This window comes from Echiichthys vipera, assembly GCF_963691815.1.
Source record: "Echiichthys vipera genome assembly, chromosome: 17".
In the NCBI taxonomy this organism is placed as follows: domain Eukaryota; kingdom Metazoa; phylum Chordata; class Actinopteri; order Perciformes; family Trachinidae; genus Echiichthys; species Echiichthys vipera.
Genome location: NC_139842.1, coordinates 14,118,049 through 14,262,227, shown reverse-complemented (window position 1 = coordinate 14,262,227; position 144,179 = coordinate 14,118,049). Strand labels below are relative to the sequence as shown.

At 40.5% G+C, this 144,179-nt stretch overlaps 4 protein-coding genes across 4 annotated transcripts; 3 read left to right on the top strand and 1 right to left on the bottom strand.

Moving 5' to 3' along the window:
* Positions 1–35,900: 35,900 nt before the first annotated feature.
* ttyh2l (tweety homolog 2, like) lies at positions 35,901–63,029 on the top strand. The gene is made up of 14 exons (XM_083931975.1): positions 35,901–36,199; positions 39,525–39,697; positions 43,847–43,958; positions 48,398–48,618; positions 51,712–51,807; positions 53,891–53,963; positions 56,736–56,805; positions 56,906–56,961; positions 58,105–58,197; positions 58,292–58,384; positions 59,409–59,551; positions 59,692–59,877; positions 59,958–60,036; positions 62,219–63,029. The coding sequence occupies exons 1-14, from the start codon at positions 36,071–36,073 to the stop codon at positions 62,297–62,299; spliced, it is 1,605 nt and encodes a 534-aa protein (XP_083788101.1). The 5' UTR covers positions 35,901–36,070; the 3' UTR covers positions 62,300–63,029.
* A 1,977-nt stretch (positions 63,030–65,006) lies between these two features.
* Positions 65,007–71,276, top strand: LOC310959531 (charged multivesicular body protein 6-like). The gene is made up of 8 exons (XM_083930906.1): positions 65,007–65,140; positions 65,745–65,854; positions 66,612–66,699; positions 68,717–68,803; positions 69,177–69,242; positions 69,994–70,074; positions 70,762–70,837; positions 70,954–71,276. Exons 1-8 carry the CDS (start codon positions 65,075–65,077, stop codon positions 71,001–71,003), a joined length of 624 nt encoding a protein of 207 aa, XP_083787032.1. The 5' UTR covers positions 65,007–65,074; the 3' UTR covers positions 71,004–71,276.
* A 1,423-nt stretch (positions 71,277–72,699) lies between these two features.
* Positions 72,700–129,365, top strand: baiap2a (BAR/IMD domain containing adaptor protein 2a). Its single transcript, XM_083931000.1, has 15 exons — positions 72,700–72,897; positions 89,400–89,475; positions 93,685–93,771; positions 105,903–105,964; positions 107,582–107,653; positions 110,679–110,816; positions 118,131–118,283; positions 120,247–120,489; positions 120,979–121,210; positions 121,655–121,856; positions 121,965–122,033; positions 122,134–122,287; positions 122,600–122,640; positions 127,394–127,436; positions 127,948–129,365. The coding sequence occupies exons 1-14, from the start codon at positions 72,826–72,828 to the stop codon at positions 127,419–127,421; spliced, it is 1,629 nt and encodes a 542-aa protein (XP_083787126.1). The 5' UTR covers positions 72,700–72,825; the 3' UTR covers positions 127,422–127,436; positions 127,948–129,365.
* A 135-nt stretch (positions 129,366–129,500) lies between these two features.
* aatka (apoptosis-associated tyrosine kinase a) lies at positions 129,501–139,554 on the bottom strand. The gene is made up of 12 exons (XM_083930706.1): positions 139,237–139,554; positions 138,779–138,858; positions 138,278–138,396; positions 137,975–138,062; positions 137,748–137,881; positions 137,025–137,109; positions 136,811–136,932; positions 136,295–136,444; positions 132,165–135,573; positions 131,890–132,070; positions 131,590–131,793; positions 129,501–131,047 (listed from the first exon to the last, which is right to left on the bottom strand). Exons 1-12 carry the CDS (start codon positions 139,250–139,252, stop codon positions 131,019–131,021), a joined length of 4,617 nt encoding a protein of 1,538 aa, XP_083786832.1. The 5' UTR covers positions 139,253–139,554; the 3' UTR covers positions 129,501–131,018.
* Between the last annotated feature and the right edge of the window lie 4,625 nt (positions 139,555–144,179).

Genomic DNA, 144,179 nt, shown 5'->3' with positions numbered 1-144,179 from the left:
GACCCAGTGGGCCAGTCTAAATGAGGATAACCAAACAGAATGGGCCATTTCATTTTTTCCATATCAGTGGTGCAAGAGTTGCAACTGGCCCAAAGGTCCTCCACAACTCCAGATGGCCAGTCTGTCCTTGAGTCGCATAGAATCATAGAAGTTAAAGAGGCAGCCTTGGGAAAGGTTTCTCATTAAAATCTCTAGACAGGCTGAATTTTTACGTGAGGAAGTAAATGAGAGCACAACTACTTCCAAAAGGTACCATTTAGAAAGGCACGTAACCCTCATCTGGTCTAATTGTAGCTGCTCAGTGGTTAAATCAATGTCAGAGAGGCTTATCCGTGTAAAGCTGAATAGTATTTAACATTGTGTTGATGCTCAAAAAAGGCTTGGGCCTTGTCCACATGAACATGGGTAATTTATAAAACCAGCTTTTTCTATGCATTTTGGCTTTTCGTCAGCATGCAAACTGTGTTTTTTGGGGGGGCGATGAAAACTGATCTTTTCTGTGTTTTCATTGTAGACATGTAGACAAGGAAAAACTGTAATGTTAGAGTGTGCACTGTTATCTAATTTGTGAGGGGTCACAAATGAATCAACCTTTAGTGCATTTACTGCAAACATGGCCAAAATAATGTTGATGATGATGCTGATGCTATATAATAGGTCTTTTTACATGTTCAATTGCATTTTTATTTTGACAGAAATGTATTTAAAACGCTGCCGGTGTGGACAAGATTGTTTTGAGAACAAAGGAGGGAGGAACCCTGTTTTTTTATTTTGTTTTTTAAAAGACAGAGAAACGCATATGTGTAGACTAGGCCTAAGACTCTACAGTCATCCTAATGGCAGGGTGAAACTATACTTCGACATAGTGGTGAAAATGCTAACTAATAATAATGTCTGTACAAAATATCATGACGATTTATCCAATAGTTCATCATTTGCACTAAAAAGCAAAAATGTCAATTTTGAGGTGCGGCTATAAAGGAACAATCAGAAGATTATCACAGCCCGGAAAGCATGGAACCATGTCTGTGCAAAATGTTTTGCCAATTCATCAAGTAGAAAAACTTAGAGAAACTTACCTGCTGGTGACAAAAAGTCAGGTTATATGTAACATGGATATATGAATGCAAAATTGAATGCCAGTTTTTCTTAGAGTAACTAGAATAAATCCACACACATTCTTGGCTTCTCCCTGTTAACATCTTTTTTTACCATCTTTCCCCTTTTCCTTTCTCTGTCACCACTGAATGTGACATGCTACCTGCCAATTAGATCTTACTTCCCATCCAGTTGATAGGAGTGATGTAGAGATTCAGGGTGCGAGAGCAGAGCCCTTGGGCGATAGCTGGGGTAAAATAGTGTGCCTTGCCAATCCTGATGGAGTGCTGGAGACGCCTATTACGTGGTGCCCTCCCCGCCACCATATATCACCCAGCAGCACCGCCATACCTTCTCCGACAGGTTCAGTAAATCTCTCACTGTTTTTACTGTTTAAACTGTTACTCATTGCTTATCTTGAGTGATCCTTCCAAGACAGGTTGTAGAAGAACATAGATATCATGTCTGTGTGATTTCTTGTGATACCTCTTATTCATTAGAAAATACAGATATGAATGATGGAGCACAACAAAAGTTCATATAGGAATATGAATGTGAATATTTCTTGTGCCGTCACTGCTTTACCTTGCTGTCAGACAGCCTTTCTCTTTGGCAATGTTTTTTCTCAGAGTGCATCTGTGTCTTGCACTGTTTTGGTCAGACTGTCTGTGGTTTATGGAATAAACAAACACAATAAAATAACCACACAGAAGCCACAATGCCTAATCGGGCCAGGGGCCTTAAGCGGGAGAGCCTAGGCCCCTTCCTAACTTCCTACACCCCTACTTCTGCAGTCCTTGCTTAGACCACACACATCTTGGACCTCAACTTCCATTTTAATCTCCACGACAGACCTATAAAGTTTCATGACTGTATCTGGCAAGTTTGAGATGCTAATACAGTGAAATGTGTTCACAAACAGATGAACAGACAGATAAACATTAGGTAAAATACTCAAAACCACATATGTATATCTCGCTGCAGTAGGGGTCTCCACGACCTCATGATGACGTAGACACACACACATGAAAACAATACTAGCATCGCTGTCACGGCTGGTAAAAATGAGTTATTTTCACAGCAATGACGGAATCGAGACAAGAGGATCCCTTTATGAGCCGGAGTATACAGAAGAAGAACTTCTGCAGAGAGGGACTGAATGGGTGAAAGAGAGAGAGGGGTAACTTTTTTGGAGAATGTCATACTGGCAAGGTGAAGCTGTGAAAATATTCTAAATATAGCGTACTCATCAATGAAATGTACTTTTTTAGGTAGTCCTTTTTTAAGGTGGCTAAAATATATTTTCAGCTGCTGCCCCCATCCGCAGCAGTATATTGCTGAGCTTGCGGGTCGATACTTCTAACTGTTTCTCCGACTGACAGCGTGCTAACTGTCATCACTGGGTACAATATTACACTGACTATCGCTAAGTTCATCATACAACCCCACTTAAAAAAAAGTTGAATTTTCCATTTAAGTCAATGAAAAATAAAAAACTGTAATGTACTACAGTAAGTCCATGCATCCAAATGGGTTAAAAGTCGATTATAGGGGCACTGCGTATGTTTGTGAGTACATGTATAAACTGGTGTCAGTGAGAAAAGAAGGTATCAGCAGCAGTAATCTAATTATCCTGACACTAAGTGAAGGACACATAGGGATTATGGAGGTTAAGTACTGCATTCCATTAGTGGTCTGACACTTATCACCTCTATCATTTCATTATCTATAATTATCCCTGATATCAGATAAAAAGACCAAAAAATTCTGCTGGAGCATTAGAACCCGGCACTGAGCTGTACTTTCAGTGTGTTGAATATAAGATGCTTGAATCTCTGAAATAGCCTCATTTGCACACTCGCAACAATTCACCAACAGGATGCACTGCAGCAGGGGAAGCTGGGGATTAAGCTGAGTTGTCACTGGGGTTTGTATCAGTGCATGATCCGGGTATGAGAGTCAGAGTGAGTGGGAGGTGAAAAAATGGAAGTCGCCCTCAGGTAAAGAGGAGTCTACTTAGCACATGAATAATGTAATGAAAAAGCTGGTGATTTATTCTACAGTAAACACAAGGTTTTGACAGAATGTCTTCGTAAAACGTTTTTTCGTAGGTTGTTGTGCATCTGACACCTCCGTACATTGCTTGCATGCTTGTGTGAACAGCAGTCTGGAAGCAGCTGTCTGAGCACATGCTATCAAATGTGTGTTTAAGTGTGAGACCTTTGCAAGGTGCTGGCTGAGCTCACCACAGGTGAGGGTCGTGTGTAGGCTGCTGTCACCTGTCCTCCATCATTCCTCCTCCCTTGCCTGTCCCCGAATCTCACTGCTGTTTCATGTCATTCATTAATAGATGCCCCAGGGCCAACAATAGCTCAGACCGCCTTTTATTACTGTCACTTCAGTCTCAGAGCCATCAAGGTCAAATCCACTTCACTGTCGTTCACCTGTCACTCTCAGCGTGCTGACATTTGTGTTATAGAGAGTAAGAAGCAATCTGTGTGTGTCTACAAAAGAGGAAGCGAGTGAAAGAGAGAAAGAGACTGAATGACAGAGCGGAGAAGGAAGGGAAATGATAAAACACCACGAGAGCCGCCTTGTGAATAGATGTAGTCCTCTGTCCTTGATTAAAGTGTAATACCGGCGTAAAATCATGGTCTTTTTCGACACTTGCACACATCAAATAAGCCATCGAGAAAGTTATTTTGTGTATGAACTATTAACGGAGAAATCCGGTAGAGTCGCTAACACTCTAACACTCCGCTGTGTGACTAACAGTGATTAGCTCGGGGGAATTACGGTGAAGGCATTAAAACAGCTTTTTAACCACTAATACTGCTCAAAATAACACCAAAGCTCTGCAGTAGCATGATATGTATCCCTACACATAAAACAAAGCATCAATGGGCTCCTTCCTTGTGGTTTGCATTTGGTAATTGACTTGAATGGACTTTACTACGAGAGGAGCTGGTACCATGGCCGGTAGGAAAGTCTTTCAAAACACTCTTTAATAAACTCCGGGTTTGCTAACTATGTTGTTGGTGCTTTATTTTATGTGTAGGAACTCTTATCATGCTACTGCAGAGGTTTGGTGTTATTTTGAGCAGTATTAATGGTCAAAAAAGCAGATTTAATGTCATCACCGTAGTGCACCAAGCTAATCAATGTTTGTCATGTCCGGCTTTTAGCGACTCTCTTGGATATCTCCGTTAATAGCTCATACACAAAAAAAACTGTCTCAATGGCTTATTTGATGTATGCAAGTGTCAAAAAAGACCATGGGACCATAAAAGACAGTTAAATACTTAATAAAATGAAATGTCACATCTTCCACAAACTGAAGTTATTCTATCTTTGAGCAATCAACTTCAATATAATTTTCTTTATGATTCATTCTGTATTGAACTAAAGAAAGCACTTTACAATTATGTAACATGGATGTGATCTGTTTCAATGATTCACAGATTAAAATGTGTATTTGTGACATACACTAATTAGTATTGAGGCTCTGCTAAGAGACTAGTGTAAAAAAAAGAAATATGTGTAAAATGTACATTTGAAAAAAAGAATGCATGCAGAACAATGTTGTGCATGCTTGAAATAAATGTGCATATTTACTGTATTTGTGTAGGATTGCTGACCGTATACTTTCACATTGCTTTCCTAATTGTGGTTTCTCTATTTATTTAGCACTGGCCTGCATACATCTCATTAGCTGTGTGTTCTGATGTGTCACAAATTGGTTCAGGGAAAGAGGGGGAGACCACACAATATATTTATTAACACCAACTTACAAACAAACAAATGTATTAAACCAAGGTTGATTCATTTTATTCATGGATTACCAGATACAAAAATCCAAAAGGATACCATGTTAAAGGTAAAACACTTACTTCCAACATGGTACCTGGGATTTTTATAAGAGAAAACATAAAGAAGCACAACACATTCAACATAAAAAGAACAAAACCCAATCCTGAAATCCAAAAACACATCACCACAATTTAAGAAAAATAAAAATATTTCCCACATCAAAATCAAAGACAGCTAAAATAACAATGTCATTGCAAATTTTATAAATAAAACATATACAAACAGTATGTTACCCTGTTCCATAGATAATACACAGTCTTAACCTGACTTCTAACTTAGCATGACATACACACTAGCCCTGCATTATACTGTATTTACACTGTACTGTATGGATCACTCTTATCTGAGAACACAAATATTGAGGAGCATATCCATTTATAATCTCATCTCATCTCATCTTCAACCGCTTATCCGGGGTCGGGCAGCAGCTCAAGCAAGGGACCCCACACTTCCCTTTCCTGGGCCACATTAACCAGCTCTAACTGGGGGATCCCGAGGCGTTCCCATGCCAGTGTGGAGATATAATATCTCCACCTAGTCCTAGGTCTTCCCCGAGGTCTTCTCCCAGCTGGACGTGCTTGGAACACCTCCCTAGGGAGGCGCCCAGGGGGCATCCTTACTAGATGCCCGAACCACCTCAACTGGCTCCTTTCAACGCAAAGGAGCAGCGGCTCTACTCCGAGTTCCTCACGGATGGCTGAACTTCTCACCCTATCTCTAAGGGAGACTCCAGCCACCCTCCTGAGAAAACCCATTTCAGCCGCTTGTACCCTCAACCTCGTTCTTTCGGTCATGACCCAGCTTTCATGACCATTGGTGAGGGTAGGAACGAAGATATACCGGTAGATCGTACAATATCATTTTCATTATAATTATTATTATTATTATTTATATTAATTTTAGTAGCTACTATTATACAATATTGTATGATGCAGCTACTATTGTTGTACTCGGAGCTGTACTGGCACTAGTCCTACCCTTCTGAATTCATAATTTCCAACATGAGTTTGAGGGGATGCATTTAATAAATACTGCATAATATTATTTTTCATCACCTGTAGTTTGTTTCTAAGACAAAGTTTGCAAGCAGAACATGCATCATCAAAATGACCTGGTATTAGTGATGATATGAGAAGTTTCATAACAGTAAAGTTGAAAAGGCCTTTTTCTGTGAGACAGGAATTTGAGTTTGCTGGCACACAATCTATAGGAGCTCGACTGTTCCAAAAGTATTTCTAATTATGAGACACGGTCTGAGTAATTTCAACTCCATTACAAGACACTTTCAACACATTTTTCCGGCAGCTTTTTTCCAATCAGGTTAGACTTGATTATACCCTAATGTATTGACAGCATGCTATTTTCTGAGCCACTCTCCTACACTTCTGGATTCATTAAAATTCTTTAAATCTTACCAGGAACAGAAATGCAGAATCCTCAGCATACAACTAAAGCTTGCATTTAACAGCCCCAAGCATATCATTTAGTTACACAATAAATAAAAGGACCCTTGCACTGTAGCTTTGAAAACATTTTACTGTAGTATAAGTCAATATGTCAACGGCTTAGGTTAACAAAACAGAGTGAAAACACCATCAATGAAAGCAGTGCATGAATGTGTGTTATGTGTGCTGTGGAGGTATTGAAGGTGCAAAACCAAATGACAATAATGTGGGTGGATGTTGACTCTATAACTCAAGGCCCCAGGTCAGCTTACAGACCTCCTACAGTATGTCAACCAATTGACTGTTGTGCCAGAAAAACATACAACACTGTGAGAGAGGTGTCATACTGTATATGAATGTGATTGGAATCAGATTGATTGTTGTAATGATGATCATGGGTGATCAGTGTGACATTGAGATATCTGATTTGCATCTGATATTTAACCTCTCACAAGGCCGATGATGTCACTGAAACTCTTTGTGCTCCAAGTGCCAACGACTGATGTTAGAGTGATAGTCGTTGGTGGGAAGTAGGTTTCGACTTTGTTATAGTGATCTTTTGCTCTCCCAGAAAGAAAATCAAAGTGGTTGAAAAAGAAAGAGAAAACAAGAGAAACAACATAGTCATTCTGTATGTGGCTGGGGTATCAGAGAAACTCAGGAGGATCTTCAACAAACACTGCATCCCTGTGTATTTCGAACCCAGTAACATACTCAGACAGAGACTAATACATCCCAAGGACAGAACACCACACACCCACAAAAGCAATCTGGTTTAGGCTGTCCAATGCAACGAGGAATGCAAAGATCTCTACATTGGAGAAACAAAACAACTACTGCATAAACGCATGGCCCAACACAGGAGAGCTCCTCAGGCCTGGACTCCGCTGTCCACTTACATCTCAAGGAGAGAGCCCACTCCTTTGATGACAACAATGTCCGCATCCTGGACAGAGAGGACAAGTAGTTTGAAAGAGGAGTAAAAGAAGCCTTCTATGCAAAAGTAGAGAAACCATCGCTAAACAGAGGAGGACGTCTGAGACACCACTTATCTCCAATTTACAATGCAGCCCTTTCATCCCTTCCCAGGAGATTTAATAATCTAACCTCTAATGTACTAGTCTCTGTCTGAGTGTGTTACTGGGTTGGAAATACACAGGGATGCAGTGTTTGTTGAAGATCCTCCTGAGTTTCTCTGATACCCCAGACACATACGGAATGACTATGTTGTTTCCCTTGTTTTCTTTTTCAACCACTTTGGTTTTCTTTCTGGAAGAAAGAGCAATAGAGCACTAACAAAGTTGAAACCTACTTCCCTACTACCTTTGGCACTTGGAGCACAAAGGGTTCCAGTGACATCATCGGCCTCGTGAGACGTTAAATACCTGGATCTCCACACCAGTTAGTTGGAAAATTCCCAGCCTGGTCAGATGCGTACATGAAATGATGAAGCCTCTTGGATGAGAGGTGAAACGTCTTCCTGGACAAATAACCAAGTCCAGTTGCTTTTGACTGAAATTGCTTTGGGGATAACGATGGCCTGGACAAATGAGAATATTCACAGGCAAATTAAAGAATAGAATATGAACACTTTATTGATCCCAAGCTGGGAAAATGCAGAAACTTAGACAAATCTATTTTTGTCTTCCTGGTCGTCAATGTAGGTGCAACAGATAACTGTTCAATTTTGGATTAATGTGAACTTTCAGTTTGATTCAGACAAGGCCTCAGCCTGGCCAAAAGGGCTAGGCCTAAAGCCTGTTTCTGGCTGCCTGGTCAGAAACAAAGGGAAGATGGCCAACACTCAGGCCACCCTTCCCCCACACAGTTCTCACACCCAGGTGTGAAAACTACCCACAAATCTCATTGCCCATTGGCTGACCTGATGACCTCCTGAACCACGACATCACCATGTGTATAAAACTGCAGGAAAGCCAGGCTTGTGTCTCTTGACTCTTGGATCCTGGATCCTGAGATCAGCTGCCAGCTGTCCCCAGGCTTGGATAATGGTCTACATGGAGTAGGACCATCTGCCAGGTTAACCATTATCTTTGATAATTATTGTCGATAGCTAATATTAATTGATTAACGCATAAGTTTATATAGAATACTTCTCATAATCTGAACGTGAGTCAAGGCCCTACATCCTTCTCTCTTAGCTGTAAAAAGCAGCGCTTTATAACAAATCTGCACGTTGTTTTCTCCTGCTTTGCTACAGTGCGGACGCTTTTATGCTTGCTCTCGCCTTTGCTTGCATTGTTTTTGCTACTATCTGCTACTATTTGCTTCTCCTCAACAAGACGCAAAGAGCAACAGCTCCTGGATACTTACAAAACCAGTGGGATTATATTTCTTTTAGATAACAGAGGCATTTTTCAATATTTTTACGACTTCCTCAACGCTAGGCAGGGAGGCCTACCATTCAAGATAAGCCTGAGTCTGTGCTACAGTGCTAAAGGTAATCAGCAGAAGATGCCTCCCCAGCAAGCAAGTGTTCAACTAAAGAACAGGTTTGCTCCACTGTTGCCGGACAATGGATCCCCCCCTGATTGCCTGAATAACTCACCATCAACACGCAGAAGGGTAAGACCAGCTAACTTTAAACCACAGAGAAAGCTAACAAGTGGGCCTGAAAATCTGATTGTGGGTGACTTTTCTGTAAAAGATATGAAAAGCAATAATAACACCAAAGTACTCTGCTTTCCGAAGGATACGGTGTCTGACTTGGAAAAAAGAATCCTGGAAATTGTGGCTGCACACCCAAATGTGAAAAATATCATTCTGCACATTGGTTTTAATGACATTGAAAAACAAAAATCAAGGGAGCTGAGAGAGCACTTCAATAAACTCTTTGAAACAGTCAGCGCTGTGAATGCTGAGGTGTTTATCAGTGGTCCTCTACCCCCGATCGGGAGAGGAGCTGAGAGATTCAGTCGACTTTACTCGCTGAATGAGTGGCTCTCCAGCGCTTTTCTTGCTCGTTCAATGCATTTTATTGACAATTTTAGCTTTTTCTGGGACCGCAGGCATCTTTTTAAGGCAGACGGACTTTGTCTAAATAAGCTGGAAGTAAAGCTTTTCATGACCAACATGTCTTACTTCCTGCGTCATCCATCTATCATCACTGCCAAGAACAAGAGACAAGAGGAACCAACGAAAAAGACAGACACAACACAGCTTATCATGAACGTCGAAGGAGGACCGCCATTGCAAAAGGAGAGCGCTGACCATGAGAGACACCAGAGCAAAGAGGAGAGGTGTCCATCCCCCTCTACCGCCCCCTTAATTTCAACTGGCGTGAAGATCCCTCCCCCACACCCCCCAAACCTCCATCCAGGTCTCCATCCTTCTCCCTTCCTCAAGTAAGCCTTTCTTCCCCCTTATCCCCCTTGGAGTTCCGGGAGCTACCCCCACCCACTCCCCGCCCTACTTCTATTTTTACCCCCCTTGACCGACCTCAGCGATCCCCCCCTCAGCGTCATCTCAGTGGCAACCCCTTCTCAGCCTGTAAAGGACACACCATGGACCTGATTATTACAAAAGGTCTCAATGTTTCTGATGTTCTTGTGACTGATCTTTCATTGTCTGATCACTTCTGTGTTTTCTTTAATATTTCTTTAATTCCGGAGACACAAACAGAATCAAAGAATGTCAAAAAGCGCTACATCAATGAACATGCTAATGTACTCTTCAAAAATGCCATCTCCTCGCTACCACCTCTAGACCCATGCCATGCTGATGATCTTGTAAACAACTTCAATTCCAAAATTGTGAATATCATAGATGTCATTGCACCGGTTACAGTTAAAACGATTTCTGGTAAGCAAAAGGCACCCTGGAGAAAAGCTGCTGTTGTAACAGCCCAGAGAAGAGAGTGCAGGAAGGCTGAACGAATCTGGCGAAATACAAAACTTCATATTCACCATGACATCTATAAAGAGAGGCTCCAGGCCTACAATTTAGTCTTAAAAAGCGCTAGAGAAACATTCTTCTCCAATATCATAAACAGCAACACTAATAAGGCCAAAACCCTATTTGCAACTGTCGACAGACTGACCAACCCCCCAACACAAATGCCAGCCAAACTCCATTCCACAGAGAAATGCAATGAGTTTGCATTCTTTTATACTGATAAAATTGAAGGCATCAGACGTGCCATCAATATCTCAAACAAAAAAGTTGGATCACCACCCCATTTAGGCCAAAATAACACAGCAATGATGGCAAGCTTTAATGCCATAGAGTCTAAAACTCTAGTGGAAACAGTGACAGATCTAAAGCCAACCACCTGCTGTCTTGATGCTTTACCTACCAACTTCTTTAAGAATGTTTTTGACTGCCTATCAACAGACGTATTGCAAATAGTTAATAACTCTATTCAATCTGGCAATTTCCCAAAGGCCTTCAAAACTGCAGTCATTAAACCTCTTCTAAAAAAGCGGAGCCTAGATGCCTCTATTATCAACAACTACAGACCAATTTCAAATCTACCATTCATAAGTAAAATAATTGAGAAAGTTGAACTCCAACAACTAAATCACTTCTTGGCTTCTACTGGCTGCCACAACAACCTCCAGTCAGGATTTCGACCTTTTCATAGCATGAGACGGCCCTTATTAAAGTTATAAATGACATCCGTCTTAACACAGACTCTGGCAAAACTTCAGTATTAATGCTATTGGACCTCAGTGCTGCATTTGACACTGTCGACCACTCAATACTTTTGGAAAGGTTGGAAAACTGGGTGGGGCTCTCAGGCACAGTCTTAAACTGGTTCAAGTCATATCTACAAGATAGGAACTATTTTGTTTCCATTGGCGACTTTGTATCAGAACAAACCAACGTAACGTGTGGAGTCCCCCAAGGTTCAATCTTGGGGCCGACTTTATTTAACATCTACATGCTCCCACTAGGACAAATTATGCAAAATAATAACATTGACCACCATAGCTATGCCTATGACACCCAAATCTATGTAGCGCTATCACCAAATGACTACCGCCCCATAGATCGTCTGTGCCAGTGCATTGAGCAAGTCAAACACTGGATGTGCCAAAATTTCCTTCAACTAAATGAGGATAAAACTGAGATAATTGTTTTTGGTGCTAAGAAAGAAAGGTTTAAAGTCATCAATCACCTTCAATCACTGTCCCTGAAAACCTCAAATAAAGCCAGAAATCTTGGGGTTATTATGGATTCTGATTTACATTTCGACAGTCACATCAAATCAGTAACAAAATCGGCCTACTATCACCTTAAAGACGTAACAAGACTTAGAGGGCTCATGGCAGCTCAAGACTTAGAAAAACTTGTCCGTGTCTTTATTACCAGTAGGCTAGACTACTGTAACGGTCTCCTTGCAGGTCTTCCCAAAAAAACTGTCAGGCAGTTACAGCTTGTTCAGAACGCTGCTGCTAGAGTTCTAACAAAGACCAAAAAATGTGAGCACATTACACCAATTCTTAAATCATTACACTGGCTTCCTGTACGTCAGAGAATTGATTTCAAAATCCTCACATATAAATCACTACATGGTCTAGGGCCGAAGTATATCACTGATATGCTCCCACTATATAAGCCTTCTAGATCACTAAGATCCTCTGAGGCCAATCTGTCAGTGGTTTGCAGAGTAAACTCAAATCAAGGGAAAGCATCTTTCAGTCATTATGCAACAAACAGCTGGAATAAACTTCCTGAAGATGTGAGACTTTCACCCACTCTGGCCACTTTTAAAACTAGACTGAAAACTTTTATGTTCACCTTAGCTTTCTGCTAAACCTTTGCACTTTTAACGTCCGCACTGTTTTAATTATTGTCTATGTTTTTATTCTCTTTGTCTTTCTGTAATGCATTTTAATGCATAACATGTTGTGCTGTGAAGCACTTTGAGTCTGCCTTGTGTATGAAAAGTGCTATACAAATAAAGTTGCCTTGCCTTGCCTTAAAACACGTTTTTGAGTAAAACCAAAAGGCAATTTGTTATTCCAAATGGTTTCAAACCCTATAGCATGCTATTAGTATCTTTAGTTTGTTCAGAAACTTAGTTGTTTAGTGCTGTTCTAATTAAATCAGTGTTTCGTATTAATGCTGCATTGCTAATTATCCTTACTTACAACCATCTCTTCCTTGAAGACCCCGTGACAAGTAGGCCTGAGAAAGAGTGTCTCTGTTCAATTTCAATCTCAGAACAGGAATCTTTTTATTTGGTGTTATGAGAATGTTGGACTTGTGCTATCACAGAAGAACTCTGTTGTTAGTGACATTTGAGGTTGCCATGCTTTTTTTTCATGGGCATAATTGTTGAGGCTCACTTTATCCCTCTCGTGAATGTGGGAGATGATGGAGGAATAGAATAATGTCCTCAGGGGGCAAAGTATGATATTGAAGATTATAACCTGAAGTTGATCAAACTGCTCAGAGATAACATCAGCAAATAGCCTACTGCAAGAACTTTGGACTTCATTTGAGCTAGCAGGGAACTTGTACAATGTTCAGGATAGACTAACAGTCAATTATCAGCATCGTTTTCTCCATCAAGTTCCTTTTGAATATACATCCATGGAATTTCAATTCTGGACTTGAAAAGGAGACCATTTTTCCAGACAGGGATTTCCTCTAATATCTTGTCTCCATGTGTCTGTGTGTGTTTTAACAGGCAGACCCATGGGGTTACAGTCTTGCAAGCTTTGCAACTCCTGCCTGCAAAGTAAGGAGGAATGCAGAGCGGCTGGTGGCTGCTCGTGTGTGTGCGACGGCGGGAGATACTGCTCTGAGCGCTGCTGTGACATCTGTTGCCAGATGTGTGTGGACGTGTGCTCTGGCTTGTGTTCAGGAGACTGCAGCTACACCTTCTGTACCCTCTGCCTCAGCCTGGCATGGAGCTGTATCTCATATTTTACCACCCAACAAACTGAAACATCAGAGGCACAAAGTAAGTCAACTACTACTTCATGATGCAGCTTTTGTACTGATTACCTGCATGTATACTTCAGCTAACCTAAATTTAACCCGGATGCTTTTTTATCTGTTTTAGAGGTCATGTTGCATCCAGTACAGCACATGTGACCAAACCTGAATTATGCATTGAAGTAAGAACAACAGGTAAATAAAATTTAGCTACGCACCGTTTTTTTAGCTCCATTTCTTGACATATGTTGTGGGATTTTAATGCATCTGTGTCCATTGTTTCATGAAAGACTAGATTAATGTCAATTTCAGCTGCACTGTAACTAAATGATAAGATTTTTCATTTGAGCTATTTAATCCACTTTGACCTCTACAATTCCTGCCAAGTGTACTATGGATTAGATCCAGCCATTTACATTGTTCACTTCCAAGTGTATTTCAGTGATAATATAAGTACATTACAGTCTTAAAGAGCTCTTTGATCCCATGACATGTTGACAATAACAGAAGTCCCTATGCATTTAACTATTATATACCCTCTATCTTAATCTTACAGTACAAGGGTCAAAACAGGCGTGTGTGCGTGTGTGTATGTGTGTGTGTGTGTGTGTGTGTGTGTGTGTGTGTGTGTGTGTGTGTGTGTGTGTGTGTGTTTTGTGTGTGTGTGTGTGTGTGTGTGTGTGTGTGTGTGTGTGTGTGTGTCCTCTTAAAGGGATAGTTCTGACTTTTTTGAAGTAGGGTTGTATGAAGTACTTATCCATAGTCAGTGTGTTAGCTACAGTAGATGGCGGTCAGCACACCTCCAGTTTGGAGAAGCATGGGGAGGACGTGAAAGCAAAGAAAAGTGCAGCTGTGGATCAGGCAGCAGCTGTTTTTTATATATTTTTTTCATTCGATCTATGTTCGGTGGGGTAGCATGTTGGGTTTTTGAATAGGTGAACTCATATTAAATTTGGCCTAGTTTGGTCTAGTGCCACCTGTATACAGTGACTGAAAAGACAGTGGGAATTCATGCACCCCCTAGAGCATGGGTGTCAAAGTCAAGGCCCGCGGGCCAGATCCGGCCCGCCAATGAATTATCTTGGCCCCCGGGATGATATTTGATTAGTATTAGAACCGGCCCGCACGCCACAGCCGCCTGCTGGTGTTTTTCACGCAAAAAAACTACATTACCCACAATGCAACAGTAGCCCGCGAACTCACTGTAGCGCCGCAAGTGGGCCGCCCCGTCTTCAATATTCTTACGCATTCAGGACAGATGTCAACGTTCAGCACCCCCCCCCCCCCCCCCCCCAATAATGGCTAAACGGAAGGTGGACGATTTGACCAGGGTGTTTTAAGCTAGGTGGGAGGCAGAGCACATGTTCACAAAGCTGTGTGTCTTTATCTTGATATTAAGGAACACATTTTATTTTTGAAGGACATTTTATTTTTTGCTGTTTGCCTGTTGAAAATGTTTTCCTTGAAATAACTAAGGTCATGAGAAAATATTGCTTTATTCATTTCATGTACAGGACATGTGTTTTCTCTTTGAAGGAAGTTTGTTTTTGTCTGTGAGCCTGTTGAAAAATGTTTTCACCTCAAATTACTGCTGGAGCCATACAAAAATATTGGATTATTTATTTAATTATCATATATAATACGGTACACTGTGTTAGATCTTGGTTCAATAGGTTATATGGAATCATTTTAATATGTTTTAATAAACATTGAACCAGTCCGGCCCTCGGCTTGTAGCAAATTTGTTTTTTTGGCCCTCTGATGTATTTGACTTTGACATCCCTGCCCTAGAGGGTCATAGTGCGGTTGGACACTGCCCATGTTTTTATCGACCTGCCCCTGTACAATCTGCAGCAATCCAGTGCAACAACAGCAACACTAACTTCAACCTTAACAGCGGCTGATTAATAAAGGTCGTTAACAATGAAGAGATTTATTGCAGGAATGTGGTATTGGATTTCATTGGACTGTACAGGTGTACCTAATGAATTGGTAACTCTCGGTATAAACTGCTGCCATGGCTCTGACAAAGTCAATTAAAGTGATTTATCAATTTGATCAAGTTACTCTGGCATACCAAAGGTGTATTCATTATTCAAGCATTATGCACTACTTCACCACATTAATATGCCCATGTTGTCGTAACAAAATAATGGTTGTTTTCTACTGGCAAAAAGATACCTTAAATATGGTGTACATACAATAACAGTGACAGCATGATATCCAGTGAGCTAGTTTGACCCCACAACATACCTACAGATAACAGCAGTGAAATCTCTCTGTCCTTTACATCAGATTGACTGAGAAGTGATTATTGAGTCTGCCTGCTTCCTTCCACAGTGTCTTGGAGCAAAGCTGTCAGCTGCTCTCTAATGAGGATGGAGATGATAATATGTTGACCACATATGTGTAAAGAGCAGTCTGCACTGCACTGGTAAGTTCAAAGTTCATGAAATATTTTGGGTGAATACAAATAATGTGGAATCAGTAATTATTGCATTGCAGCAATGAAGTTTTGAATTATCTCATGAATAATGCATACACATGATGTGCAGCTGGATTTCCAGAGGTCTTACAAGTAGTTCTTGTATGTTTTCTTTTTTCAGAACAACGGCCCTTACAATAAGCTCAGGCTTATTGCCACTATAATGGCTGAACAAAAGCTCTCTGAACAAAACAAGCCTTCCTGGTTCACACCCATGTGACTGCAGAGACGGAACTCTACTTAACGCTCATGTCGCCACCTTTCTAGCCACATGCTGCACCTCATTTCATGTGGATAGGTTTATTTCTTGTGTATCCGGATGTTTGAAAGGACAACTACCGTACCTGTGTTTTCCAGTACAAGAATCTTAGAGAGACAAACAGGATTCCATAAAATCAAGCAAGCAAAGGGGTTGCCCTTTTCAGATCTGGGGGATTAAATTCAAGAGTGTAAATGGCCTCATCTTGGCAACATGCAAGCTTCAAAGCACTCATTATATGTCTGCAAGATTTCTTTCCACTTTGAGGCAAACAATAGTATAATTTGATTGCACAAAGTGCAAAATCTGATATCTCTTTGTGAGACAAGGGAGCCTGAGGACATAAGGTGCTATTTGCTTCCACTGAATTAAACCTTTTTATTATCCTCCATGAAATTGCAACTTTATGGAAATTTGAATGATTGAGTGAGCAATGTCCTTGCATTAAAATACAGTTAGAATGAGGTCTTACGAGGAAAGTCTAACAACACTGAGCGTAAGATGTGTCCTCGACTGTCTTATGTTGTTTTCTCCTCCTCCCAGTCCCACTGGACTTTGCAGTGCATCAGCCCAGCTCAAATGTTGTATCACTCTCAGATTCAGAGGATGCGCTGCATGACCTAGTTTACTCTTTGAACTGACCTTATCCTCCTAATAGTTTGCATGTCTTTATTAATCTTATCTGCAGTAAATCCTTAACCTGAGAACCAGATAAATATGCCAAACTCGAATCCCATTTACTCTGGCACAAACGTCTGTACCCCTCCCGTTCAGACAGATTTCCAGCCTGCCAGGCCCTGGGCCAAACACAATTGTTTATCTCATATGGGACAAGTTTTAGATGATGACCGAGAGAGGAGACTTACCTAACGTAATGGGCATACTGCGACTAGCAATGCACCAGGCTCACGCAACTCAGATCAAACTGTCATACTAGGCAGTGGTGATCAAATATTTACTAAAATTCTGTGACTGTATTGATGTTAACTACCTAAAATGTTTTTGGACACACATTTTAGTGTGCCTTTTTTTCCTGCTTCAAAATGGTCCGAGCACTGCCTCAACTTGCATGTGTCAATCAGCGTTTTGTGCTGTTATTAGTTGTAGGTCGATCTAATTATGTCCAGAGGTATTTGGTCTGCACCACTGACAACAATTCTTGGAAATCTATAATGAATTGACAAGTTCCAGGCCAATACACATTTGCAAATTAGCCTAGTGATGCCAAGCTGGTCCTGGGAGTCCAAAACAATTTGTAGGCTTATATACTTGCACATAACTCACCTTTGTTGAACACCTGAGTTTTTTTTTCTACGTATTTGAATAAAATATCTAGAGAATAGAAATTGTAAAGATTGAATTTAATACCAGAAGTCCAGTAGGAGCTCTGATGTAAACTGAAATACTGTCCACAAATGTTGCATTGAGATTAGTAAAGATCGGGTTCTGAGAGGAGACTTTTGTGAATAAATGCACTGTATTTGTTCTATTTTGTCAACACTGGATTGAGCCTTCTTCTTGTACAGTGTGGAGCTTTACAAAACAATTACACCATCTTTAAATACCTTGTCTCGCGGGGCTTGTCTTGAAAGATGGGTTAATTTAAAACCAGCTGAATGTGGGCACACACCATGGTAACAGTTATAGAAAGTCAGGGTGAGGCCCCAAATGGCAGGATCTACAGTCCCTCAAAAAAGATGTAGTAGGAAGAACAACATTTAAGATCTTTTGAGAATTTTTACCACCTTTGCTGTCTTTCATCTTATTTCCTCATTCTTATCTCTTTGTGGCTGAGTGCATTTCCCTCACCTCACTCGCTGTCTGTGTTCTCTTCTTATGAATTGCATTGCTCTAGCTGAATTTCTTCTAGTAAGGTGTGGGAAAAGGCATTGTGTGCTGCTGTCAGTCAACTAGATTACAGCTCTGGAGGATCCTTATTGCTCCCCCTCCAAAAATATGTAGATGCTTGCTTACTTTGCTGGCCAGAAATATCACAAGATGTCTGTTTTTCCCATTTCGGGATGTTGTGATACAAAAAAACTCAACATGAGAGACAGATTCAGAAGGTTAAATCTGAATTCAACAAAGCTGCTATAAAGGAATCCATCCTGTAGATGCAGAGAGCTAATATAGCAGAACATGTGCTAGTCAAACCTTTAATCCCTTCTCATTTTATTTGTTTTACAGCTCTGTTTATATTATATTTTTTCAACATCAGTTCACTATAGACCTATCAACATTCCCACTTAGATGTCGGCCTAGTTAGCCGGGGCTTTTTCAGGGTCATTACTGCTGTGAAAGGCTTTGTTCCATCATTAGCACTATATGGACAATCCTTAATGTATGGAAAGTGATCTCAATGAACAAAGTGCTTATTTGTCTTTCTCTTTTCACTCCTAAAATTGTTTAGATATTTTAAGAGTCTGGACTTGCAACTTTGAACATTATATATTATTTGGAGCACAGCTGCACTTGGTACACTATCGTTTATGATATGAAGCAAGTAGTGAGTTTAAAAGTAAAAAAGGGCAATGGTGTGTGTCCAATCTAAGTTGTGAGAGAGTGGAGGCGGGTGATGCATGGTTAGTATTTTTTTGCCCTCCTGCTGGGTGTAAGGTTTTGAAATTTGGTGGTGGAGATGTGCAGATGAGACCTGCTGGAGATGGGCAGGGACAGCCAAGAGGGCTGCAGTTTGGGGAGGTGTGCGACAATTAGTTTTTTTTGGTTGAAATTGGATTTTATTTATTTTTTGTCCACACCGAGACCTCAATCTTATCCTGAAACCCAGTCCTGCACTCAATTTCCATGTCACCGTGCGGAAATTGGAGTGATATAAAGATGTGCACTAGAGATGGAGAAGACAGTTAGAGATGGTAAAAAAAGAGGGCAAGGGAATGGCAAAAGATGCAGACAGTGAGATATCCGGGAGAGAGTGAGAGAGTGAGATGGAGGGGGGACAAGGTGGCAGCACACAGATTTCAACATTTCCGGAGCACAGCAGCAAATGTCTTCACCAGATTTCTTACGATAGCTTTTACTCACGTGGAGAAACAAACTATGTACCTATCACACTCCAGTCAATTATTTACTTTAAACTGTTTCCTTATAAACTTCTGAGACTAATGCATAAAAAACATAAAAAATTATATATTTTAAAAAACAATACTATAATCAGTTAAAAGTGAAACAAAAAAATTACGATTATGCACAGTAGCTAGTTTTCTTTGACCACTTAGTATTCAAAACATGGGTGAAAGGAAATCATCCCTGCGCACTCTCCTCTCAGATGGAAAGACAGAGACACTTGTATATACATATAAATAGTGACAGAGGCATTGCTCATCTTGGATACATTACACAGTTGTGATTTGATAACAGTGTGGTCAAACAAAATCTTTCTACTTCAAATGCATTCCAAATTGTGTAGAGCCTATGATAGAAAGCATCTAACAGATTCACCAGCATGCATAAATAGAGAGAGAGAGAGAGAGAGAGAGAGAGAGAGAGAGAGAGAGAGAGAGAGAGAGAGAGAGAGAGAGAGAGAGAGAGAGAGAGAGAGAGAGAGAGAGAGAGAGAGAGAGAGAGAGAGAGAGAGAGAGAGAGAGAGAGAGAGAGAGAGAGAGAGAGAGAGAGAGAGAGAGAGAGAGAGAGAGAGAGAGAGAGAGAGAGAGAGAGAGAGAATAATTTGCTAAAAGTAAAGAGAGAAATCAATGTATAGAATAAGGCGCTAATAGTGATGGTGGGACAGGTCATGTTTAGTTGCTTTGCATTCATAATGTATAGGTCGACAACCCATTAGACAGCGTTAAAAGGAAATCCGATTCTGGCCTTCCGCCAAAGACAGTAGGCAATGGGGTCAGGCTGAAGACAAACTGGTAATTGACCAACAGATTCAGGTAAATTGCAGGTAAATTGTTGGTTCCTTGGAGGAGCAACAATTTTGTTAATTGCAGTTTTAACAGAGAGCGAGGGGATTTTGGATTGCAGGTGTATGGTAGCAATGACAGTGCTGCCGTAAGTCCAGCAATCTGACAGTTCTATTACTTCCAGTTCTGTAAATACATTCCCTTCTGGGTCAAATGTAAACATCACAGTATTGCAGATTTAGGGCTTTCAGGAATGTTACCTTGTAAGAAATCAAGAGCCTAGAAAGATGTAAATAAAAACATAGAAATATGGGGGTGCACGTCATTTGTGAAGATGGGTGGTTTATACATTCTGCATGAATAAAAGGGAATTTGTTCAGCTAGACAAAAACTGAAGTCCACTGAATACTAACAAATCCTCAGGAGCCACCTGTCAGTCACACTAATGGACACTAACAATAGCAAGGTCAATGCTTTTTACCTCTGCCAAAGAGGTTATGTTTTGTCTGTCAGCAGGTTACGAAAAAAAAAGACTATTTCCGTAAAACTTGATGGACAGCTATAGCGTGGTCCAAGTAAGAACCCATTAAATTTTGGAGCGGAACCAAATCACAGGGTGTCTTAAACAAATTATTTTTCACTTCCGTTAACATTGTGAAACAGGTCTGTCTTGTCGCGATGTCTTGTGTTGAGGACCACAATGGAAATAAGTCCTGGACTTTATTGTGTTTTATCCTCGATTGTATTTTATGTGTTTTCATGTGTAAGACATTTGTAATATAATGTAATAGATAAAATAAAATCAAAGTCATGGCTTTGGCAGAGGACTTTCCAGGCTTGACCACGCAAATTATGTGTTGATAAAGTGTCAGTTGTTGAGAGGAGAGATACTATGAGAATAAGCAATAATAAATTAATTAATCACCTCATTGATTATTTATTAGGCACCTGCAAGGATTAGAGACAGTAGTCTCTGTCATTTTAAAATCATTTTCTATCAATTCCTCTTATCAATGTCATAAACTGAAATGCTTGTTTTGATATTAAATGTGACATCTTTGCAATTAGAATGAATGAAATAACTTAAACTTAAAGCAAGGCTTGACTGATTCATAAAATATAAAAGTCATACATTTTCATGTTCGGCACAACTTAGTAACACAAAAAAGTTACGCGTAAAAGTTTAGGATGAAACTAATCTAGATATGACTAGATATGACTGGATGACATAGAAGTAACAAATCTATCTTAAAAGTCTAGTTTTAAAGGGTGTGTTCGGAGGAGGATGCGTTCATTTTCCCGCTCAAAAATGGAAGATATGCACCTTCTTTTGTTCTCAAAAGAAGAGCTCAGTTTCACAGCTTTTAATGACTCTGTTACTGAAGAGGTATTTGTTAATGTTTAACCGAATTTAAATAAATACTTTGCCATGGCTCATTCTCATTAAACACACAAGAACACATTCAGCAATTCAGACCTTCAAAATCCCCCAAAATGCTTTAAACAGTACACATTTCAGTAATCATGACCTTTTTCTTCTTGCTAAAATCTGTACAAGTAGTTGTTAGTGGCATACTTAACATCAACACATTAATATTGTCAAAATAATCCTTTTCAGTGGTAGTAATCTTAATATGTCTTTGATAATGTGTTAAAATAAAATCCCTCTAACAGAATGGGATTCAAAATGGAGTCATTATTTTATATTTTACCTTTCCCTAACTAACCTTCCTTCAGACATTGTCTGAAAAATACCATATTAAACATTTCTGTAATTTGGCATAGATTGTCTCAGGTTCATTTCAAATCTAGCTGCTTTTTTAAAACATACAAGAATGAGTCTTTTTTTGGTGTTCTTGTCAGATAAGCCTGTGCAAGAGTAATAATGTGTTCATTATCAGAGTGAGAAGCTTCACAGGAATGTTGGTGATCAGCCTTGAGAGTCGAGGGGCAATAAAACTTACTTCTCTGTCAAGGAAGGGAGAGATGACGGGGCTTCAATGTTCATATAGTTTATGAGAGAGGCGAGTGGTTATTTTCACTTTTGACATTGTCTGCTTATCCAAAGAGTAAAACTCACTCTTTCGCGTAAGGTACTCGTCTACCATCTGTGTTGTTCACAGAGCAGAGCTGTCCGTGACGTCTTGAAAAGACGTCACCTAATTCCTATGTGGTCTCTTGGGAGGGCGTATAAATAGCACGCCACTTTTCATGACTTTCATGACTTTTCGCGTGCATGTCTACGCATATTAAGCTTTTCGCGCGTCATTTAACGCCCGTAGTTCCCCAGGGTTAGGGTTAGGGTTAGGGTTAGGGCATTTCACGCCCGTTATTTCAGCCATCCTTCACATGAAATATTGATTTAAAAACAACCCTCTGACAGAAAGCTCCACCACTTCGTATTTCTCCGCCACACGTGGATTTTCCCTCAATGACATTTGTGCGTCAAATGACAACGCCATCTCTGCAGTATACAAGTCAATTGAGACTACATGGCGTGAAATGACACGCAAAAATCATGACATGCGTTGTAATTATACGCGAGATGGCTTGAGATAAATAGGGTGTCATTCACACGCCTTTTGGTGAGACCAGGCTGCTAATTCACATCCCAGGTTTGAGAGCGTAGATGGTCCAGGAAGGACAAAGTCCAGTTTCCTGGTTGTCATGAGGGCACTAAGGTTGCTACACAGTGATCAAGTGCCATTTAATCTGTGAATGCGGGCACATGGTTTAGTAATATCAACATGCATTTGTACAAATCATCTCCGTGGGTTCAGCGATTAATTCACCTTTTCTGCTGAACTCTTTTTTTAACTGTAAATCTCAGCAATCATGTCGAAAAATGGAGAGTCTACACGTAGATCTATGAAAGTATATTTCAAGTGAACCATAACACAGGATAGGCTGTATTCATTATTATTACTGGAGATTGTGTTGGTTTTAAATGGAGTACTGTAGCTTTCTTTCAGTCTGTTAAGGACGGTTAGTATGCTGAACACATCCATTCAACGGCTATGGACAATGGTTGTTCACAACACGTGCCATTAGTCATGTTGCTAACACTGAGTTAATTCCAGGCTTGGTGCCACAGGGCAGTAGGAACTTTGACCTCACAGAGACTTGCAGGCCTGAATTTGATCAAGCCAAAAGAGTCCGGGCTAAACAATTACCGTGGGGAAATCTGATCTGCTGGTAACGCACTCCACTAAGACCTGCCTCCAACCTCTCAGACCCTCCTGGTAAAACAGGGGACAGCAGCCTGGTAGATAGGGAGGAGAAGGAGGAGATGGGGGAGTGGATGCAGACCCCTTACCCTGCAGGTGTGACTTTCGACAGTGGAAGAGACCTGCTGCTCAGTTACAGTGATGAACGACTTTGCCTACCCTCTGATAATTGCTCACTCAGGGGCAGAGAGAGGTCCATTAATCAAAATGAGCTAAGGTACTGCAGGACTCCTCCACCTATGACAGACTCCAGCATGCCTCAACAAACCCCGGGGCAGACCCGGAGGCATCGGCTTCAAAGGAATCTGGCTGGTCAGGACACTGTCATTCTACGGTGACAGTCAGAGCATCCACCTGACAGTCTGCAATCTAACCTGCTGAACAGAGAAGTTGAAAGGGAGGGGTCTCCATTAAGTGAGTGCCAAATGGAACAGCCTCTCAGTCTAAACTTGAAGTAAACTGCACATTGCACCTATGGGATTGTCAGACAGATTTTGTTGACATGCCTGAGAGGGAGAGAGACGATTAAATGTAAGAAAAAGACGAATGGGAGAAGAAGAATGGGAGCAGTTTTCCTTCTTCTATGACAAATTGAGGAAATACAACGGGAGTAAAGGTCTGCAATTGATTCTTGCAATAATACATCAGTTGGGATGTCTGTTCGTGGCTGGTGACAAAGTGCTTATGTTACATATAAATAAAGCAACGGATGTAGCCAGATCACTTTATCTCAAGAGTCAGATCCATTAGAGTAAAGTGAAGTAATCTTGTTAAGGGACAATTCTGCTCCTTCAGTTAGATTGATGGGAAATTACAATCAAGGTCACAGTCTCATCTGTTTTGGAGGATTTGTTGGTACTTTAGTGATGTGATTTAACTGTTTGTGCAAGAGGGAAACAATGTGCACACAATGTCAAACTTTGTTTTTACATATTGCATTACTTTTCATTTCTGGGTTAGTTACCATAATCAATGCAGGCTACTGTGTCCTGTAAAAACAGAGTTTTATTGTATCAGTGGACTGACTAATGAACTCTTGAAAATCTCATATGTATTGACAAGTGATTGGCAGTGATGTTGTGCCTATTCTTCACAGGAAGCGTGATCATGTGAACAAATGTAATTTGTTTTTATTATCATTATTTTTGTATACATTCTTTGGGAAACATTTGCGCTTCTCACTCAGAGGCTGTAAAGAATGTTTACTTCTAATACTGAAGGTTGTCATAAAAGGCATCAATTCAGGAAATATTTGTAGTGAAGCATATTTACATCTGGTCAGTGTATCAGTGGACCTTCTTTTTCTTTTATCAACTATAAAACCCTGATGCATCAGAAAAAAAAGATTCAGCATTGTATTTTGCACAATGTTGAAACAATTATTACTGTGAATTAATTGTTTTATTTACATAAATTCAATGGATTAAAAGTCAGAAGGTCAAAAAAAAAAATCAATGTCATTAGACTAAAATGGCTTTTTAATGAAAAATAATTAAATTGAGATTTACCAGTCTTTTTGATCCTGTTTATGGAAACTCGTGGATATGCAGTGGTAAAATGTCACATAGAACATTTAGTTCTGTACTTAAATACACATTAGAGGTACTATACTTGAAACTTTTGTTTTCATGCTACATTCTACTTCTACTCTAAAATTCTACACAAATTTTCATTCAGAAATATTGTACTTTTTACCCCACTGCATTTATCTGATATCTTTAGTTTCTAGTTTGAGTGCTTTGCAAATTAGTATTTGTAAGAGTTTTGCATCCCTGCTAAGAATTAAATTGTGAGCCTTGTGGGAGTGTGAGCATACTAATGGTTTCTAAGGCAAAGTAGGCCTGCTCTTTAAAAACAATAGCATCTTCTTTGTCAGGCTCATTGATGACAAATGTTAGTTTTTTTAATTAGAGTCATCAATGTTTAATTAGACTCAGCAGTAGCATATTTCCTGGCTGCCCTTGAGGTGGATGCAATGCTCGGCAGGGATGAGAAACTCGTCATAACACTTGCCCCCAACTTTACAGGGTTTTTTTCCCACTCTCACTGCTATAGTTCTGCCTTCGGCCGCAGCGGCAGCTGTTTCAGCAATTACACTCTAAAACCCCACTGTAGTCTACCTGCTCAGCACCAAACAGCAGCAGACACAGTTAGTGACTAACATAGTGGAGCATTTTGCTGCTAAAAAGCCAGCTATTTTAGAGACCAAAAACAGAGCTAAAAGAGAGTGAATATTGGACTCAAATTTGCCAGGTGGCCAGAGACACCACTCCAAATTATACTGTTACTGATAATAATGTTTTAGTGTTTATAATATGATGAAGGCTCATAGATTGTGAATACACGGCAAAACAGATTCCAGGCACATCTGTGGCATGAGATCACTCCTTCACCTATAAGGCAGCTCTCCTCATTTTTCAGCGACTAGTCTTACCATTCATGTCAGCAGGAGCCAAATCTTATTATCCTTCTCAACTAAAGATTTAATCCTGGACCATTTTTCCCACCTCAGTGTGTAAATGCCAATGTTTTCAGATGGGTCTGTAGGAGTCCACATCACACAGCTGGTCATTAAATGAAAATCAGTTTCTCCCATCTCATCCTCACACACAATTAACTACCTCCACCGCTTGCAATCTGCAGACAGCCCGTCTATTTCACAGTCCAGTTTATGTGCTGTGTGTGTCACTGCTGTCCTGTCCTGCCCCTCTATATACCACGCATCTACTATAATGAGGGACAGGACAAGGGGCCTTGGCTTCAGGGACTCACATGGGAGCCAACATTATTGTCCTTGCAATATATAGCCTGTATTATTTTATCTCTTTATTAGCTCTGCCCACCACATTAGATTGGACATCAGCAGGGTGACTGAGACCTACAGAGGAAATGAGCGTTAATGGGCACAGTGTTGAACACAGAGAGAAATATATGGTACTGATGTTACACTGCTATGGAGACAGATCATGCAGTTCCCTACTTTCCTAAGACGTATTCATTTCCCAGCTGTGCTTTCAGTCCACCGGTTTGAAACACAGCTGTAAAGATGGTGCTCGCATTTGCTCTAATTCACATCACAAGCTCATCTTCCAGACAGTGAATGAATTAATAGCGGACTGAAGGCTCACAGTGCCACCTGCTCTTCACTCAGTGTGGAGACTCATGCCAGGCTTCCAGAAGTCCAAATCCTACAGTAGCATCCTTCCACACCGGATGTCTTCCAGAAACTTCCCCAAGGCATGTCATTCTAGCCTCCCCTGTGCTTTGTAGTCATTACATGAAACAATCATTTTATATCCCGAAGATGAATTAAATCACTGCCTTGTCAGCATCTCATACCTTTGTTTCTTAGAAGGGAATATCTCCTGTTTACCGCTCCAATTACCTATTCCGATTTTGCCATAGACAACATGATAATTCCTCCCAAGAATACACAGCTCTGCTTGACGCTTTGTTTGGGGCTCTGTTGGGTTGTAGAATCCAATTTAATGATTGATCTTTTAGTTGTGTGCCTCTCTGTCAGTCAACAGTGTTTTGACCGCGTGTGCAGCCTGAACCTGAGAATTAGTCAAGAAAAGTGATGGTGTGTTCAAGGTGAAAACTAACTCTTTAGTGTATGCTCATCTATCTTTTTTCTGTCATTCACAGGATCATGGCGCGTGGTGAAAACATGTTATGCACTAACAGCGTCCGCCAAAAACCAGTCGTGTTGTTTAAAACTAATGAAGACCCAGCTGGCTCAACTGTCCTCAAGCTGTAATAAAGTGCTGAGTGAAACTTTCTGAAAAAAACAACAACAAAAACCCCTCCTCTGTGCTGTACAAGGGCAAACGTTCTGGCTAACAAACTGCACAAAGAAACCCCTCATTATTCACTGACAAAGGGAATCCATTAGACAACACAAAGTGTTAACAGGTAGTTTTGCTTCTGTTGGCAATACATAAATCTAGCCTTTTGTGTTATCTTTTGTAGATAATTGGAATTGTCTTCCTTGAAGTGATGATTTGAATTGGTTGTTTTGAAGAAATCTATGACCATGGTGAGTAAAATCCACACAGGTACATATAAATGATAAGTATGATATGAAGAAAATATCTGCAGCATGTAATAATGGGCATGTAATGAAATGTGTAGATGGTATCAGCGAAGGAAGCAGAATGGTTATCATTACAGGCTCCTAGCATTTGCCACTGGCCATGGATCAGCTCTCTGCACCTGTGGGCAAACACTCACACTCACACACACACGCATACACACACACACACGCACACGCACACGCACCCGCACACGCACCCGCACCCGCACACGCACACGCACACGCACACGCACATGCACACGCAAACGCACACGCACACCCGCACACATGCACACACACACGCACACGCACACACAAATAAACAAGAAAAATTGATTACCACCTCTTACTGATTGCAGCCCCTCTGTCTTCTAAATCTAAATTACAACTACAGACACAAAAGCAGCCCATGTAGCTGAAGCACACTAAATCAATCTCTCCCATTCTCCAGCTCTTACTGGCAAATAAAGAGTACAACCTTTGCAGAGAAGTGAAAAGCCCCAGAATGTGAAATATGCCATGTACTGTACTGTAGGACGATGCTGCCTGCTTTTCACGGCCTCGTACAAGGCTAATGGGCAATATCTTGACTAGTCTTCAAGATGTGCAGAGAGGTTAAAATTACAGTTTTCACCATATACTCTTTGTGTAATGTCCTAGAATAAAATGACATCTATTGTCCACATACAGTGTTTAATTCCCCCAGTGTGGCTTCATATATTCCTTCCACATCCTCGAAACAATTGGACTTCCACTGGGAACCCTATCTGTCTAATTACCCACTGACTTTACACTTCATTGATTTGCATTCTTGGCTCTTCAAATTATACAACCCGTTGCATTTTAAACACTGACAAAACTACTTAAAATTCAGTGATTAAACTCATTGAAGTATATCAGCAGTTTTGAAAGTACATATCTACTATGGAATACTTCACCACACCACCACCTCCACCGCCGCCATCACCACCACCACTCCCTACATTCATTACATTTATCTGGCATCAGCCCTCACACACCACCTTCACTTTCACACTGGATTCTCTGCACTTGGTCCCTGGTATTGTTTGTCACATGTATCGTAAACCGGTCTATAATGAGTCCTTATCTGTCACTCAGACAAGGCACTTAACATGAGAATGAATCGGAGACCTTGTCCTTAGCAGGGGCCATTATGTGCAATAGCTGTCAGCAGTTTGGAATGCATTACCCATGTTCCACTGAAATGTTGTCATTTGTACCCTTGTCTAGTTTAGCATTCAAGTACATACATGAGCACTGAGGGTATTCAGCTATTAAAATAGTTGCCAGCCTGAATGGTTCTCTGGGATTTTGTCTATTCTTAAAAAACTGTGTTAAAATGACTGAGGCTTAAAGGTGTCATTAACAGAACAGAGAACGTTATTATCGGAGAGAGCCCTCTCACATCAGCCTTGGATGAAGTAGGCTCAGTTCCTTCTTGGAAGAGGACTCGTCAGCATCAACAAGGACATTGCTTTGACCGTTGTCAACCGGTGGCACTTTTTTTTATTAGCACACAACTGTGTGTGACACGAACCTCAACAAGCTGCATTGGGAATAGTGTCTCAAAAAACACTTAAATGAACCACACATGCATAAGAGTCAAGAAAGGTGCGAGAATGATAACAGTCCAAAGGTGGCAAGAAATCAACTTAAGTAACACTTTACAGCATGATACACACACTCTTGAGTAGCTAACAAGCAAGGAGCTATGTAAATTAGGATGGATGAATCAAAATGCTGCTACCCACTTGATATGCAGCATCAGGCAGAAACGCATCAGCTATGCAGCAGATAATTATGAAGTTAAGCATATTAAACTCACAAGAATTTGTAGCTTGGAGCAGATAATCTCTCTCTCTCTTTCTCTCTCTCTATGAAATGTTATGTAGCCTTGATAAGCAGCAGATGACCATCAGTTCATGGAAATAAGCTTAAGGTTTGCAATGAGAGCAGCTAAGAGTAGCAGTAGCTTAAACTGTAGAACAGGAGCTCTATAGTGAAGATGTAATTATGATAAGAATAATAGTAAAGCAAGCTGTCACATATTGCTTTGACTTGAGGTATGGAGTGTATGGAGTAAAGGTGAATGTGATCCAATAGTGACAAAACCCATTTATTAGCTGATATTAGAGGGAATATTTATCTAGATAAGGAGAGTGCAATACGATTTCCCTAAAGCCATTATACAATAAATAATATAGCATTCATATTTAACTCCTACATTTAACAGTATAAATTTATGGTGATGCACATGTAAAACAAAAAAAGCTTCCCAGCAAACATGCCCTTTTAGGGTGTGGGCCCTTAGCATGCCCACTGGGTGCACACATTGGTGCACATACTGGGCACATTGGCTACATTGTGGACATAGAGTGGGCACACTCTGACCTGTTTGCATTTCACAACAGTACAACTGCACTCTTTCTGTGGCCCTGGTACTCCGTGCTCTGTGTGAAAAATTCTGCAAGAAATATTAATGTCTCTGGTACTATCTTCTGACACACTGGAATCAAAACAAGGAAGTTATGGTTACATGGCGTACAATTTAACCAGTTACTGTGGCACTGCAGTGAAATATTTTTATGCCTCTAGTCCTGACAATTAGAACAATTCAGCCAAATATTTTTCTGTTCCTGGTACTCTGTACTGACACTTAGAAAACACATACCCAAACATTTCCGTGCCTCTGGTGCTCTGTTGCGACCCTTCAGAAAAAAAGGAAAAAACTTTTGTTGTCCTGTTACCCTGCTGAGACTTAGAAAAAAGCTGCCAAAGAGTTTTGCGCCTTTGGTACTCTGTTTTGACACTTTGAAAAAAAATCAGCCATAGATGTTCGTGCCTGAGCCTGAGGAGCATGCTGGAGGCTAGCCAGGGGCTGAAGAGACAGTACTAAGGGCGTTAGGTGAGTGTGAGTGGGCCTGGGGCCGGGCTGTTTACTTACCTCAACTGCAAAGGGTTCCCTCTCTTTTTCCTCATGTGCTTTGTTTGTTTACACTCCATGGACCCACTATCAATACAAAGCTGTTGCAATTATTATCATCAGCAACCATTTGGAATGATTGGATTTGCTCCAAAGGCTGAAAAATAGACTTAGGCTGTATCATATGGTCGACTTCACACTGCTGTAAATCCGTAATTGGATAAATTGCATGCTAAGAAAGCTATTTTCCTGCAGGGGAATAAAAAAGGACAAATGTGCCAATGTCATTTAAGTTTTTCTCCTCGCAAAAAAAAAACATTACTGCATGAAATAGCTCTTATAGCACTATGCAACTGCATTAAATAAAAATATAATCATAACATCAAAACTGCTGTCTCATTGCTCAGGGTCTGTGTTTTTCATTCTAAATGCCTAACCACACACTGAGTTGAAGAACCAAGCGGAACAGAATACACAGTCAAGACGCATGTCAGTGGAGGGGAAGATCTTGGGGGGAGGGGGGGGGGGGGGGGGGGGCTGCAGGGCATGTTGAATGCTTTAAATAAAAAGAAAGACCAAGGTTTCTTCTCAAAAGAAAATTGAAAAACCTGTCCTACACGGACAAGTGTACATGTTTTGGCCAGAGCCTGGCCTCCATCAGCACATGAGAACATGACCTGTTTTTGTTAAATAACCCCTTGGAGCCCGTTGCAAAGTTGTAATTCAGCTGAAGAATTTACATCTCTTTCTTTTCTAATGTTCTGAGGGTACAGAAGGTTTAGAGGTGTCTGAATCCAACTTATAGAGCACATCCACACAAAATCCTTGGCCATAATTGTCAGTCAGGAGTTATCGACTTATGCCACCAAATTATCACTTGCAATCTCTTTCAGCAATAAAATGTTTTAATAAAGAAACCCAACATGAGGCATTTAGATTAATAAATAAATGTTTATTTTGCAATGAGAAACTTCTTCAGGACATAAGTTCCAATGACTCACTTTTCACTGTACGGACATATTTTAATCATTTTATTCCACTTGCTTTTATTTGTTTATTTTTAGGTCACCTATGCTGCTTTGACATTTAATTTTTCTCTCCATCCAATCATTGAAACAATGAATTAAACATGGTAGTTTAATTAATCAAAGCAATATCTAACATGAAACATTACCTAAATACACAAATCCCCTTGATCATAACACGCGGCTATAGCATCGGAGGGACACTGGGTATTTCAAAGTGGCAATATCCCGAGGATTGCTGCATTGATATTACACTTTAATGCAATCTCAGGAGCCACCAAGCAGCCCAGTTTGATTGGATAATACCGGCACATTGAGCTCTCAGGCATAAATCTTCATTCCTATGTATAAATCACTCAAAATAGAGCAAGAGGATTTGAGTCACAAATCCAAAAAAGCAATAACCATGAAGGAGGAAAAGTCCAATACAACACACTTCCACATTCCACTGAGCAGTAACTGTTATGGCTTGGATGAGTCCAGTATAGGAAGTAGACACAAAGCACTTCAAAACACTTTCAAATGAACCAATCATCCCTATGATTGTCATGGAGACAGTCAATCAGAAGGTAAATCCAGCGCTTGTTGAGGACACTTGAGCACATGAGGAAGAAGCAACGACTACATGGAGTTTGAAGAGTAGATTTTCCCCCTCCTTTTCTTTCATGAAAATAGCATCTGCATACTCTTGCACATGGCGTAGGCATCTCATGCATTTCTTATTCTATATGTTATGAAAAACGCAAATCATCAGGCAGCCCAATCGCACTCTTCTGTCATTCAAGTATGGGGTGTGACATTATTCTCAAGGCAGTTCCAATCGGCTCCAGGTGAAATGTGGTTGCTCGCAGAAGTCAAAGTCGCAGCGCATGTGCCCCTAAAGGAATTTTTGGCCCACAATTTGAAATTCACCCAGGTTTTTTTTTTAAAACGTTTTGTAAAACATTCCAATAATGGAGCACGGCTGACCTTGAGATTCGTCATTTACTATATGACATTCCTTCACTGCCTCCTTTGAGGATTACTATGCAGTATACGTTACTTGACTTCAAAGTCCTCTTTGATATGTATTTCCAACATCAATGCCCAAACTGATGACCCCAGAGACGATTGCAAGAGAGTAGTCGATCTGATCTATAAGCCAGAGTTCATTAAGATGAAATCTCACTTTATGGACAGTATTATGCACAAAGGACACGGAAAGGAATCGAAAAAATATTCTACTCTTTAAATCACAACTAAAATTGTGGACGAAACATATGACCATCAACCATAAAATACATGTACTAAACATAAAGTAACCTATTGTATGCTCATGCTTTTGTGTAATGTATTGTTTTAAATTGAAAGTGCTTTTATTTTTGTATGATGTAATGTTTATTATCCATACTGAATCATAACATGTGATGCCATAACTCATTTGTGGATTTTCCTACCCAGGGTTTGCTGATGAAATTAATCTATTTTTCCAGCTAACTCTGGGAATGCCAATGATGGTCCATTGTCACGGTTAAATAAACAAATGAATAAATCGGTTGAGATTTTGTTCTTCACAGATACTCAATCAGAGGACACCACTGGACATTGTGCAGTAGTATTACAGAAGAGTGCTGGGCTGCCACCTAATGATCCAGCTTCAGTGTCTGTGTTTGAAGTGTTGCCCGTATATTTTAAGATTTCCCATTTGGTGGTGGCTTTAATCCGAAGCAATTTAAGCTACCACACAACCGCATACATTTATGGCAAATCCTCTACAGGAACTAAACCCCAGCAGTGTTGGTGAAAAACTAATTTGCAAAGTACACTCACATAGCCGAGTTTAATTAGACCCAGAAAATGAATTGACCTGACTGCAAACAAGTATTAAAAAAAGGACTATCATGCTCTTTGTGGCTGAACTACACTTGTACCCTAAGGATGAAGAGTACAAGTTCACGCTGGCATTTTTAGTCTGACATGTTTTGTCTTTACCGGGATAACAAGAACAAATGAGCAGCAGGCAAGAAGACTTGATACATGCTGCCTGAATTAAAGAGACACAGACAGAGGTGCCTTTATTCATTTCATTCCCTTTTTCACATTGGTCCCTCACTGCAATCACAGGAGAGCTTCCTGGTTCCAAATCTGACTGTTTGTAAATGCAGAGCACTTTCAAGAATTCATATTCATACAGTGTATTTCAAGTGTCACCTAGTCAGGGTATTCAGACTCAGAGCACACTCTCTTGGCACTCTGGCCGTGGAGGTGCATCAAAGCATCCAAATAATTACAGCGGTAGCCATATGATATCAAGATGGTTTAGCTTGCAGGGAAAACCGCTCTGTAGTCCATGTAGATGAAAGACATCATCTTGCAGGGCAAAATGTAAATGACATATTTTGGTCTTCCCTTGGATCTGCCAATAGAACCTTTTCTGCCAATGGACTTTTATTTTTATTTTATTTGGTTGATTACCCAAGGCATGCTATCTGCATTACTAAGTGATGATATTGTAATGGTCTGTTCTGTCTGTAACTATGTTGAGTCTGCTGTAGCCATGAGTCAACAAAAATAGGAACAATATGTCTTAACACAAACAATTAAACCATTTACAGAAAATTGGCCAAAATGGTAGTGAAAAATTAAGTCAATAGGAATCATGAATACTGGCATTTAAAGGGGACATGTGATGTTCATTTTCAGTTTCATATTTGTATTTTGGGTTTCTAATGAAACATGTTTGCATGCTTTAATGTTTAGAAATCCACATTATTTTTCTCAGATTGTCCGTCTGAATGTACCTGTATTGACCCTAAAACACTATTTTAGCGTCTGTCTCTTTAAGCGCTGCTCCTGAAAAAGCCCATATATGTGCTCTTATTCATCAGCATACCCGGGTCTTCAACATCTGCGTTCTATGTGTTTCTGCACCATCACTGCGGCCGGGGAACGACAACACTCTAACAGCACTGTAATGGCACTTTAACATATAGTACCGAAATACGGAAGTCCTGACAGCTCCCTTAAAGGCACAGCTTCTGAATATGGGCTGTGTGCACCTCTCTATGGATTGAGCAGTTTGATACTTTCACAGTATTTATATATCACATCTACCTGCTTTATCATCAAAGCAAGACACGAAAACCTCACTTTTTACAATACGAGACCTTTAAGATTCTCTGTTTTTTTGGGGAATTTGACCAAAAACAGGACATAGTAGTTGTTTAGTAATTGTTGTGTAATTCAAGTATTGTTGTTAAGTGTTACCTTTCAAAATTCAAACATGTATGTTAGTGAATTTGCCTAATGGCCTGGTTCATGACCCAACTCACAATTGCATTGTTAATCTACACATCTATAACCATCTGTGTGTCTTGCTGCACGAATTCACATAGTGATGTAACACATTACTTCTGTGATGTAATAGTTTAGTGAGTTACTCTGTGCCTCACCATGCCTTTGCACCAAAAGATAAGTTTGTTTATTAAAGTGCCACATGTGCCTTAATTTGTTGTAACTAAGTAAGATAAAGGGGAACCATCTAAATTACAGTTAAAAATTACAATATATTATATAAATGTCCTGGACTCTTTCTCATAGCCGGAAACCAGACAAGTAAATCTCAACCTTGTGATGTCATTAAGTATGGAGCGGCTCCATAGACAATGAATGGGACAATGATTTAGTGCACCAACAGGATGTTTGTTTTCTTTATTTATAAACCCACTTGAGTTTTATTCTGTTGTTCTATTATAGTGTTTTCAGTCCTTGAACTGAAAATGTATCAATATACTCAAAACATTCCCCTGGGTGCTCTCAGTGTCCCTGACATTTTTCGAAATTCATTGTCTATCATCAGCTCCAGAACCCTCTATTTCTTTTTAAGTTGGGAAATAGTTGTTCATGTTCATTGATATTTTTGGCATGTCTGGGTTTTGAACACTGGCATAGTTCCCCTTTAAAATATGGTTCTGCACGTTTAAGACAGTGAGTGTGGTGATTCTGAAAGACATCTATATTCACCGCTGAAAAATCCTAATTCTGTAGACTAAATAAAAACATAAAAGGCAACATACTGTAGCAGTCTGCAGCGTCTCATTATCATGCTCATTACTGCTCACCTCAGTGCTCCTCATTGTCCACAAGAGGTCAGACATAAACAGCAGAAGTCATAAATAGTGCACTAAATACCGCTGCCTCTTTACACCAAACACAGCAGCTGCAAGTCGAGGCCAGACATCAGCTTTTCCATTTATATGACTCAGTTTTATTGTGCAATCAACATTTTGAGTTTCCCCGTTAAAAACAAGTCATAAGTGGAGAATGGGCACAGGTCATTGGCATCCACACGGAGTTATGTGTGATCAGAAAGTATATACTAATAAATACAGTACAAGCATGTGTTTGATTTTTTTTTTCTGTCTGCAATTAATTTGAAAGATTCACCTCATGCACTGTATTCAATGCAGAGGGTGCACACTTTACAGTTTAATTTCCATAAAGCAGCTGATACCGTGGCCTGACCGGCCCACTTAACTGAGAAGTGGTTGTCACGCCTTCTCTGTTTAAGGAGGCAGGTTCATATCGTCACTCGATCCCGTGTCTCGGATACAAACACGCTGAAGCTGTATATCGTTTAGTAGTTGCGCAACTTAACAATTCACACAGAACTATGGATACCGGGAGCGGGAATTATCAATATGCCCTGTTCTGAAGGGGAAATGGCAAAAGAAGAACTTCCTCTTTAATGTTTTGTAGTTATTGTAACCTCTGAAGTTTTTTTTTTTTGTTTTTTTTACTATTCGCAAAAGCTGGGAATATTTGAGCGTCAAGGTCTAAAAGAAAGCGTGCAGCCTGACAGTGGTTTGGTGGACTGACATTTCAAGCAGGGATGGCCACTGCAAGGCTTGATTACGTGGCTCCGTGGTGGACATACTGGCTGCACAATTTCCCTCACATCAATTTCTTTTTTCAGTCGGTCGACAACACATTCCGACCGGAGGAGTCGAGCTATCAGCAGGTTGGTAACTTTACTTGTGCGTAAAAGCGCACGCAAAAGAATATCACCAGACAAATCAGAGTTCCTGTTACCCACTGACAGTGGTGGACAACATATCTAAATTTAACAAAAAAGTCGTTTCATACACACTGTTGTGTTGAGTGACTTTATTTTTTCTTCTGTATGTGACGCATCAGTGTAGCTCCCTCAAATGCAGCAAGTGCTGATCCCAGTGTCAAGGAGTAAGAGCCCATACTGTTCTCACATGACTCACATGATCTGTATTAACTTGGTTATGAATTAGTTCAGCTAGTCAACAAGACTCGATTTCAGCGTGTATATTACGACAGTTTATGCACTTTTTCATCCAGTCTTTTGTGTATTTGTTATCTATAGGTAAGTTTAAAAAAGTAAAATAAATCATACTGGATGACTCATACACTATAAAGAACACATTCCCCATAAGAGATTGTTATGTGGTGCTCTTTTCCCAAAGGTTTTCATGATTTTATTTCAAGATAAATTGGATTCTATGAGACATATCTTTCCCTGTGCAAAAATATTATTTTTAAAAATAAAGTATTTCAATTTCCCCAGAGTACTTTAAGGCCATTGAGGCCATGTAAAGGTCCCAGAATGTCATGTTTAGTGATGGGGACTGACTGCAATCAGCAGGATGGGAGTCATTACAGATAAAGTACACTGTGTGATGGGGAAGAAATGGGATGCTCATGCAGTTGTTGCCATAGTTTTCCATCTGCAGTCCATCACGCCATTATTACCGTTATGTTATAGCTCTATGTTATGGCTTTATTTTATGGCTTTATGTTATGGACTTTATTCTCTTATCTTTTTGTCTGTTTGACTCTTTCTACAATCTAGACTTGTTTCCAAAGGGCTTGGATTTATTTGCACATGTGTATTGCAATTCAAATAAGTCACATGATATCACAACTGCATAGTTTGACAGGCGTACATTTAATTAAAACTCACTAATGAAGTTCATATGAGCCAAACTATAAACATTGCATTGTTTGATTTTTCAAACAAAATAAAAACGTTGCTTTAATTTGTTCTTTTTCTGAATCTAATTTAGAAAAACTGTAGACAAACTGGTTTACTCTATGAGGATAACATTACATACTGATCTTATTTTCAGCTTAGGAAGAATTACTACACCCATTATTGTCTGGGCTATATTTCAAAAAGACGACAACAATCCTCCCTGAAAAATAAGACTTTCTAAGTTTCTGTGTGTGCCTGTGTGTAAGTGCACAGCCATGTTGCACTGTGCGTTCTTTTTTTTGCCTCAGGTCGTTTATGGATACAGCAGTCATTACCAAGAACCACCAAGCTCCTTCTTTTGTCCTTCACTCTACCTCTCTTTTCGTGTATCAAGGTTAATGTGGGTCATTGAATCCCAGCAGTGTCACACTGGCTCAGCTGAACACCAGAGCGAAGAGTGCCATGGTGGCATCACACAGCCCCTCAAGCCTGAAAATAACCCATGTTCTTCACTTGACACGCTCATCTGTAGTCTTTTGAGTAAAGTAGAAAGTGCAGAGCAGCCACAGACACTTCCTAAGGCTTGTTTTCAACTGGTTGATTAAATGAGACAGGCATGATACATACTTAAACCTACTTTTTAAAAAACATCCTTTTAGGAAGATAAAAGATCAATGACCTTCCAGTCAATTTCCGCAGGTACTGCAATTGTTTTATGTCTCATTTTCCTTCCCCTTCTCATGCATCCTTTGCCTTGTTATGGCATTGCAGCCATTGGAAATTGAATTGCCTGCATGTCTAATTACAAAACAATGGAGTGGAAAATTAGAGGCGAGTGGAACTAGCAGTATTGTGCGTATAAAGATTCTGAACTGAGTTAAAGTGACAGGAAATCTAACCAGGGTTTAAACCACCATATACTCTGCACACTGTGACTCTTGGCTCATCATCAGTGTCCTTAAAAACCCAATGATTATTAAATTATTGGATTACGGTTTTGGCGTGGATGCCAGAAAAGGTTGGGCATCTTAGCTGTACTAACCCACTTTGATTTTAAGGCCCAATTAATGTTACATCCCTGAATATAACGTCAATTGTATTCTTTTTTTTTTTACTTTTTTATGTCAGTCTACCTCGGGTTGAATGTCTGATGATCTAATTTTTAATTTAGAACACACTAATTGTCAACTTGCCTCATTAGAAAAAAATAGGGCTCAGCATGACAAAACTTGAAATTGAACAAAGTAGGACTTTGCTAAGAATATGCAAAATAATATCATTTAAATTCATCCACAGTTTCGGTGTCATCCAAATGTAATAATTAGTCACAGACATTGTAGTCGAGGAATAGTAGTGCTTAGTCAGCCATTCTGAACCAGTGGGCACTAAAATTTGAAAAAATAAAACTGAAGTCATGCCTTTTCTCTTATCTTTAAACTAACAAAGAGCTCAATATATTGAGGTTGAGCCCACTACATGTAATGCTCCAAGTAGTAATCAGGGACGGGAGCCTTTGGGATTTTTTATTTATTTATTTTTTTGTCAAATGCCATGCAAAATATCAGCCAATACCAATACCAGTGTTTGTGCAGCAGTGTAAACACTTTTTAAATGGTTGGGGATTTGTTTTTATGATGCTGCTGTAAGGAAAACATATAAATTGATGTGTCTACTGCCTTTTAGATGACAGTGGGAAATGCATGTCGATAAGAAAACAAACAAGATTATAACTGATTGGTGTAAAGCTAGATATATCCCACCATGTATAATCTGATGCAAATAAACAATGCCATATTTGTCTGCCTTTGAGCTTTCTGCCCATTCTGTATTTCTTTGCTCACAATGTAGTGATAAAAAAGAGCTTTGCAGAGAGTAAAATAAATCAAAGGGGATTTAACACAAAACAGTCAGAGTGTCCAATAACAGGCTGTTTCAATATAGAATTTTCTACTTCCTCTGCATCATGCTTCTCTCCATCCTTCAGGCTGGGAATATTTTGTTCACTCAGAAATCACAAGACTGAATGAAAGCCATTATGTCACATGAGTCTCTGCTCCTACAGCCTTAGATCATTTCTGCTTTCCTCTTAGTCGCAGTCAAAGTCAACGTTCTCTGTGGGCATTCTTCACCCCAAGACCTCGATGTTGTTCAATGGAGCAGGCAGCTACATGCTTACCTCAACAATATCCCTATGCATGGTCACCAGCCTGACATCTCAAGACCACACATAACTGTTTGCCTCTTAAATTATATTTCTGGATACAATCTTCTGAAGGTTATTAGTCTTGGCGTTAACTGATTTGTGTTTTGCCTCATGTCTCTCTCCACTCTTGTGCCCTAGTCTTTGGCATTTCTAGCATGTGTTGGTGCAGTGGGTCTGGGTCTGAGCCTGCTGGTTCTGGTCATATGCCTGGTCTGCCTGTGTTGCTGCCGCAGGGACATAGATGAAGATACCAAAAGGCCGCATACCTGCTGTCTCACCTGGTCTGCTTTTATCACAGGCCTCATCATTTGGTGAGTCTTAATTGTTAATAGGGCAAATGATATCATTGTGTTTCTTTTTGTGCCACTAAATTCAACAATAGACATGTGATAACCTTTATCAGCAACTCTACAATGAGAATTAAAGTCACCATATTATAATTAGAGAGTCTTCTTCTTTTAATAATGAGGCAGGTTGAGGTGCTATATACTGTAAATACTGTGAAAGTGCTCAATCCACAGAAAATACACACAGCTTGTATTATGTAGCTTGCATTTAAACTGTGCCTTTAAACAAACTGCCAGGGCATCCATAAACTAGTGATGTCACAACTACACTATATAAGGGTAGAAAGTGAGGCTACATAAGGTCATTCCTTGGCTGCAATGATGGTGCAGAAAAACTGAGAGCACAGATGCAGTTGACCTGGAAACACTGACCAATCAGAGCAGACTAAAGTTTTCAGGAGGGTGGTTTAAAGAAAATTAAGCCTTTCAGACAGATGTGAATACAGGTATATTCAGGCAGACTGTATGAGAAAAATAATGTGCTTTTTCAACATTAAAGCACGTAGAGATGCTCTAGCAGGAACCCAAAATGCAAGTATGAATTTGAAAATGAGTATAATATGTCCCCTTTAATGAATTGATTGAATGATTATTTTGGATTGTGCCACTCATCTAATTTGGGAAAACACTGCAAAAATGTAATCCGGACATTCAGGAAGAGGGAGGAGAGTGTAACTAATGTTGGATTGGTAATCTAGGTTAACCTGAACAAAGCATGGCATGATGCTTAAATTCAAATATGACTTAAATTAATTCATTGACCTTATTCATGACAGTAGGCTGTAATAAAGAGTATGCATGTGCAGCTCCCTGACCTGCTTGTAACCAAGGTTCAACTCTTTCTTTCCAAATAATTCAAGTAAGGCTAGTTAAGCTTGCATATTTCTGACCGGCCACGTCATCAGCAGAGCCCCCGATCAGCTGACGGCTAGGTGATCACACTGCTAAATCCCTCTGCTGACTGTTCAGCGAACCACACCCGCCAAAACTTTTTACTGCTGATTGCTCAGTCTGGTCCATTGGAATTCTCTACCAAACCATCATGCTGCAGCCTTAGATTTGGCCTTTGAATGTCAGATTGTGCTTTTACAATGCATTGTTTTGTCCTTTCTCCGTTGTTATCTGTTGATTTGAAGGGCTGTACCAGTATATCATATTGCCACAGGTTGTATTCTGGAAGTATCTTGGTTGCACTGCCAATTTCTGTGAGCATGAACAAGCAGGGAGTTGCCTTAAGAACCCCAAGAGCCACATTGCCAGACATATTGCACTTTTGTTGAATGATTTAATATACTTTGTCAAAAATAAGAACACACGGGTTTCCAAAAAGGCTTGATTGAATTTGCGTACAGATCCGCTCAAACTTGTGACATTTATATAAGTGTTGGATTTTAACTTTGTTAACTTTCTGTGTCCATACCAAGCCAGTGCAGCAGCACACAAGCCCTGTTATGCTGTTAAGTGACTGGGCATGATGCTGTTTAGCAAGGAAGCGCTGTTATCTAATCTCTGGTCAGAACACTATGTAGACTAAGCTTGTTCTAAGGAACATTAAAGGTCCTACATTGTAGACATTTCCATGTCTTGTTTTATTATAAAGCAGGTTGAGACACTATATAAATGCTGTGAAAGTATCAAAATGTAGGTATTTTTTATTTATGTATTTAGTATTGCCTGCTCCCTCTACATATAAATTGACTTGCTGATAACAGCATTTAATGTCCCATTGTTATTTTGAGCTAATTCTATTGCTCTGCATGGAAACTGATTTGAAACTATAAAAAAGGAATTTAATTGAATCAACTGAATATATGCTTACACACTTTGATGGTTTTAATGCTGGAATACTGGAACAAAGAAGGTTTGTAGAGAAACACAGAGAGATGCATATAAAACAGAAATTATCTTATATAATATGGCACTAGACTGTGTTTTTGTTCTTTTATCATGCTGGGTCATGGGATTTCTATTAGATAAAATTAGAATAAAAATACTTTCATGTCATTTAAGAAAGATCTTATTGTTTATCATGGTCAACCCATTCACTTTTTCCAGCTTTTAATTCAGCATGATATACAAGAAGAATTGCATCTCAGTCGCTCTGCACAACAGAAATAGACAAAGGATTTAAGAGCCGCTGCTGATTATTTCTGACCCCAGGAGAATGAATGGGGTAAATTAGGGTTAAAGAAGGCAAATAAATCTAATATTCTGAATATCCTTCCTGCCTATGTCCGTTTCTGTTAACCTTGATGCAATTTATTATAGCAGCCATACACCGGTCTCTAAAGAATCAAGACATTTATCTGTTATTACTTGTTCATCCAGTATAGCCATTTGTTCTGCTCACAACATGTTTTGAATACTAAGATGTAATTGTCCAGTCATCGCACGGTTTGTGAAGTGATCCATCCTGGGAGGAACAAAGGGACTAAATATCCTGGAGTGCATGTATCCTATTGTTTATTGTGTTGCTTTCTTTTAACACCCTCTAGTTGCTGCAGACAGCCTTTTTCAAAGCGACATAGAATACTAATGCCTCCCTGGAGGCTGAACCCATGATGTCCTGTGTCATTACTTTTTCATTACTGTGTCGTTAGTGGTTCTTTTTTGTCACTGACATGTCACTAGGTTGGCCCACAGGGTTGATGAAGAGCTCATTGTCTGGGTCACTGCAGATGAACTGAAACAATGTCTTGTAAAGCAAATTTCCTTTAAACAGCTGAATGAAGTAATTTTGGTTTGGGTTGTAAGGATTACTGTAATTGTAAGTTATTTTTTGCCTCGACTCGATTGTACAGATAATGTCCTCAGTGCCACAGGGAATAGATGAGACACAGGCAATGGTTTTCATCAGGCTTACAAGGTCAAAGTGACAGGATGCTAATGGACAAAAAGAAACACACACCTTCCGCATATAAGTATTCACAGTGACATATCACACACACCCTGACAGAGTGTATTAAAAAAAAAAACACACCCTCTCTTTGCATTTACGGTAAGTATCCCTTCATTGCCTTTGTCTTACTGTGGATGACTATCATGTTAGCCAGGCCATGTGTCTACCTGACTATGATTTTTGTGGTTTTGCAGCACATCTCTTTTGCGTTTGTGTGTATCCCCAAAACAACACTCCTGCTATCTGAAGCTTGATTGATAAGCTCCCTCCTGGAATATGCCCCTAAATGCAGTTGGAAGTGTTATTCACCCCTGACCTTCATGTAGAGTAACCTTATGGCAATCAAGTGAAAAAAAATGTACCATTGCTCATGTCACTGTGGACTGCTAGCAGTAGGGGTACACTGATCCTGTGGGTTTGGACACTAATCCTCTCTGTTGCTCTGCAAAGTCAGCAGGAAGGTGGGAAATGGGGATCAATTTTCAGATGTCAAACAGAATTCTGATGTGGATTTCAAGCCATAACGGGATAACAAATTCAAAGTTGTTGCAGATAATAGAAGGTTCAATATGTCGAGGTTAATGGTCAGGGTTAGGGGATAGATTTAGGGGTTAGTGGCTCAGAATATATTTGTGACAGAAATGGATAAAACAGATAGGTGTAATAAAGGTTGGGGGGATATATAAAGGAAGAAATATGACATAAAAATGTGTTTTCAGTTCCAGTACATGGCAGTTTATATGGTAGCCAGCACTAACTTATTTAAGTTTATTAAGACACAATACAAAAGTGCACTAACTTATTTAAGTTTATTAAGACACAATACAAAAGTGCACTAACTTATTTAAGTTTATTGAGACACAATACAGAATGAATATATATATTTCCTTCTTTAAACATATTTTATGTCTAACCAAAGATGCCCTGATTTATTCATTAATTTATTGAATATTTTGCAGTTTGCTTCAGTCTATGAATGAACAACAATAAATGCTCAAGAGTATCAAAGAATATTATAATAAAAACAATCAAAATCTTCACTGGTATGGTATTCCCCTTAAGGCCTCAATGTCTCTCCTTTGGGATATTAGGAATTTTTATACATCTCTTTTTCTTGTCCTCCGTTATCAAGAAATACCATGACAAAAAAATCAAACACATTTTTTAAAATGGATTTATTGATTCATTTAATCTGAATTTCTCCTTTTTCACAGTTCTGCTGTAGGAGTGGGTTTCTATGGAAACAGTGAGACCAACGACGGGGTGTACCAGCTGACCTACTCGCTCTACAATGCCAATCACACATTGGGTGGCATCACCGATCTGGTGAGAGAAGAATGCCAAGCTCTCTTCAATTTACGTTCTATCTGCAGCATAAATAGTAAATTGAAATGATTTTTATCTATATCAGTTACGATTTCAAAAATGTCCACTTGAATTAGTGCAAGTTGACCAGACAATAAATATGTCAGTGCTGTAAATTAAATTGATAACATCCATTATGCTGTGAAGAACTGCTTGTCCCATGCTTCGTAGAACATTTTTGATTAGCCATGATGGCATAAAGCATGACCTTTTCATGGCATACTCTACTTGAAAACAGTGTTTAACAGCTGGTAGACACCAGAACCCCTCCTCTGTTAATGGGGGTGTGCATCTGTCTCAAAGCTAGCACCTCACGGCAGGGGGTCTGTATCCGCTTTTGGTCACAGTTAAGGAATCGAGGTGACTCCTGCCTCAGGATTTGTAAATGGGGATTTGTTCTATACAACTCCTGACCTGCATTCAGAGAAGTTATTTGGGAGGCTTAGGGAGGAGAGGAAGGGCGTCAGAACAAGGCCCTACAAGAAGCAATAATCTCAATGAGGGAGAAGAGGATTAACTCCATCTGCCGTGCATTAATGGGTGTTAAGCCTATCCTCTTTCAATCTCTCTGAGTCTTACTGTTGCTGTACTGTTTGCGTGTGTGCATGTTACCATCACAAGCTCACTTAATGGCCTCGTGCCTATATATTATATTAATGTATGGTCTTAGCTCTATGTACACTCCTTCATGATGAGGTTTAGATTTCATCCATTTGAAGCTCACAAATTGATTTTTATGATACAGCAATCCATGGGTTTGATGCATAACGGGGTACTTATAAAACATACACTTAGTTGCCTAGTTATCATCCTGTAATAAATCCTACACTCACGAAGGTTGTAATGTTCCATTTTTTTTGTTGAAACTGTTGTAGAGAGGTGGGGTGATTCAACTTTATGGCCATTTTGGAAGCTCTATTTTACTCTCCGCTTGTTGATATAAATTCAGTGGATAAAGTATTGCTCTCAGTATAAATCAATATGATTCAGCAGCATTGCAAACTACATCCTCCAAAATGACCGTAAAGTTGAGTCAACCCTTCTCTGAAGCAGTTTCAGTTGTACTGGACTGCATTAGTTTCAGCTTGGTGGAACAAATAACCTGGGATAGGGGCTTGGTTGCAATACAGTCTTTTCTTTGTGCTGAAGAAAATAAATGGGATTCAGTACTGATGATTTCCCATCCTTGCTTCTTACTTTCTCCTTTCTAGCTTGGTATTGATTTGATCCTGTAGCATGATGCATACCGGGGATGCATGAGAACATATATGTTCCCCAGGGAAAAAAAGGCTTTCTCACTTGCTGGATCATAGCTTACTGTAATGTACTTCACTTACAGAGTTGATGAGCTGGCAGGCTGACCATCTCGTAAAGCTAAAGCTTCTTTAGTCTTGTGATTGAGAGAGCCATTTCTCCACTGATCTTTAATGGTTTATCAAATCAGTTATTGGACTTCCATGTGTGTTTCTATGAAGTTGGTTCAAAAGCAATCACTTCAGTAGTTTGCTATACCTTAATGCCTTGATATCAGGTTGACATCAGATTTGTCTAGCAAAGTACATGCTACACGATTCAGAAGGCTCCTGTGATTTACACTAGCAGCTGTTTGGCTCTACTGCTGGCCTGTTAAGGCTCTTCTCATCATAAAATATGCACTCTCACACACTGCGAGGGATCATAATGTGTCATAGAGGAAAAGATTTGATCAGGAGTACCATTGTGTCTCCTGCTATTGAATGAGGCTTTTGATTGTTCACAGGCACCCTTAATAAGAGCTTTATATCCAGTTTTCAGAGCTTGTCAGTGCTGCCCGGAAATAATAGATGAGAAAACATGGCAATCACACTTTATCCGAATGCACGCTTCCAATTTACGACCATGGTTTCACTTTTATATATAGCTCTTCCTCTTAGAAAGTGAAAGCTGTGTTGCGATTCTTGAAACAAAATAATTACTGCACCGCCTGCTGCATCATACATCATTTCCCCTGAATGTCTCTTCTCAATGTCGTTTTTCTGCATTTTTGTCTATTACCTTGCTTTACTTTAAACCACTTTGATCATATATAATATATATATATATATATATATATATATATATATATATATATATATATATATATATAGCTTTATTGTCACGGTTCATAAATCTCAGATGCATGAAATCATCTGAAGGCAGATGAGTTCAGTTGCATGTGAATTGTCATTTGGAGTGCTGCTACTGTGAGCCTCAAATCAGTCAGTTTCATTAACAGGCGTGTCAAATATGGAGAAGCCTCCTTGTGACCCGCTTTCAGTAAAAGTGAGCTTTAATCCATTTTAAGAGAAGACGGGACGGTCCAGATTAGAGAAATGTAGATCACCCAGAGCAGCCAGCTGATGGATCCCATTTCTCACACTCAGGCATTCTGGCTTGCAGATAAGATTCAGGGCGTTGTGGCAGGAGCTGTGAGAGATGATGAACATAGGAGTGGGGAGTGAGAACAGTTTACTGGCAATCACATTCTCCCCCTGGGAGTTCTGAAGTGGAGGATGGGCCTGTATCTTTGCCTCATCTCCACATGGATACTCTTTCTTGCTTACAAACCATTAGAAGCATCCCTCTAGAATTTAATCAAGAGTGTTTGAAATGTAACAGTGTCAAGAAGAGCAAGATATGTTTTTATCTTCTTTGTGGGGAGTTTTTGTAGCGTGGGAACAGTCTTTAATCAGAATACTTGAGTGTGTTAAAGAAGTCATGAGTGTAATGGAGAAAAGATGATAGATAAAGAAAGTCGGACTGCTGCAAACCACTTGAGATAAGAATAAAGAAAGCAATGTCTGTTCAGAATTAGTGGATCCTCCTCCTACTTAGTGTAGTGCTAAATATATTGTTCTAGCAAAGTCATTGTGGTGTGGGTGGCATGTCTGTTTAAGACTATTGGGTCTTCTTGCTAAATGCTTCGGGGGTTTAAGAGGTCCCTTACAGTGTATTTGCTGTTCCTACAGTGAACTACACTTTTCTGGACAGAAACTGCAGATGCTGTTGCGATTTCATCTAGAGTCTGCAGATTTAGAAGAAATATATGGGAAATGTGCTTATTCGTTTGCTGGCAGAGAGTAAGATGAGAGGATCAATACCATTCTCATATACGTCTGTGAAATACAAAGTTACAGTACCGCCAGAATCCAATTATTTAAGCACAAAGACCGGAAACGGGGGGAACACGTATCCTGGCTTAGTCTAAAGGTAACAAGATCTGTCTCCCAGCACCTTTTAAAGCTCACTCATTAACATCTGGTTTCTTCAATACATATAAAAACTCTTAAAAACGAGAATTTGCCATTTTACAGTAAGCAGAGACTGAGAAATACTCCAGCACAAAACCACCTGTAAAATGAAGAAGTCTTGTTTTTTACATGTTGGCTTTTTCTACGGAATAAAAAATTTAGATAGGCTGTAAAATTCAAAAGCGAGTTTTAGAAGTACTGTTACAGTTTGACAGAGCCAGGCTAGCTGTTTCCTCCTGTTTCTAGTCTTTGTGCCAAGCTAAACTAATCGGCTGCTGGCCTTAAATTTAATTAACAGATATGAGAGTGGTAGCAATTTTCTCTTTTAATTCCAGCAAGCGAGTAGGCAAAGTCCGCGAAATGTTGAACTGTTCCTTTGAAAAACGAAAGAAAGAAAACGGGTTATCTGCAAAGAAAATATGCTCATGTTTTACAAATATAGAACTCCCAGAAATCTTAACGGATTCAAATGTTTAGCATAAGCCCATATATTAAAAGACAATAAATCCATTTCAGTGACAGCAGGTTTAAAGCATATTCAAAATTTGAAGTTTTGATGGAAGCGTTACACATTTCTTTCCAACTTCAGAGTGAATTGCACCGATGCCCCTTCTTAAAATATCTGTATAACTGGGTCAAGCTATTGTGTTTTTGATTGTCAATGAAATGTGGCTGTTGCCGAGAAACAATTTCCCCGTCAGCATCAGGCTAAAATTGAGCTCCTTCTAGCTCTATTGATGCTGTGAATGTGCAAGCGTTTACGGCATCACATTGTTTTGGTTCAAACAGAAAAAGTAAAATCTTTTTATTGTCCCACTCTATTCTCACTATCAAAGACCCCTGTGATGACAAGTCTCCCTGGAATTGTTATCATTATTCCACTCTAACATTGTTTACCTGAATAAAACACATGGTTGAGGACAAAAGTTAATCTTTTCTCGAGGGAGTGCTACTTTGGTTCTTTCACCTTTCTCTACATTTTCAATCTTCTTTTTGTGAATATCTGTTTACAGAATTATTTATTTATCTTCCTGTTTCCTTTCTCACCCTGTTTTCTCTCCGGCTCCTCTTCACCCAATTACTACTATTTCACATTTTCTCTAATTCTCTTATCTTCATTTTATGTGCTAGGTTTCAGGATCCCTGGGCAATGTTCAAACTGGACTCAAACAGCACCTGGAGCGATTGGATGAAATCTTTGCAACAAGGTCCGACTACCTCCAAGCTCTTCGCTTCATGCAGCTGATGGTCAACAACGTCATCCGGGAGATGATTACTCTGCCTGATATCAACAAAGCCAATGTTGACCTGGCAGCCATTGCTGACCAGACAGCTTTCATTGAGTATTACAGGTAGGTGATTGACAGTATTTTATTCCATCTGTGATTTGTTGAAGTAAACATGCCTCTCAGAATGGGACTTCTCTGATCCAGGCCAGACATAGAGCAGATGGGATTTTATTGATCTTCCCTCCGGAACACAGACCGGAAAAGCTATTTTCTCTTGATTGCTAAATAAATGAAAGCTGAAATTGAGCTTATTGCCCACTGTGCAGTTTGAGCTCTAATGCTTATATTCTAACAGAATGTTATGCATGGCAGAGTGGCTATTAGACCATAAATTATCTCCTTACCCATAGACCATGGCTCACATTGATTGCAAATAGTATTATTAGATTTTCTCTTTAAGGAACTATGTTCTTCTGTGAAAAGTATTGAGAGGCCAAAACTGAAATGCACTAACCAGAGAGGAAAATGATAAACCCAATCAGCAACAAAGTAGTCCAAATGAATAAAATATCCAGCATTAATTCAGGAGGGGGATGCTAATTTATGAGGTTGCTGCTCCAAACTGTGAGTGCAATTTGATAGCTTCTAAGGCCTGTTTTATTCTTCAGCACATACAACTCTGTACAGTTATGCCACGGAGTTCATTACTGTAAGACTATTTTAGACTAAATTGGAAAGAGAGACCCACAGGAGATGGATTTAGGGTAGTACGTCTGCAGAAAGATTTGTTTGATATTCATTATAGACGCAAAGTTAATCAGGGAGCAGAGCTTATCTGGATCTATGTGTGAGCTCTGTAGCGATCTGAAGCTGAATTCATCCCGTACCTCCCGTGTGTCCCAGTAGGTTGCTGATTTAGTACAAGTAAAATGCAAAGTGTAAAGCTCTCTTTCTGAAATACATTTAACACTCCAGTTTAATTTGACCGATAAAACATATGTTGAAATATATTTGTCTCCACCTGAGACCTTTCATTGCCTACCAGTTCTGCAGTACACATAGGCATAAGCCTATGTCCTCAAAAGGGACAAAAATATGCACAGCTCTTACTTATGTAACTGTGTGCAGCAAGAAGATTACCAACACAGTTTATTGCTTTGTTTAATTGCTTTGAAGCTCATCTCCCTGTGTTTATGGACAGTTGTGTAAGTCACCTAGCCCCCGGTGACAGGCAGTCTTAGATAACCTCCACTGCAGCTTCATTTGTCTTACTCTATGTCTAAACAGGCATTTCAAAGAATGTGTTTTTAAGTGTTTTTCCTGAATACAAATGCATATCTCTTTGACTTTTATGACCTAAGTTCTTTCCCTTGTTATATTTGGCATTTTTGTTAAAATTGTGATTTCTTGTTTTCGACTACATAAAGAATATGAAGGAGTTTGCAAAGAGAGAATCTGTGAACAAAAGGACTCCAGTGTCAGATTCTAAAAAACATAATAGAGCAGACGATTAATGGATCATGTCCTCAAGTGTCTTCGTATTTCTTTCTTTTAAGGTCTGAATAAAGCCTTCAATTTGCCACGTATGTCAACTATAAAGCTCAATTTGAATGATAAAATAAGCCAGACAAGACTTTGTTTGTTTGAAGGGGACATGTTATGATTATATTCAGGCTCGTACTTCTATTTTGTGTTTTGACTAGAACATGTTTACATACTTTACTATTCAAAAGACATTGTTTTTCTTGTACTGTCTGAATAATTCACACTCTGTTTTAGCACCAGTCCCTTTAATCTCCCCTCCCAAAAATGCCCAGTCTGCTGGTATTGGTCAGCGTTTCCAGGTCTTCTGCATCTGTGCTCTTGGCATCTCGCGTTTAGACGCTCTTGGCATCTCCCAGCTGCATTGAGATGCTCTTGGCATCTCAATGCAGCTGGGAAATGACTGTATTGGCAATGGAGCAGCACCTTCTGCCTTTTATAATGTATAATTTTTTTATATGGGCTGTGTGCATTTCTCTGTGGGTTGAGTTTGATACTTTCACAGTATTTATCTCACCTTTAACATCATGAGACCTTAAATCTATTTTTTTGGTCATTACAATGTTGACTACTTTAAGGAATTGTTGATATATATAACTCTTATTGAAGCAGCTATAGCTGCTATAGTGATAGCACATGTCTGACTCCTGGTATGATGGAGCACAAATAACCAGAGTTGTATTACTGGTATTGTTTTGTAACTGACAGTTTCCTATCATTAATTTCATGTGTGCATATCCCACACAGTGTGTAGTTCTATCATATCATGACATCGGATCGTCTTTTGGCCACTTTGTGCGTTCTGACACCAATCTCTTGGGTGTTGATTGAATTTCATGCAGCCATTGAGCTATGAACAGCCTGTCACAGGGCTTTACTGATGAACTGCAAATGTTATCGCCGACCCAGTGTTATTTGAGCAAAGGAAAATGACTCCATTCTGTTTTTCCCATATTATATTCTCCCTTCCCTGTTTTATATCTGAATTCACCCCTGTCCCTTTGCTCAGAGTTGCAGTACTCTTTATGCAGATAAAGTCAAGTGCAGTCTCTTTTAGTGTTCATCTCCGTCCTCTGTGAGCAAAGGAATGACCAGTCTACAGTTTGTTTTCAAAGTCCATTAAAGTACGTCTAGACTTCTTCACATATAGTGAGTGAATCATATTTTCTAGTGACGTTGCTGTACAGATTTATTACTGCAGATACTTCACAGAAAGCTCATGTCAGTATACAGCATCTTCAGAATTCACCCGATGTCTTTATTTTGCTTTGTCATTGCTAAAAGATTTACAATGCTACAAGAGCTTGTGGAGGTAAGGATGAGTCACGAGCATCGCTACGTGTTTGGCTGGTCAGAAGACACACACACATACACACACATTGCAAGTCCAGGCTGACTGTGGGCCATTTCTGTAAAGGACATTTCCAGAGCTTGAAAAATTAATGCCTATGGATTTGTGGTGTTGAATAATTTAGCCAACAGCTTGGAAATTACCTGAAACAGATGGGCTCTAACTAGAAGACAAGAATGCTGATATACAGTGCACACAGATCTCACACATTCAGTCATGAGCATATGTTGGGCCAGCACTTCCTGGGGTTTATACATAAAGTATGCTGTCTGCCAAGCGGAAGTGATCAGTCAGGGTCGATGCTTCGTTCTCCTGTCTTCTAGATGGCTGACCTATCTACTGCTGCTGATCCTGGATCTGGTCATCTGTTTGGCCATGTGCTTGGGGATCGCCAAGCAGTCTCGATGGCTGATCATCACGTAGGTACCCTGAGTGTGTATATGGAGGTATTTGCTTTTCATCTTGCTTTTTTTTCTTTCTTCTTGCTGTGCATCTCTGTTTTCATTGCCTTCTGCCTGGATTACAGACCGCAGACAGACAGCACACCAGTCAGCCTCTTTGGCTCCATATAGGTCACTCCATTAACAGCACTAACGATAGCATTACATCTTCAAATGGCATTGATAATGGCACTGCCCTTATTCCTCTACTTAGTGATTTCCTTTTATTTCCAGACACAGTTAAAGATGACCTTATAGCATTATAGGCTCAGTCAATCAGTTTGCTTAATGTCATTTTTATATTCTATATCAAAATAGATCAGCACCACTTTAGGGCGCACTCACACTGTCCATCCGTACCGTTCCCCGTGCTTTAGGGTACTTGCCCCCCCCCCCCGTGGGCCAGGACCGTTTGTACTCACACTACCTGGGCCTCACGCGAATGCTTCTTGCCTTCCTATACGTACCATAAAGCCGTAACGCGTCTCACGCATTGATTGACGTCATCGCGATGTGTCACTTTGTTTACAAATCTTTCCATAGACCTCAGAGTTTTTGTGCGTCTTGTCAAACTGTTTTTGAATATTTTCATCCGCCTAAATCTGCATTAAACACTCCACCTCCGCATTACACCTACGTGAACCTTTCGCCGCCATTGTTTTAAGTGTCCGTGCATGGTCTTCCTTCTTTTTTCTATGTCCAAACAGGCGCACATAAAATGACGTCAGAACCACCGTAGGCCTCATGCTCGTGCTCGTACACGTGCGCACGCTCGTGCTCGTACATGTGAAAACGTGCTTTACAAAAGCCCACCTCTCCCAAATGGGCCTTGGACAGCAAGCTCCTAGGAGCGGTACAGTTGCACTAACACTGGTCAAACGAACTAGACTTTAGCCGTAAGGACAGTGTGAGTGCGACCTTATTTTCTCTTCTAAACAATAGAAAAGAAGTTTAGATTCCAACGTTTTGAATAGGATGGGAACATTAGGAGGACTGTTTGATTTAGTAAATCACAGCCATTCATTTGAACCAACAGCAGTTTCTGACAAGCAAATCCACAGTCCAGATTTCCCGTCCCATTTGTTCAATTTAGTGCAGCCTATGTGTCAGTATTAGCAGATGATGCCCAGGATCCCTCTTCACATCTCTCTCTGATGGGTCTCTCTAATGCCTATTGATCGCAAGAGCAGGATGAGTCTGCTCCCTTAACTAATTATTAAGCGCTCTCAGGCTGCTTTATTGGTGCTTTCAAGAAGGTCTGAGGAGTACATTGAGAAGAGAAGCCCTTTGCTACCTTTTAAATTCATTAGGGGATCATTCCTTTTCTTTTTACTGGTATATCTCTCACTAATTCGCAGCATTTTCCTTAGCTTCTGCCACTGGTCACTTAGAATTTGTAGTGTGTGATTGATTTTCGAAAAGAATATTAAATGTTTTTGCCATAAACCACCTCTACAATGTTAAGACCCTCTTTCCTGACTTAAGGGGGCATAACACACAAGAGGTCAACAAAGCAAAGCATGTGGCAGCTTTTGATTGACAGCGACATTGTACAGTGATTGACAGCATGATTGACATTAAGTGCAGCCAATTAGGACGTGGAATCCAGTAGAGCAGAAATGACAGAAGACAGAGATGAAAAGTCCCAAGGCTTAATATCTTTAGTTGTGGCCTTGTGAAACTTCTATTGATTATTCTTTTGCTCAAACTTCATCTGGATAGAAAAGACATTTTTTAGTCTAGAGCTAACAAGTGAATTCAGTTGAAAGTCAGGAGTTCATTTATCTTCATATAACCCCATGATGAACTGAGTTCCAGCCATATCGCCTAATCTACGATGCACCAGTACAAAGTGTGAATTGGGCCCCTGTCTCCAGGCAGAAGGAGAACAATCCCCAAGCAAACGCTGAAAAGAATAAATCAAATTAACAAGGTGAAAGAGAGCTGAAGATCATTGGAACAAAGACAAGCTGATTCATCTGCGTCTCCCCGTTTGTCTTTGTCTTTGTCTGTATCTCCCTGTCACCCCCGTCTCTCTCTCCAATTCGCTGTTTTCCTCCAGGATCATGTCTTTTGTAGTGCTGTCTATGATTCTAAGCTGGGCCTCACTGGGAGCGGGTACTGCTACAGCTGTGGTGAGAAAACACTCTCTTTTAAAAAAGATATTTCTTCACATCTTGCCATACTTGCTCCGTCTTTGAAAAACAGTTGGTTGTATTTTAACCCACAGAGTAAAACCAATGAGTATCTTGGTGGACGTTTTTTGTATTTATCTTACCACCTCATGCAATTAATTCCCAAGGGTTGTACTGTCAATAAGCATATGTTCTTGGACATCTTGTTTAGTTTACAGCGGGTGCTTTTCTATGGTAAGTCATGCAGAAAAGCTGATTACGAGTCCCTAGCGTTTTGGGTTTATCAACCCTTAGCCCCACTGTTGTAAACAAAGCTGTTTCTAGTATTAATTGCTAGCCCTGCTTTCTTCAAAGTATTTTCGTCTTTTGCTGCGCTCAGCTTTATTTGTCTTTCAACTCCTCCTTTTTTCTGACAGATTGTTCTCTCTTCCTGTCTGTACACCATGTGTTCATCACATCTGGGCTTAGTGTGTTTAATGGAGATTGCATTAGGGGCACTGTCTGGGGTACAAAGAGTAACCCCTTTCAGCCTCCCTCTATCACAACTGTCTCCTCTCTTCGATCTCCTTACCTCATGTAGATTATCCTATCTGTGGATTATGCTACAGGATTTCACATCTGGACAGCTGTTTTAAGCAATGTCGAAAGAGAATGAAGTAGATGGGGGTGCTGACAGCTGATTTTAGCCCGATCGTAACTAAGCAGGTGTGAAACATAGACATCTATTGTGTTTCTCTGAAATCCTCAATGCTGTCTGTGGTGCTGAAGTAGCAGATGGATTTGTAATTGAATTTTTTTTTTTTCTCTAAGTCAAAACCCTTCTGTCAGTTTCTGTCTTGGATCACTCGCTGCAGTTAATGAAACAAAACCATGTCCCTTTAAAAAAAAAGTGAGAGAATTTCTCAGTGACTGCTAGACTGTTACGTCACAGGTGTGCTGAGGTTAATAATTGTATACATCTAGTTATTAATAGGTAGGCCAATCCTCCACACAGAAGGGGATTATTAAAGAACCTAGTCTTCAGTAAAATCATTTTAATGTGGGACAACATGCAAAACTTGAAAATAAACTTTTTTGCACCTGTTCATCATTATTCAAAAACCGCATGGTGCAAAAACATGGTGCATCTTGAAAGGAAGGTAGATGATGTCCTAGAAAATGCTCATACATTTATACATAGTTGATGAGAGGAAGCATAAACAAAATGTCCCTACTAGTATAATGAGATAGAGATTAAGGGTAATGTCTTGGACGAACACACCGCTGTGTAGATCTCACGAAGAGCAAATGACAAGGGATCGCAGTCGAGCTTGGAGATATGTTGGTCATTTGAAATTGGGCTGGAAAAAGTGTAAATCTTACCATGGAAAGTAGAAATCAAGGTTCTTCGTCTATTCTGTGTTTTGTATTGCTTTGCACTTGTAGGTGTGTTTTATTTAGTTGCATCCTGTATTTCATTATCAATTGTTTTTTGTTTCAATTGATCATTACTTTGTAAAGTCCTTTCAGCTGTGCTTTACAACGGCAGGCTGTAGAGAATGTCTGATTAAGGCTGACATGAAAAGCAGTGAACACAAGGTTTTATTTTAGAAATAAATGACATGAGACTTTGATCCTTGATTCCGCATCACAACGCATTTATTGAACTTGAACCTTTGAACTTGAACAATTTGAACAGAAGCTTGTTATTTTCCCAAACTGTAAATTATGTATGTGGATGAGAAATTATTAATTTATCATGTGCATTTATGCTGTGACAGCCATGGCTGGGGACATTATGTTTTTGGGTTGTCCATCTCATTCTCGTGAACACAATATCTCAGGAACGCTTTGGGGGATATTCTTCAAATTGGCACAAACATCCACTTGGACTCAAGGATGAACTGATTAGCTTATTAGAAGTAATTCATCCATCATCTGCAAAAACTTATGCCAGTCTGTTTCGCGGGGCGCTGGAGTCGTTCCCAGCTGACATTGGGCACGAGGGGGGGTGCACCCAGTATATACTGTAACAGGGCTGAAACATAGAGACGGACAACCATTCACACAAATTTAACCAATTAACCTAACACCTGCAAGATTGTGGGAGGAAGTTGGAGAACCTGGAGAAAACCCACGCAGACACAGGGAGAACATGCAAACTCCACACAGAAGGGCTCCAGCCTGGATTCGAATACACCCGCTGTGAGGCAACAGTGCAAACCACTATAGCACTGTACCACCCCGATTAGATGTTATACCTACTAAATTCCTTCAAAGTCTACAAGACTTATATAGTCTTGCATGGCCAGACCAGACCTATCTTCACGGCACTGTGTCAGCAGTGCAGTATGCTCTGACAAGTCAACATTCTGGTATAGGGGAGGAAAAAAAGGCACTTGGTTTTTTGCATTTCTTTAAAGTTCTTGTTATGTTCTGGAGGAGATTAAATGCACAAAGACTGTGTGACTTTCACCCCTAATTGTTTATGCATGAACATTAGCAAGTTTACATGGATGAATTCAAGAGCGTGCGTGTGTGCGTGTGTGCGTGTGCGCGTGCGTGCGTGTGTGCGTGCATGTGTGCGTGTGTGCGCGTGTGCATGTGTGCGTGTGTGCGTGTGTGCGTGTGTGTGTGTGTGTGTGTGTGTGTGTGTGTGTGTGATTGTGTGATTGTCTATAACTACCCAGTACATATTTTGGTTTTACTCAGTAGCAGCACAAGAAATTGCATTAAAAAAATACTGCACTCCTTCTGTGCTTAAGATTACAGCATTTTGTTGTGTTCCTACAGGGCACCAGTGACTTTTGTGTTTCTCCAGACAAGTTTATTGCTAACCAAACCAAGGATATCCTCAGTGCAGGTGATTTATCTCTACAAACAGAATTGCACAGCTCAATGTCACTGAATGTTAAGACACAATGCTAATCTTTTTCTCTCTCAATCTTTCTCTCACCCTCCAGATGTTGCACACTATTATTTGTTCTGCAGTCCGAATCTACCAAACCCTTTCCAACAGGTATTGACAAAATGTAAAATGTAAAAAGTCTCAGCTGTCTGTTTACACATTTTGTTGTTTACTGAGAGTCACACACTGGAAAATGTATTGCTATTTTAGATTCATCATCAGACCCTAATCGGATCAGTTCTGAAAAATGAGCCCTCAACGCTAATTTCATTACTTAAAGTGATAAACTTTGATCAAAGAATATTCCTATTCTCATATGTGGTTCTCCAAAAATGATTTGTGTCTTTCACCCTGAGGATAATCTCTGCTTTGAGGTACTCTCACTAGCTACATTCCTTAGTTATTCGTTCACATTACTGTATATCATACATAAAAACAGACACTGTTTAGAAGGAACTACAAAATCCTGAGGAAACAGGAATTAAGAATCCAGATTGATTTTTTGAAGACATCAGCCCATTCCTTTTTACATAATATGACCTTTCAAAGAAAGACACACATTCCAAAAATAATTAATTTTGGTGTTTGAACTAGAGGTACATTAAACATTGCCTCTAGAAAACAAATCATATGCAGTGTGAGCATCACAATCCTGGAATTTAATTCAGGGCTACTATTCAGAAACCACCCAGGTAGTTTACAGTTACGGTCTTTAAACCGTACATGACCAGGTGCACCATATGATAATGTTTTCCAATTTCTGAACAATTTCAGATACTGCAACTGTTGTGTGTATTTGTATTTTTTACATGAGCAATACTGTATTTGTCTGGCATGTATTGGGGGGAATCTGTGGATGATAATCCCATGACCAGTAATTATTAACACCCACATGCTTAGTTATTGTTGCAGTATCCATTTAGGGATTATGATGCCTGTTAAGTGGGTAAGGATAATCTTTTTCTCCGATGGCCCAGTTGATATAAATATTGCTCTTTTGTCTGTGTTGAAATTGGGTTGAGGGGGAATGAGAAGGGGGGGGGGGGGTGATGGGGGTGAGACAGTAGGTGGCAAAAGATAATCTGGGCCTATCTGTCTGGCAAGGAATGTATTCCTTTCGGTAAGAGCATTATAAATCCTTCTTCAACACCAAATTACTTGTTGACATGCTGCTCCCAAACATTGCTCTCCCTAATATGGTCCTGTCTTTGTTTGGTGTGGATGTACGTGCATGTGATATTGGTGTTTTCACAGTCTTTGACAATCTGCCAGCGTTCTCTGACCACCATGCAAATCCAGATCCAGGGATTGCTGCAGTTCTCGGTGCCCGTCTTCCCCACTGCCGAGGTAAGTGGCTGGCTGATCGACTATTATGCCTGTATAGACTGTAGAAGAATATGTATTATTCTCTCCTTTTTTTCAACCCCATTTTTTTATTTAGAGAGACCTTCTGGGGATCCAACGACTGCTGAACTCCACTGAGTTCAGTCTACACCAGCTAACAGCATTGCTAGACTGCCGTGGGCTACATAAGGTCAGATTCTGACCAGAACACTTTTTAATAGGGCTGCGCTTAGAGGACCAACTTGACAGATTTCTCAAGCATATCTCTATGTACTTCTTATAGACAGACATTGGTGTACACATCGTTGCAATTGTCAGATTGGCTCTATTCACCACCCCCAGTTTTTGTTATTTCAAAGTCTAACTTTTCTGTTTGCAGGTTTCATATTGTCAGATTATTATCTGTGAAGGGAATAAGACATCTGGGTGCTGAAATGAGTCCTTCTTGCTGCTGTGATTGTAGATGTGATGCAGGCTTTTAGATACTATAACTAGTGTATACTGTATGCACTGTAGGTGGGTCAAAGAGCATAGAGATGTGGTGGTGGTGGTGGTGGTGGTGTTGGGGGGGGGTCTGCCCCATTGTTACATAAGGCTCAGATTGGGAACTGTTGACTGTACACTACTTACATTAAAAAGTGAGGATGATCCTATATTTAAATTATGCTCAAGAACAGTGATAGTACACACTACCATGCAAACATCAAGACTGTTCTCAGAGCTTGTGAGTCAAATATAACATGCAATACAAACAAAGAATGCATTTATATATTTAAATCATGCATGTCATTGGGAACACGAGGTTGTCTGTATGGAAAAAAGATTACATTTGTGTGTGTGAATGTAAAAGTTTGCATTTCTGTCACTATCTGTGACCAAAGGCTACATATGTTGTATGCAGTTGTAACAGCTACATTTTTAAAAGGTCCAGTGTTGTTTATAGCCCTGATATAGATGTAGTCTGCCCCTTTTCCAAACGTATTGCTTGAATGAAAATAATCATGTTTGTCTACAGTATGAACCTCATAACTAAAATCATTTTATATTTTTTTACATAAGTTCATGGATTTCATCAGTGTGGCTTTAGCTAAATAGTTATACACTCATAATACAGTGAAGTTCTTTTTTGAAAAAAGGACTATTATTTGTGAAAGATAATATTTTTATCGGACACTGACAATAACTGACTCTACTATATGTGTCTCTTCTTCTAGGACTACCTGGATGCTTTAATGGGTGTGTGCTATGATGGGGTGGAAGGGCTCCTCTACCTCTCTTTGTTTTCTCTACTGGCAGCCTGTGCACTCTCTGCCATGCTTTGTGCAATTTTCAGAGTGTGGACACTAATGGGCAGCAGGTCAGAACCAAGCGACCCCCTTATCCCATTACGTACTGCTCCCAATGCACAATGTGTTAACGCATGCACTCTCACTGTTCCTGTCTTTGCCTCTGTGTATGTTGGTGTTGTGTGTGTGTGTATGTACCACTTTTATCCAGGGACAAAGAGTATGACGACATAGATGAGGAGGACCCGTTCAACCCCCAAGCGAGGCGGATATCCTACAACCCCAGAAGATCCAACATCCACAGTTTCTGTAGCTACACCAGCAGCCTCGGCAGCCAGGCCAGCCTTCATCCACCTCCGCCATCTACCTCTAATGCCATACCACCTCCTGAATACATGTAAGATTATAAGATGGTGACATTATATTTGTACTTTTGTGTTTCATCTCATACTATCTTTCTTTCCCTCTCCATCACAGGAATCAGTCCATGCTGTTTGGAGGGAGTCCTCGATATGAGAATGTGCCGCTGATAGGGAGAGGATCCCCACCTCCCTCGGTGCGTTGGCCCTATGATGCTCTAGTGTCCCTAGTGTGATTAGGATGATGGCACTACTGGCCTCAACACTACTGCAACACTCACATACAGCATGTATAGCAGCACCGTGAACATAATACACACAGTATAGAACCTCATACTTATTTAGGAGAGTTTGCAAGTGATGGAAGACTGCTCTCTGCTGGCCATTGACTGAAGTGCATACATTTTTAGACCACCGTCATCTCTATATGCAAACACATGCTTAACTACCTAGCTTTTCACCATGGAATGTGTTTCTAATTCTCTCACACAAATGGTTAAAAGGTTAGTTCAGACTTTTTGAAGTGGGATTGTATGATGTACTTATCTATAGTCAGTGTATTACCTACAGTAGATTGCAGTCAACAGGCCCTGTTTAGAAAAGCAGACAGGAGTACTATCACGGAAGCTAATCAGTGTTGATCTACTTCTGCTGATGGGGGCAGCAGCAAAACATATCTTGGCCATCTAAATAAAAAAAATCAATATCAGTTTAAGTGTGTGCTACTTTTTGAATATTTTGACCACTTTACCTTACTGTCAGACAGCCCTGTTTAATTTACACAGAGGGGAATAAAGCCATTATCTATGCTCTCCTCAAAGCCACATGTCTAAAAGTCATAATCAGTACGATTTGAGATACCTTGTTTCTAGCGGCCTCTTTGGCAGTAAGATGTGACTGTAGGCGATCTTGTTCTTTCAGAGCCCTCCATCTTGTCACATTCAGGGTTGCTATGCGTGTTGACTTTTATTTTATTTTTTTTTTTTTGGGGGGGGGGGTCTTTATCAAAAATCATAAAGTCCCTCCCCTATATGTTACCCTTTTAAATCCACACATACACACACGCACACACACACACACACCCGTTCCTATTACACTTCTGCCCTTACTACAAGTTGACTCAGAGGTTGGAAGTTCCCAGTTTCGGATTACAAAGAAACGCCCCATAACCGGTAGTGACGAGTTCCACCGGCAGACCAAACGCTGTCAGCAGCATCCCTAACATAGCGGCCTATTTGCTTTAAGGGGGGGAATGTCACCACAGACACACAGATTGGAATACTCGGCCAAGAGGCAAGCACAAATGCTTTCATTAGTGGGTCATATGGTCGATCACCTTTGCTTTAACTCACTCTTTGATACCTCCTCCAATGATCACCTCCATTCTGTCCACACTATAGATAAGTACCCCATACAACTGCACTTTAAAAAATAAGCATTCCTTTAAGACTGCATGTGTGAAATAACCATGTTTATTTTTGCTGAATAAAGACTTTATAGTTTTAATGGTCGATCTCATGGTCTGTAAGCGTGTGGTGTGTCTCCAGAGCTGAAACTAGATGATAGATGACGCTGGTAAATCCAGTTAAAGTTTCTTTTCTGTTAAGTTTTCTGTTTGTGTAGCTGACTCAGCGCTTGAACTGCATTCACAGTGCACCACAGACTTGAAAACATTTTTTGAGGGAGAGCAAGAGGGAAAAGGTGGAGGCCACTGTCTGAAACTTTAGTTTGCCTTTGTGAGACACATTTTGAACAGGCACTGGCATGTAGTGGCTGTTTATGTGACAGAGAGGGTTTTTTTGTTTCTTTTGTTTGTGAATCAGCTCTGCAATGTCTTTTACCTGTTTTTTATGTAAGTGGTTTCTCAATGACTGCTGAATATCAACCAGTATTTTGTAACTAACACTTTTGTTATTTGCATTTTTTTTTACTCAGACTTTTAAAAACCGTAAGTTTCTCATTGTCTAACTTCTTCCTGAGTTTTTTTTAGTTTCATTTTCATTCCATTCCTTGAAACACACTGTTGGCTTCCCTATATAATAATGAAACTTGCTATGCAGATTGTTTCAACCTATAACCTAAAGCACTATGCTAAAGCTTTGTGACCTTTGACCTTCCGGCACTGTTCAATCCACAGTGTGTTTTATGTGAGTGTAACTTATTCTGTGACACCTGACTCATGCCCCCTGTTGGCTTTTTACCTGCTTTTTAAGTCCCCCACTACATTAAAGTACCATCCCCTGATTCCATAACCTCATAATTAAAATATATATTCACACACTTAAATCAGGCCACATCATTTTAATGTTTAATTAGATTTTATGCTGTCGTTTAAATGCAAATTTGCTAAATTGTATTTTTTAATATTTTCCCTTGCAGTACTCGCCCAGTATGAGGACCACATATCTATCTATGACTGACGCCCAGATCAGACACTTTGGGACTGACTTCCAGGTGTAGCCGGGGACCAGTTGAATCCTTTTCAGAGAAGCACTGTCTGAGACTCTGAGCTCTTACCAGGGAGGGTGTCTTCATGGCGTAATCCTGTTTATAGGAACTGCAGCCCGCTGTCCCAATCTGAGAGATGAAAGCAGGCCATATGAGACAATTACCTCAGTAACACACCAAAGCAGTGCTCTAAAGGCCCTGCATGCAGTTTTGAACAGACAGCCTGTACAGGTTCATCTCAAGACTGTTGTTGATGTTGTCATGATGTATGGAAACACTGTTACTCCAATATAAGCATTTCTATGGACCAAATCAAGAGCCTTTAATCTGATTGGATCAAATCCACTTTTTCCATGTTTTCTTGTGGCCTGCATGGATATGAGAATCAATACAGTCAGTATTTTAATGTTAAGTAACATGTCTGACCCATAGGGATATGTAAAATCAATTTTTGTGAACATGAACCACTGTCCTAAAGCCAGAAGAACCACAGAAGTAACTCTTAAACTTGTGATGTCATCAAGTATAAAGTGTGGAGCTGCTCCATAGACAATGAATGGGAGACTGATTTTATATACGAATGCGCTTTATTCTATTGTAGTGTTCGCAGTTCTGAACCAGAAAATGTACCCCTGAACTCAGAACATTCCTCTAGGGGTCTCTCAGTGTCATTTATGATATGTTTCCATTGTTTATGGAGCAGTTCCAGACTTCATTCTGATGGCATCACAAATTTGACTTTTAGCACTCTAGTGGAAGACAGTTATTGGTGTTTATTAATATATTTGGACTGTCTTGGACAATACGAATAACATGTATGGATTTTGAAAACAAGCATGATTCCCCTTTAATTCCTTCTTTTTTTAGGCCTTTGTGCAATTTGTAATGGTTCTAAATTAAATTAAATTAAACACCATGTTTTCAACTTTTCTAAATAATAACAAACTAAAAACCATATAAAATATTGTGGTTTTGTTGTGAAGAGCCAAAGATGCTACTAAGTTGATATTTGTAATCAATTTTATTTCTCACTTTCTAGGTAACTGCCACGAGTTCTCGAGTTCTCATTCTGTACTCAATATATGACCTGCTGATCGGGGATGAGTCAAATATTGTAGTTGTAACTGATGGGTTTATTATTGTTTTTGCTACATTTGCAGAGCAGTTGCATGAGGGGGATTTACACACTGCACTAAATAAGCACAACATAATGGGATATGATTAATTTCCAGGCATGTATCACTGTGCTATGAAACAGATGAACTGAATTTGCGAAAAAGTTTGATCTCAGATCCAGCTACCCTCAGAATCTTGTGCATAAGCAATTGTTCTCTTCAATGTTGAAGAAATCTGCTGTTTTCTGTGTTGGATAATGTATTATACTAAACTAATGTTTGACCTTAAATGCTGTATTCAGACGTTTTGTTGTGTCCTTCTTTTCTGTGTACTAATTATGATGGAACTTTTTATTGTTTAATATTTTGCTCATATTCTTATAGCTCAGAATGACCTGCAGTAGGCTAATGTGATAAGTTGGTTTTTGAGTGTCCCGGACATTTTTTACGTAAAAAAAGGTAGAAAATGTGTCTCCATTCTATAAAAAATCTTGCAAATAAGTTTACGAGAGATGTAGTGACAGCTATGTCTTGAAGAACACCAGGCTAATAGCAGTGTCCTCTCTGTTACAAGTAGAAGTCCTACATTCAAATTGTAACGTAAAAGTCTAAAAGTATTAGCATCATCAAATGTATTTAAAGTGCAAAGTACTCATTACAGACATTTTAGAATAGTATATTATTAAAATATATATTTTCGGCAGGTTAATGTAAATATCACTTTAATATTGCAGCTGATGAAGTTCGGGCTAATTCGATTTACTTTATACACTACTGTCTGTGTAGCTTAATCTAAAACATATGTTATTTAATTGGCCGATAATATTTTGTATTACTAATCTGAATCTGTAAAGTAACTAACAAATCAATACAATATCTCTTCTGAAATTAAGTGGACTAGAAGTATAAGTAGCATAAAATGGAATTACTCAAGTAAAGTACTGCACTTTAAAATTGTACTTTAGTACAGTACTTCAGTAAATGTACTTAGGTACTTTACACCACTGCTATTTTATCCATCTATCTATATTGCTATCATTTCAGCATAGCAATATAAACACATTTTACAATTATACTTTCTGCACAATTAAATAAAATCAGTTCAACAGACTTGAGCATATTTTTCAAATACGTATTAAATATTCTGATTAAACACAAAACCATGGCAAACTGGAACAGTCCAAATATACTCTAATATTATGTTTTGCTGTGATAACTATTGAACACTATGAATGAACAGTGTAGCATCATCCTGTCTTCCTGTTCAGCTAAGTTGGGTCATCGATCGCTGTCCAAGGTGCTGATCCTGGATCCCCGGGGAGTGTGATGCTGTACCCTGTTTCCCCCGCCTGTGGGTCATGCTTACGGCTGGTAGATTATTATTGCTGAACATCACATAATATATCATGACAGTTGTCATAAGGCTGCTCTATCAGGGTGCTGCCACTGATATATTTGTCCAAACTAGAGTGAAGCCAACTAGACCGTAGCTCTAATGTCTTGCCTCGCTTGCCGTAGGAAACTGTGGGGGGGAGAAACAACTGCGGACATGGTGGTAGTCAGTTAGCGTGCTAGCCGTTATAGGCTGTTTGTTATCATGCCAACAATGTTCTATACTAAATAATACTGTGTCTGTTGATGAAGGGGGATGTGGTGGGGATGTGGCTAAATAATGGGAACCGTTTTTGGGAGAAAGAGTCAACCTTCGCGTGTAACGGAACAAGACAAAGCCGTCTTGGTGAGCTGGTAGCGGTTGTAGCAGCAGCTTTGTCCCGTTACATGAAGGCAAACTGTTAGCTGGCTGCACAGCGCTGTGGCTACTAGGCAACATGTAAACCTATGTTTTTTAAGCATATAGTATGTTCTGCTAATTCAGCGTTAGACAAAAGTCCTTTGTGAGGACAAGTAAACTGTTGTCGGATATTTGTCTGTGTGTTATGATGAAGTCTAACACAGTGATAAACAGTACCCCCTGTGCATTGCAGTGTGGTACAAAACAACCATATAGCTTAGCTCAGAGATCCTCAACAGGGAGTCTGCAGTGTAACTGCAGGGTGTCCGACAATTTCTTTTTCAAAAATATGTCTGAAAATGTACATTAACATCAATGCAACGTATTGTTAGCAAATATAAAATAGTGAGAAAATAATTTGCATTTACACCATAGGCTAGGATTTACACACCCTTGATGTTAGGCTTTTGTAGGTTGTGTCTATTTCTCTGGTAATTCAATTTAGTAATTTGGCTAGATTTTATATGTTACTTTTTTTTCTACTAATCTATATAGTACATATAGGCAATATTGTTACTTTAAAATATATCTGACTGTGCTTTTCCCCCAGCAATTGAAGCAGCAGAGAGATAAGCTGAAGCAGTACCAAAAGAGAATCACCCTACAATTGGAGAAAGAGCGACTACTGGCAAAACAGCTGATAAAAGATGGCAGGAAAGAGTAAGCATTAAAAAAAAAGACAGTTCAGAAAGATCAGTTCAGATCTGCAACAATAGTATCTGTTATGTAGTCACACTACTATGAAGGCAGGCAATAATTTAAAAAGTAAATGTTGTCAATTAGGGGCGGCACGGCGGTGTGATGGTTAGCACGGTCGCCTCACAGCAAGAGGGTTCGAATCCAGGCTGGGGCCCTTCTGTGTGGAGTTTGCATGTTCTCCCCGTGTCTTTGTGGGTTTTCTCCGGGTTCTGCGGCTTCCTCCCACAGTCTAAAGACATGCACATGTTAGTTTAATTGATGATTCTAAATTGCCCGTAGGTGTGAATGTGAGTGTGAATGGTTGTCTGTCTCTGTTTGTCTCTATGTGCCCTCTGATAGACTGGCGTCCTGTCCAGGGTGCACCCCGCCTCACGCCTGATGTCAGCTGGGATCCAGCCCCCCCGCGACCCTGTCAGGGACAAGCAGTTATCAATTAAAAATGATACATATAAGAAAAAAGTGCAACTTTGAACTGCAGTTCTTTCATTTATTTGTTGTGTCCTAATTAGGGACATTGTAGGTCGATTTTGATTCAAAAACAGCTGGACTTCACATATATATTGACACTTTTTAAAATCTCATGCTGTGCAGACTCCTCCTTTGGTAGAATGGCATAAACTAGCCTAATGTATTCTACATGCAATACACACTTAAATAATTCCTTAGAAGAACACATCCTTTGCTTTATCATGTTTTTCTTTTTTATGTATTTTTGCAGAAAAGCACTGCTGCTTCTTAAGAAAAAACGATATCAGGATCAGCTACTAGACAAGACTGAAAATCAGATTTCAAACCTGGAGTGCATGGTAAGTTTTGATTATGCTGTATGCCTTTGTTTTAAAGAGCAAAGAGGAGTCCATGTGATATGAAATATTAAAAGAAAATAGGTTAAATCTTCCAAACGTCTGCTTTCCCATTTTCCGCTTAACCATTGTTTTGTTTTTTTAAATTAAAGCTAAACCGGAGCTGCAAAAATGTGTAGAATATGATTGGTGCTGTCAGTATCAGGTGTTGGGATGCCATATACAGTGGGTACGGAAAGTATTCAGACCCCCTTAAATTTTTTACTCTTTGTTAAATTGCAGCCATGTGCTAAAATCATTTAAGTTCATTTTTTTCCTCATTAATGTACACACAGCACCCCATATTGACAGAAAAACACAGAATTGTAGACATTTTTACAGATTTATTAAAAAAGAAAAACTGAAATATCACATGGACATAAGTATTCAGACCCTTTGCTCAGTATTGAGTGGAAGCACCCTTTTGAGCTAATACAGCCGTGAGTCTTCTTGGGAATGATGCAACTAGTTTTTCACACCTGGATTTGGGGATCCTCTGCCATTCCTCCTTGCAGATCCTCTCCAGTTCTGTCAGGTTGGATGGTGAACGTTGGTGGACAGCCATTTTGAGGTCTCTCCAGAGATGCTCAATTGGGTTCAAGTCAGGGCTCTGGCTGGGCCATTCAAGAACAGTCACAGAGTTGTTCCGAAGCCACTCCTTCGTCATTTTAGCTGTGTGCTTAGGGTCATTGTCTTGTTGGAAGGTGAACCGTCGGCCCAGTCTGAGGTCCATAGCACTCTGGAAAAGGTTTTCGTCCAGGATATCTCTGTACTTGGCCGCATTCATCTTTCCTTCAATTGCAACCAGTCGTCCTGTCCCTGCAGCTGCAAAACACCCCCACAGCATGATGCTCCCACCACCACACTTGACTGTAGGGATGGTGTTGGGCAGGTGATGAGCGGTGCCTGGTTTTCTCCACACATACCGCTTAGAATTAAGGCCAAAAAGTTCTATCTTTGTCTCATCAGACCAGAGAATCTTATTTATCATAGTCTGGGAGTCCTTCATGTGTTTTTTGGCAAATTCTATGCGGGCTTTCATGTGTCTTACTCTGAGGAGAGGCTTCCGTCGGGCCACTCTGCCATAAAGCCCTGACTGGTGGAGGGCTGCAGTGATGGTTGACTTTCTTGAACTTTCTCCCATCTCCTCACTGCATCTCTGGAGTTCAGCCACTGTGATCTTTGGGTTCTTCTTTACCTCTCTCACCAAGGCTCTTCTCCCCCGATTGCTCAGTTTGGTTGGACGGCCAGCTCTTGGAAGAGTTCTTGTCATCCCATACGTCTTCCATTTAAGGATTATGGAGGCCACTGTGCTCTTGGGAACTTTAAGTGCAGCAGAAATTTTTTTGTATCCATGGCCAGATCTGTGCCTTGCCACAATTCTGTCTCTGAGCTCTTCAGGCAGTTCCTTCGACCTCATGATTCTCATCTGCTCTGACATGCACTGTGAGCTGTAAGGTCTTATATAGACAGGTGTGTGGCTTCCTTAATCAAGTCCAATCATTAGAATTAAACACAGCTGGACTCCAATGAAGGTGTAGAACCATCTCATGGATGATCAGAAGAAATGGACAGTACCTGAGGTAAATATACAAGTGTCACAGCAAAGGGTCTGAATACTTATGTCCATGTGATATTTCAGTTTTTCTTTTTTAATAAATCTGTAAAAATGTCTACAATTCTGTGTTTTTCTGTCAATATGGGGTGCTGTGTGTACATTAAAAGGAAAAAAAATGAACTTAAATGATTTTAGCACATGGCTGCAATTTAACAAAGAGTAAAAAATTTAAGGGGGTCTGAATACTTTCCGTACCCACTGTATAACAGAATGAGTCACTATGTACTCAATGTTGTTTGAGAGAATTAAAGCAGGATATTATTTTTGATTTTCTATAAATATTTTCAATTTGTTTTGTTTGTTTGTACTGCACGTCTGTAATTTTGCAATTCAGTGTCTTTACATGCTCATATTTGTCAACAGGTTCAAGATATTGAGTTCATGCAGATTGAGATGAAAGTTATCGAGGGGCTTAAGGTTGGCAATGAATGTCTGGAGAGTATGCACCAGGTAGATATGCTGTCATGCTTCTTTCCCACCTTTTGTGTTTAGCAAAAATGTCTTTCACATCCATGTTATAATACCCCCCCCCCCCCTCCCCTCCCCCTTAGATATGTGAGTGTATACTTCAACAATCGCAATTTATTTTTTAATGTGATCCTTTGGTGAGAATTTAGCAGCAGAGAAGGTGTATGGTTTTTGTTAACATAGCTGGTGCACATTCTTTGAAGATTAAGGGATTAAGATCCAAAGCCTTGACTACAGCGGTGTGACTGCTGCACATCCTTAGATACAGTGTAGACCTTGCTCAGGAAAATTCACTAGAAAACACTTGACATTCACTTTGTAATATGGGCTTCCCTCCTTTTCTTGTTTGTGACAGATCATGTCAATTGAAGATGTGGAAAGAATCCTGGATGAGACCCAGGAATCAATTGAATATCTAAGGGTAAATGTCTGCTCAATGTCATTCACACACCTTTACATTTCTTTCTTCAATTTTTCCTATAATTGTATATTAAAACCAGTATAGTAGATGCTTATAATCTGTACAAGCTTAAAGTTTCCATATTTCAAAAATTACTTTGAATTATCAAGCAGTTCAACGTGTTATGTAAATAGTGTGAAAGTATCAAAATGCTCAATCAACAGAGAAATACCTACAGCCCGAATTCAGAAACTGTTCCTTTAAATGAGCCGTCAGGACCTCTGTATGGTTGTGATGTCACAATTATACTATACTGTAGGAAAGGTAAGAGGATAGAGTATAGTCATTCTCAGGCTGCAATGGCAGTGCAGAGATCTCCTAGATGTGGAAGATCCAGAAACACTGACAACAATATTTAGGCAAACAGTACGACCAAAATGTTGCGTTTTTGAACATTAAAGCATGTAAACATGTTTTAGTACTATGAACTTGAAAATTAGATTGATATGGGTCCTTTAATGTGAAGTAAAATTACACTCTAACTAATGGTGTTCTTGATTACGTTTGAAAAATGCTTTTATTGTATTCAACTAATACCTACTTTAATAATTATTTCACATTACAAAACACCATATGTTTACACAGGATGCAGACTGGTTAAATCTGAACTTTCCTAGACATTATATGTGGATAATTGTCCGTGTTTATAGTAAGTCAGCAAAACACTGAGCTGTCAATGTGCTGTCAGCTAACACATTATTTGCTCCTGCAGCAAATAGATGAAATGCTGGCTGGATCCCTGACACAGGAGGATGAGGACGAGGTTTTAGCAGAGCTGGAAGCTATCACTCAGGTCGGTGCCTACAAATTCTGCTTTCCCATGCAGAATCTGATAATAGAGTCTACACATGCTAAGGCCTGGTGTAACTACACAGCTATGATGGGCATTGTTGTTCTTGCCTGGATTGGAAGTTGAGTCAAGTGTGGATTTCATACCCAAACTGCATGTTGGTATTCTGACCAGATTTGTAGCCTACAATATCTTTGTCTTGAGGAGAGGAATACATCCAGCGAATTTAGAAGCCGCAGGATCATTATTTGTGTGTAATAATAGGCTGTATAATTGAAACAGTTATGGATATGAATTCATTTCCTTTGTGGACTAATTACTATTCCAAATGACACACACTGTCAATCCTATCAAACTACACAAATTATTATGTTTCACACTTAAACACTTAAAGTGCTTTCAATTTTACAGAAAGGCAGCAAGCAACAGTATATTCCTATTAGCAGTTTATCTACAAATGTTTTGGATGCACCATCAAACAAGTTCAGGTTGAACAATTTGCCTCTTCTTATTATGTGACTTGAAGTGTGGTATGAGTGGTCTTTAGAGAAAGCGTAAAAAAGGCCTGAATCTTGCATCGCCAAAAATGTCTGAGAATTTTTAGGTACTAAAAACATGTTTTCAGCTTTAGCTCTTTGTAACCTTCACTGTTACAAATGTATTATTACTCTGACCTTTCTCCTGAAACAGGGGGAAGATGTAGCACTTCCAGAGGTCCCCACTGAGCCAATACCAGAAGTCCCAGAGGCAGCTAAGGCTGAGCCAGGTATGTTTGTTTTTCTTATTTCACGTCACGAAAGCATTCCTCACATACTTGATATATTTCTACAGTAATTGATGCCAGACTGATCATATTTGCTTTTCTTTGACTTTCTTTTCTAGAGAGGAGCGGAGCAAAGAACAAGCCAGACAGAGAAATGTTGGCAGCCTAACAGAGCCCATTTGTGGTTGGGAGTAGACTGTCTTTGTACTGATGGGTACAATTTTTTACTATTTTATCTTTAATTGGGAGGAGGTGAAAGTTTTACAGGATTCACACTTTCAGCACTCTGGTTCACTGCTCCCCTGAAGTATCTACATAAAGGAAGTGAAATGGTCTCTGTCTCTGTGTCTGACTTGGATTAGCAAAGCAAAGTCGCATTGGAACTGAAAGGACATCTTTAGATGTTTTAAACATTCATTTCAGTTGTTTTCCATATTAAAGTGAGCTATGGCAACAGTATGTTTTCTTGGCTTTTGAAAAACATTAAAACAAGTAAGGCTTTATGGATTTATTGTTGAATATTGTATTTTGTTCCCATTTTCAGCTTATGTATCATGCTTTCTCCAGAAGGGGGCGCTCCTTGCTAGTTTTTTTTTTTTTTTTGACTCAACAGTACACAAAACAGGTGTGTTCATTCACATCCCATCAGTAAAGTCGGTGTGGTTGTTGACAGAAAGTAGAAAGCTAATGTTGGTGATATGTCGGGGGTGTTTAGACAAGAAAGCCTGTATAGTATTTACAATTCTACACTAAGTGGGCACTTAGACTCTAATTGGCATGTACAATGGAGCTAACATAAATTATCCACTGTGAGAAAAACATCACCTAGGGTGTTACTAACAGTCAGAGAATGACTCCCTTACAGATTTATGCAATGCAATTGTATACATAAAATGTTGTTTTGTAAACAGGAAGAAGATAAACTTTTACGGGGACAACTGTACTGCACATCATTGACTAGGTTGATCAGATGATAGCAGCAGTATGCAAAAATGCTTTATGGGCAGAGGCCGAACATATCTACCATGCTGGTATGGTACCTGTAAATCTGTCTTTTATATATTTTTGTCTAGGCTGGTTTAATTTAGAGCAGCCATTCTTTGCTCAAATGATGCCTGAGGGGAAAACAAACTGGGCTGATTTGCTCTTTTGCTGTGAAGGCAAAATGACAGTCTCTCATTCTGTACTTAATCACCTTGTGTAGTGTTTGCCTAACAGGTAATTGTTTTAGATGGATGCAAATATTAGAGCTGTCTTCTAAGCTCATAATACAGTAACACACTAGAAGTAGAAAGGCAAATATATACTTTTACCGGGGCCAAATCAGTATTTAAATATTACATGTTATTTGTAAATAAACACATTTGCCTCTGCATGTATCTATAGAGATGGAGGAGCTCAATTGGTACAGAAAAATGGGGGGCGTGAACCAAAGGCACTTGAAGTGGTGCTGCGTTCTATTGCTGTGGGAAATATTGTATTTATGCTTTGAGCGAAGTGAACAAACGTCCTCTTTTAATCTATGTACCTACACCTATATATCATTATAATTATTATACAATGCTTACATTTATTATCAACCTTTAATATTTTTCAAGCCGCGGTCATGTTGTTTCTGTAGTGTTTAGCGACCAATTCAATTCTCGAATATCTCCTGGCACGCCTAGCAGTGGGGCAACTTGTATATGATATTTCACATGACATGCGACATTTTAAGGGGCCTTTTTGGTGTTTGACTGCATGTTTTCCCCAAACGCTTCTACTGCGCATCTGAGACTGTGAAAAACTACACCGTCGAGGAGTCGGTGAAGGCAGCACCGGGCTGTCAGCTGTGGAGAGGGAAGGTGTGTTTAGTTGGAGTGGGGTTTCGGGAGCGCAGTATCGTTTCACCCTCACGGGCGCGTTGCCTCGCCTATTGTCTGATCAAACTCGTGTATTTTACCCGTTCCCCTTATTTTACGCGGATACACATTTGAAGGAAAAGACCGTTTATGGTCCTGGCTGAAGATTTCACGATGTCTCGCACCGACGAGGTTCACCGCATGACGGAAAACGTTTACAAGGTAAGGTTTAACTGATGAGTAAAGTTTTTTAGGTGCTTATCGTCATATAAGTTCAGATGCAAGGCACGCGCTCTAATTCCACCATGAATTGAATTAGACGCATCCAGATACTCGTTTTTTCTTCGATAATCTCTTTAGGGAGAGGCAGCAGCGCAGTTGGGTTTTTTCATTAGTAGTTGAACAACGCGACAGTTAGGGCAACACTTAACTATCACAAAAAAAAAATACAAATAAAAAACGGTCACTTATTCATTCAGTGTTTTCCATGTAGGTCTATTGTATTCCTATAGTCCACCTAGTGCTCTGATAGGGTGTAGAGTACTCCTACTGTAAAGCACCAGTGGATTTCTATAGCCTAGTTTTCATGCCGAAATGGGAACATATTGCATTCCAGAAGTCGGTGTTTGACTGGCAGAGAAGGTTGGGCTTATCTGTTGCAACAGGTAAACATTTGCCCCATAGGGATTTCAACATTCAAACCTGTTCTGCCTAAAAACCGGTGTGGACTTTGCATGCAGAAGTTAAGCCTCAGTCTTGTTGGGAAGAGTATTGTCTGGATTATGTGATCGTTTTATCTATACATTGGCAGAAAACTGTACAATATATGTCCAGCATACTTTCTCAGATCCCAAAATAATGTCTTCAAATAGCATGTGTCCACCAGGTCCAAAACTTAAATGCATATAATCTGCAATGATGTAAAACAAAGAGAACGGGTTAAGGCAGGGATATTTCATAATGCTTTATACATGACAGAAACATTGAATTGATTATTATTAACTGTAAACTGGAACTAATAGACAAATCATGTATTCAAGGATTGGAATGTAATGCAGTTAACCTTAGTCCAGGCTTTGATCCACTATCTTTGCCATGTTCCAGAGTCACAGGCACCCACTGAGGGAATGCTAACAAAACTTCATGCTATGAGGGCTCCACACCTGTGTCTTGTGATCATGTTTCTATTCTGATAAGAGCTCACTGATACTCAGGAGGTCTCTTCCAATATATTCCCGGTCATTATTTACACACAATAACCATTCAATTGTAAGCTACTTTTAACTTTCCTCACGCCCTTAATCAGATGTAGTTCCCCTAACAGGAGGCCAAAAATGGCTAGATGGTAGTTCTCCTAAAGGGAATAGACATCTATCAGAAAGGAGGTCAGATGAGCAGAGACTGACTGGTGCTTCTTTTAGAGCCAACAAGGGAAGTGAATGTTTCAGGTGGCTATTTCTGTCCTGAGTTGGCCGCACAACTTGCAGTGTATCCTTTTCGTTGTGAATTGTATGCCATGCTGTATCTGGGTTTGTTCAAGTGTTTACACCTGCTAATGTGGGTTAATTCAACACCCTAGGTGTCTGGATCCCGAAGCCTTGGGTCCCTTAATACATGGTCTTGCTTACTCAAGCACAAGTCCAGCAGTGGTGCTGTGTCTCGGAGGGTGAGAGCACGGCGTCAGAGTCCTGACAGCCAGGGACGTTGATGTGCAGTGGAGTGGAGAGACATAGTTCTTCTTCTGCACTTGGGATCTGACCTCATGTCAAAAATGCTAGGAGGTCACAGAGAGTGTCATTTATTAGTCACTGCTTATTTGGCACTCCTGGTGCTTTCTCACCCCACCGTGTAAAAACAAGTTTTGTCGTTTAATATTTAAAAAGATGGGTTCAATTTGAATTTCAGATCTCAGTGATGAAAAGGATACATTTTTCACGGAAGTCTGCATGTTTAAGGCATTTATACCCTTAATAGCACACTTGTTTTATCTTAAAAATTATGCTGTGTTTCATTATAGGGATAGGCAGTGATCAGCATGTTTTGAGACTGATATCTACTGCTATAGTTGGGATGCAAAATGAATGACACCTTATCCCAGGGTGAAGTGCAGACTGGAACTTTAATTTCATGGGCTTGTCAGTCACATCGAGGGAGCTGCAAGGCTTGTCGCATAAGTATTTAGATTAGATGAAAAATGTATCCAAAATCTAAAAGTACACTAGCAGTTTACCCGAGTTCACCCCATATTAATTGCACAGACATCATGGCACAATGAATGGTTATTTTCTCACATAGTGCGGCGTCTCAGTGTTGATGATGTGTCCCTTAAAGTTATGTTCATAGTGTCGTACCTTTTGACTTTTTGTAGCTTTTTTTACCGTTTTATAATGCAGCCTCTAATTGTTTGCGCCGATGATTAATATGCAGACTGTCATGCACCCTCCAAGTGTTAGAAAAGCTCCAACAACCAGTTACACTAACACTTACTTGGGGGGGAAATAAAAATGTGACTTTCACAACATGAGCTGCCCTCTATGTAACCCTGCCTATTTCTCTCCATGATACACATTTGAAAGCAGAGGTAGACAGTAATTATGTTTATCTGCTTTGTATGCATAAAGAATTCTGCTATGAAGAAGAGTGGAGAGAGGGGATCTAAAAACATACGGTGGCTACAAAGTTATTGTAGCCAGCAGCCGGACAGATACTGAGTAATTGCAGGGGGGAGGTGATTTGGGGGGGGGTTGGAGAGGGTGCAACTGCACCGCTGTGACGTGTGTGTGTGTGTGTGTGTGTGTGTGTGTGTGTGTGTGTGTGTGTGTGTGTGTGTGTGTGTGTGTGTGTGTGTGTGTGTGTGTGTGTGTGTGTGTGTGTGTGTGTGTGTGTGTGTGTGTGTGTGTGTGTGTGTGTGTGTGTGTGTGTGTGTGTGTGTGTGTGTGTGTGTGTGTGTGTGTGTGTGTGTGTGTGTGTGTGTGTGTGTGTGTGTGTGTGTGTGTGTGTGTGTGTGTGTGTGTGTGTGTGTGTGTGTGTGTGTGTGTGTGTGTGTGTGTGTGTGTGTGTGTGTGTGTGTGTGTGTGTGTGTGTGTGTGTGCGTGTCAGGGCTGGGACAATAAGCACGGCGAAGGGAAGACTGGAGATTCAGCATCTCACTGCGAGCACTGGTTCAGGAGGCCAGAGGCACTCCTTAGTCCTCTGAGATGACTTTTATCTTAATCAACAGGGGAGTCAACCCTGTAAAACCCAGCAATCCCAGTTTGATCCTCTGTGACTCACTTCAATTCTCCTCGCTCACATAGAAAGGCAGTTCCAGACGTGGCGATTGGCATATAGTCATTCCCCATGCTGGCGGGGTGAGGTGGATACTTAAGACTGACACTCTGTGCTTGCATGTTTGTTTGTTTGTGTGTGTGTGCACCACTGTCATCTCCACCAGCTGGCCTTGTCGCCGGGTGTCTGAGAGATGTGGTGCCCTGGGTCAAGCCTCTTAACGTGTCGATGGATGAAGTCTGAGCACTAACTTGGCGAGTGGGGGAGAGGACACACTGAAGTGGACAAACAGATTCATCAGACTAGAGGCTGAAGAAGAATAGGGTGTAAAATCAATCAATAATGAAACCATTTATCACCACCATAACTTCCACAGTTAACTTATATCCTAAAGGTGGTGGAAGGTTGCTTGGAAGTGAGGCGGTTGACGCACCCTTTAGCACAATCTAACTTTTACTTTTAGAAGTTGTCTTTGTCGTAGGAAATGTTGTGCGTTCTTTGCCTGATACATGCGGTGCAGGTTTTGAACACACCCTGGCAGGTAAGGGAATAGAAGGGTGTGTCCCGTCTCTACCAGCCCTCAGGACAACACTCATTTTCCCATGCAGCACCACTCCCTAAGTGTCAACACAGCCTGGAAAACAGTGGATGCCATTTTCTCAAATGGCTGTTTATGAAGAAGGCAAAATAAATGTTTGACGTTAACCGGATCAAGCTAGATCCTCAATACTCTCTGGTTAAAGGATCTTCATAGTGTTATGAGTCTGATACTGCTGCAGTATGCTGTTTGATAAAAAAAAAACCCTGATCTAAATTGCAGTTTTTCTGCCCAAAAGACATCACTGTTATATAATAGGTTTCTCTCTCAGTTTCAATATTGTCGTGGCATTCACTACACTCAAATGAATGATATTCTGATAATGATAAGAGGACTAACAGTTTCACCACAATCTCATGTGGGAGATCTGAAAAGGTGGTCTCTTAGCAACAACGTGCCATTATTCTTATGTGTTTCCGTCATCATTGTACTAAAAGATTTGCAGTTGGTGACGGACTGTTGAAGGCGAGTGAGAGGGAGGATTTTGCTTCTGACAGAAATAAAAGGGAGATGTTGAACCTGTCGTAATTGAAGGTAAAAAATGCGTCACAAAAATACAATCAGGGGTCCAGTGTAAACTAGCCCTGAGTGCTATAAACAGTAAAAAGTGCCACATGGTCTTGAACGATGACGCCATACATCACTTTATTTACCTTTTTTTTTATTCTAGCATGATATCACATCAGGCGACACTTTCTTTATAAAATGTGATTTAAGGGAATTTTAAACGACTTCAGCTCTTGAACATCTGTCTCCAGAATATAGTGTTTCAACAAGTTTATGCCTGCTGGTGCCTGGGGCCTTGAAAAGATTGCATTATGCACTGCAGGAGATATCATCATAACATTCACTGCCAGTGGAACAGCAGATTTGTTCCCTGTGCCTTTGACTGCGATGCAGAGAGAGGTCTATTGCTCCACACACCCACCTTCTCTGCACGTCCGGGGGCGGATGGTTTAGAGACATTCTCTCTTTTCTTTTACTCATCTCTGCTTTTTCAAGGACAAACCACAGATGCTCAGTGCTAAATCCAAGGCTACACTGTATTGACTGCAAAGAAGCTCCATAGCCGAACTGACAGAAGGTCGATTTTGAAGTCAATCAAAAATATTCTAATATTAACATAATATAATATCTATCACAAAAAAGCAAACATAGGACTGTTCTTTGCTTCATAGAATGTCTTAACATGCTTTTTTGTGGGGGTGGAAGATAAAAGGGGATAAATACAAGGAAAAATAGATGGAGTCATTCCACATCCTTGTTGAAATAGTCCCTAATTACTGTGGAGGGTGAAGCTGTAATTACACAGACTGAAAGAGACACACAGAACATTTCAGTTAGTACTTTGGCAGTGGACAATGGCCTTACATTTATGGGTCATGGGCTACAGTTAACGTGCCTGTGGCTGGTGTTACTCTATGTCTCTGTGGCAGATGCTTGGCCACACTGTAGGCTCGCTGAGCAGGCAACCACAGTGTTTCTCTGAGCTCCAGACCTGTCATGCTATTCTACAGAAAGAAGTAAACTTGTCCTGCATACCCACATGGTTTGAATGTTCCTTTTGGTGAAGACATTTACACGGAGTAAAGCATTGCCATTGGGATGTAAAGTGACTAATACAACAGACTGTGTATTCACCTTTCACCTTTTAAAAATGATGCATTAAATAAAATACAGGAGGTGAGAAATTAAGCAGTGGATACTTGAAAAGATGTCCACTTTGGGACACAAACAAGTGTATTTTTATGTTTCATTTGTTTAACACTTGATACATGGTTTTCTCTCTATGTAGGGCTGCGTGGAAATCTGAATTTTGCAAGGAGGACGTCAGCAACACAATACATCCATAATTCATGAACATCCTTCCTGAAAGCTTTAAAGCTGCCCTGAAAAAGTGTTGATATCCTCTCCATCTAACCAGTGAAGTAACCCACACTGACATTAAGTTTGACATTGAACAATGTGTTGCTTTTTCATTTGGAGAAACAACAACCCACTGCCAACAGTATTTTGAGGGCTTTCATTTCTATCCTTCACTAAAATGAATGGGCGTTTTTCTGGTAAAAAAAAAAGCTAAAGCTTGCAAATAAGTCTGGGTCTTGGTTGCTGTGGTAACCAGTGCCTGTGTCGAGTTAGTTGAGCGGCTGATGCCTGGCTGAGTAAGTAAGGGGGCTCACACTGGCTGCAGATGACAGCAAAGCAAACAAACACAGTAAATAGTTGGTCTCTGGCGAGCAAATGATTTGTTGTGCACTGGCAGCAGGAGACACTACAGTTGGAAGGTGGGGGGCAGGACAGAGAACCTGTATGAAAGGTGACTTGTTTTTTTCTCTGAGTAGAAGAATTTGGGGTCATGAAACCTCATGCCTGATTGAATCTGACAAAATTGTGCTATTTCATTAGTGAAAGCTGTTGGTTACAAACATTTATCAAAGCGTAAGGAATGTTTTCTTGACTAGGCATTTTACCTCCACATAACATGGCATGCATTGTTATCGATATTGTTGTTATCATTATTGTTTACGGATACAGCACACCTGAACTGCTGATATTTGCCTTCTGCATCGCAAGTTAATGAAAAAATATTACAAATGATAAACCTGAACAGTAACTCTCTCATCTACCTCTTTAGCTTTCACATTCCACACGGTCCGGACAGCAAGGCGTGTTCGCATGGCAGAGAAAGGAAAGAGCATGACACATGTTAGAAGAGGTGATTCAAGATTTATGGCAATGGAGATGCCTTCTTTTGCATGTATCCCAACAGTTGAGTTTCCCTGTTTTTAAAGAGATATCTGAATCTGTAGGCAACTGTACAAGATTGAGTATTCTGGTTTCCATTTGTAGTATTGCCCAATCATGTTTGTGCAGGCTTTGATTGCATAAAGCAGGGATGGGGAACCCATGCTCCTGGAGGGCCGCATGTTTTAGGTTTCTCTCTGCTCTAACACGCCTGGGTCTAATGATTATTTAACCCCTGACGAGCTTCAGCTGCTTGATAATAAGCAGATCATTAGACCCAGGTGTGTTAGAGCAGAGAGAAACCTAAAACATGCAGGACAGTGGCCCTCCAGGAGCAGGGTTCTCCACCCCTGGCATAAAGGTAAATAGAGCAAAAGAGGTAGAACACACAGGCAAGCTATCTGCTGGCTGCATGGAAATTCTGAAATATTAGCTGTTAGCCGATGGTTCCCATGAATACGTTGGACTCTGAACCATTATTGGATGAGCAAAATCTCCTTCTGCTGATGTATTTATGTTCACATTTGAAAAAAACAACATAAATACAGAAGGTGCAGAAGAACAAACTTACTTGATGCAAAATATAGACTTAAACTGTCAGTGGAGTGCTTATTTACTTGGCTTGGGCCTCTCTTCAAGATTCTTCATGGTCATGAGTTACAATATGACTTGTGGCTAGAACCCGTGATTGGATCCCTGCCACTAATAAATTAGCTGTAGCGCTTAATGTCGTTGCTTGAAGTGGATAAAGAGATTACAAGAGGCCAGCTTTATCATTCTCACTGTATCTGACACTTATTTAATTCTTTACACAAGACAGAGGAGATAATAACTCCCCCCTTTTGAAATGCTCTGTCAATTTAAAGTCCCCCCCTGCTCAAAAATGTGGTTTTCTTACATTTAAACCCTTTAAAATGTCTGACATTGACTATAGTGACTGTCAGTACAGAGAGAAAATGCGCTGCCATCATAGCTGTCACTAGCCACTATAAAAAGACAATCACCCAGACTCATCATCCCTATGTTCCCTGGGTCCTATGTTCCCTGATCGCATACGCCTCTGCCTTCGTGGATTTAATTCAGCATTTTGTTAGGGTTAGAGGTTACGGTTAGGTCAGTGTTAGGGTTAGGGGGTAGGATTAGGGTCTACATAGGCCTATTTGCCATGGAATTCAGCACTAATTGTAGAAAAAAAACAACAGACCGGGGAACATAGGACCCTTTCTGTGAAAAGCGGGGTATATCGGATCCTTAAAAAAAGGGTCTCATGGTCCCCCGGTCACATACAAACATACATAGGACCCGCGGAACATAGGTACACTCCCGCAGAGCACTAACTTTAGCTCCATAGGCAGACAGCTCAGCTTGTCTGTCCATCCACCTGCAGGGCTCAGCAAGTCACACCAGCCATACACAAGTCGGCAATCTGCCCAAGTGGTTCTCTGATGAGTTTAGTTATCTTTTATAGGAAGTTTATGCGCTTCTCTTTCACCTCAGGCCTGCTCGTCAATCCCGGGGAGAAGCTAGTGCGGTACAACCGTGAGTAGTGGTGGACGGGGCGAAGCCAGATGCAGAAAATCCCAATGAGGGAGAAAGAGTAGTGCCTACAGCCTGTTTTTTTCAGTTATTTTTGTCTTCCTGTGTTTGAAAATATAACAAAATATTAAACACAGCAGAGTAGTTTTAACATGCTTTAAAATGTGTCAGGAGTGGGATTTTAATAAAACTGTCATATTGAGCATTATCCGTTTTACACAGTTTGTGTTTGCATTATGTAAACATCATTATCTAACATAAGAGAAAGTTCTGAAACTGTCAGTATTTGCTGCATAAACACACAAAGAATTGCCGGAGGTTAGTGAGGTTAGAAGAATGTCTAAGGATCTCTCTCTCTCTGTTTGACATGACTGCTGTGCAATAATATAGTCTGTACATGTCTTTACAAAAGAACATGAACACTGCTCACAATCTCTACAGAGTCTTCTCTAAGCTCACGATTCTCTCTTCACTAGAACTTGGAAAGGACTCCAATATTCACGTGGCATTCTTGGGTTTGATGTTCAACCTGGCATCGGCTGAAAGCACATGCTGTGCCTACTGCAGTGTTAGTAAGGCTTTAGGTATGCAGGAAGGACAAACATATTCTTGGTATCTACTGTGTATACCTGTCCTGGACTTTGCTCTGAAATAGCATGTGACAGTGTGTGTGTGTGTGTGTTTTTTCTGTATGGATTTGTGTACTTTACAAAGTTCTCTAACCTGTCTTTTGAATGTATTGCTGTAAGAAGTTGTCTTTGTTCTCTTCACTTGTACAGTAGCTCTGCGTTGATTTCTTTTTTTATAGACTCTAAGCACTCCAAAACTCCTGCTGTGCGGTTCCCTTGATAACCCATGAAATGCCACCATATTGTGGGTAACTGATGTTGATATATTTTGAAAGATTTAAGCAATGTTTGCCACGAACCCTTATGAGGAAATGGAAGAAGTCAAAACATGACTTTAAATTAAATTGGCATTCTTCTGGCAAAATGTAATACGGTTTGTGTGGAATGCTACCTCTTACAAGTGGCTGTTGTCTTTCAAATATAGCATACACGTTGGACATTTTCAGATAAGACAGCAGAAGAAATAGTTTAAAAATGTGAACAATTTATAATGAGCTATGAACAGCCTTGGTTCTAAATGAACTCACATGAGAGAAGAACCCTGGATAACAGAAGTAAACAGTTTAGCCCTTGACAAAATATCCACTCATACTCCACATGTTCTCTGCCTTTTTTAGTTAAAAGTTAAAAATTTTACCCATGAAAGTTGGTTAAAAGTTGATAATTTATCATAAACCATATGTGCAGTTATATATTGTATCCATAGTTCAATATATAATGAATAACTTCTACAATCGGCTGTTGAGACTGTATTCCTAACATTTATATTCAAACCACCCCTATTAGGTTCCCCTTCACTCGGATGTATGTTCCTACAGTTGAGTGTTTGAGCTTTGGTCAAGCCCCCACCACAGCTACTTCCTGGTTGATCCAATACGGTCAGTGCCAGAAATTGCAGTTCGGTCAGTGTCCACTAGGGGCAGGATTCATAATAGAGCAATTTCTCATTGACCCCCATGTTAAATAGGCCATTTTTCAGAGCCAGTTTAAGCTCTGGTACAAAAAAACATTATAGTCTGTATGTTTAGGTCATATCTCCATGACAACACTGAGAGGGGGGTGAATTTTTTTCTTGTGAATTTTTAGCTTCTATTCTATTGGAGGTTAAAGTTTATGAATAATTAGGGGCTCAGCCTCTTGAGTGACAGCTAGGCGCTGGCCCTCACTTCGCCTCGGAGGTATACGTTAGCCAGATGGACATATCACCCTCCCCCAACGTCAAATAAATGCCTGTTTTTCCGGTAGGAGGAAATGAGGCGGAGTCAAAGTCTGACAAGATGGCGGCTCCCGTAGGTGAGTACGATTGGATCAAGTTGAGAGAAGGCACCTCGGCGGAGAGGCTACGTCCATTTTTTATACAGTCTGTGGTTTCAATGTACAGAATGATGTATGTGCAGAGTTCGACACTAGAAGGATGTTTTCACATCCATCTGCTGAAAGTGGAAAGTTTCCGTGTGTCCAGTGAAAATCACATTTTCAGGGATCGGCCTTCATGCATGATTTGTGACATCACAAATGGTTTGGAAGCCAATTCGGTTCCAGCATTCAACTAAATGTGTGCTGTGGAAACTTAAAACCTCCAGTGCAATACACTGAGAATGAAGTCGGAAACACATGATGTCCAGCATTTCAATTTATATTTATCGATTCCAGATTCTGAAGGAGAGGAAGCAAATGTTTTTTTGTAAAAAAGAACATATGAGGTACAAATTGGTATTGCAAGAGCATTTTATGTTAAACATGTCTGGAGGGGATATTTTAATGCTTTCAACATGTAGGCTTCATTTTTTTGATTTTAATATTTCTGACATGCTCTCATGATGTATTTTTTTACAGGCTGTGTACAATAACAGCAGCCAAAGTAAAGTGTTTGAGATGTGGTTTAAGAAGCCATACACTCCTCATACAACCATTAGAGATGTCCCGATCTAGTTTTTTCCAGTCCGATACCGATACCTGGGGTGAGTGTATCGGCCGATACCCGATAGCGATCCGCCTGATGATTGAATGAACCTTGCCATGTGAGTGAAGGCATCAGATTTGACATAAACATTTAGCATTGTTAAAAAAGGTAACAAATTGACAGATAGACCTGTAAATGTACTCAATATTATTTATTAACAAATAACAAAGTGTACATTAGCATCAAAAATAAATAAATAACACTTCCACGCAAAGTGCACTGCAGACAAATATTTTAAAATGTAATATAAAACCCTAACCAAAACATAGAATTAAAGTGACTAGATCGGCGTAACTGTATTGCTGTGTTTGGTATTAATAAGAAAGAAATTACTGGATCGGAATGCTGGTTCTGCTTCATTGATCCGGTATCGGAGCCGATGTCACCCCGTACACTCTACTGTAGGGCGTTCACTTGCCTGTCTACTGCAGTGTACACAATAAATTACACAGAAGTTTTAGTTTTTGCCACGAACTTTGGAATCGACTGATGTACACAGTGTGGTTGATGCAGAGGAATAGATTTGCAATAATATGCATGCCCATGGCTTCCTCTGAGATAAAATTAAGTGCCATTGATTTTAATCATATTAACAGTAATTCATTTCTTGTGCACATACATTGCAAAGTACATTTTTTAAACTTATCTTTTGTTAAAAATAGAAAAGTGTTCTACCTAGCTTTTACCCCATTTTATCTTCTGTAAACATTACACAAGTAATACCACTAGCTTTATCCTTAAGAGTCACCTAATTTTATCCAAAACATGATATGGCACAATTTGCAGTTTTCTCTTTATGTTCAAGTCGACTTAGTGTGTTAAAATGGGCAACTCTGGGATTTCACCCAGGAGACCGCTTAGCCGAGGCGGTGAGACAACCAGATCCTGATGAGTCTCTTCCTCATCGCTCAATGTTTCTCATTTGTCGAGGCAACAAGACAGGAGATTACAGTACAACCTGACTTTTTTTTCTTGGCAAAGTAATTCATTTATGTTAAAGGTCTCAGCTGTCATCCAGCTGATTGAGACCCATCATAAACAGCTCGCACTGCTCCTTATTAGGAAAGAAAATGATTCTATCTGCACGTAATCACTTTACTTTACATTCCTCCCTGATTACATAATTAGGCTCATCATGTTGATGTGCCCTCACAAATACAGTAATTGGTACCTCTACAGTGCTTACGTGATCCCGGGCATTTTCAGGTCTGTGACTTGTTGCCATGTAGAAGAGGGTATGAGGAGGAACGAGTGAGGGGAAGGCGTGAAGGAACAGATGATGATGGCATCCTGGCTTCTGATTACGTGTGATTCCCTCTGGTTCTAATCAGCTGGTGTTGCTTTGAAATTACCCCCTTTGCATGTCATTATTGCACTTATGTATGTGTGTAACAGAACAGAATATGCAGAGATGGATGATTCCCCTAGTCTCCATCGACCGTCTATTCCATATGCGCTGACCTTGTTTGCTACTTCCACGCCGAGGAGAAATTAATTTTAATCCTGTGTTTTCCCTTATCAGCGGATGTATATGCTTATGCTCATGACTTCTCCATATTCTCCCTATCTCACCTTACAGCACAAATGGGTGTCAACCAGATTTAATTCATTTTCAAGGAGAGATTTCTCTGCCCTCGTTTTAATTGTCGGCTTAAATTTTTGCCCCGAGTGCTGATAATGAATTCAATCAGTCGCCGTGTAGGCGGTCACAAAAATGGACCGCTTCTCTGTCTCGGGAAAGTAAAAGATTACACTTCAGCCGTGACGTATTTCTCATTCTATTATTTCTTTAATTGAAATATGATACAGAATAGTTTTTTTCAATGGCAAGGGGTATACAAAACATGATTACCTATACACCTTTGCTTGTAATTCTTAAATTATTCCATCCTTGCAATTTTCCACTCAGTCACTTGCTCTGTCTCTCTCTTCATGTCTCACACAACTTCAAGTGCCTCCTGTCCCCATTTCCCAATTAGACGTCACAATTAGGGTAACAATGTAGTACAAGAGAACTGGGATGACAAATTTAGCAACAAAGGGAAGAGATGGAGAAAGAAACTACCTCACAGTTTTCCCCCCCACTTACTTCCCCTTAGCTACATATCGCTGCAATTTGTCTTATTGTTGTAGTTATATACATTGATAATCATCTTATTCTTTATGTTCCATGACTGCATGTACTTTTTATGTTTTTTTTCCAGTGGTAGTGTGTGTGTGTGTGTGTGTGTGTGTGTGTGTGTGTGTGTGTGTGTGTGTGTGTGTGTGTGTGTGTGTGTGTGTGTGTGTGTGTGTGTGTGTGTGTGTGTGTGTGTGTGTGTGTGTGTGTGTGTGTGTGTGTGTGTGTGTGTGTGTGTGTGTGTGTGTGTGTGTGTGTGTGTGTGTGTGTGTGTGTGTGTGTGTGTGTGTGTGTGTGTGTGTGTGTGTGTGTGTGTGTGTGTGTGTGTGTGTGTGTGTGTGTGTGTGTGTGTGTGTGTGTGTGTGTGTGTGTGTGTGTGTGTGTGTGTGTGTGTGTGTGTGTGTGTGTGTCAGCTACCTTTGGCCCCCTCAGTGGGAGAGCGTGCCGTAATGATGCCGCACAGGGCTTTGCTTTGTTATGTAATCCTCCCACCAGTGTGAAACACCACCACTCTTTATTATAAAGCCTTGTATTAATGTAGGTGTGTGCGCAAGTACGGGCTGATGCATGTATGTGTGCACACATTCGTGTGACCCTATCCTCATCTACAGTAGGATATTCACTTTACATCAGAGTGAGGCAGATTAAAGGAACATTTAGGTATAAACATTTTCTTAGCGGGGTCCTGAGGGATGTGTTAGTCTTTTATCTTCCCAGAGGCAGAGCGTCTTTATACGAGCGTGTGCTTGACGACAGGATTTTCCCCAATTATGCTTCTATTCTTCTAGTATATTAGACTAACAGAGCCAGACGGTAAATAAAGGGAACCGTTAGAATAGTTTAAAATGATCATTCCACCATCTCTTCATGGTAGCTCTGGAATAGGTTTATGAAAAACAATAAGTTGATATTGTGTCCTGTAAAAAAGCTATCAGATGTGTATTCAAGAGTCTGAATAAATATCTTTTTTGAGAACACTCTTCCTTGAGGAACAGCTGTTGTGTTTTCAAAAGAGCTTTCTCTCCAGAATGTTCCTGAGAGCTGCTGTGTCTTAAGTGCACAGAATTACTGCAAGTCCATTTTTCTGAAGGGCTGGACCCAGTTAACAGACAGGAACTTTAATAGGGAAATGTGTCTGAGTTCAGCCATCTCCCTCCTATTCCGGATTTACATTTTCTGCCACAACGACCACAATGTAAGACGGTTTTAAGATATTTTATACACAGTTTTCACAGCTTAGTATGTTTCTGTAATGCAGCACATTATGGAAAAAATTAGAGCTGCCACAATTTATAGATTTAGTTGATTTTGATTGCAACTCTTTTGGTAATTAATCAATCATGTTAGTAGTTTTGCCAACCATTTGCTGGATGGGTTGGTCAATACTGTATGTCTTTTTTTGTGGTTTTAATAGTAAAATAAATGAAGTGAGTTTTCAGCACTTTGGTCCAAATAAAAGAAACCATCTAAGGTTGCCTCAAAATTCCATATTAATATGATATTTAGTTGGCTTGAACAGTATGTGATATTTTTGTTGGCATAAATATCCCACAATGCAATGTGGTGGTAACAACAACATTCATAACAGACAAACAAAGGGACAAATTAATTTCTACATACAGTATTAAAAATCAGTGATTTTATCACCTGCGACTGTCAGACTAGTTGCTTACCTATTTCAGTAATTGGGGAATTATCTGGAGATTCCTTTAGAGCTGAAATTGGCGCAGGTTACCATGGTTACATTTCTCCAACCTGCAAGGAGGCTCTAAGAAATCCTAATATATATATTGCTGTTTGTTCACACAAAAGTATGTTCAACGATAGTATACATGGAGTATGTAGTGCATAGTTTGCGTCTTGGACGCAACATTAATTAATTAATTAAATCAAAATACAATACGGACTAATACGTATTTAAAAATGTCTACTAATTATTGTGTTGATTAATAGAGCTTATGATCAGCACAAGTGAATCAATTTGATTAAAAACTATATAAAATAAATCAGTCTGCATCTTTTACAGCTGTAACTGCCTACAGTGTCCCTATTTTTTGCGCCTCAGTCCAGTTTTTGCTGTTTTTGCTGAGATGTAATACAATAGTTACTGTTGGTAATGAAACTAACACTGGTTTATGTCTGACTCACTGGTCTTTCTACTGTAGGTGGGTTGTGCTGCACTCAGGCCACTTGAACTTCGAGCACACATACCATTCTATCCAAATCTGGGCTCTCATTAAAAACAAAAGACAGACAGCAAGATGAAGGCAAAGGCAAAAATGCTGAGGTCTGACTGAAGATAAGAGGCAAATGATTTTCAGGGTGAGCTGCTGGGGTTGTTTCAGGTTGACACTGGTGGCACCTTGCTATATTTTTCTGCCACAGTGTGGATCCAGGCTGGAAGTAGATTATTAAGTGTTCTCCTGCCGTATTGATGGCTTGTGTAGGGACTGCTGCTTCAGCAGTGTTGTGGTTGTCTCTCTGTCCCCTGGCTGTTCCTTACTAGCTGACTGGGGACCGACTAATTGGAGGAAGCCCTGGAGGAGCACAGGAGGAGGAATGAGAGGTAGAGGAGAAGAAACAATGATGGTGGGAGATGTCAGGAATCATGCATTTTCTGCATGTACAGTTCCTGCTGTGTCGTAAGTTGCTGTATCTCTGCAATAATACAGCATATTGCTCATTTTCGTGTTGTAATGCAAATTAGATTGTTTCTTGTTCAAAGATATGTGCATTAGGTGAAGATAATGTTATGGCAGTCATTTTAAGTCTAGATTATGATGTTTTATGTCCAGCAGCACTAGATATTATGTTAATCTGTAGAATCTGCATTGCTCTGTTCTCTAGAAAGCCATAATGAGCCATTATGTCCATCATCTGATGCTCTAGGGAAAGTACATTCATCCCTGTCAATTACAGCTGAGTATTGTCAAGACCCTCACGACTCTATTCCATTCTTTAGGTCACGATTCGATTTGATATCAATTCAATTAGAGTACCTTCTGATAATTGTTAAATTACGGTATGTGTGCAATATTTGTACTTGTTTAAAAGAAACTGACCCCAACAGAAATTAAGAGAGGATAGTAGGTAGTATTATTATTATTCCTATTAAAATTACTTCATAAATAGGTTTGTAGGACGTCATATGAAAAGTTATGCACAGAAATTGGTAAAACAGTGAACCAAAGTCTGGCGAAAGACGTTAGCGGACCGGAATTTAATCGCTAAAAGCCACCAGGCCGGAAGTGGTCCTTGACAACAAAAACACTGATACGTGACCAATTTTAGCCAAAAAAGGTTGACGGTTAGGGTTAGACATAAAAGCCACTCAGATGAGGTGGTTTGGTTTAGTAAGTCCATGACATAAACGGCACCAGGACATGAAGCCACCATCCGGGAAATGAACCCCGCTGGCCTGGGTGAAAGTCCTGCTGCGGCTACTCGCTAATATTATATTACTATGCATTGATTAATCCATATTTTTACCCACCCCTACTGTCAATGCAAATTCCACAGTCAGTTTTTACTGGGTACCCCTCCCATTCTTCCACCACCATCAACCCGTCTTTCCTGCATACCACCTGCATTATTTCTTGATACAAGAGGGTAGGATGTGAGTGGAAGAAGCCATTCCTGCCTTCATTAACATTCAAGATAACCACTTAGTGGGTCCACAGATTCTGTCAATGGCTGTTTGCTCTGTGTGAGACAGCTAAAGGAGCTTTGTGTATGTCAGAGAGAAAGAAAAAGAGGCAGAAACTCTGAGAGAGAAACAGAGCAAGGTGTAAGTCTCTCTTCTCTGTCCTTGACCCCGCTCTGCTGTGAAACCTCCACCTCCTATTTATCTCTTGTTTTCTCTTTCAGACCATCATGGAGCAGTTCAACCCCTGCTTACGGAACTTTGTTGCCATGGGGAAGAACTATGAGAAGGCCCTTGCCAGTAAGTCCTTTTTTTATTATTTTTTTCTCCATGCTCCCAGTTTGCTGTAGGTTTTGGCATGCGGCCAAGCAAGCACTCTCTCTGTCTCTTTCGTTCTCTCTCTCTATGTATATATCTATCTACCTATCCTTCCTTTTGTCTTGCTAAAACAGGAAGATTTCAATACGGCAAAGGGGCAGGCCTTATCATGTGGTGCACAGCTTGTGTTCTATAGTGGACATGTATTCAAGCACAAAAGGCCTCTAATCTGATTAAGAAGTGAGTATAGCTCTCTGTCAGCAGGCAAATTCATAAAGGAAAACATGTGGATTGGATTGGTTTGTTGCTCCCTAAACACTTAAAGCGATGCATCATGCTTTTTGAGATTTTTCATTTCGCTGACATCGTAACCATTGCTTAAAACTTTCCCCCAAAATGCCCCTCAACCTAAATACAAGTCTGGACCTCCTCAATCCTAATCCAAACCCTACCCCCTGTTCCCTAGGCTGTGTTTGGTTCCCCTGACACACACAATAACTAATCCTGGCCTTGGTGTAGATAGGAGACAGACTGGTAAAGACTCGCTGAGCCATTAAAGACCCACTTTGCAGGATTGGCTCGACCCAAGGGACTAAGAGGCTCTGATTTGCGGGGGCCGGGGATGGGAGGACACACTTCCACCCATATGGTGCAATCACTGAAATTATTCAACACCAGAACATGCTAAAAGGGCTCCACGGGTAGGCCTGCTAGATCTGGATATGGACACGTTCCAGGCTTTTCCAACACAGCATTGAAACGCTAAATCTCACAGCGTTTGGTAAGTGTAAAAGCAACAGATGCATACAACTGAGTGACTCCAACTGACTACCAAACCATCATGATGAGGACAATGTAGGTACAGGACATGGTTGCTTGTGCGGTTCTTCCTGCTCTTCCCTAAAAGTATGAATGACAATAGCTCTGAGTAGAGCCCTCATCGGTCAGCCTTGCAATCAGAGATCCGGTAATCCGTGCCGTCTGTCTCTGTGAGCCCCTCGCCCCACATTTCATTAGACAGAAGTAAAGTATCCATATAGATCCAGCTTATCTACTCAGTCACCCTTCAGCTGCGCACACACGCTCTCTCACATGCTGCGGCATCAACAGTAGAATCGAGCAAAAAGAAAAAGTCTGTTGCTCGGGGCTCACTTTGAAAATCTGCCGTGGCTCCCACCATCGTACTTGTAACTTGTACTGACACACACACACACACACACACACATTCACACACACTTTCCACATCAATGACAGCAGAGACACTGTTTCATGAAGAAGAGAAATCAACCGTGATGCTCTGGAGGCTCTGCTCTCAGTTCACAGGTCTTCCCCCAGCAAGAGAGAGGAAGGAGGAAACTGCCGTTGACTCAGCTTTAATTGGGATTAGCATTAGCATATGTCCCTCAGCCTTGGAGCAGAGCTGCGAGGCTTCCAGCTTGAGAGACTCTATCGCAGGGCTGCATCTGTCTGCTAGAATTAGCCTGCCCCTGCCAGGTTATTGTTGTAAATGTGTCTCTCACCTGGCAGCTGTCTGCCGGCGCAGGGCCCATCTGTCACCTGGACCGCTGTTGAATTCACCTCTAACAGCGGCAGCCATTATTCACTGGAGATGGTCCGATTGGCAGGCTGTGTGGCAGTCGGGCAGAAATCACTGGAAGCTGACTCTGTCCCGTGTGACCTGTTGTTGGCCCAGCACTGCAGCAGTCAGAATAAAAGGGATTGAGGTGGATATTAATCTGAGCAACCAGGAGTACTCGTGGTCTTTGTTTAGTCAGCAAGAGAGAAGAGGAGATATGGCTGCTGATTTTGATTACACTCACTGACAACATTTTTGTGTATCCCAGAGATCAAGAGCGGAGGTCAAGCATTTTGCGTGCGCATGAGTACCTTTGTGTATATGCACAAATATGCACATCTGTATAGAGAGGTGACATGTTAGTCACCCTTGCACTCTTTTATACATAAGTCTAAAAACAGGTCAATGGAGCAATTGGGTAACTCAATTAGGATTATAAAGGCAATTATAGTTGCATTATTACACCTTTCATCAGTGCTAGAGGGAAAGACTCCTTTCTCTCCCCACATCAAGCTGCAGTGTCAGCCCCAATACAGCATCCAGTGTTGCAGAGGGACACCCCAGCACATGGAACCTTTGTCTAACACAGGTGTATACTCGATCCACTCAACAGTCTCCCCAAGTTACTGTGTTCAGACATTGAAAAACAAAGATAGAGTGGAATGGAAGACCAGTGAAAGTTAACAGCATGTGGTTAACAGTGTGACGTTGCTATTGCCGTGGTGGGACAACAATGTTTTCTCACAACTTTTGGCTGACAAATATTGTTTTTTATTTCTTATTGGTGGATCAAAAATAAACAGTAATGCAAAATTCCCAAATATTGACTCAAACATCAGACCTCCATTATGTTAAACACATACAAAACAACATAAAAAAGCTGATTGACTCACCGTAATGTGTGATACTTATCATAGACAAAATGTTAAAACATGAAAAAAGTGAAACAAAGTGTTTCCAGTTGTTATCTGGAAGAAACGAGTTTAGAGCTACATTAATTTAGGCTTCACCACTGTGTAGTGAAAATAAACCATCTTCCCTCCTTATAACACTACGCCATAAACAACGCAAAACAGAAAATGCATTTTTGTGCTTGTGTGGCTTCCCTACCAAGCACACATTATCTATCAGGAAATTAATTCCTCTTTGCAATCAAGCACGCAGAATGCCATCAAAATGATTTTGAGTAATTATGTAGCAACGTGATTATTTTCCGGTGGCGAGAAGCTGTGATTCACTGCTTAAACAGCATCTGAGGAAAACCAGAGGTAGAAGGAAAGAGTGCAAATGGTTTCAGCGTCACTGGCCAGACTACTGACAACTTTGTTAACACAAAGCTGAGATGTATTACAGTTTGCCTTTTCCAAATTTGAATAGACACACTGCACTTTGTAAAAAGTGAGAGTTCCAAGTCTTTCATTGGTTATGAAGCAGGTTCAGATGTTAAACACTGGAGATCAAAATTAGAGAACAAATTATGAATACTTGATTTATTCTGAAATACTGTTTTGTTTTTTTTATTGTTGAAAATTTGATAGCATATCTGCTGTGGCTATACCATTGCTGTACTACCATGTTGTTGTTTTTTATAACCAAGGCACTTCAGCAAAAACCTTTATTTTGTGACAGTGAGCAAAATTAGAGAACAGTAACCATTGTGTCAGAAAAGAAGATTTAAACAATGTTTACTTAGGGCTATAGGATTAAAAAATGAATAGGATGTGTAAAGGCACTTTCTTTGAATGATCTTGGTCCATTCTTCTTGCAGTCTTTTCCACACTTCGGTAACTGTAGTGGGTTTCTCTGGACTCTGGGCTGGCCATTTCATTGTTTCAATATTCTTAGCTTCAAGAAACTGGGTAACCTGTTTGCAGTGTGACGGGGCATCGTCTTGTATGAAAATTGCAGGGTTGATTGGGAGACAATATATTGCATGAAGGAGCTTCACATAAACATTTGCATTCACCCTGCAATAGCTGCTGGGAAACATTACGTTCGACTTCAGACTGGGGAAAGACTGAATCCAAAGTGTCTAAAGAAGTCAATTTGGATGAGGAAGTATCAGAGTCTAGATCTAAACCCCATAGAGGATCTCTGGTAAATCCATGGCAACAAAAAAATGGCTAAGAAACCCACTACAGTTAGCCAACTGTTAAACAGACTGCAAGAAGAATGGCAAGATCAAACCAGAGCAGTGTGAGAAACTATGTCTTGTGGGCCTGGCGAATGCACACATATTCAGAAACCATGTCTTTAAACGAGCCGTCAGGACTTCCATAAAGTAATGATGTCACAGCTATATTATATATACTGTAGGTAGAAAGTGCTGCTACAGTGCCATTACAGTCATTCCCTGGCAGCAATGTTGGTGCAGAGATACAGAAATGCTGACCAATCCGAGTGGACTGGGCTTTTTCGGGAGATGGTTTGAAGAGACAGGCAGAATGAAGGGATTCAGACAGATGGTAAATACAGATATATTCAGACAGACAGCATGGGAAAAACGTTTTTTTTTTTTAACATCAAAGCATGTACAGTAAACGTGTTCTCGTAGAAACACAAAATACGTATGACAAGTATTTCATACATTTTGTACTTGCTCTCTTTGTCTCTAGATGTAACATTTGCTGCCAAAGGCTACTTCGATGCTCTGGTCAGAATGGGTGAACTGGCCAGTGAGAGTCAAGGATCCAAAGATTTAGGTAAGTGACTGACATGATGCCTTTTTTTCTACCACTTTCTCTCTTTATCTTTCTTTGTGTTGGCCACACTGGCCTACAACAGTAGCGTCAGTTCTTCACTTACACACAGACACACATATGTCATCTCAAACATCAGCTTTGTGTATTAAAAAAAGTGGCAGGGGAAGCTTAATTGCATTCAGTGTGACATGTGTGGGTTGCTACAAGAGGTAGTTTTTTTGTAATTAGAATTTTTACTGAGTCATTTTAATCCTAAAGCAGTTTGTTGTGTCCTGGAGGAAATAACCTTTTTCAGTAATTTCTGAGCCTCCTTTTGACTGACGAATGTCATCAGAGGTAGAAGAAAGTAAAACGGTAATTAATTCAGTCAGGACCATGGGCAGCCCAGCAAGCATAATTGATCTATAACAGTGTAGACGCGGTGATGATTGTTTTTGTAGATGCCACGTTTGTATTGATTCTGTGTGGAAAAAATTTATCAGAATACCAGATGTTGAAGTTTTGCACCTCATTCGTTGTGTGTGTAATGTCGATTAGGTGTGTGTGTTCTGGTTACAAACATAGAGGTCAATTGGCAGCCAACACCTGGTCCTCTCATGGAGAGTTGTTTCCTAGGTGATCAGTGTCTGTATTTGCTGTCACCAACCCATGGGAAATCAGCTCCTGTTTGAAGAGATTCCCTTTGCACTGATTGTGCTCTCGACTGCTCGATCTGCGTAGAAGTAGCTGCTGATTTGACGGGGCCTTTGTTGCAGTGGAGCTGAGATCTAGTTTGGGTTTCCTGCAGCCCAGCCAACAGGGACTGACATGAAAGTGCTCTCAGGATGTTTTATTCAGCAAGCGGCCCTCTATCTCTCTTTCCCTCTATCTCTCTATCTCTCTATCTCTGTGAGGTTTACCCATTGATACAGCCTCACTTACAGTAGCGGGCTCTTCCAAGCCAGACATCCTCAACTGAACTTGTCACGAAAAGGGAGCCACATGTACGTGATCTGACTAATGGCTAATATAATCTCTTATTGCACCGCGGGGCGCTGTGGCAGCAAGAATATGTATTTTCAGAAACTATTAAATGTGTGTATACACTGCATGTACTGGTCGGCTTCCCCTCGTTGTTAAACAGTTTGCCAGGGCAATTTTTTTTAAATGGTGTGTGTGAAGTATATCAATTTACCCGCCTCTTAGTATGGATGAGGGAACTGAAAACTGATTCCATTTTCAAAAGCCCTGCCTGGAGGGAGATGTGCAAGGGACTGGATATTTGAAATGACTCATCCTCTATCTCTCTTCACATCTGTCTGTTTTTGTGTTCATCCACTGAATCTCTTTGTGCTATTATAAGTTGAAAAAAAAACAAGGTTGTAGTGTAGCTAAAGATATTAGCCCCCCATTGTTTGATTTCCAGTCTCTAGTACAATCCACCAGCTACACTCAACACTCCCTTGCATGCCAGCGTGGTTCCCAAGGGAACGATCTGTGATTATTTTCCAGCCACCTGCACTCGACTTTCTGTCCACGCCCTGAGGTTGGCACCGGTGCCCTGACCTCCTGACAAACCTCATGCAGGGATGAGTCCCAAAGCTCAGAGTTTCCTGTTTGACGGGTGGCAGAGCACAGAAATATCCACAGATTGGAGGACAATAGAGTGCTGGAGGTTAGCCAAACAAACCACTGCCAAGGTAAACAGGACATATAGTATAGATAGGAGATTTTGCTTGAAGATATCAATCTTAATTTCATTTTAGAATGAGCTTTTGAATCTCCATTTTGTTATTAATCAAATTTAACCAATTTTATATTTCTGGGTGTAATCAAAATGCCTCTGTATGCAATAAGATGGACCTACCAGCAATCAGAGCAAGAAAAACCTGGCCTAAAACCAATTGCAGCCATAAAACAACGTAGTTCTTGCAATAACGCAAGTTCTTGTGGTGCTTAGTCCATTTTAAAGTAGGAAAAAAATGGCCTCCAGATCACAAACTTACTCAAGTTACAGCTGACTAATAGACTAAAATATGTGGGTGGGTTGTGCTGTACAGAGAATGCCGGTAACATTTGATAACTACATTCAAGCATGACACTCCTCTGTCAGTCATCGTATTAAACCCGCCCCCTCATGAGATAAACCGTTGTGATTGGCCACCGCTGTGGTAGAGATGGACGTGTGTAAACTCAGGCTTCAAATCATTGTGTAAGGTATCTGTGTGACCTCACAAACACTACGTCCATGATTTTCCACACTCAGACCAGTCACATGGTCAGTTTGCGTCATGGTGATGTTGTTTGTTTGAAGAGTTATTGAGTTGTTTGGATGATTATCCCAAAAAGATAAATATCTGCTTTTTTTCTATAGCCTCCTCTGCATTTCAGGCTCACACATTCATATTCATGTATGAGTTTTAGCCCTTGCTGCACCTCTTGAAAGCCTGTTAATTCCAAAGAGCCTCAGTAAGAGACGGGCTACAAATGGTCCCACCTACACACCTAAGAGTCGGCAGCTGCTCTCCATCTCTTACTTCCTCCCTCCTCCCTTTTTTCCTCCTATGTTTCACACATGTACACACATATAAACATTATGCTTTAAAGCAGGGAATGGAATTACCTTGTGAAACGATGCCCTCTGTTGCTGTCTTTATTATTGACAAATCAACATGCTACTACATCACGGGAATCGGGAATCCAACCTTGTGTGTAAGAACTGTATGTGTATGATGTGTTCATGCCTATTATACTAAGATGGTTTATGTGCATTTTTTGTGCATAAATCTCCCATCATTTCGATGTGTTTATACAGTATGAGTGCTCTTTTAATCCACTTGTGTATATCTCTGCCTAAAGAGACAGTCTCTCTCCCTCTCCCTCTCTTGCCAGTCCCACTACTCCCACACACTCCCTCCCACATATCCTCCTCTGGTTGGACTAATCATCGCCTGTCACTTTACCACCCACACACACATGCATCTACACACACACACACACACACACACACACACACACACACACACACACACACACACACACACACACACACACACACACACACACACACACACACACACACACACACACACACACACACACACACACACACACCTGCCCTCCCTCCCCATTTCCCTTCTCTCCCTCTGTTTATGCCATCCCCCTCTTCCTTTATCCCTCTGTGTGAAGTGGTGAACACTTATTACCTCAGTGACATGTGTGGCTTTCCAACCCTTCTAGGGAAATACAGGAAATGTAGAGTTGGAGCGTGATACATTTACGGCAATCTTAACCGACCAGCCCTGCTTCATGGTGTTTATATTCCTCTGAACTAAGAGCCTTATTATTTACGACCAGACCCCTAACCAAATAGGCAATTTGCAGGTTTCAACTCCTCCTGAAATTCCTAGTATTCTGCTTTGTGCTCCGTTATCTTTTGTTGTAACTGCCAATCAGCCAACTTTGCCTTTTTACTAAAAGCTTAACAATGGCTCAAAACTTCAGTTTGAATTAGCTAACTTGCATTCAATGATTTGCACATTGTAGAGTTAACAAAATCATGTTAAACCAATGACTGTCCCCCTAAAGGGAAGCCAAAAAATTCTTGAACGGCCTGTAGTGGCTGGCTTGAATATATGTCATACATCCCGCCCCATCGATGTTAGTGGATGGGACATGGGCCAAACAAAAAAATCCAAGTATACGTCGAATACATTTTTACCAAAGATGGTCATCTTAGGTAGTTCACGCTGATGTACGTCCACATGCCCATTTTGCTGATACGTTTGGTGTTAATTATTCTATGCTAAAACAATCGGGTGCAACATCATGACTGATTGACTTGTGTTTGGTCAGGCGGGTATATGGGTGATTGATATCACGGCTGCACTGCCCGATCACCACTGCACAGGCCTCGACTCCAAAAGAGCAATATGGCGGCGGAGTTGCGTCATCTGACTTTTATGTAAAGTCCGTACGACCACACAGTTTGTTTGACGTAATTTAAACGTAGCATATTTTATTGTGCACTTTAAAATAATTGTTTGCGATTTCTCCGCTGTGACAAGCTGATGTTACTGTCGGGGGCGTTGCATTTTACAAACTCCCCAAACGATCGTACCTTTGGTCACATTTTACCCAATGATGGTTATGAAACCAAAGTTCTTTATTGCATTACCTTTCAAATGGTTTGCTTGCTATCTGTGAAGTTTCCATTGAACAATTTTTTTCTTCTGTGTTCAAAATGGTAGAACACTGGGCATTAAGATAGTTTATAAAATTACATTTTATGTATATATTACCTTTGACCCACCTAGATCTAATGCAGTGACATCTCATCTTATCTGATCTCATCTTCAACCGCTTATCCGGGGTCGGGTCGCGGGGGCAGCAGGATGGAATAGTTAAGATGTTATATGTACCATATTCTGAAGGAAATAGTTTTCTGGCAAGGGGGGCTGTTTACGACTCTCTGGTATGGCTAGCCTGTTCTTTTAGTGTCCTCAGGTGAAGTAGAGTTGAGAGTTCTGTGCTTGGCAGGGTGTGCACTAGTGTTTCACTGATGGATGTGTGTGTAAAAGTCAGACTATAAACTGAGCACCAGCCTAATTCTAGTAAATGCATGTAGCACAGACGTGTATTTTATATTTGCACCGGCTTTTCTTCATCCTGCCCTCTGGTTAACAATTTAAAAATAAACTCCCTCTCAGGTCATTTGGCTGATTAGTCTGTTTTCAAGAACCTGGCCAGGAATGTGAAGTGCTTACACTTCAGCCTCCCCAGCCAAATATCTTTCTCCCCTCTTATCAACATCTGTAACCCTGCTAATTGCCACATTTTAATAACCCACATGTATGATTCAGCACAAAGACATGTCTGTTGGGAAATTACATGCATAACAGAGAAAAAAGGGGGCCATGTTAAACTGTTGTCAGCCAGTGGATTGCATAGGGTGCTGGGGAGAGGTCCCATAAATAAAGAAGAAAAAATAAACACCTCATAGCCCTCCTAGTAATTACCTGAGGAAAAAAGGGTTGACACAGGGAAACTGAGGCTGCAAACTGATGGATATGGGACATAAGCATTCAGTTTCTATGGATACCATCTAAAAGGATAAATGGCATGTGTGCTGTTAAGAGCAGTGGTTAGCAGTGAAACATTAACTCAACGCTACTGTACATGTGAATGAGCACCCATGGGTACACACTGTATACACGCATCTCTCTCTGTCTCTGTCTCTCTCTCTCTCTCTCTCTTTTTTTCTCTCTCTCCCTCTTTCTCTTTAGTCTGGCCTACCTCTCTCCTCCTCCAGCACCTGTCCCTGTTTAAATGAGAGCAGATGAGCTCTTTTCTTAGCTCCGTCCCGCCATCCCAGGGGTCCCTGCCTTCTCCTGCTCTATTTCTGAGACACACACTGCATGATGGGAGGCCAGTGTCCTCCACATTCTCCATCTACACACATTCGCAATGCCCTTCACTTGTTTGTGGCGGTGACATGTAGGTGGACTCAGATACAGCTGAGATGGACGTGTACAAAACTGCTCAGACAACTCTCTCTATACCTCTCTCCTTCTCTGTGTTTCCTTACACACTAACTGCACTAACACTCCAGTATAGACTTGTGAGAATAATTGATCCATTTACATTCTTCACTGGTTACTTAAGCAGGCATGCAACAACGCAAAGCACCACAGTGAGTGCCTCATTATTGGGACAGTGTGTTAAAACCAATACATCCACACTTAGGGTGATTTAGTATTGTGATGTGTGCAAATCTGCATTGTGTAGGTGTGTGGGTGTCAGATGTTGTCTGCCATGATTATGCAAGAGCCCCTGGAGTATTTTGGAAGTATAGAAATGTCATGGTTTTATATTATCAGGCACAATTTGTGCTGTGCTTTCCATATATCCATTGCTCTCACGGTGGGAAGGTTGCAGGTACAATGTTAATTTTTTTTTTTTAATTCTGCACTTTTAACATCCTTATACTCACCTTTTTAAAATTAGTTGAATAATAATTACTATGATTGCTACTAACTAATTGTCGTTGTTTCATCTCACTTGGATGGACTTGGATGGACTTGAATAGACGCTTTGTTTGGACACACACGCGCGCAAACACACATACACACACACACACACACACACACACACACACACACACACACACACACACACACACACACACACACACACACACACACACACACAGTCCCTAAATCAGCCCCTCCTTGAAGCTCCATACCTCAACGGGTAGGTGCATGACTCTGCTGTTTTTTTTTTCTTTTTGCTCCCACTCAAGTGTAAAGGGCTCTGCTACAGTGCTTTGGAGAAAACAGCACTTAAAATGGTGCATGAGTTCACCTCAGTGTCTTTTTTCTTACAGTTGAGGTATTATAAATGTATTTATTGCATTCTCAAGGGATATTCCCCATCGCTCAGCATTTTTCTCCACTATCCCTGTCTGCCTAATTTGCCCTAGAACAAAATCTGTTCCTCTTTCATGGGAAGCTTCGTTCACTTTGAACTTCATATTTTGATTCTTAGAGGACTTTGTCGCAAACGGCAGAGACAAAAACACCCATTTAAAGGATTCCAAACCCACCAAAAAACACTCTTAATCTGCCATCTTTTTTTTTTATTACCTTAACTATTTTTTTATTTTGTTTCTTCCTCTTTTTGTCCCTTTACACATTTCTCCCTAGTTTGTCAAATCAATCAAAGTGCTTTTAATTCATCATTTATGCGTTCAACATTATGTAAGTAGTAATAAGTTAACAAACCTGAGTTCTGTACTGCAGTAACCCCTTTCTCTCAGGGGAAATGTATTTTTTTAGGAGAGTTTAAGTCATGGATTGCCTTTGCTGCCTGATGCAGGTTTGTGTTAGGTTATTAACCCTCTCCTGTACCATACAATCTTGTTTCAATCACTGGAGGCAATGTGAAGCACAAAAGTTTATTTATTGACGGGTATCACACAAGTCAGGTTTTGTCATGTAGATATTTTAATGGGGTGGTAATCCCTTACCTTGTACGACCAGATACAGTTTATGACCTCAGAAATGTGATGAATATACCAGCCCACTGCGATGTTCTCGACCAATCAGCAAATTCTATAGGTCAACACGTATCAGCTCTTAGCTATTAGATTATGGATTATAACGGAGCAGGAATTCATGGATTGGTGAACCGACACATGACACATGTTAGTTTTATGTTTGCTTCAGCTTAATAAATAGCCAAAGTCCTGCTCCTTTTCTGAATTGGATTATTTTTTTCATCATCCAGTATCAATGAGGATTCAATTCAATTTAATTTACAGTGCCAAATCATAACAAAAGTTACCTCAAGACACTTTACATATAGAGGAGATAAAGACCACACTCTTATTATTTATGATTTATAGAGGTCCAACAATTACCCCATTACATTACATTACCTCTATTACAGTGTTTAAGCTAAGGAAGTACGTTACCTTGAAAAATGAAAATGTAATTCCACAATATCATAAAAAATGTCCACATATGTATGTTAATTGAGAGAAAATGAAAATGCAATAATCCTATACGCATTTCAATTTTTTATAGAAATATTACAATGATTGACATTTAATTGTCAAAGGCATAACTTTGTTTTCATTTTCAAATGGCTGACATTGCATTTTAACTTTGACATTTATTGCTTGCATGAACAGAAAATGTGTTTACATTGTTTCTTTTGCATTGTAATTTTAAAATTTGATTGAACTTTTGATAATTGTCCACTGTTCAGTGGAAAATGAAATGTCAGACAGCTTTTGACCCACTACTGCTGTTACAAAATAATTTCCCAGTCTGGGATCATTAAAGTAATTCTATTCTATTCTATTCTATTTTCCATTTTAATTCTGGTCATAGAAGGCCCACATGAGTTTGTGGACATGGAAATGCAAATTGGATTCTTGCATCTCATTTTTACCTTATTTATACATACAGAATGTGGAGAGTTGTAATGCTATTGTTGAAATTGAATTGTCATTTTCAAGATTACATTACGATTTTAATAATACCCCCCTTGTTGAGCTCAAAATGAACTAGTATTGAAATAACTATTATGCTATCTTTGTCTGCTTATCTTTCCTCGACAGAAATACTCTTTCTTAGAGTACAGTCTGTTATGTTTCAACTCTTGCTGTTATAAAATGTTTTGTTTGGTTGAGGCTGTTGGAGCAGTGGCTAAAAAAGAGGCCAGGATTTGGCTCACTAATACCAGATGGTTTGGATTTGCTATGAACAGTCTGATCCAGTGGACTATGCACGGCAACTTACCTGAGACCTTCTTAAAATAAAAAATGCTTGCAATGGCGCTTTGGCCCACTTCTCTTTGACAGTATTCTATATCTGCTGTTGAGCCTTCATTTTGGCATTATGACACCATTGTTGGACAAATTTATATTGGACTAGAAGGTTGAACAGCTTTGAAGGATAAGTGTCCACTTTTAGTAACACGTCATATATATATATATACTGTATATTAATAGTTTTCTCCTGTGAAAGGCTGTGTAAACGAGCAAATTAGTAAAAGAGTTCAAGCTGAGTTTACCATCCAGTTCACAAAACGGTGTGGGAGAGAGAGAACAAGGGATGGACGAACTGTAAGCATGAATTGCCCTTACTCCCGGATTAAGTGTGTTTTAGATGTGGTTTCACAGGAAGTGTACACAAACACACATACACACTCACACACTTACATGACCACCCAGACTCTCAGCTATTATCTACATCTGGCATGTTATCCCGCTGCCCCATTATACTGCCACTTGTTTGTTTCCCTTGTGACTTGGAATGCTAGAAAGCCAGGTATTAACATCACTGCACTACATAGTGTGTAATCTACACACGCAGACACACACTCACACACTGTACACAGACTCGCCAGGTGGTATCACTCCACTTTCCTCCCCAGGGAAGTCCACATGCTGATGTAATGATATCTGAAGTAAGGGTGGAGATCTCTGAACAGTGTTTCCTAACACAACACTTTGCAGCCCTTGCCCCTCATCGTGCAACTTCTACCATGGCAACGACCCTAGCATTATCCTGCTTCCATGACAACCCGTAGTGAATCCAACTTGACCTTCACCAGTGATTCAGTTTCTCTCCATCCACCTCCATTCTCTTCCTCCCTCCATCTCTGTCTCTCTTGTTCTCTCTGTTGCAAACTTCTACTTTTTATTTTTTATTTATTCTTCTGCTTCGTAGCCTATATTCTGTTATGTTTTTTTTTTCTTTTTCTCTACCTGTGTGGGTGTATCTTCGCTTCTGTTACACAAGCAGTCAATACATCTACACAAGCTGATGTCATACTTCAGGGGACAGTCTGTTCATACAGCATGCGCCCAAGTCCATGCTTCCTTCTCTGACTCAGTGGTTTAACAGGCATGTGGCTGCTTGTTGCTGAGCTGCAGGTATAGCTCAACCTGAGCTCGCCTTCCCATAAAGGAACTATTGTTTTCTCTCACAGGCGGGGTTGAAGTGATCTTGAAAATAATGATACAGTAATGTGAAGTGTTTTTAGAGTTTATTTGCGTGTGTGCGTGTGTGCGTGTGTGTGTGTGTGTGTGTGTGTCAGAATGCTCATTGTGTGCGTTCTCCCGAGTTTGTCACTGTGTGGCTATCGACATGTCTGTCAAGACGCTCTCGCTTGGTATGCGGATATCCTCCTCAGGCTGGGAGCTCTTCCACTCAGTCTCACAGGTTGTGTCACGCCTGCCCAATAATTTCTGCACGAAACAATAGTGTTGCACAACCTGTTCTACTTTTCCACATTATGCCTCTATATTGATTCTTGATTGAATTATCTACTGTTAACCCGCCCCTGAAGGTTGCAATCCAATTTTCTGTGTTGTTGTGTGATATGATAGTGAAGTTGCCATGGTAACTGTTTGCATCTCCAAAGTGTGATTTATTTATTTTTTCCCCCATGCTGTCATTGCTGTGGCATCCTACATTGTGCAGTACTGAAAATGCAGATGACAAGACAAAATCTGTTGCAGATTCATTCATTCTTTACCTTTCTGGCTTCTTGCAAACACCCTGTCCTACTGCCAGTTTACTTGACGTGTGTGCGTGTGTGCGTGTGTGCGTGCGTGCGTGCGTGCGTGCGTGCGTGCGTGTGTGCGTGTGCTTGTGTGTGCATGTGCGTGTGCATGCATGTGTGTTGCTCATTTGTTAATTGACCCTGCTAGTTGAAGCTGCCAACAAGATGCCAGGGTTTCTAAGTCTGAAGGGCTGTGATCAGGGATGAGTATCTGTAAGCTGCTTAGCAAGCCTGCTGGGAACTTACGGGATGCTTCTCTGCTCCTCTGAGGCACAGGATCAGCAGGTTGCACCATGGGTAAAAGGCCCGCCTGTCTCAGGTATACAGGAGTTGTAGGGTCAGTGGTTGCACTGAATCTAGATAATAGACAAAACAAAAGCTGTCTGCTATACACTTTGTTTTTACTGTTTGAGATCATTGTAACTCACTCAGTGTGTTGTAATTATTAGAAACACTCTTTACAATTTCACAATTTGTATTTTTTGTCTCTCATATAGTCTCAAGGCTCCAACCTGCTTCACTGTCTGTCTGTAGCTATTTGCATTGTATGTGTTGTCTGTTGACACGGAGACCACTCCAAAGCCCTTTGGTGAAGACCAACGTTTGTACAGAAACCACTTAGGCACAAGTCTGATTTCACTTACCAAGCATTTTGAGATGGGTTAGATGTACTTTTTCCAGGTCCGCTTTCAAAAGAGGAAAAAGCAGGGGTGTGTGAAATTGAAAAATCGGATGTGCTCTAAGTGTTGTACTTAAGTATGCAGCTCCCATTCAGCCACATATGTCCAGTACTTACTTTTCTGTACAGAATATTCTTTTCTGTAGTAAGGCAATGATACATAATATTTTACTATAGTTTAGTATTTTATTTTTGCCAAAAAAATAGCTTCAACAATACACCGATTGATCTAAAAATAATTGGCTATTGCCCTTAACTATTTTGATTATCAATTGATTGTTAAAGTAATTTCTCAAGCACAAATAACAGAAAATTCTGTTTTCAGCCTCTGAAATATGAAGATCTCCTGCTTTTCTCTGTTTTATTTTATTTTGAACTTGATATCTTTTGGGGTCTGGACAAAACAAGACATTTAATGACATCACTTTGGACTTTGAGATCTAGGTTCGACATTTTTTCACTATTTTCTGACATTTACAGGACAAACGATTAATCAAGAAAATAGTGGTTAGTTGGCGATTTTCATTAATAATAATAAAAAATATGACCCATTACGACATTATTGATATTTTTATCACATGAATTGAAGTAGTCGCTACTCACATTTCACTAAAATCAATATACAGTAAAATATAATGGAAGTGTGTTTACCTAAGAATTGATACAAACCATCTCAAATTGTTTTTCTCTAGGTCACAAGTCAATATGGGGCTTTGGACCTTTTGGTCATAGAAATGTTGTGTGTGTCTCATTTTTCTGTATACTCACACTGTCTTTCCACCAGGTCTGTAAATGTATATGTGTCCTTCGCTCAATGTAGCTCTTTGTGCTCCTTTTCTTGACAATGCACTGCATATTCAGAAGAGGCAGCCTGTAGGTATATGAAAATAAAACACTAGCTGCATGACCCTCCTTATCTCCTCCCCTTGTGGTTATTTCCTTTCTTTGAGGTGTGTTTTTTTTTTTTCTATACTCACATTGCCTGTCAACGAAAATTAGTTAAAGAAAGAAATGTTTGATCTACATGAGAAATCAGCACTCACACGCTTGAAGAACCAGAATTTAATTTTAATTATTGTCTCTCCCTGATTTTCCGTACTTGTCATCACTTGTTGTTGTTTAATTTCTCTTTTTTTCTGTTATCTTGTACCAAAAAACAAACTTTCATCATGTTCTTCGTTGTCCCTGTTCCAACTCACGTGTCCTTTATGTTTGTGTGTCTTGTATTATTGCATGAGCTTTGCATGTCGGGGTCTCTCTGTCTTTCTCTTGCTTTTTTGTTTCTTCCCTTTCCTCTCTAGCTTCCTACCTCTCTCCTCTCTGTTTCTCTGCTCTGAAAATGATTGTGCTGAGTGTTTCTCATGTGTTCCCTGTCTCCCTCTTTCTCTCTGTGCAGGGGATGTGCTGTTCCAGATGGCTGAGGTCCACAGACAGATCCAAGTGCAGCTAGAGGAGATGGTTGGTATCCTCACCTCAAAGGTTTTTTTTCCACTGGGTGGTTCAACACTACAGCACTCTATAAAACTCTGGCAATATAAAAGGTTTCATAATGTAATATTTGAAAGATAGATCCGACACGATTTGTCCCTGAGCTCTTGTGCCCCGGTGGGCAGTACATGGAATACCTAATAATTAAATGAACATGAACTCAGATTGAATGCACAAACATGCTGAGCATGTAAATCCAAGCCACTGATACACACAGGAGGTGGCTGGGGAAGTGGAGTAAGTTAATTGAGCTGTATGGCATTCTGGGTAATATCCCTGCATTAGAAGTTATCCACAACTAATCAATATCCAGTTCATTAATGCGTCCAGTTTATGGGAAGCCCTGAGCACAGGTGCTCATCATGTGGATGCCCTGGAGCTTGAACCAGCTGCTCTTTTATATCTGTACTCACTGTCCAGATGTTGGAATTCCCTGTCTTCTTTATGCTGATCCTCCAGTGTTGGCTCCTCCGCATGAATCCAATCTAAGAAATCTGGAATAAAGTCCACATTGCCCACCCTGCAAAAATGCTTTCAGCCACTTCAATCAAGTGGATTACATTTCACAAATTGACCTTTTTAAAAGAGGATTACCTATTTGCTGGGATTCATTAAAGGTCCCATATTGTAAAAGGTGAGATGTCCATGTCTTTTTTTGGGTTAGAAAGCAGATTGAGGTGCTATGGAAGTATCATGAGAAATGCAAACAAGCCGTCAGGACTTCCCTACGCTTGTGAGGTCACAACTATGCTCTATATAGGTAGGCAGAAAGTGCCACCATAGTACGACTTCTTTCATCTCCAGTTGCAATAACGGTGCAGAGACCCTAAGAGCGCAGATGTGGAGGACTCCAAAATGCTGGCCAGGCTGAACAGACTGGGCGTTTTTTGGGAGGGGGAACTTAAAGATATAAGATCTGGGTTGTTGCTTAGCAATGGGATTACACTAAAAAGGTCTGTATTCAGACAGGCAGTAAAAAAAAATTTTTTAAACATTAAAGCATGTAAACATGCTCTGGTGAAAAACAAAAAATACAAGTATGAACTTGAAAATTAGCACAATATGTGACCTTTATACAATTTAATGTAAACGAAGACTAAATGCTAACCTGTGCATACTGTATATTAACCTAATATGCCAAACCTCATCTTTAATATACATATTTTTTTCAGGTCATTTCAAAAAACGAAAACATTGCACGATTATGACAAGTATTAATTAAGAACATTGATGGCATCAATAACAGTTAGTATATAGACATGAACATCAGCAAAGCAGAGATTGTATATTTTTCTTGACTTTTCTTCTGGAAAGTCAGTTTACAATCTTGTGACTAAATATTGTGTCAAATAGCACTGAATCAGTGACAGTGATTTGCAAGCTGAGAGAGGCTTCACAGGCCAGCACTTTGTTGATAAAACATTTATTCAGTGACTCAGTAAATCAGGATAACACATGTATTTTAACAACTTATTTGTCTCTTGCATACGACCTGCTATGGACGACTGGCGTTGACCTCTTGTATCCACATGCAGCCTTCATGAATGATTTTGGCATTGAACTGTTTTTGTGTTCTTTCCTCCACAGTTGAAATCCTTCCACAACGAGCTGCTCTCTGAGCTGGAGAAGAAGGTGGATCTGGACTCTCGTTATCTGACTGTGAGTATCTGAGTGGCTCACTCCCCCGAAGCCCGAGGACAGCACTAGTGCTTAATTTTAGCTTTACATTACATTACATAAAATCTGTCAAGGCCTAATTTGACCAAAGTGATAACGGGGATGGAAGCGAGGTTGTGTTAACATCTAGATCAAAGTTTGAGACAATTAGAGGATGTGTGTGTTTTTAAAGAGACCATTTGAAATAACATTTCACGTCTACTCACCCATCAAGGATTGACTGATTATAATGAAACCCTTCTGGTGTGCGAGCGTGCATGCGTGCGTGCGTGCGTGCGTGCGTGCGTGCGTGTGTGCATGTGTGTGTGTGCACACGCAGTGGAGCTGGTCTACATGTGATATCTTTAGAATGAGTGGGTTGCAGCTTGAGTGTAGAGCAGCACTGCTGTGCGTTGCTTTGGGGGGGATGGGATAATGCCGTTATTGTAATGCATTGTTGGTAGGACCAGTTACGAGCTGCTTCGGCTAACAGCCACTTACTCAGTCACACGCACAATTTAATATGGCTCTAAAAATGTAATTAAAAAAAGTCTTGTTAGTAGGCTTCCGGCCTCTTGACTTAACATGGAGAAGTATCGGTAAAATCAGATTGAGTTCAAATGAAAACCGTAAGTGTTCTGATTTAATCTAATTCCATATAAGCTTTGACTCCATACACACCTGCCACGTGTATGTTGGCTGTCTTAAATGATATGGGAAAAAGATATGGAAATGTTTTAAGCTTCTTACATTAATTCAGATGTGTCAACTATTTCTATGCCCATTTTTATCATGGAGTATCCCTGAGGTTTTAACATCTATTACTTCTGCAGCACTGATAATAGCAGTCGCTTTGCTTCTGATTGTTGTGAATTAATCATCTGAAATTCTGACTTCAATAAGACTCCTTGTTCTCGCTCTGTCTCTTTCTATCTCTGCCTCTCTTTCTCTTGTCTGGCCTAATGACTAACGCTGGGTTTTGTAACACTGAGGTCAGAAATTGGGCATAAACCTAAAATGTAAAAAAAAAACAGTCTATAGATAGAATAGATAGATAAGAAACTGACAGATAAGCAGTAAGAGGCAAAGGTCAGATTCTCCAAAGTCCAACTGCTGTCCACTCAGTTTCGAATCAGATTTAACCACACTAATTATCTGTCTGCAGTCAAAGCCGGTGATTGAGAGTTGTAGGTACAGGCACTGGAAACAAAAGTCAACAAGCTTTTGATTTGTTAATAAGGAGGAACATTCGAGCTCAATGAGCCAAATGCTATAGGGATATTATCTTGTTTACCCAATTTCACCCTGCAAACTAAAGGCTAACTTTTCACAATACCCAATTATGTCTTCTCTAATCATACTACTGATCTATGTGCTGGGTCTTTTCCACTGAGGAGCCTCGGCTTCTGGGAGTTAAAGATATGAATAACAGAGCCACCCATATTAGTAAACGTACTTACGTATATAGCGCATTTTATAGTCTTCTGACTACTCAAGGCGCTTTTACACTACTTGTCACATTCACCCCTTCACACAGACATTCACACACATACACACCCATGTGAGGATGTTTATTTGGGGTTCAGTGCCCAACACTTTGGCTTGCGGAACTGCCGATCTCCCGAATGGAGGATGACCACTGAGCCAAAGCCGCCCTGCTTGTACTGCTTTTCCTCATGGACTAGGAGGGAATGAAACGATAAATTATGTATTAGGGCTGCAGCTAATGATTCCTTTTTTTATTGTCAATTAATCTGTTGATTATTTTCCTGATTAATTGATTAGTTGTTTGGCCATAAAATGTCAGAATGTGTTGAAAAATGTTGAATAGCGTTTCCCAAAATCAAAGATGAAAAAATTCTTGTTTTGTCAACAACTCAAATATATTAATTTTATCATCATAGAAGAGTAAAACTTGTTATTCTTATAAAAATTACTCAATCAACAATTACTCAGTTATCGATCATATCAATAGTTGGACATTAGTTTTATTATTGACAACAAATTGAAAATTCATTGATTCATTGCAGCTCTGTTATGTATTGTTATGGGGTTACAAAGACAACACCAGTGCTCAGGCATTTTGTGTGTAATAAACTAAGCCAATTAATATTTCAGAGAAGCTCCTGACCTGGAAATGAAGCAAAAGTAGATGAAGTTTAAGGTCCCATATTGTAGAAAAAGAGTGAGATTTCCATGTCTACTTAATTATTGTTTATTTGACTTGAGGTTGCTAGTTATTTAGAGGTTTTCAGTCCAGCTCAGACCTACACAGCTAATGCCCATCTCTGCTATGGAATTCAAACAGTGGATGTCTCATACTGCACGTCTTCCAGTGGCAACAACAGCTTCTTTTCGGCTTCCTGTTCAGCTAAACAATACCTAGAGGATACCTACATCTTTGATGTCTTACAGTATGAAAATGTGGGTGTTGAACCCTCATGTATGAGCTCTCCTCAGCCAATTTTGCCTCGTACAGAAAACACACCAGTCACACCAGACACACGGTTACTATAGCAACAGAGCTGGTTGAGCCTGGAAACAAAGTTGTTATTCTCAATAGATAAATAATTAAATAATCAAATTAAATGAATTAAATAAATAAACCCTGGCTGTTTCACTACACTGTGAAAATTAACTTGAAATGTGCTCCACCAGAGGCACAATCAGGAGCTGTATTGTTGCAAATATAGTTCCTGTATATAATATTGAGAATTAGCTTCCTTCTTTAAAATGTCAAAGCAACAAGGAGATCCCTGCTTTCACCGGCTGCGCAATTCACAAATACTATAGCTTCAACAAAAAGATTAAGGTGAAATAACATATCTAAACTTACAATGTTCTCAAATATGATTTCCATACTGTAATGAAATAGTTAGAATCAACTGGCCCTTTGTAAAGTTGTCTAAAAAACTTTCAGAAATAGGTTGACAGTACTGTTACATATTTGCTCATCTAAGTCTCACCGTCTGTCACCTAGGCTTTTTTAATATGTGATCCTAATTTTGTCTTTTGTTGCCCCACGTAGGCTGCCCTAAAGAAATACCAGATGGAACACAAGAGCAAAGGGGAGAGTCTAGAGAAGTGCCAGGCTGAACTGAAGAAGTTGCGTAGGAAGAGCCAGGGCAGCAAGAACCCCTCCAAGTACGGAGAGAAGGAAATGCAGGTGAGTTGGGTTTAACAATTAGAATGAAGATGCCTCGTATGACCATCAAATCATACTGCTCAATCCAGAACTACATTTCCAACACTGTGAAGGACTACTGTAAAACTAGAAAAAGAGGACAGCACTGCCGTACTTTTAGCAGAGTTTGCATGTGGGTGACTGTTGGATTAAAGATTTGAGTCTTGGTGCAAAAATAATGACTTTGTAAGTAAGTAAAAAGAATTCACAAAACGGCAAGGATGGGGGTGGAGGCAGTGGCAACAAGGCGCCCTGAGTGGGAAGGCAAATAGTGGAGGTTTGATTATGAATTGTGTGCCATTGCCAATCTATACACATACAGCAGACGCATAGATAAAAACATAAGCCACACTAATTGACATACTGGAGGAGTCGCATTTACTTCAGCCAATGTGTTTCGGCACATGGCTTAGATCAGGGATTTAAGAGAATGGGTAAAAAGCACAGCTTGTTTATACACTACAAAATAGCTGACTAAATTATCCTCTAAGGATGATGTGCCTTAGACATTTCTAAATAAAAGCTTATAGCAGGATGCTATTATTATTGGTTTTTTTTTTGTTATAGTTTATTATGTCATCTTAAAATGTTCTTACACTGCATGTAAGATGTATACTGTATGTTGTTTGGTGTAATCTATTAAGAGGGGTGTCTTCTAAATTGAAAATGGATCAAAATGAGCTTTCAATTTTGGATTTAAGTTAATTATTAAAATGTCTTTAGTGTGGTACATTCCGAATAATATATGGCGGTTATATATTTTAAATGTGATATTAGTCAGAAATCTCTGTTTTTTATAAGACCTGAAGTAGGAACAGTCATATGATATACAGTATACATCATGCAGTTTGAATTTGCTGTACAGCTGGATTGATTTGCTCGGACGGAACGGAACGCAACGGAACAGAAAGCATGAAAGTGGTTCAAGAGATGTGGCACGCGGCGGGTGTGCTTTTGCAACATTAGCTATATGACTATTTCATATGGATAAAAATGCTCAAACATTTGCATCAAAGACTATTTTCCACAACACTTTCAGATGAAGCAGTCACATGATGATCTGCTGAGGGAACAAAGCAGTGTTTGCTTTGGGCGTCATCATTCATGATTATTTCCATAGCAAAGCAACCTCTGGCAGAGCAGCTCGGGTGAAATGAATGTTGAGGAGTTGGAATGAACCCTCGGTGTTGCACATAACTTAATTAATTATCTGTCAAATTTAGTTCGCTGTCACTCAACCACCCTTGACAGGGGAAGTAGTGACAGTGTTCTTTCTCCATATAGACGCACACATCCCATCTCTGTATTAACACCCGATCGTAGGCCTTCACTCTGGTGTTGTTAACAAGTCATTTATTGGTTTAGTCCTGTAGCCAGTCCTACTGTCAAACTGAGAGAAAAATGGTGTAGTGGAAAATGGCGACAGTGTGACAGCTGTTCTTTCACAAGGACTTGACTAGAAACAGGAACTCCTGCCTGGAACGGTGGAAACGAAAATCCCTAACAGGTCGAGGCTTGCAGGGTAATAACTGAGCTGCTGTTGGTCTCGCTGTGATGTGTGGCAGCCCATGAAAGAACAAGATCAATAGCTGGACTAGAAACACGATTTTACCAGAACCTATGGATACAATGTTGTTGTAGAGTTCATTGGGTATGAAAGCATTGCCCTTTGCTACTCAGGTTGTACAAGAAAGCACTTCCTGAGTTTACAGTCACACACATACACACAAACATCTGTCCTCTCCTGTCTGGGATGGCATGGCAGCGCTGGATTGTTCTGACTGCTGCGTCACATTGAGTTTGTTCCAAGGTGTCAGGGATGACATGAAGAGCCGCTGTATCAAGTGTCATCTTAAGGCGTCAAAGTTGTCTGTGTGCGCAGCAGCCCAGTTTTGCATTGAGAAGCGGCTTTGGATGGGAGGAGTGTTTGAGTTCACAAAGCCAGTAAATCTTTGTCAAGAAATGCAAGTTGTTACATGATGCTGACTGTCATGTATGGGATACTGTTAGGTGAGTTGAAGCACAATTCGGTGAACAGAAAGTCGGTTTTGTCCCAAAATAAAAATAAGACACAAATCTAAATCAATTCCATGTGCCAATATTTGTATTGTTTTGTATATATTTGTAAATGTTTATTACACCCCGGAACACAAAGATGTTTTTTGATTTTTTAGAGCCTTGTAAGTAGTGATGCTAATTTAGAGTTTGCATTGAGGGGATATGAAGGGCCACATGGGCATAGGAAATAAAACAGTTCCTACCTTAAGAGTACAATAATAATACAACATATGTTGTGTGCAATATTAAAATTAAAATTTTGGTGCAAGAAAGGAAATCTTCATATCCTTGGCATTTCTTAGCAATCTGCCCAATATACTTTGATATTTTAATTGTTCGGATTGAAAGACTGTCTGGATGGTGACAAAAGGTCAGGGCTTCACTAGAAATATAAAGGATTTGTCCTCTGAGTAACAGGATGCCATATTTCATTGTTAGTAAATTGATATTCTATACCACCTTCGATTCCACAGGTATAATATATGCACATGCTTTCAAATGTGAAGTATTTCCAAAACGGCACGTCTGTCGGTTTCTGAAGCTCTGCACTTTCCTTCTTTAATGAGCTAACACCATAGCAAAATCTGCAAATTATTATATTCAACCGGAGCGAATCAGATGAGTGATGAAAAGACAGCTCAGTGAGTGAGTGACCGACGGACCGACCGTACAGTGGATCAAAGCAGATGTGGCGACAGGTGGATTTAGGCCACTAGCACAGCAAGAAACCCAACAATTTAAGCTTGATGCATATTGGAGATAGAGAGTTGGGCCCAGCTGCAACAGAGGAGCAAGCTCATCAGGCTCAGGACTCTCATCATACAGTCAGTTAACAGAGAAAAGGAAAATCAATCTCCCTTACCCACTTTCAGCCTGCTCACTTTCACTGATCATATCAAGGCTGTGGGCGTGTGAGGGAAAAGTCAACTTGTTTTGTGCCAGAGTCCCCCGGGGAGGACGAGACACTGAGAGGGAGAGAGCCCTGCACTCCCTCAAGACCCTGTGCTTCACAATAACATCCACCTAAAAAGGCTCAGATAGTGACCGACCACAGACGCATCATCCAAAAGTACTTAATTTAATTTGCGCATAAAGAGAAGGGTTCTTTCAGGCAATACGAGGCGGTTGAGAAAGTAAAAGTTGCAAAGGAAATATCAACATTTCTTCACCCTCCCCCACCACCGCCACATCTGTGTTTTTCTAGAAGATGAGAGGCACCAAGTTTTCTTTTTTTATCTCCTCTCTTTTCATTAAAAAGTAAAGTATGTCTGGCAGCGGCGGCCACAGATGGCGGCCGCATTTCATTGATCGCTCTCTCCCTCCTTCTCTCTCTCTCTTACACTCTTCACTGTTGTTTCTTTCACTTCTCTGTCTGCCTTTTTGTCCACCCCCCCCCTCACTTTCACATTGCCATATCATCAATGGGTAAAGCCCCTTCCGAAATGCTAATAAACTCATTATTTAGTTGAATGTGCTGCTCCTAGCCGTAGAAAGGGGTTTCATCTAGATATGCACTGCATAGGATGTTAATAAGAGCTCAGACAGAGAGAGAGACAGAGTTCAGGATTCAGAATTAATACCTCCAAGATGTTTGACACGCTCAGGGTTTCTTCGGCTCGATGTCATGAGATGTAAAGTTATTCCAACCAGGAATTGTAGGTGTTGGTGACGTAGGGGCTGGGTGATATGGCCAAAATCTTCTATCCCAATTAAGTTCAATTCATACGTCTAACAATATACGGTATATCACAATATAGCCTATTCAATAAATAAATAAATAGTCTCTATGAAATATCCACATGGTAAACCATTGTATTTTATATTCCTGTGTGAATTTAATTCTTAACAAATAAAAAGTACTCAGTTTTTTTCTCATTTTATTAAGAACTTTGCTGCAAAATGGAGAAGTGCAACAATCATTACGTAAAATGTTGTCAAAAATTATTTAAATATTGGCATAATGCCGTTAGGTGTCTGATTTTTTTTTTAATGATATGAAACAATATAGAAAATATATACCAAAGAAATTTTTATATAATTTATGAAAATATAGTATATCTTCCCTTTTCAGCTTCTTCTGAAGAACTCCATCTCAATATATTACACTATCTACTTGCATATGTGAAGTCATGGCTTTCGTAATCCCGTTGATTTTAATCACATTGAACTGCGTGGTAATGTAAAGTTTGATTGTAAAACCAAAACCGCAATTTTCAAATGTTATTCCCTATTTTAGATCAGTATTCCAGATAACATTTTCTAATTTTGAGTGAATGTGCTTGTTATTATTATTTTAGATTATCAGGAAATCTCTGTGAATCTCTGTGATTTCTTTCCATTAGCCACAAGCCATTTGTTAATGTGCAAGTGTAGTGGATATACACTGACACACACACACACACACACACACACACACACACACACACACACACACACACACGCAGGTACTGTAGGTGCTGGGGCTTTCTGTTGTGCCCCCTGGAGTGTTGAAATACAATTCTTTTGAATCCAAAGAATGCTGATGGTGAAGAAACAGAAGAGCAGACTTTAGCAGCTCCTAACTGTGCGCGAAAAAGGCTTTTGAATCCCCACAGGAAGAAAAATGTTGATGTGAGTTGCACTGTATACTTGCTTCTGGGAGGTTGTGAATCCCCTACCTTCACTTTGCTTGGCATTATCGGAAGCAACATCATTGTGCAATGCAAAAGAATGCATAATGTCATGAATATGTCCGTGTAAGGGAACACAGAGAGGCATGAAGGCTGATCAGTTTAAGCCCAAACTTAAGAACTGCACCGAAGTGTTGCAGATTTGATTTATATTCATAACCGTTGCAAAACAAGTCATTCAAGCTGATGTAACCTGAAGTCGCTCAGATATAATAGTGGTATGTGTCTGCCGGGGCCTTTCCCACTGCACTCATTGTCTTGGGTTACTTTGGTGACCTTTCGAATGGTTGGAAAATTGGGCCATGTGTATTTGACAAGAGGAGCTGGCCCTTTACCTTGTTGAGGTGACGCTCAGCCTTTTTAGCTGAACACTGTGCCTGTAAGAAAGAAACTAACTGAACCAGTTTCAAAGGACTTAATTTGAGCTTAAGGTGTACAGAAGGAACAGAATAAGGTCAGGTTGCTCTCAGGAGAAAAATGTGTTCATCATCCTTTCATCCCAGGTCTAGCTTGATTTGACAACTCGGCTCTGTGGATTTGTGTAATGGTTTCGGTGGATTTATTCCACTCTTACTGCAAAATGCCATTCCTCCAAAAGTCTGTGTTCATTTAGACACTTCGCAAAACCCTCTGTGCTCCGAAGCCAAGTGAGCTGACACTGTGGCTGTTGACGGTGGGGAAGTAGTGTGCTCTGGTGCCTGCTAAATGAGATACATCTGCGCTTGTGTGGTGGCACCACAAGATCTTAGCTGCAGGGAGGAACTCCAACTTAACAAACTTCCTTAGCTTTTTCGTTTTTTGGGGGGAATCTAATAAAATCGAGTAAAATGTACTTTAGTGCGTTGAAAATACTAAACATGAGGAATTATAGCAATTCTTCTCTCCCTAAGGCTTAGACTGTAATGCCTAATCATACACAAACTTCAGTAAATATTTGTCTTTATATTTAATCTGCAACAAGTCCTCATAACGTAACGACAGACCAGGTCGATTCCTTATGACATATTTGGCTGCACGGTGGCAGTTTTAAACATGTGGTTGATGTTGAAAAATTGAACTATTTACGTTTAGCCACAAAACTCCTTGCTTAGGTTAAGTCAACAATCAATGTATCAATGTAAGCATTCAGATGGAAGTGTATGTGGTGGGGATACATGGCACACCAGTTTTATTCATACACCATAAGAAACACATGTGTATATATTTATTTTTGGTTATATATGAGAAACATACCCTATCACAAACTAGCCAATACCCCAAAGAAAGGTCACTCGTTTAAAATCATTGCAAGTTAATATAAACATCTCTTCTAGTTCATTATATATTAGCAGATGTTTCAGTTTTAAAGCCATAAAACAGGACACAGTTAACCTAATTCTAGACCACACTACCAACATACAAATGTGTGCCTGACATCTGTATGCACAGGCTCACAATACTGAACATGGGTAAAGTATCGCAGCCTTTGAAACACCCTTCATTACCATTAATAATTCATTAATAATAATAATAACAATAATAATAATGTGCAAAGGTTTATTGGATTAAATATAACAAGTCAAATTAATAAATAAAGGTTACTCCCAAGCTTCTTATGTGGCATCTCTTTTTTATTTTTTTTATTTTTTCACTCTTATGTTTATGAGCTGTTTGGTTTTGCAAAAGAACACTTTACAATTAATTGAACCATTTTCTAGACTAAACAAGGGTTGATTATACCCTTAATGTAAGCTGCTCTAATTCCATAATTTGTGCATGAAAATAGTGTGTTTTAAGAAAGGCAACAAATTACTATCCTTTGAAGATAACCGCATGGGAGGGTTAGGTATGTGGCGTTTCCTCTGGACACAAAACAGGTGCTGCACATGTCAGACGTGTGATTTGTAAGCCTGCTTCGATGCAGACTCACTGTTGGAGGGCTTTATGACCCACTTTCACTCCCCGCTAACTGGTTTGGAATGACACTAATCTCCATGTGAACATGCAAACGGAGTGAGAGTGGGTAGGGGAAGTGTGTAGGCGCGGGATTGGAATTGGGCCTTGTTGTCAATTAGAATTGATTAGTGGATTTTGGGATGATCTTTAGTCATACTGTAACTGCTGTGCCTTGGTAGCACTCGGGAGGGAAAGTCTTGCCTGAGAAAGTTACTGAGTAAGGCTCTCTTCTTGCATAATTCTTACCACCAAGGTATACCTAACCCCTAATTGCTCCAGGGCAGCTATGCAGTGATTGGCAGTGCTATACTAGGAGGCTCATCAGTGTGAATGTGTGCAATTGTGAGGATGTGAAGCAGGATGTTATTTTAAAAAAAGACGTACTTGGAAGTTCGTTAGCTGCTCCAACCCTTTCCTTGTCAGACTTTTAAAATGTGAAAATGGCTTTTGGGCCTGCAGTGCACCAGTAACTTAAACTTCTTTCCTCAGAGTCGCAATAATAAGGTATATGAAACTAATGGAAATATTTAATGCACAGATCTTTTGATACAAACACCAGCATGTTGTGATTCTTTTGTATAAATCTCTAGATATCATGTTCTAAGTGCATGTGTCATTGTGTGTGCCCCATCAGTTTGTCGAGACCATCAGCAGTAAGCAGACTGAGCTGGACACCTTTATCGCAGAGGGATACAAGACAGCCTTGTCTGAGGAGCGTCGCAGATACTGCTTCCTGGTGGACCGCCAGTGTGCCGTGGCCAAGAACAGCAGTGCCTATCATGGCAAGGTAAGTGTCACCTGAACACCAAGAAAATGTTTTACAGTCAAAGAAAGATAAGGAGAGACATGAATCAATAATTAGAATTATATGGGGAAATCTTTAGTGTTTACAGCTCAGCTATGTTGCAGAACATCATGATAAACTCAAGAAGGTAGACATTTATGTCAATACTAAGGGATCTTAGCCTGTTCTTCTATGGTGACCCTTAGAGCCTTCACTGAAAATTAAGAAAACACATGCACATAGACACACAGGAAAATCTTCAAGAAAATCTTCAACAATTTCAAAAAACACATTAGAAAAAAAAGAATAGAGAAAAGTGGAGCAAGAAGCTCACAACACAACAATACAATGAGTTTGTTGTTGCCATGGTTTGTGGCTTATTAAGTTATTTATTAATTTCTTTGGTTTGTTCTTACATTGTGATACCATGACTCAAATATCATTGCAGATATCTGCTGTTAACCTAGTGTTAGCCTTTTGCTTATTATTATAATATCACAATGCTAAAATAAGCCCAAAAATCAAAATTATTATTATATATTATATTATTATATATATATTATAACAATAATATTTTATTTTATAATCCATAAACGGTGGCAACAACAAGCGTGTTCCGACCCCGCGCATCACTTTATAAGAAGTTTTGCAGTTTATTTCTCTGCAGCGTCTTTTCTAAATGCTGCATGTGTGTTGTCATATTGCTGACAATGTTTCTCGATTTGCTTGTGTTGTGTCAATTTGCATGTGTTTTCTTAATTTGCAGTGTGTTGAGCTCTCAGGGCCTCCTTAGTTTTCTGTATTTTTAATCTCCCAACTAATCAGGGACACATTTTTTTGTGCAAAAAGGGAGCAGAGCTTGTTAGGCCAATTTCTAAAAACTGAGCATATTCCCTTTGTGCTATTGTGTTGATTCTAACCCAACTACTCCCCGTCTGTCATCTGTGTTTTATTTGAAACTCACCTGCTGTAGACCATTGTTCAGCCAGAAGAGCGTACTCGGATATATATAATTCAAAGTCGCATTAGCCTTGACCGCTCACAGAGGGCTCTTCATTTTAAAAATTCATTAACACTGTAGACAATGCCCAGCTGACAGGCATATCTGAAACTGCAATCCATCATTGCACCTTTGAGCGTCTGGCCACTGCCTCACTTGTTCGGTTCATGAAAGAATTTAATAAGAAAAGGCACCAAAAACTGCTGAATGTAGAGAAAGATGGATTGAAATCAAAGCTCAGTGCAACAAACAGGACGAGGTGTCTCACCTATTCTGTCTCATCCCTTGTCTTGTGATCGTTTACAACAGGTTAAAATATCTGCTTGTTATTTTCACATTGCTGCTGACATTTGAACCTTTGAGTCCGAACAGACCCTCCACTCTCCTCCGCCCTATATCATACCATCAAAAAAAATGGAGCGATATTAACAAAGATTTAGTTTTTTTGTGCTTGTTGTTGCGTCCATTACCCAAGAATTTGATACTATTGGGTAATGAAGTCTATCAGTCTCCTGTCATTACTTAGTGAAGAACCCATCTCCCACTGTGTACAACATGAGATCTACAAATTATCAGACACGAAGAGACAAAACTGTCTATGCTCTGTATGTTTGTCTGTGTGTGTCTACTGTGCAGTCATACACAAATGTGTGGATTTCTGTCCGTCCATTAAACTCTGTGGTTGTAGAAAGAACAGCCGTGTCCACAGGCTGTGAGATGCTACAGTGGGCAGCTTGGCTGTATGTTTGTCTGTCCCACAGCCTCACCCACGCAGCACATTATAGTTGTGCAAAGGGCATTGGTCAAGGATACAGATTGAAGAAAAGCCTCTGAGAACTGAATGTTGTTGTATTTTTAGAGAATAGGGAGAAAATTAAAGGTTTAGCAAAGAAAATGCTTAACTGAGCCTATTTTTCTCTGGTCACACAGCACCTTTATCAATATGATATTTCTTCCTGCTTCCAGGGTAAAGACCTTCTGACCCAGAAGATCCCAGTGTGGCAACAGGCTTGCTCAGACCCCAACAAACTGCCAGAGAGGGCCATGCTCCTGGCCCAGCAGATGGGCTCTGCTGCCCTTGGGGGCACAAGCCCCCTGCATACTTCCAAATCCAATTTAGTCATCTCAGACCCTATCCCCGGGGCCGTGCCTCTTCCTGTGCCCCCAGAGCTGGCTGTTTTCATGGGCAGTGGCCTGGGACACCCAGCGGTGAGTTTAGGAAATGAGAAACTGATGGAGGCTAAAAAAAATGCATGGTTTTACTCATTTACATTCCTATTTTAATTGTTGTATATAGTTCAATAAACTAACTTTAAGCCAGAGAAAATAGTTTGATTTTAATTTTGATGATATACTGTGGACTTGGATATGATATCGTCCTAGTGAATTGCATAACTAGAATTACTTTACTTCAATTTCATCACCACTGTGAAGGAGTGTCCAGTCCCCTCTTTATGTCCACCTTGCCCATCTTTGGTCCTCCATAGAGATGCAAATCAGACCCACATCTCTCTAGTATCACTTTAAAGAATTAATATACTTGAATTACTATAAATGCAGAAGATGTTAATCATAACATATCATAACTTCATCTTAATCTAAATACTTCATGAAGTAATTGCTACTGTAGTATTGCACAGGTTAAGCTGTTTCCACAGTTTTACTTACTGAATCCATATATCTGCTTGTTTATTCCAGAGGCTGATGGGCCCCGATGGTATGTCCATGGTAAATGGGACAACAGGAGTCCACGGGGAGGAATATTGGACGGATGGAGGGACTTTATCTGTGTCACAAGTCAGGCCTTCATCCCCTCAGACCCAGGCGCAGGGCCAGTCCCAGGCTCAGCCCCAGAGACAGGTCAGCGATGTCTACTCCAACACCCTCCCTGTCCGCAGGCCTGCCCCTGCCAAAAATAAGAATCCAGTGGGTAAGCTATCCAGACACTTCTAGAGTTCAATGAGCAACAGTAGCACTAGAGAACGAAAATCACAAGCAGAATATTGGATTGATTGATCAGTGACAGAAACGAGGAGCAGGTAGAAGTAACAGCATACACTTACAAAATGTAATCATGAGAAATGTTGGTAGTTGATAGTCTATCATATAACTTCAATTTCAACTAAGTCACATTTGTTTATGGTGGTTATGCTAGAGTATCAGTTGAGCTGGCAGTGATGTTTGGATGTTTACTAAAGCACATTTAAGAAATTGCTAAATTTAAAATATCTGCGTGCCTGCTGACCATGTCTAAATAGACAAAATGTTACTTTTGGTTAGCGCTGCAGACTCCAGTTGTTCACTGCATCTGGTAATCTGAACTCTTAATGAATATCATGTCACTTGCCTCTGTCTCTGTCTGCAAACACCACAGGAGAGACACGGACCCTGCCCAGGTCCAGTTCCATGGCAGCAGGCCTGGAAAAGAATGGGCGCGCCCGTGTCCAGGCCATCTTCTCCCACGCTGCGGGCGACAACGGCACCCTGCTAAGTTTCTCTGAGGGAGACGTAATCACTCTGCTAGTGCCTGAGGCCCGCGACGGCTGGCACTATGGGGAGAATGAGAAGAACAAGATGTAAGTATTGTATTAATTTATCCTGTGTTGCCTGAATCCATACCACATAATAAATATTTGCCCCAAGTTTTTGAAAGAGATGTTCAAAAGGGTGTTCACTCTTCTCAGGCGTGGCTGGTTCCCATTCTCCTACACACGTGTGCTGCCGGAGAGCGACAGCGACAAGCTCAAAGTGAAGTACGAAGCGTTTTTCTATCATGAACTGTGTCAACCTTAATGAGCCCGAATGAGCCTGAATCTGAGGTCTTTTTTTTCGTTTGTTTTCTTACCTTCCCAGCCTGCACCATGGGAAAAGTAGCAGCACAGGAAACTTGTTGGAGAGTGATGCATCACTGCCCACACCTGACTATGGCCTGACTGCCCGACTGCTGGCACAGAGCCTAGCACAGACCCGCCCACGCCCCTACAGCATGGCAGGCTTCGGCACACAGGTAGTTACAATTAAACATGTGTAGTATCCATGAACAACAGACAGACACACACACACATGCACACACACACATGCACACACACAAACACGCACACGCACACTATTTGCCCTTGCTCACTTAATTTGTAGCCCCCATCTGGTTTAGTCTTGTGTTGCATAATTGGATATGAGTAATCCTGCAGTAACTGGAAAAGGAGACTTTTGCTCAGTTTCTGCTGCCATCTAGTGTTTGTGTGCAAGTACAGCAGGTGCTTCAATCATAGGTATACAAGTACACAAAGTAAAAATAAAAATAAAAAATTTATCTTTTCAGCCGCCTGCTATTGAGGATTATGACGGACGCTTTGCCACAAGGTAAGTGCCTTTTCTGCCCTGCCCTCTGAGTAATGAAATGTACATGTAATGTATCATTACATATCATGTAATGATATGACTGCTGCTGTTTAACTTGGATAGGTTTGAAAGTATCAGAAGAAGACATAAAATCCAAATCAGCTTAGATAAATGGAATTTCACCTGAGTTACTACATGCAGGAACAGGCAGCAAGACAACTGCTTAATCATGCAGTGTCCAAATTAAATGATACATACACATTTAAGTGGGTTCAGAGTATTTTGTGTAGTGGACAAAATGTGGTATACTCAAGCATACACTATTTTCCAAAAAGTCAGTACTGATCTAAATCCATGTGTGATTCTTGAGTGTGCTGTTGATGTAAATCATCATCTCATAATGCAATTAAGAAATAAACTTGTGGAGGCAATCACCGCTGCGAAACATTAAGACAAATAGTAGAAAGTAGTGGGGAAAAAGGTCTTTAATGTTTAGCTTAACGATTTTCTTTCATTCTGTGAATTTAGATGGATAGATGCATTTCAAAGTTACATATTGCATCATTTTATTATTGAATTCCATGACAATTAAAGGGACACTTTACCCATTTTAATCCAGGTCTTTGAACAGTGTTGGGTTTGTCTCAATGGAGGAAGTCCCCCTGGAACAGATCAGCCCAGATTTCCCTAAAACCTGCCGAATATCATGCTCTGCCGCAAAACACTTCCTCTGGATTTTGGCAAATCTCCAATGCTATGTTCAGCGGGGACTTCCACCGATGCAGACAGGCTAAACACCGTTCATTTGAACACAAGGATCACGTTGCCATAACACAGACCTGGATTAAAATGAGCAAAATATCTCTTTAATATACATACTGTATACAGTTAATGTTTATGTAGGACAGGATGAATTAGAATCAGGTTCCACAGTGTCATTTACACACACATACACATTTCCATAGAGTAAGGAAAATGTATTAATGTTTTCAATTATATAATAAGTTTCTAAAATGTCCCCTTAACCTGTTATGTCTGACCAGCAGTCCCAAACCATAATAATATCATACAAAAAACAGGGAAAAGCAGCGTGCAGCTATTTTTGACCTTTTGCATTTCACAACTGATTCGATAAATAATCAATTCATCAAAATTGTTGGCCCACCATTTTTTCATTGGTTGACTAATTGATTCATAGGTACACAATTTCAACTGAGCAATATAGTTAGGCTCAAGTGATAGATCAAATTTTGCTGTAGGGAAGAAATCCCCACCTTATGAGATGTTTGCAGTGTGTTTTTTTTTTACTGTCTTCTTTTTCCTTTCCTCTTTGCTCTTGCTTAGTTTACTTTTTTTTTTTTAAATAGCTCTTTAAAGTAATGAATGCAGTCTAGCGGGATCAGTGTCTCAGTCTATTGTCAGAGAGAGTACTCTTGGCCCGGTATATTTTGACTGAAATCCTATCAAATCCTTGACGACTCACCAGGGTTGTGTGAGGTTTCACCCTGTTTCTGTCCAATTAGGGAGTACATCGTCGTGTACATGTTTATAAATGTGTGTTTTTTGTGTGTGAAAGAGAGAGTGAGAGAAACTGCTTCAGTGTGCTCGTGTTGGTGTTCGGTGGAGTACATGTTGTGACGGTAGACATCATGCTGACCTCATCTCAGTCATCACTGCTTGTCAGCCTGGGGCTTCGGGCACCAGTGTCAAGCTGTTTTTACATACTCCTGTCTGCTCTGGATGTGTTTTTTTTCTGTATCAGTATTTTTGAGACACTGTGCTGCAGGGTGTATTCACCCCCAACAGACTAATCTAACACTTCATCCCTCCAGCTAAGGAGATGACTTGATTTTCTCATCAACAGTAACTTCTGGGGGTTTATCTGCTTTTCAGTGAAAGACAGAGGATAATGTTGATCAAAAATGCTTGATATGGACAATTATATCACACCATCAACTAAACATCTAGATTTATTTTTTTTAAAGTGTTGATGAGGGAATTGGAAGTCCAATCTTCCTGATCACGGCAGGGTTATTTGGAGTTGTAGCTGGGGCAACGTCGATTGTATGACCCCACCTACACCTCTCCAAAACTCTACCCTGCCTCCTTGTGCCTGTCTTGTCTTTCTCCATTTCTCTCTGAGTGTGTCCGACCTGGCAAGCTTCCTTCTCTCTTTGTTCCACAGTGACAGTCCTGATGGCAAATTGATTTCGACTGTGTGAGAACAGACATACAGACAGACACAGACAGCTCCGGATAGCACAGGGGCCTCTTCCTCCCCATCTTTCCCTCCTCTTAGCCTCCCTCCTGTCCACTTATCTCCACCTCTCCTCCTCTGCCTCCACACACACCCCTTCTCCAAGTGGAAGAGGCCAGTTTCATCCCTCCTTTCTGTCCTCTCTTCCTCCTCGGGTCCCTCCTTTCCTCCTTCCGTCCATCCTGGGTGCTGCTGCTGGTGGTGTCGGTGTGGACAGTAGCGGTTGGTGGGTGGAGGATTGCGTTGAGCGAGAGAGCCAGAGCGGGGCCTACCTGCTCGGCATGCAGCGATATGGACTCTGAATACTCTATCTCTGATCACAGTCCATCATCGTGGACTGATCTCTCAAGAGACTGCCTTTGCTACTGCTTGTCTTTTCATGCATGTACATGGTTGTCTCATTTTTGTCAAACTAAAGGACATGTTCATGTACTGTACAAGTGCCAAAAGACTTCAATGTCGTTGTACTTAAGCCACTGGCTGAATGGCCTTTTTAAGCACAAGTGGGCCCAGTATAATCGAGTTCCCACCCAACACACACATGCTCAAAACAAAAAGCTTTGTTCAAAGTAAGGCTGTGCAGCAGATTACTATGTTTCTGTTCTGAGAGATCCCGTAGGTCGCGCTGTGCTTCCTTGTGTCAGTGCTAGACTTGATTTTCCGTCCAGAGGGTGTTTGTCATATTTGCCTTACTTTGCTTCTTTTTATTTTCTTTTTAACACACACCTTATGTGCAATGAAGCAAATTATTGAACTTCAAGAATATACAGTATATATATATATATATGTATATACCGTATATATATAATAACTTGTTTCCATCAGTCCACCAAATTGCACTGTATTATTATTACTGCAAAACAAAATTTTCAATTAAACCGACGTCCCCAAAGGAACTGTCATTTTGCCATTCTTGGCTGAACTTAAAAAAAAATGCCTCACTCCAATAATCTTCAGTTTGGTCTTTTTTCTGAAGCTACAGTGAGTTTGGAGGGCTCTTTGATCTTCTGTCGAGTATCCTCAATAACAGCTGTGAATTAGTTTTTAGTTTTAATGACAACCGCAGCTTTTGCAGCTCTCAGTGTTATTTATGACTGTATTCCCTGAGTGGCAATGTAATTTTTTTTTGGTCTTTTCTTTTAAAGAAATTATTGTCCTTGTAAAGAAAAAAAACTAAATATTTCCAGAAACAATGAGAAACTACTGATTAGTTGAAGTGTTTATCTTATGCATGCTGTGGAGGGAAACCAGAAAATGTGATACTACAAATTGACCTTGAATGTATGGTGACTTTTTACAAAGGTATTCTAAATAAAACATATCTCTATATATTAATAAACAGTCTTGTCTGACGAGAAATCTGTTCTGTCAGTGACGATGACATTTTCAGTTTTTTTGTTTTTTTTTTCCCCCTTGTTTCAAAGTTTTGGCTCTGCACTGATTTTCTTTTTTTGTTTTCCTGTTCAATGTTTAAAGGTCCCATATTGTAAAAAGTGAGATCTCCATGTTTTTAAAAAAAAAAAACAGGTCATAAACAAGGTCAAGGTGCTATATAAATACTGTGAAAGTAATGAAATGCAATTCAGAAACTGTGACTTTAAATGAGTCGTCAAGACTTCAGAACAGTTGTGATGTCACAGCTACACTATATGTAGGTAGAAAGTGCCACTGCAGTTCTGTTACAGTCATTCTCTGTCTGCAGTGATGGTGCAGAGAAGCCAAAAGTGAACCCAGAACTGATGACCAATCAGAGCAGACTGGGCTTAAAGAGACAGGTGCTTAAACGGAGCATTTCAAACCGAGGGTAAATACAGGTATATTCAGTCAATGTGAGGGAAAATTTGTTTTTTGAAAATTAAAGCATGTAAACATGTTCTAGTAGAAAACTCAAAATAAAAGTATGAACCTGAAAATAAGCATAATACGGGACCTTTAAATGGATTTTTTTTTTACAAAACTGGCACCCTTGTGTAAATCATTCACATCCCAGCTGTGCAGTTTCATCCTTCCCCCTCCCTCAGTAACACTCATAGCATATGCGGTGCTCTCTGTGTCCCTGCAAAAAGAAAAAAAAAGACTGTGTGTGTTTGTGTGGGTGTGTTGTGTACAGTATGCATATTGTGAGTATCTGAACACTGAACTCCTGCCTGCTCATCATCTGCTTTTTGATGTGTTTTTGCTCGTGTTTGAGTTGTGTTTGGGGGATAGAAATAACAATGCACACATTTTTAGCCAACAGAACACTTGCCTGTTGATTGCATTGTATTTGCAGTAAAGTGTATGCCCGCTTAGGTGAGCTGCAAACACATTTCCTCAGAGTTTAGGAGCATACAGTGCATGTTGAGCATGAAGTATGTATTTCCGTTTTCCATCCCTCATTTCAGTTACAGTTATTATTAACAAAGGGTATATTCATCTCGCACCAGACTAACCAGCAGTGTTGTTGTGACAAAATGTGACCCATGCATGATCTGAGAGATGAGCCATTCAAACCCAAAGGTTCTCTTTACCTTCCAGTTTGGGTCCAGAATTGTCCCGGTTCTGAGGGAACAGGACCTCCGTAAGTCACCAGCCTCCATCGCCTTTCAGCCAATCCCTTGTCTCCTTCTCTCTATTACTGCCTGATTCTCTCTTCTGTCTTTGGCTGTCTGGCTGCAGTAGGATACTGGGAATCTCTAGTCTTTCCTATCCTTTGCCCTCCATGGATGTGGCAGCATTTGGTTTTGTCAGTCCAGTAGGCTTTGGGTTGTAAAAGACTTACTTTGATTTTTTTTTCTTAAGTGTGTATCACAATATCATACAGAAGACTATCGCTGCATGCATGTCTATAGCAAGCAATGCTTTTGTTCTTTTTCCACCATATTTCACTTGAGTTTTCTCATTGCATGCTTGCCAAAAACTCACAGATACCGATACAGATAAGTTTTTACTCAACTTACTGTAAGAAACAAAACTTTGGGAAGGCAGATTTCTTTGGGTGTGGTTAAAGCTGACCATGTAGCTCTCTAAATCATGTCATGTGTTCAACCTAACTGTCAATGTTCCTTGTCTCATCCCTCCTCTCCCCACAGTGACCGTGCCCTGGAGGTCTACCTCCGGCCCACCTTCACTGATGACCGATCTGCACCCATCTTCTACTAGCGGCCCGCTGCCCCCCTTTTGTCCACTAATGGGGCGTTTTTGAAGGGGAGAGAGAAAATGGCCAACATTGGCATGTTTGAGTTGCATGATGCCCACACTACTAAGAATTTTGTTTCTTGGCCGTGGAAAATTCATTTTGAGAATTTCCGTTTAATCCTCGTGGATTTTTTTGCAAATGCTTCCACAAACATTGAATGTGTCAGCCTGAACATTCAATGGCAAGTGTGAGGGTACATTTTATTAGTTGTTTAGATCACACCAGTTGTGGATAAGGTAATAGGTTTTTACTAGTAATGCAGTGATATTATTATTTATCTGCACTTCTACTATGGGATTTCTTTTGTTCTTCAACATTATACACTGTAAATTTCATTTGAGGATTATTTGCATTAATAAGCAGTGAAGGCACATTTTGCGTTAGTTTAAGTGAGGCTTGAGAGTGTATTAGACTGTTCACAACGGTTTTCAGTGCGCCACTGTAATATGTACTGAAGTGTTGTTTGATTACTGTCACTAATAGATAGAACTGGTCAGCTGGTGAGGTAACTATGATTCTGCTTTTGTTAAGTGATATATTTACGAGTTGTGATACAGTATACCCATATTTTCAATGTGGGAACTGTGCCTTCTATTTTTTTAAACATACGCTTCACTACATTGACCCAAAACATAAGTGGGATTATTTCCCTTTTTTTCTATTGTTGGCTTGTAATGTCAGGCCTTTGTTTTTCTTTTTTGCTTAACAAACTCTAGTACAGTGCAATTTCACCAAAATACAAGAATATTTCCGCTATTTCTCCTTCTCTTTAAATTTCAGTAATATTTACGCTGCCAGATAGTCGAGATAAAAAATAGTGCATACATAATGCGTCTTTTAAACATATATTTAGCTTTGAGGGAGTGGTAGCTTATCAGATAAGGTGCAGTATTATCATAGCTTTTGATCGTCCATTCTCAGTATTATACACTCATCTGAGGGAAAAGCTTAGAGCAGAGGCATATATCTACAGTATGATGTGTGGGGATGGAAGTGGAACTGTATAGGATAAAAAAAAATTCATGTGTGATTGTGTGAATGAGCATATATGCCTCTTGGGCGGCAATAAATCAAAAGTTACATAAGGAAAACACCATGCTCTATGGATGAGTGCTGTACACTGAGTGATGTGATCAGGCTTTTATTACACTGCTCATTTGGGCATCCAGTTTCAAATGCATTTTTTACTTTTATATAGCTTTCATTGTGTCCATTTCTCACTTTTGTCCCTGTTTGTATTATATCTGTACTGTACAGAAAGTGCATATAAATTATCTTGTCCAAAATAAATCTAAATGGGCAGAAACGTCACACTTTTATGTGTTGTCATGTTTTCGTGTGTTCTCATGTTTTGTAGGTAATTGCACTTATTTAACATCAATGCAGGTGAATAAAACAAAGACACAAGAAGGGAAAAAAGTATTTGGATTTATTTGTTTGGGATAGTACAATAGCAATGAGTGGGAGGGGGGGGTTGGGGGGGACAGCAATGATGTTACTACCGGTGCACAGAGCAACCCACCTCACCTTCTCTACAGGTGTCTGCCACTTTAGCCAATACACATATCTCTTTGGCAAATTTTAGAGACCGTCATCCTGGATTGCATCTTTTCAAATCGTACAAAAATACTAGCGACATTTTCTCTTCTTGCGGAACTTAAAAGGCAAGGTGAGAGGAAACTGAATTGGCACTTTGAGCTACAGAAGGATAGAGAGGGGGAGGGAGGCATCAATACAGCAGCAGTAATTCAAGTCAAGCTACCTGCTACATGTTGATAAAAACATTCATACAATATGTGAAATATGAATGTATTTTTTTTGTACACCTCAGACTCAGGCATTCAGCACAAATGTTATAGAATACATTATGACACTATGGACAATATGTAGAAAATATGCATAAAGATGACATTCAACATTTATGACTGCCATATTGACATGACACCGCTCGGTTGTGTTGAAACACCCTATCCCTTTGGTGTCGCTCTATTGCTGATGAAATGTCACATAAACAAAGTTAATATGCCACAAAATAAAGTGAACCTGTAGCTGGCACTGTGGACACAAAGAACCTCACGTTTAGATATTTCATTCCAGGATGGGGAGATGAAGAGCAACAGAGTCATCACTTCTACAAATAAAGACTCAGTTTGGCTATACAAAGTGCTAGATATTGTAACTGTAGACATACGAGTGAGTGGTGGTGATAATTAGGGAGTGACACCTTGATATCCTCTATAATGTTCCCATTATCATAGCACACTGAATCCACCATCAATATGATTTGGATACGAGTTGAATCAAAAAGGACAATTTAAGTTTCAGCACCTCCATCTTCAAACACCATCACCACCACCCACGGCTGTTAGAAAGTCTGATTTTGTGTTTGGAAAATTGCAATAGCTTCTTATGCAACAATCATTGAGCATTGTTCTCTGGCTCCAACGATGAGAGCTGTAACAGTCTTTAAAAATGCCAGATCAATGGTAAGGAGGTGGACCAAGGTAGCCAATGAAAGGAGCAACTATGAAGCCTATCATTTCATTTTCTTCTCCTTTCAATTTTATTTATTTTCTTTTAAAATCATAAAATGACATTACCTGCAAGGTCACGAAGAGAAATCAATGCATCGAGCAAAATATGTTATCGGCATATACTGTATGTTCAACTAATACACTAATGGTTTCTTTATTCTGCAAACAATATAATCTGGTTTTATATCCATTTTATTCGAGTTAGCTTGCCAACAGCTATCTCTTTCTTTACAAAATAATAATAAAAAAAAAATCATTGAGGGTCTTTCACTACAATATGAGGCACTGTCTCATAAAGGGTCACCAGGGTCAGAGCCCCCAAACATTGATAAAAAATAAAACTCTGTAAAACATCTAGATATAATAATGCTGCTCTTCTGTGTTGAGAAGGACCAGGACTCATCCTCCTCCAGTCAAGACCATCGGACACTCAGTCTCTTGGACCATCTTCACTGTTACCTGTTGGAAATAATTGATTGGAAATAAGTATGGCAGCTTTTATTGTAAGATAGACTAATCATCAAGCAGTTCAAAGATCCAAGATATATTTTTTGTCTCAAATACTGAAATACAAACTCGCAATGCATGATTGTACATTGTGTTTCATGTTTTTCTGTTTGTTGTTTACAAAACGAATGTGGGACACAACTTCCATTTTTTACTAGACACATTTTAAAACTATAGAGGGTTGATATTTTACACTAAAAAGTTTTGGGTGGAGTATCACTATGTGAACTTACCGGAAACCACGTGTTTTAAATGTATTATCAATCAATGTGCATGCTGTTAGAATCTGAGCAGCTGATTAGTTAGCTAGCTGTCCTCTAAACTGATGTTTGTATATTTTTTCCCCGCCAAGCTAAGGTGCAGGGCAGGACTCCCAGGTCTCCATGACTATAAGTTAGATGAGAAGGCTGCTTGAGAAGGTTGTTAGTCAGTGTGTCCGAATTTCAACATTATACAACAATCTGAACTGTGTATGAAACACCATTAATACACACCTGTTGCTGAGCTCAAGTGGGGGTCTGAGACATGTGTGATAGAGAATCGTGAGACCATAAAACGATTAAGTGCTACAGCTGCAGGTTTAGGAGCCTCTGGACTGTTGGTGGTGGATGTGGGTAAGGACTGGGGCTCGGTTATGGTGCCAGGTGAGGACAGATCGGGCTCAAAGCAGAGGTCATCCTCCCATTCATAACCCCCACCTGAATGCAGACAGACAAGTCACAATTACAGTTATAGAGAACAATAAATTAACTTGAATTATTCTGTGTAGCATTTTGTGTCCCTTACAAACTCACCCTCTTGTGAGTTGTTCCCATCTGTTTCTTCAGAAACACAGAAGGATTCACAGGATTGAGCTTCAAGTTCAGGGTCAGGATGCAGCTGGTGGTCAGTGTGTTTTCCCTCTGAAGATTCCTGCTCACTGGACTCTGTTCCTGTGGAGAAGGCGTAGTCAGCCAGCTCTCCCGTGGGACTCTCCTAGAAGTCAAAAACAAAAATATTCCTTTTGATAGTCTAAAGCAATAGGGTAATTGTTAATATTGCACAACTCTGACCTTTTAACGTGTCATACCTGGTCAAAAAGGAACACTGTAACATCGTCAAAAAAGGACACTGCTTTTTTCTTCCTCTCCAACTCGTCACAGAAGGACTGGGTGAGCAGGGTGGGCATCTTCAGGAGGCTGCGGAGGTGTCTAGCCCTGCTGCAGTCGCTCACCACCACTGGCACTGTACTGAAATCCTCCTCACTCTCCTCGCTGTCTTCATCTTGGATGTTATAGGTCCTCAACTCTTCATCAGACTCGCTGTCATCTGAGTCATCTTCATCCTCCGCCTCCTCCAGCGGGGCTCTCACGTTTTCGCCGCACAGCTCCAACAATGACGACGAAGAGGACATGTCCATGGGACCGTTGGATTCTTCACATAAGCTGTCCTGTGAGTCACATTCCCCTGCATCTATGTCCTCAAAATCTTCCACATTTATTCTCACACCCTCTCTTCTGTCCTCTGTTTCTTCCTTGACATAACTGAATTCAGGTAGCTCGTCCTCTGTGGATCCATCGCCGTTTTCATTTTCATTGGGGACTTCATCTCTGTAGTCAGTTATGGTGGAGTCAGAATGGAAAGACTGGACAGGGGAACAATTTTCTGCTCTTCTGCTCCCCTCCTCGTTGTTTCCTGAGGCCTCCTGGACAGTGGAAGAGGCTTCAGATCCAATGGAGCAGCTAAGCTCTGAGGAAGGTTCCTCTCCTGAGTGCTCCGTCTCCAACCCGAGATCATCAACTGCAGGGGCGGACTCTTTAGTCAGGCAGCCGCCCATCTGCGGAGGAAACGGTGACAGCATGGACAACCTGGGGCCAGGGGTGGGAAGGGGATGATGTGAACTAGGGTCAGCCTCTGAGAGATTCACCAATGCACAACTTTTGATGTGTCTCCGATTTGTTAAATGCTCCTCTTTGAACTGACTTTTGACAAGAGCATCAACTCTGATGGAGCTCAATTTCTCAGCGGAAAAGTCAAAGTTATTTGGACCTGCAAAAAACTTACTGCCTCCCTCTTGCGGGATCCTCTCAATTTCGGCATCATAGTCAGAGAAATAGGCGGAGTCCCTTTTCGAGTTCCTATCAGTCAGGCCCTTTAACTGTAGCTCTGTGGTGCTTGTGGAAGTGCACATCCCTTGTCCCAAACCCACCTGCAGAACTAGTTCAGGTTCTCCACCAAGCCTAGGACTCTCACCACCCCGGGGATCTCCAAGCTCTTTGAAATAAAACTCTGGAGATTCGTTGTTCTCTGTGTCATAGCCACTGTCCAGGGACTTGGGTAGGACAGGGGTATTGAATGGATCTGGGCTGAAGGCCTGATCACAGGTGCTTGTCATTGACGAGGACAGGTTAAGGGTGTCTACTGAGTCAGGAGTTCCCTCTGGATGCTTCAATGGGCTTAACTCTTCATCCTCTACCTCAACAAAGTCCAGGTTGAAGTCGGCAAAGATCCCAGACGTAATATCTGTGATGTCATCATCATCGTCCTCACTGTAGTCACCAAGCTCAACCAGGCTGATGTTGGAGTCTCTAACCCCCACTCCAGTGTCCATTGTTCTGCTACTTTCCGATCTCTCTGGATAGGTTAGCCTCTTGTCTCCCAGACCAACAGAGATTGTTGTTGAAACCCCATCCCACATGTTACCTCGCTGCTTGTCTGACAATGGTCCTGTTTGACCAGTCTGAGGCTCCTTGTATGAAGATGGGGACTTTATATAGCTTGCCTCAGGTATCATCTTAGGTTCAGAGTACAGTCTCTCTCCATTAAGCAACAACTGCTTTTCATATTTTCCCTCCATCTGTCCACCCTCTGTACCTCTGGCATTAGTACTTGAGCTGCTTAGAGAATCAATGCTTCTTAGATTTTCTGCAGTTAAGTTGCTTTCTGCTTGAGTGGTAGCTGCCTCTCTTTCTTTGTGACATAGGTGAATGTATGAACCCCATTCAGTGGTCTTGCTAGCCGCATTAAAATCAGAATCTCCTCCTTCTGCCTCCGAGACGCCACAAGACCTGGAGCTGTGGAAGGTTCTGGTGGAGGCGTTGGTTAAAGACCATAATTCTGTTGTGTTTGAGTGAGAAGTATATTGAAGGTCCAGATAGCCGTCCCCGCTGCCTGTCTGCCTGCTGTCAAAGCTTAGGCTGTTATTGTTTGCTGAATGGTTTGAAGTCCAGTTAGTGGCCTCTCCCTCAAGGAAAAGGTCATCCTCAATGTCGTCACCTCTCTGCTGGCCCACCAGCAGGCCGTCGTCAATTCCTACATCAATGCTAATGTGGTTAACAATGGGTAGTGTCTTTCTCAGGGGACCCATCATACTATGGCAACTTTCATTAACCATGCTCCGACCTGTGCTCGCTTCAAGGTAGGGATCGCAGAACCCTAAACTGGGGCTGCTGACTGCTTGTGACAGACTGCGTGGGTTTTCCAAACGCCCAACTGGTTGGGCAAGGTTTGATCTGGATTCTGCAGATGTATCAAGTTCAGACAGACACGTTTGGTGTGCCTTGCATGCTGATTGCTGTTCAGAGTAGCTCATTTCATCCTGATTGGATGAGAAGCAGTTGTGCGAGTGGCCTAGCTTTACAGGGCTGATGCTGGATGAATGTCTCAGCAGTGGTTCCATGGTTAACTGAACCGTGGGGCTTGAATCAAAGTCATAGGAATTTAATTTGTTGTTGTCAGTTGACCAGTAGGCACTTGGCAGTGCCATGGATGAACCGTTCCGACTCTCAGATGATAACCTGCTGCTGCTGGCCTCCAGTCCTGGGCTGTAGTCCACCACGCTGTCATCCAGGTTAATGTTACACTCTACTGGTTCCTCTATGCGAATGTAGTACTCGCTGCTGACCGAGGGGCTGTGGGCACTCAACACTGGAACCACACCCGGGTGTTCAGGTTCATAGTAGGATGGAGATATACCTGAGTTCAGGCTGTCAGTCTTACAGCCCCCTGAAGTGCTTCCCTTACTTGAATAGTAGATATCTTGGTAATATGGGTTCCCCTGGCCCAGTGGCCCACTGGTGGAGGAGGAGCAGTAGGGCTGCTCAGCTCGGGCCTGCTCCCACTTGTATTCAAAGTTAAGACCATGGCTGGTCTCTGTGACAGTCAGTAGGTCATCTCCTGTCTCAGAGTGGAAGCTGTCAGAGAAGTGCTCAAGAAGGGGGAAGGAGGATGAGGCAGAGGAGGCCAGCTCCACTGCCTGAGTTTGGTCTGGACTGGGGACATCAGCTGAGGCGGGTGTAGGGGTCAGGACTAGGGCTGTGGATGTAGCTGTGTGGGAGGTGCTTCCTAGCAGGTTCGGTCTCAAGGCGTTCCAACGCTGTTCAAAGTCTTCCTCTGCCTCACTGGAGCCTTTGGCACACAAGTATGTGACCAGAAGGTGGACCTCTTCACTGCTGGGTCTCAGCTCTGGCTGCAGCCAGCAGAACTGCATCACCTCATACCTGGACACAAAGAGAAGAAAAGATTAGAGGCAGAAGAGATTATAAATGTTAGTCTCTTTATCTGTGTACAGTCCTTTTGAATATCTACTGTTTTTCTATAAGGAGAGAAATAGGCAAAAATGAAACACTAGATTTTAGACTAACAAAAAGGCAATACAAAAGAAAATATTTGAAGTCAGAACTTTCTAGCAACACTTAGTACTTTTTCAAGAAATAAAGAATATATGAAGGTGCAGTGCAGATGCTGACATGGATAAAAATGCTGTTTATATCCCTTATTGTGCATTTAATCAAGTGAAGAACAATTCTAAAAAATAAATAAATAAAAACAATATTTGGCTGGCGTCCTAGGTAAAGATTAATGAGGTAATTCAACTTTGGTCATTGCCAGGGGGGATCATAAAGAATAAGGAAAGTATTGATCATCTGCCCTTGCTAGCAAAGAGAAATATTGCTGCGGTGTACTGGTGTGCCACAATAAGCAGAAGCCTATTTTAAAAACAAGAAACATGGACTTGTTAGAAATGAATTGGTCGGCTGTAGACCTGAAAGCTTTGAAATGTCTGCAATGTATTTGGTACCAAGATAAATAACAATCTAAGTGTCTGCCTGTATAGTATGTCTCCCTGAGCGTGTGTGTGTGTGTGTGTGTGTGTGTGTGTGTGTGTGTGTGTGTGTGTGTGTGTGTGTGTGTGTGTGTGTGCCTGCAACAATATCTCACCAGCGCTCAGCCAGGGGGAACTGGAGCAGGGGTTTGGGTAGTTTCAGCTGTTGCTCCTTCACAGCATATGTCAGCACCTGTCTGTCAGAGTAGTGTCTGTACGGCTGGTTTCCCAGCTCAAACATCTCCCACACAGTCACCCCCAGTGACCTGGAACAGGCAAAGAAATCATTAAGTGTGTTCACCACTCATCCCACATAGGGCCATGTTCCACACAGGGTGTTCAATTCATACTGTAATTTTCTTTATGTTATGTCACATGTATATTTGCACTGTAAAGATTTCACAATAGAGAACCTCTGGGAAGTTTACCATCCAAAGTAATACTGAAGCTATATAAACTGCATTAAATCAAAGTTAGAGAATTTAGTTCCCATTTTTATACAAAGAAAAACAAATTTGTTTTTAATATTTATTTCTATATTTCGATGAAAGTGATGTTTGTATGCTGTTATCTCATTGAACTTAGAGTACTTTTTCCTGTTTTTCACTCATACTCATACTTAAATATCTCACCATATGTTGCTGGATTTTGTTTGGTCGACGACCAGCAGGTTACCGTGGACCTCGTCTATGAGCTCAGGTGCAATCCAGCGCAGGGGCACCCAAATCTGGTCTTGTGTTACATAATAGTCATCCTAAAGAACAACAACAAACATGTTTGAGTTCTGATAGGGTGATAGGTTAAAATGAAGTCAATAAAAATGACATTATCAAAACACCGTCTGACCTTGTATCGGCTGTGAGAAAGGCCATAGTCTCCGATCTTAACTGACATTTCTGAAGTTAGCAAGCAGTTTCGCAAGGCCAGGTCACTGTCAAAACAAAGGAAACTGTCATCTAATGCAGTAGAACTGAGCTGCATAAATATACCCTTTTTTTTTTTTAATGCCTTGAAACCCTTTTTTTCTAATCTCAATCTGCCAAATTTAGAACAATTTTAGGTCATGTTTTCTTTTTGTCTCTGACCTTCACACTGGGTTGAAGTGGGCGGTGCTCAGATGTTAAAAAACAAATAGGTAATTTCAAATACTTAAATGTAACAACTGTAATTTAGCAACATTTTAATCAAAAATGTGATGGTTTTGTTTTCCTCTCCACCTTCAAGGGAGGAATATATATAGATAGCATTATATATGAATACTACTAATGAGAGATGAAAGTTGATACACACAATTACAAAGCCTGTAACATAATATACTGTGAGCTCTTTTACCTGGCAGACACTGATTGGTTGCTATGGCAGTCACATTGCTGAGAGAGAGCGAGAGGGGCTCGCCCCCGGCAACAAAATCACTGATGCTGGAGTTTGTGTCAACTACTCAGGCAGCACCAGGATGTTGTTGCAGGGAGAGACCAGCAGGGGGCACGCCGAGCATTCAGGTTCCTTTCTAGAGCATTAATATCCAGGTTGATGAAAGTTAATGGAGCTGGATTGACTGATATACTGCACCTGTGTATGAAGTTGTATTTGTGGAGTTGCAGAAGCCCTGAGGCAATGTCACATGCCATTTGCTGGAGGATCAAAGGGTCAGGAGTCTCGGAGTCAGCCACTCGACAACTGTGCAGGTAGCTCTTCAGATCACCCTGAGAGGAGAAAGGAAATTATGTTATAAACTAAGCTGACTGTTTATGAATAAAAATTCATGAATAGAATTTAATCATTGAAGCATGTCCCACCAGAGGGCAAAACTCCATGACCAGCAGATAAGGAGTGACCTCTGAGCACTGTGCCAGGCACTGCAGGAGAGCAGGGTGCTGGAGAGTTCTGGCAGAGGAAACAGAATTTGAGTATATGAATACACAAAGAACGTAGATACAATAAATAATCTGATCATTCATTTGCATTGTGTTAATGCTATGCCGCTTTCCCCCCTAGGCCATAAGACTGCTTAACAAATAATGGACACAACCTACCAAACTCAACGAACAATAAACATCTTGAATCTTGAATGTGGTACTATGATGTGTCAGTGAACTGACCGATATGGCTGCACCTCCTCCAGGAACTGCATCTGATCCTGGACACTGGCACTAGCCTTCAGCTCCTTTACCACCACCTGGGTGGTGCTGAGGCCTGCATTGACCTCACCCAGCAGCACCTGAGAAATATACAGAAGTAAAAATAATTGTATATCAAACTCTAATAATGTAGACATGTAGAAAAAGTAAGAAAGTGTGAGAAAACAAAAACTGAGAATGGTCTGTGAGCAAATCTAAGAGGTATTACTGGAGAATGTACTGTACAGTAAATTGTGGGGAATTTACTGTGACTGAGAATTTCAACTCCTCTCCTTAACGCAAGTGCCAAAGATTAGCCTTGCTAGAATGAGATCATCATCACATTACCCTTGCATTCCTAGCTAGCACATTGGAGTACACTTAATTCTGGCAATTGAGAAACTTTAAAGCAAGTAATAATGAGACACAAAACACACTGTGTGATTTTATGTATGTTTTAGGAACAAAAAGAGCATGTTTCACCTTTCCAAACCAGCCATGTCCAATCTCCTTTAGATAGAGTAGACTATGGCGGCCAAGATCCGATGATTTCAGCAGCTGGACTGGAAAGGAAGAGTAATAAAGACTTTAGCCAGGGAAAAGGAAACTGTTGGAGTTGGCAAAAAGTGATCAAAAGAAAAGAAACAGATTTCTGAAAAGAAAGGTTTTCAATTAGCAAAGTCAATAAAAGACAAATAAATGTTGGGACTTAAACAGAAATGGAGCCCCCCAAGACAGGGAAACATCACAGACCGTGTTAAGGAGATAAGAAACACAAGCTCCTGTCAACAAAGAATGAATGTACATTTTTCCTAAATAAAAAGTTGCATCAACAAAAGAGGAGAGATTGCCCGGAGACAAATAAACCCAACATCCTAGCTACATTAAATAAATATCTACAAGAACAAGGAATCTTGTAAGTCTTGCACAAATTCAAATACCTCCATGGATCCTCATATTTCAAGAATGGAGATGGTGATGGTAAATGGAAAGATGATGGCGGAGCACTGGAGCGGCCAGCCACTCTGAGCACCGTGACAGGGACTGAGTCCCAGGCAGGGATGAAGGACTGGTGCAGAGTGTGAGAACCGAGAGCCCGTGGCCCCAGCCCCAACCCCAGGCGTCTTAGCTTCATTGTGTGTATTTGAGAAAGAGACCACGACCGCAGTGTGTGTGAGAGAGCCTCGGCAGGATTTAACCCTCCGAGCCCTCGCACAGCTGAACAAGCTGGCCGCGCTGCCTTTCCCAGTCTGCACGCTGCAAGCTCATCCTCCAACTGGGAAACACAAAAACACACATACTGTCCTCGTCTAGAACTATCCAGCTGTATAGCAAACACCCAAATCCTTGATTCCTATAAAGGCTGCATTACAACTGCACGAGACAGAATCGACAACAGCTTCCAGTCAGTGGACCAATCTGCCGCCGGTTCAACGTAGGACTTCTGCCCTGGGCGCTAAGATTTTCTGGTCATGTATCACGCCTGGTGTGACCGTTACACATGTTGGTAGTGTGCCGTCTAATGCGCCAGCTCTGTGTGCAGCTTCAAGACACCCAGTGGTGACATAAGGCCCACATAATGCCCCCCCTGTCACCCAGGACAGCAGCATTCCTCAGCCAAACAGGACACAAACACTGCTCTGTCAGATGCAGAAAGACCTCTGTCATACACACTTACCACCCCTATCTCAAGCCTCCCCTCCCCGCTCCTAGGTCCTGGTGCATGCCACTACCCTTCCCCTGTCTCTCCTCATTTTGTCACAGACCCCTCACTGTATTCTGCCCATAATGCCAGTCCTCCACTGGTGCGTTCCACGGACGTTTCAGCCCGGCCTTATGCTCACCCACTGCCCGACCGGCCTAAATCGAGGCCATTGTTTGGACCGCTCACTCACACGCTCATGCTGCGTCTCCTGGTACCCAGTGGACCAAACACACACACACACACACAGGCATGCAAAAACTCATGTGCGGACACACACAAGGCTCATTCTCCACTGGAACGCTGGGCAGAGGTTGTCACGGTGATAACAGACCCACACTTCTCCACCCCCAACTCCCCGAGCCTCCACTGCCCCTCCCCGACACAGAAAATCAAAAAGTGGTATTATCCCAAATGTGGAATGTGTGAGCGTGAGTGTGCATTCCCGTTCCTACTCATGGCATTCCCAGAGAAGATTGTGGGGTTCAGTGAGACTGTTGGATCAGTGGGCCTGTGGAATGATACACACACAATCGCTTCACACACTCATTCTGATGCATCAAGCCTCTGTAGTGGGTTTGCAGGCTTTACACAACCTCTTGAATAAAAGATTAGACCAAAAAGTGAAAAGCAGGACTGTTAGATCAATGGCAAACATTGTACTGTGTGTTCATACAGATGTATAAGTGATATAGAATACACCATTTATGGTTAGAATACAAACTGTATAACTAGTGTTTCTGTTCAACATGCAATTACTAGGCTCATTTTCATTGTGTGTATGTCAGTGTGGGGGTGGATCATTTATGACGTGCATGATTTTAATATGTATGGGGTGTTATGCTTATGACAATTTCTCAGATATTAAAAGCTATTGTAAGGCTTCAAAAATTAGACATTCTCAATATTTTCAATGCACAATACATACATGTAAAAAAATGAAAATAATATGTTTAACTGTCCTTACATAAGAAAGGAGGAATGAGTAGGAGACCATTCTGTCTCTGACTCAGTGAAAGGAAATATTCTCCCTCTTTTCATGATCTCGTCTCCTATCGCCATCTATCCATTCCTCGCCCTGCAACACCTGGTCCAATCATACAGCAGTAGCTATGGAGGACAGAGGGGAGGCCAGTGATTGGCTGTGAGCCTGAGGCTGCCTTGCCCAATCATTGCTGGTGCCCACATCCTGGGATGCTGAGCCCCGACTCACCTCCCTTCTGGCTGAGCTGAATGCAGTGCAGACAGCCAGTGAGTCATGCAGGGAGAGGCAACCAGGATCTGGCTTACACTGAGATTTGCGCACGCACGCGCACACACACACACACACACACACACACACACACACACACACACGTACATTTTAACAGGCTGGGTCTGAGGCAGACTGACCTGAAGGAAAACAAATAGGCTGTGACGTTGCTGAGGTTGTAAAATAGGAACAAATTTTAGAGATACACAATATGGATAATTTTCGGCCAATACCGATAACTGGTAAGAAAGGCTAAAATGCAGTGAGCAAAGATGGATGATTTAATATCCCATAGTTCTGACCTAACCAAATCTAACTGACATCCCTACTGTAAACACAACGGAAGCAAGCAACAGTTCTGACTCTTCAAATGTTTCTAGTAAATTACTACCTAAAAAAACTTCACTAACTAATTTGAATGTAATGACAGTTTGTCAGATGAGACATATCTGTGTATACCCAATACATGTTTATTGGCAGATTGCAAATCAACTTTAAAAAGTGCATAGCACCACTTCCTGTATCAGCATGTGTAGATGCTGCGGGGGGTAAGCTAACTTGAGCTAAAAGCAATTTAGCTTTGTATTTATTGGCCGATAATTTATTGGTACCAATGTATATCGTGCATCCCAAATATTTAACATGATATATACAATGTATTACATTGCCAACCAATTCTCAAAATGAACACTGAGAAAATAGCTAAATAAAGTGCTTTATCAGTCAATTGCTGGCCACGCTGTGCTGGAAAAACTACACTGATACCAATAGGCTAATATTGACAGATAATTTATCAGTACAGATGCATATATTGCATACTGAACAAATATAATTTAAGATTCATGTTAATGTAATGTAGCATGGGTTCACAACCCCCAGAAATAATGCACACTTCTCTTTAATAGTCTGGTAGTGTGACAGAAGGTCTCTCTTTCTAAAGATCTGGGAATTAATAATGACTATGGAGATATGCAATACAGAAAAGAGTGAAGGTGAGCGAAAATATTAATTAAAAACCAGGGAGCAAAAACTAAACTCAAAAGCACATCATTAAAAGTCCAAGCAGATATATCTTTAAAGATGTATGTGTTGATGGTGTTGGGTAGTTTCTTACTGGATCTGCCAGGCTGTTTGGAGACAGGCAGCGAGACCTCAGTGAGGGGAAGGATGTAGACCTCTGGGCCATTCTGGGAGGAAGGCGAAGCAAGGGCGGAGAGATCTGCCTGGTACTCCTCTCCCTCAGTGTTTTCAAACTCCTGGTGCAAAAAAACACATGCTGGAATTAGTCATCCACTCGCTTCCATTCTACCACTGAGATAGTGGGAGACAATGGTTCAACTGTGAGGGCATTCAAATGCACTTGGGCATGCCCACCAAGCTATATGCATAAGTCATGTACATTGTGGGCTTTATTGTGTGGGTCACGACAAAGACACTGTAGGGAACACACTAATGTGTGTGTTCAAAACGTATACACAAAGCCTATCATTCTGACTTGTCTTTCTTTTCTATACAGTATAAACCAAGGTTCTCATCATGAAAAAACTAAAACTGCACTTTATAAACTTAAAATACTGTAATTAAAAAAATAGACAACATGACTTAACATACAGTTATGAGGACTTGAAAATTTGCTAGTTTTGAAACATCACCACTTGCACCCTGAAAAACATTTCTGGCATGAAACGCCAGTGTCCTGATTATTTTGTAGCTTTATGATATAAACTGTGCTGTAACATCGGTCAGTACATTGCACTAGTACATTGTAAGCCCAAAGGTTTTTCACATTTAAGGTTTTTATAGGACTGAAAAATTCTGAGTTATTACACAATAATGTTGCAGTTACATCCTCTACTGTGTGCCATGAAAAAGGATGACCAGAAATAACTTCTACAATATAAAGGTTAAGTGTCCACGCTACTTTTGAATAGGAGCAAACAAGAGTGGGGACTATCATCAGCTATTCAGAAAAAAAATGGTAACCCTAACTTCAGATTACTCCCCACCTCTCTGCTAACATGGATGAGAATAAGAGGGAGTGGAAAACAGTGACCCTCTATCTTTCCATCCCTGTATACCACACAAAAGTAAAATCAGTCAAAGCCCCTCTTGATGCTGTTCTGACCGTGTCCTGCCACACGAAGCAACATTCCATGATGATTCAGGTCAATCCTGTTAGAAGTTTCTAACACTGTGGCTGTGTTTGAAAACCGGGCTGGCAATAGTGCTCTGTTCACAAGCACTGAGCCATTCCCCCATCCATCCATCCATAACAAGCCTATCTCCCACTTGCAGCAACCACACGGTAAAGAAAAGAGGAAAAGTGAAGAGAAAACATGAGGGAATAAGAAAGGAGCAGTAGATTGCAGGATGGACCAATATGAAAAATTTCAATTAACATGGGTCCTAAAACACTCTGTGTGTGTGTGTGTGTGTGTGTGTGTGTGTGTGTGTGTGCGTGCGTGCGTGCGTGCTTGCGTGCGTGCGTGCGTGCGTGCGTGCCTGCGTGCGTGTGTGTGTGTGTGTGCGTGTAGGACTTTGTGTATGTTACTCATTCAAGAGAACCATCTGCCACTCTCCTCAAAGCGAAGTGTGAAAGCGAGCACCTGGCTGTGAGTCAGCATTGCATAGCTCCCGAGAGAGCCTTCAGTTTAGAATGCACTTAATACCCAGCCTCACTACATGCTCCAGTAAGAGCACCACGATAGAGAGGAATAATGAAGCTTTGTGGACGGCACAGCGGTTCGATTTTGCAGTCCCACACGAATGCACACCTTACAAGTGAGCTGCTGAGTAACGAGCCAGTGCCAAAGAGAGGGAGGAAGAGTGGGAAGTGTTTAACCATTCTGTGGTGGTTGCTGCCAAATTAAGAGAGTAAGGTGAAGATTTGGTAGTTAGTCTTGTCTGGAATCACAATGATCAAGACAACA

Bases quoted from the DNA above. Each gene is read 5' to 3' on its own strand.
- ttyh2l (XM_083931975.1), top strand. From the start codon at position 36,071: ATGGCCACTGCAAGGCTTGATTACGTGGCTCCGTGGTGGACATACTGG. The intron at 48,619-51,711 runs GTAGGTGATTGA...CCTGTCTTCTAG, and splicing joins GCTTTCATTGAGTATTACAG to ATGGCTGACCTATCTACTGC. The intron at 51,808-53,890 runs GTAGGTACCCTG...GTTTTCCTCCAG, and splicing joins TCTCGATGGCTGATCATCAC to GATCATGTCTTTTGTAGTGC.
- LOC310959531 (XM_083930906.1), top strand. From the start codon at position 65,075: ATGGGAACCGTTTTTGGGAGAAAGAGTCAACCTTCGCGTGTAACGGAA. The intron at 65,855-66,611 runs GTAAGCATTAAA...GTATTTTTGCAG, and splicing joins ATAAAAGATGGCAGGAAAGA to AAAAGCACTGCTGCTTCTTA. The intron at 68,804-69,176 runs GTAGATATGCTG...TGTTTGTGACAG, and splicing joins GTCTGGAGAGTATGCACCAG to ATCATGTCAATTGAAGATGT.
- baiap2a (XM_083931000.1), top strand. From the start codon at position 72,826: ATGGTCCTGGCTGAAGATTTCACGATGTCTCGCACCGACGAGGTTCAC. The intron at 110,817-118,130 runs GTGAGTTGGGTT...GTGCCCCATCAG, and splicing joins ACGGAGAGAAGGAAATGCAG to TTTGTCGAGACCATCAGCAG. The intron at 118,284-120,246 runs GTAAGTGTCACC...TCCTGCTTCCAG, and splicing joins GCAGTGCCTATCATGGCAAG to GGTAAAGACCTTCTGACCCA.
- aatka (XM_083930706.1), bottom strand. The intron at 138,063-138,277 runs GTCAGTTCACTG...TTCCTCTGCCAG, and splicing joins GAGGAGGTGCAGCCATATCG to AACTCTCCAGCACCCTGCTC. The intron at 135,574-136,294 runs GTGAGATATTGT...CTTTGTGTCCAG, and splicing joins TTCCCCCTGGCTGAGCGCTG to GTATGAGGTGATGCAGTTCT.